Here is a 144,179-nt window from a genome sequence, read left to right on the forward strand (position 1 = left end):
AAATACATATGTAATAGCCTATTAAATGCAAATAAAACTCTCATGAAACCCCAGTAAAACTGGCCTTAATATGCATGCCATCCTGTCCAGTGAACCATGGAAACTTCTTGGATAAAAGCAGGAAACCAATTTGTACTAAAACACATTCATTATGAAATACTCCCTACATCATGTAATATAGTGCATTCTAGCATTAAAAAATTGTCCTAAAATATAATGCATTCTAGAGGATAAAAATCAATTTTACATTAAATACTTCTCATTTATCAATCAATCATCATTAGTCACGTTGATGATACCATCTAATTAGAAAATAAAATAAGGTTACATGCGTCTTTTATGTTCTCTCTTAATTTGTCTTAAAATTCTTAGGATGCACTGTATTACAGGACAGAGGGAGTAGCTTGAAATCAAGTAGTACAAACTTACTACCATAATTATATACAAGCTAGGAAGTGTCTGGCGAACCATTATTTTTTTTCTCACTGCATGACATTACAACTAACTCTTCTCTAAAAGATTATTATAACATAATGGTATTCCCCCTATATACATGTTACTTGTATAGATCAGAAGAATCATTCCTCTAGAACACAAGCCCCCCATCCCCGGAAAGCAGGAAGCACTGCATGCCTTCATACATGGAGAAGTACACCAAGCACATGTGCGATTGTCATGCTTTCTCTGATGTTTCTTGGATGCTTTGCAAATCTTGCGGAATGTAAGTGAAATCTGGGGGAGTATTCTTTAATTTTGTGCTTCACTGCAAATTTGTTCGAGTAATGTGCATTGTTATTCTAGCTTCTTGAGTAAATATAGCTGTTGTCTTTTTCTCCTTCGTGTTTAGTTCAAAAAAAAACTTCCCAAAAAGTACTACAGTAGTCGTCACATCGAATCTTGCGATACGTGCATGGAGCATTAAATGTAGACAAAAAAAACTAATTGCACAGTTTGGTTGGAAATCGCGAGACAAACGTTTTGAGCCTAACTAGTCCATGATTGAACATTAATTGTCAAATAAAAACAAAAGTGCTACAGTAGCCAAAATCCAACTTCCCCCCCCCCACTAAACACACCCATAGAGTAGATAGCTTCATGAATAGATACTGAGTTGGTCGGCCGGCTACCACAGCCTGTTCGCTTGCTCGTAAACGATCGTAAATTTCCAACCAGGAATAGTGTTTTCTCTCACACCAAACCAGCCAGCAGTAAATAATCCACAATCGTTTACGGTCTCCCGAATAGGCTACCGTTTGTGCGATATAGTTGGTCTAAGTAATTCGAACTCTATAACTTTCTGTTACCATAAATCTTTTACAGTTGTCACGTTACTAGATCAATGATTAAATTTTCGTATTTGCTGAATAGGCAGCCGAGTAGTCAAGGATGAACTCGGTGCTGAGGAGAAATATGATCTTCCAACGGGATATTGCTACAAGGCCTCGGCTCTAGCGTGCATACGCCCCCCTCGTCGTTGTTGGTGCTGTATGGGGGGTTACAATACATGTTATGCTGAAAAGGCTGATTGCGACAAGCATTGTCCCGACTCCCGACCAATGATTTTTATATTAGTTTGAATAATGTAATAATAAAAAAATGACAAAAACATGATTCAAATGATGAATGATTGAATCGCATTTTTTCAATTGGGAACGAATTGGGAACGACAAATCAGGCCCTTGGGTTCCATCGGGTTTTGCTTTTTTTTGTACGATTGTGCGAAAGCCACCGTCCGGCGGGTCAGGTGCTCTAAATCTCATCCCCTTGCGACGCCGCTAGTTCTCCCCGACCCGAGTCATTCCCAACCTCCTCCGTCGTTGATCCACATCCACACGGCACGGCGACGGCGACGGCGACGGCGACGGGACCAGGGCAGCCGCCTGCCCCACCTCCGGCATGCTGTTCCATCTCGATCGTCACAAGGCACCGGCCCATTGCATCTATTCCGTATGAGAGTGCCGCAAAGAGCTAGCACGCACATTGGGAATGCGACTCCAAAACCTGATCCAAGCCAAGCCACCATACCACACGCCGTCCCCCGTCTTGTCAAGCAGACCCGTGCACCGTCGGATTCACACGGTCAATGATCATAAATCATGTCTGCAACAGTGCTATATAGACTGGGGATTATGAATGACATCGGGACCATCGCTAGAATGCACAAGAGCGCACAAAGATTTTTATATTGATTGATGTCTAGTACATGACAAGTAATATACTGAACCCTAATGGAAGTAGGAGTCCAATGTTGGTCAACTCCATACATTTGGATTCTAAATTGTATAAGATTTATAAAAATTTGAATTGATATCTGTGTATCTAAATGCAGCTCTCTTTTTTAAGTCCCGTTGCAATTTAATGATGCACCACATTAGCAAAAATGATGAAATAGCAAGAAAATTTATACTAGAAAAGAGAGTAAATGAGTTTCATAGTGATAAAACTCGGCTGGCATTGTTTTCAACGGATGAAACTATGTATTGAGACAAATCTTTAGTCTTTCACCCAAAACATTACATTTACATCGAATTCGACTCCTCTTTATTCCATAATATATTGATCTATGCTTGTGTTTTTTAATGATTTTTTATCCCATACCAATGTACGAGCAACTAACTAATCCACAAAGAAAGTCAAGAAGCCAAAAATTTTTAGAAAAGGTGCACTTGACAATGATGATAAATTAGTAGGAGTTAATGAGGAGACGAGGAGGGACAATACTCTGAGGCCGAATCACTGGTGGCATTAAGTGATAGCAACTATGACACTGATTTGGCTGTATCATAGGACTTAGACATTTAGTTTGACTTTGCCGCTGAGATAGTTGATGACGACGACGATGATGTTCCCAGTCTTTTTCATATAGGCCCTGTTCGCTTCGCTGAAAAACAATGCGAAACACTGTTCTGGTTGATTTGTTGTGAGAGGTTTCGACTAAAAAAATAAGCTGAAAAAACGGATTAGGTTGATGCTCGAAACACTGTTCTGGTTGATTTGTTGTGAGAGGTTTCGACTAAAAAAATAAGCTGAAAAAACGGATTAGGTTGATGCTCCATGTATTGATGAAGGCACGGTGTCACGATTTTTTTTTAAAAAATAATAGTATTTTAATGAAATTACGAAAATAAAATACATTTATTAAAAATTGCAAAAATAGTAATCTGTCGCCACTTGAAATGGCCATTAGTCCCTGTCGCCATTTGGTGCCACCGTGTCGGCCACCAAGGCGTCCATAGAGGCGGCAGGGTAGAAAACCCAGGTGCGTTTAGCACGGCACGGAGCACGAGGGCCTTGTGGCGACAGGTGCCGGGGATCTTTGCGCCTTCCTTTAACCGAGGGAGGGAGAGAGGGTGCGATGGCGAGCGCTGGGCGGCGGCGAGCGGCGGGGCCAGGTCGAGGGAGGAAGGGAAGGAGGCAGCGCGCGGCGGCCCGCACCGGAGGGAGCCGGCCAGCGCCAGCGTCGGAGGCGCTAGTTGAGCTAGTGAGGCCGTAGCTACCTGAGTGTGTCGGGTTCGAATGTTATCCACACGCCGTCTAGGTGTTTGCTGTAATGCCTGTGCGGTGTGCGCTGCCGTTCTTTTGCTTAGAGGCGTAGAGCCCGCGTACAGACTACAGCGTGCTCTAGTTAGGAGCCTAAGGAGGTAAATAGTAGGTTGAACTGATCTTGACTGACAAATCTTTATTCTGCCAAAGGTTAGATTCAGCATTTTGTGCCTATAACTATCTGTATGTAGATATGAAGAGACTAATAGATTATAGTTCCAACAAAAGAAACGAGAAGCTTATCACTGCTGAACCAATGCCAGATGTTCTGCCTCATTAGCTGAAGATCATCTGGCCCATCGAATGAAGTAACTAGTTTGTTTCTTTTTTCGTTTTGGTAATCCTGAAAGAAAAGTCCAGCTGTACATGTTTATGAATTGCTAATGACATTATTTGTAAAATGCAAGACCATGTCAGAAATAATTCCTTTCCAATTAAGATCCTAATAAAACACAAAAAATGTTGATGATGATTATCCTTTTTATGTTGTTGAACACTAAGCTGATAATGATCTTTACTCTAAATGTTCACTCCGGATAAGTATACATTGCAACTTGTTTGAACGAGTTTGGTGGCCTTTTACTTTATGCTTTCTTTTGATTTCATATGCGTTAGTACCTGCTGATAACTTCTCACATAATCTTTTTTGTGTGAACAGCTGGCTTTAAGCGTTGGCCTTTGCACATAAATACATAATGCTCATTTTGCTTAGTGAACTGGTATGAAAGAAACTTATTACTGCTTTTTTTTATTTATTTCGTCCTTCCAACAGTTGGTTCCAGATTCAACAACTTGAATGTTTCACTTGTTTCGCCTCAGGTCTAGAGACGTTGACCTGAGCTACAATTTTCAAACACAACAGGAAAGCTTTGGTGTGCCTGCTTATTGCGTGTTAATATTTGGTTAACACTTCAGGAAAACAAAGATATACTGACCAAGCGCAAAGGCTAGGGCAATTTGGTTGAACTCAACATGACTGCTATGACTTGGGGAAACTTAGTTGAACTCACTGTATCCTCCCCCCCGCCCCCCCCCCCCCCCCCCCCCCCCCCCCCCCCCCCACACCCCCACCCCAATCTTATGAAGAGACAAAGCACCGAGGTTTGAGGGACATGCAAGTTTGATGGGACCTCTGCCACCGTCCAGCCAATTTGTATGGCTTCAACTGCAATTTTCAGAGTTCGCTGTTGGTCTGAAGCAGCAAGCTGGTTATCAGGAGAGAACTGCTGCTGCCTTGTTTAGTGATGAGGTCACTAGTTTGGGTTGCATCCACTGTTCCTGCATCAAGCTTGCCACATCATTGGATTTTGTGAAACTGTCGCAGTGGGTTGGTGAGTAATCATGCGACTTCTTTGAGCAAAATGAAAGCAGAGTTTGTGGATTTCAGTTAGTTAGCTAGTATTCAATGGCTCTCCACTGCCAAAAATGTGAACATGATGACAGCATGAAGATGTCAGTGTGCCAACAATATAAGATACAAAACAATTAGTTAATCTAATCGTACAAGTTGTTTTGAACATGGTGCTGACCCTTGTTCAGACTAGACCATGTGGAAAAGATGCGAACATTATTGGGGAGTAACTGATCAGATGACTGATTATTTCCCTGGTGATTGTGTTTTGTCATGTACTGTACAACTCCTCTGCTTCTCCTAGGACAGTGCGAGTGGTGCTTGTAAGGGACTGTTTTTACATATCTCTTTACTACGAAGATATGCAGCTCTCCTGCATGTTTGAGAAGAAAAAAAAGAGCAGATGACTGATGTTTCCTATTCATCACAGATTATTGCAAAATGATCTAGTTTTTCCTAGAATTATTTGGAATGTCTGTGAGATGCAAGGGCACATATTCTTTGAGCATATAAATTAGAATCTGAGCGGAACAGAAGTTTCAGCTAAAATTTCTGTGACCCATTGTGGTCACGATCAGAGGCAAATCAAGCTTTTGCTGATTGAGATGTTACATAGGAGAGCACATACTGAAGTGGTGCAATAAAGAACCTTTTGAGACTTTGTAGTGAATTATTCTCTTCAGTTAAGAGGATTTTACGGATGATCAGGACTGACAGAAAGAAAGGTGAGAAGGACTACCCTCGAAGGTCACAACCGAAGGCACAAAAACGTTAAAAAACGATGATACACCCTATATCAGTGGATTCTAAGGCAAGTACAAGGTTGTTCCAACTTCCAAATGTCAAATCGCCTGCCCCTTCCATAAAGCGAAGTGCTTCAGATACAATTTTACAACATTTCATAGTTTGAAGCTTCACTGCAGTTCAGAAAAAAAGAGATCCGCACTTCACATTATATGTAACTGTCAATGACCAACTGGTGTGAACTCATGCTTTTGTCATGAAGACACTTCTCTCACAGCAAGACCCGGTAACACATGCCCACAACTTGGTAATTATCCATTTCACACTTAACTTTTCTGACGGTAGATGTGTTTGCTACTTGCCTTTGAGCCGGCAAAGTGAATAAGAAAAAGGAACTGTGATTGTTTGGAGATGTCAAAGGGTTGCCTTCTTGCATGTATGCGTTATGCGTATACAATTTTTGGACCGATCCTTTTCCTAACTTTATTTTGTGAAAGTGGCTCAAGGGCTGCCCAAAGGCTCATGGTAAGATGCTAATCACACCCATAGTCATACCGCTATTACCTGACCTGACCGATGGTTCAGTTGCACTTGTTTTCATTTCATAGTTTGTTTTATTCCACCATTTGTATAAAAGATATCTTGAAAAAGACATAATTGCAAGACCAACTGTCCACATGTCTGAAAATTTCTTTCTGGCATTATTGTTGATTGAGGACACCTACGTTAATCATGTGTTTTAAGTAGAGATGCAACCAATGGGAATTTTTTTGTCAACTAGTTTAGTTCGTTTCTCCATGGCATACCATTCTAGTTCATTTTAACAAACTTTTGGGTCGACCCAATGATCCAACAAGTGCAACTTGAACCCCTAGTGCTGATCGTGGACACTTGCATTCTGCAATGCTACTGGGAATGATATATGCCTACTCTGTTAAAGTAATGTCTTCTTAGTTTCTGAAGTTTCTTGAAAAGCCGGTTCAAAGTTCAGAATTCAGGCTAGAGTTTCAGAGCTGGATGCGAAATGATTTGGTAAAGACATGGGGCGTTCGAGATGGGGAGGTCAACACATAAACTCACAAAAGAAATCATATGCATGTACGACGTCTTTCTCCAAAAGTTGGTCAATAGACGAGCTGATCTTTTTATTATTTTTTCTTGAAGTAATTGGCATGTACTGTTTAGTTGGTTGGTAGCTCAGCTGATACGAGGGTGAATTAATCAATGATTATGAAATTGGCTTATCTGATGATCAAACCACTTATGTGTCTGCTGAATCTCAGAGCATGCTCAAGTTAACAGTTTGCATTTTTGGGTACCTCAGCTGATCTAAGTGTAACAAGTCTGAATTGTGGCATGAAATTGGCTTTGTCTGAATCACTGATGTGTTCTCAATTCGTAAAAAAAGAAAAAAGAACGATGTGCTTTCCAAATTTCAGAATGTTCTCGGATTGACAGTTTAGTTTTCTTAACGTAATTAGTTTATACCATGAGCACAATAACAATGCTCTCGTGTGTTCTTTTGTTCTTTAGGAAGCTCTGTGTGCTGGCTACCTACCAAAATCTTGGCCAGATTATAGATTTAGAAGACTTCGGGTATGGACCTCAGAATTATTTGACCATTCATTAATTACTTTATCTTGTATGTTTACATTTGATAGCATCTGCTGCTTACTGAGTTATCCTCAACATTCATTGGAATATATCATTTGCGTGGTTGGTAGATGATCCCTGGAACTCTAAAGTAATACTACTAGTAACAGAAGTGAATGATTCAAGGTCAAGGTCACACCAACCGCGTTCTCAACTGAATTAGAAGACCAATATAGAGCATGCATGAAAAATGTCACATGATATATAGTATGACATGATTACTTATCAACTTTAAATTATATGTGTGGCATGTTCAATTTTGTTATTTGAACTCAACATGTTTTTCTTTGCTGTGCCAAGTACCGTCAGCCTGAATTTGGTAATACAGTTTGGCTCCGGTCTTCAGATTTGCTGGACTTTTACTGCCAGCTGCTATCTCATTGACTTGCTTACTGCCATTTGTTAGCGAAACAAAAACAAAAACAAAATCAAAATCAGAACCCCTAATTATGCTGCAAAAGGCGGATGGTAGGAATTCTTAGATTCATAAAAAAACCAGAACATCTCCGTTGGGAGGAGGCTGGTCTCTTGTGTGGACGTATGGTGTGTCTCTCTCCAGTGCCCTGGTCACTGGAGGCACGTTTTAAGCGGGCACAGGCACAGCAACTCCGTCGTAAGGGCTGTTCCGCGTTGCCAAGAACCACCATGCTGCGCTTGTGCATTCCTCTTTTGCTCAGGATTGGGATAGTCAGGCTCAGGCAGCGGGTTACTTCCGTTGGCATGCGAGGTTACACTGTAAATACTTTAGGACATCTAGGTGTGGATCCAGTGGGTGATTTCTTTCTCAGTTGAATCAAATAGACCTAGAGCTTCATTCGGTAGTAGGAGACAGAGAGAGAGTAGAAGCATCTGACCGTCGGAGGAGCTCCCTGCCTTCGCTGCTTCATCGATGAAGATCTGCGCATGGCAGCGACGGTCGGAGTAGCGGTGGAGACCGGCGGTGGTGGAGGCAGTGGCGTGGCGGCGGCGGTGCTTCCCGTCACTGGCTGCGCCCCTCTGTTAGATCGGAGTAGGGTTTCTAGGTGGGGCGTACGGCTCAGGCGAACCTCGTACTGAGAGCCACCGACCCCACCTCTATTTAATCTTTGTATGACATCAGTCAACGTTCCAATCTACCAAAATCTTGTCCAAGAGGTTGAGAAGTCTGCGGCTACGAACCTCTGAATTAATATTTCAGTTAGTTGGCTGTTGCGAAAATCACTATACATTTACATTCAATAGCAATATCACAATTGGCTGCGTGGTTTGGTATAGATGAGATAGGATAAGACTGCACATGATAAACCTACAATATACTCCGTAACTTTTGCGCAAAAAAAAAAAGAAAAGAAAAATAAAAACTCCATAACTAACAGGCTTAATGCATAACGTCTTGGAACCAACATTTATATACCCCTAATATACCTCCGCAAATAGTCAAATAGGTATGTAGGAAATAAATCTATATGGTAGATTCTTAAAGTATTGGTTGAAAGTGGAAAATAATGTACGCATAATTTAATTTGTAATATTCCCATGCATTTAAGTGCATTACTATTACTTCCTCCATTCTAAATTATAAGATATTTTGGATGTAGTGATTTTACTATATCTAGACATAAGTGTATATCTAGATGTATAGCAAAATCTGTATATCTAAAAATGTCAAAACGTCTTATAATTTGGAACATAAGGGGTAGTGTTTAGTTACATATACCTTCGGCACTCGAGGGATGACGAGATAGAACTAGCTTCAATAAATAGGGTTACATTTTTTTATGGAACTGTAGGGGCTTTTGGGCTCCTCCAGGGAATTTATTGAAAACTAAAGGATTAAGTCCACTTTTTGCCCCTCAACTATCGTGTCGGTCTAATTTTAACCCTCGACTACAAAATCGTTTAGTACCAGTGCCCCAACTGTTAAAACCGTTCACTTTTAGCACCTGGGCAGGGGAAAAGCTGTTTTGACCGACGTTGAGCGGTTTTAACACGCAACCTCCATCTCAGTGACATGTGGGGCCCACGCGTCATCGACTCAATCCCTCCCAGTCCGTCCTCACGCCACCGAACGACTAGACCAAACGCCACCGAACGCCATAATGGTGGGCAAGTACGAGTAGGAAGGAGAGGGGGTATACACTGCATCTGCCTGCCTGCTCCACTTCACTCCAGACCTCTGAGCGCGCGTCGTACTTGTACCGTTCGTTCGCTCACGCGCCCGTAGCGCAACCACCAGCGCCAGCAACAGGCACGCACGCACGCGATGGGTGCAAGGGGTCCAAGCTCGATGACCAGGAGGCCGTCGCGCTCTGCCGCGCCCGCACCGAACTGCTCGCGGACTCCATCGAGTCGGTCGCTGCACCGCTACACCGCCTCCTCCGCCTGCAGGTGGCCGAGTCGCCGGGGCTCACGCTGCCCTCCTCGCGCAAGAGCGGTGGTGGCGCACCTGCAAACCGGCTGCCGCGCTCCTTCGACCCATCGTTGTCGGCGCCGTTGCCTGCCCACGGTCATTCCTCGTGCCTCCAGTTTGGCGCGTCGCCTAGATCCGAGCCGGCGTCGCCGGCCGACTCGCCTCTGCGCCGCGTCCCCGAGCAGCTGTAGCACCCGCATTACGCCGCGTACATGCTCACAGGCTGCTCCTCGAGCCAGACGTGCCCACGTCCACGCCGAGCAGGGCGACGACGCTCGAGCAGGCTGCGGCGGTGCGCGAGCAGGGCGGTGGTGCTCGAGCAGCACGACGCGCATGACGCGCGAGCAGGGCGGCGGCGCAAGCAACACAGCTGGCCGGTTGCCCGCGAGCCATGGCCGTGAAAATGGAGAAGGAGGGATTGAGCCGATGACGCGTGGGCCCCACATGTCACTGAGATGGAGGTTACGTGTCAAAACCGCTCAACGTCGGTCAAAACAGCCTTGACCCTGCTCAGGTGCTAAAAGTGAACGGTTTTGACAGTTGGGGTACCGGTACTAGACAGTTTTGTAGTTGAGGGTTAAAATTGGACCGACACAATAGTTGAGGGGCCAAAAGTTGACTTAATCTAAAACTAAAAGAAACAACAGAACCAGTTACAACAAGTTACAACAAGAGTCTTCAAGAAACAAAAAAAGAAAGAAAGAAAATGAGAAAGAGAAGGCAGATTACAACAAGTTTTGAATCCATAAATCAAAAGTTTCAGTAAACCTGGCCTTAGCCCTTAGGGAAAGGATCTTCAATTCTTTTGTGAAGAGAGTTTTGACTGTCAAGGGATTTGCAGAGATTCCCTTGAAGATCACATCATTCCTAGCTGTCCAGATGGCCCAACACATTAAAATTATCAACATCAGAAAGAAGGTTGGATGTGATTGATCTCTTATCTGATTGACTGCCATAAAAATGCCATTATCCGTCTGTATTGTAATTCCAATCAGGTTCCAGCATTCTTGAGCAGATTGGCATCCCAAAACAGATGGTGGACTGTTTCCTCAGTTGCCGTTTGACAAAGAACACAATCATATGATTCCAGGTGCATATTTTTCCTCTTTAAGATATTTCTTGTGCTTAATCTATCTCTGAGAAGTAACCAGAAAAAAACTTTGTGCTTTGGTTGACAGAAACACTTCCATAACCATTTGAAAACTTGGGGAACTTGACTATGTCCAATTACTCAATTAGAAACCTGTATACTTTTGAAGCAGAGAAAGCTCCCCAAACTGGACGCCACACATCATTTTGCTCTGTCAGAGGGAAGTTATCAATGAAGAACTGAAAATCCTGCAGCTGCTGGAAAGCTTCTGTTGAAAGTGGCAGACTGAATAGGTCATGAATGTTGTTCTGGGCATAAAACTTGCAGACAGAGATTGCCTTGTTTTTTACAAATGAGAAAAGTTCTGGATATTGTATCTTTATAGGCTGCTGTACCCAATTATCAGACTAAAGAAGGCAAGACTGACCATTGTGCACTTGAACAACTGAGAACGATTTGAAGCAATCTAATAACTTTAGAACATCTCTCCAGCAGAATGAGCCCTTCTTAACATGATTAGGTAGCTTTCCATTAGGATAATGCTTTTCCCAAATTAAGGAGACCCAAGGAATGTCCTTGTTATTGAAGAATTTATCCAAGTTTTTCATCAAAAGAGCTTCATTTTGTTTTTCCAGATTTATGACCCCCAATCCTCCTTCCTCTTTGGGCACACAGACTAATTCCCAGGCAGCTTTTGGTGTTTTTTTGGAGTTGATATCAGCTCCCCTCCAAAGACAATGCTTTCTAAGCTTATAAATTTGCTTGAGAACCCCTTTAGGAATGGCAAGAGCACATAGATGGAAAGTGGGAAGAGCTGTGAGAACAGCATTTGTGATTTCCAGCCTCCCAGCTTGGGACAGGAAAGTAGAAGTGGAGACTAGTCTTCTTTCACACTTGGTTACCAGAGGGAGGTAATCTTCAATTCTTGGTTTCGTGATGCCCAAGGGTAAACCCAGATGGGTAAAGGGAAACGATCCCTTAGCACAGCCAAAGGTGTTGATGAGATGATTAAGTTTTGCCTCATTGATATTGATGGGCACCATGAAGGATTTACTATAGTTAACCTTGAGCCCAGTCGACTCAGAGAATGAGTGGAGAACATATTTGAGAAAGAAGAGTTGTCTAGCATCACCTTCCATGACAATAAGAGTGTGATCAGCATATTGGATTACAGGGAAGTCATGGGAACAACTCAAGGGGATTGGGAGCTTTAGGAAGCCCTGGTCTTTAGCTTTGTTCAAAACAGATTGAAGGAGATCAACAGCCAACACAAAGAGAAGAGGAGAAAGGGGTCCCCTTGCCTCACACCCCTTCTGCAGTGAAGAGTTTTACCAGGCACACCATTGAGTAAGACCTTGGAAGTACCAGAAGACAGAATGTTTTGGATCCAAGAGAGCCAAGTGTCACCAAAACCCTTTGCTTTAAGAAGTTGAAGAATGGCAGCATGCTCAATTTTATCAAAGGCCTTTTCAAAGTCCAATTTCAAGATGACCACTTATTTTTTTGAGTGATGACATAAATAGATATATTCAAAGGACCAAGCAAGGCAGTCTTGGATGGTTCTATTTTTAATGAATCCATACTGGTTTTTGTGAATGAGAGGGATGATTTGCTTTTGGAGTCTATTGGCCAACAACTTAGTGATGAGCTTCATGCAACCATTAAGGAGGGAAATTGGTCTGAAGTCAGAAATTGAGGAGGGGCTCTGGATTTTAGGAACCAGAGTGATGAAAGAAGAATTGATGCTTCGAAGACAGATATTGTTGTCTTGGAAGGCCCAACAAATATTATAGAAATCATTTTTGATGTAGGGCCAACATTTTTTATAAACATAAATAGGGTTACATGGATAATTTTTGTTGAACACTAATTTATTTATCCTAAAAATTCTAAAACATCAAGCCACTTAGGACGGGGAGAGTAGTAACAAGTAAAGCTATAATGTTTACACTTGTATGGATTTGTGTTGAAGTTGCATTGGAAGCATTTCTTTATTCTAGTATCATTTTCCCTTTCATGCAAATCCTAATAACAACCAGAAGCTAGATATATACTACTGGAGTAGAATATTACTACAAAAATACAGTCAGCATGGAAATCAAAACATTAATTATGATGGACTAATTCATTTTCTCGTTCAACAAACAGAAATAAAAAATTGGGTTCGAATAGTAGAAGGGCCAAGGCTTCGCAATTGTATAGCAGCCCGTGCAAAGCAAGCGAAAGGGCCCACGACCACGAGCAGGAAACTAAGCCTGGCCATGTGGTAGCACCGTCGCCAGGTCCCACACTCCAGTCTCAGTGTCTCCCGTGATACACACGTATCCCGTCCTGGAGGACGACTGCCTCGTCGTCTTCCCTCTCCCCTCGTCCTCCATAGTCCTCTATCCTTTATAAAGGAAGGTGGCAATGACGTCTCCACCGTGAAGTTGCAAAGCTAGTAGCTCGCTTGCAAGTCGCAAACGGTTTTTTGCTAGTTGGTTACGTGTTTTTTTATTTGCGAGCGAGAGGAGTTTCTTACAACCAACAATGGGGAGGCAACCGTGCTGCGACAAGGTGGGGCTGAAGAGGGGCCTGTGGACGGCGGAGGACCAGAAGCTCGTCACCTTCCTCCTCACCAACGGCCACTGCTGCTGGCGCTCCGTGCCTAAGCTCGCTGGTGAGTGATCACTACCGCCTCTCGTTTCCCGGTGGCTAGCTTTGCTTTGTTTTGCTTTCACCTGCCTTAGCCTTGTTGGTCCCAAGATCTCCAGCACAGGTGAGCCGACCGCTCATCGGCGTTCTCGCACACACACTATGGCTGAAGGTAGAAGAGAGAGGGAGAACAGAGCGCACACACACAGCACAAGCACCAGCTGTAACACCCCAGGTGTTTGTCACCAGTTAAGCAATGGGTTTAAGCTTAAACATGACAGATTAAGTGACGATGGAGATATCAAGATCAAACCTATGGAAATAAGCTCCAACCTAAACTTGAATATTGCACCCTTGCTTTACATATAGGCCCTTTTCAAGATATATGCTTGGCTGGTGTTATTGGAATATCTTCATGTGTCTCACATCGATATCCATCTGCATTGATCACTGGAAAAGTTTCATGAAGTTTGGAATCAAAAAGTCACATGAAATGATAAGTCATATCTTTGCATGAATTGCTTTATCAAGTGGATGGAAACCTATGAAGTCAACCAAACCTTGCAACCTTGCTCAAACAACTCTAATTGAACTCTACAACAAAAGTCATGAAGGGTTTGTGTTGAGCACATGTCAAGAAAAGGCCTCAATTGGTCGAAAACTCTAATTCTAGGGTTAACGAGATGCTGCTTTGACCCAAGTAAAAGAATGGTTTATATTCAAGATACGAGGCTTGACCTTAAACAAAAGTTGTAGTATAGTTTATGTACTACAAACTTTATTTAAGGACCTAAGTCTAAATCTATCTCTAAGCTTGACAATCAAAGGTCACAAGATTGATTCCGCTGTAGTCTGCAACACTTAGAAATATTCTTAAGTCTGAAATTCATCGACATCGGCGTTGGCGTCTCACGTTCTCTAAAATTCGTTAAGCATCTCAAGTTGACCCAAAAGTGAAAGTTGGAGTTTACATCTTGGTGAAGAGCATACAAAAAGTTGGATTCAGTTTGAAGAAGTTTTGACCACCGAAAGCGAGTTTTCGTGACTGCCGTCAAGGTGTTGACACTGCTGTTTTGGCATACATTTATCTTCTAATATGTTTTGCTAATGGCTGAACCCCCTTAATGAAAAACGTAGAGCTTCGTGCGGGCTTCAATCTTCGTATTCGGCCCATGTCCTGATTCGGCCTAGATCCAGCCCAAAGCGCCGCCCGCCATGCCCCGTTTGTCACCCGCCACGTGCTCGACGTAATGGGCACGTGGCCACCATGCACCGAGAGCGACCCCACCATTGCTGAGCTTCGCTGTAGCGTGCATCTACGCCCCTGCCTCCCTGTCGCGTCTCTGCGCCCTCCAGAGGTGGAGGCCGAGCTCCCTCTGGCTCACTCGCTCGCTCTTCCCGCCTGCGCCTGAGCGCGGACGCCGAGCACCGCCATGGCCGTTCACCTCCCTGCCACCGTCGCTCACCATGGCCGGAGCCATGCCTGCCACCGGCGCTCCTTCTCCTTCAAGCCTCCTCTGCTATGGCCGCTAGCCCCACCGCCTTCCTTTCCCAGCTCCTCTTCTGGCCGATGCCACCACTTCCCGGAAGCTTTGCTCGTCGTCGTGGCTCCTCCCTGCTGGAGCAGCCGCCATGGCTGCTGCTGCTCCTGTGACCAAGCCGCTGGCCAGGCCAGCCTCTCCCTCAGTCGCGCGTGTGCCTGGGCAAGCTGCGCCCTCGCCGCTCGTCGTCGACGCCCCTCTCCGGCCGGCCAAATCGGCCACCAGCCGGCCCGCTGGCCTCCTCTGTCTCAACTACGACCAGGGACCTCACGCGAGAAGAGAAACAAGTCCAGGGAGTTTTCTGCAGAACCATAGACTCAAATGAATAGTGCCAATAAGGACCTATTTGCAGTAAATTTGCTGAATCTTTGGAAATTCATAGTAATTCATAGGAAATTCGTAAAATAGCAAATGAGGACTTTTTGGAATCCTTATGAAATTCTCTATGCATTAGATCTATAATATGGCATGTTTTAGTTTCAATATTGTGCGGTAAAAATAGATTTGTGCAGTAAGGTTGTAATGCTAGTTGAATTTGTTATTTTCCATAACTGCAGATCTAGAGCTCCAAATGAAGTGAAATTTTTGTGGCATGCTACTCATGTGATAGTTGATGTGTGGTAAAAATTTCATGAGTATTGGATGAAGTATGAGTGAGTTATTGGTTTATCTCACTCTCACATGATTTCTTGCTTTAGCAACTTGTCTTTTTCATAGAGGTTGCTATACATATTCAAATGGAGTGAAATTTGTACAGTAGACTATTGAGAGGATATGTGAGCCACTGTAATTTTTGTAGAATTTATTGTATACTTTTGGTATATGTTCATTAAGTCACCTTGTTATCTAAAGAAATGCATTAAAAGAATTTATTTGGTCATGGACACTAGGTTTTCTAGTGTTCTTTAGTCATGTGTGACATGTTGGTAAAGTTGGTTTTGCCTAATTATGTGTTTGCAATATAAGTTAATATTTATTTTCTTGCCGATGTGGTTTATGGACAGATCTGGGAACTTAGCGAAGTTCTTCATGATAATGTGTTTTGTTGTGAAACTTGTTTATACAAAAGTTGTAGATAATTCATGTATCTAGATGTTATTAAAATTTGGTGTCATTTGGCCAAGTAGTTTAAGAGTTACAGTTGTTTAAAGTTGGGTTATACAATTGATTGCTCTCTGTCTTGTTTAGACCAGTTTCTGTAAAGGTATAATTTCGACCTACTTAACTTGGGAATCATGCTGTGATGGTTATAGATGAAATGTAGATAATTTCATAAGCTTTCCAAAATGTATTCTTGTAAGTCATTTGGATTTGTATAACTCCAGTTATAGTTAAATCTTGTAACTGCTGTGTGCATATCGAGAAATTGGCAGATTCCAATTATAGTGTTTGCTTGTATATTGTTAAGTGTGACTTATGCCTTGAATGATGACTGAGTTAGAGCACCTGAGATCTTGGGAAACTTGTGTCATGCTTGGTGTTGTCATCTTCTTTGCCATCTTAGCATGATAGATTGTGTCATGTTTAAGTTAAGCATCGCAAAGTACTTAAGTGTGTTAGTGTAAACTATGCTTGTCTTGCTTGCTATTTTGTGATGCATCTCATGGTACTATTCTTCATGCACATGCATATTGCATCTCATCTAGGTATGCTAGACGTGAAGGATGAGATGTTGGAGCCAAACCCGAAGATAGCGTTTGATGGATCTATCCCAAAGATGGAAGGACTAAGCAAGTGCTAGGACCTGAGATGTCACCAGGACGGTACAACCTAACTGAGCTGACTTGTGTCGAATCCCAGGCAAGCCCCATAGCATACGAAGCCTTCTAATTTCCGAAATGCAGTTACAGTATTATTATTACATATATTGTTGCATTAAGTTTAGGTGTTGGATGCAAACACTTGCTGCATTGGTCACCCAATCCTTGTCCAGATATTATTACCCTGAATCCTATGTAGCTTGGGCTCATGTAGTGCTTAGCCCTGCTTAAACACGGTAGAAGTCAGGTGATTTCCTGTCACCTGCGAGATATAGGAAGATACATGTGGCACGGTTGGCTATATTTGCTATCGTGGAAAAGAACCAGTCTTAATTTGAAATGAAGACCGGACGGAGGCTTGCCGGTTTGCAGTGACTCCGTCTGAGTCGCTTAAGGACTGATTCTTAGAGCCTTTCCTGTTCATGTTGAACGCATGCCTCTCTCTTAGTTGGCCGTGTCTGAAGACCGATCGCGAAGCCGAGTAGCTCAACTCAGGCTGGGAGTCGATAAGTATAAAGTACGCCTCAGAAGGGAGCCGTAGGCGTGAGTCCAAGGGCAGGTGATTTAAAAGTCCTGATCGTCCTGGCAGAAGGGTAATCCCTGAGAGCGCTGGCGCTGATTGAACCCGCAAATTTGGTTCCTGAGTTGTCCCAAAGGTGACCCACGGCTACCCTTGCAAAGTATGCTAGGGTGAGAGTTAGAAATACCCCCTCAGCTAAGTTGTAATTCGATTCGAGTCACCGTCTCTCCCGGTTAGTGAGAACTTGACAGGCTTATCTCCAAAGTAGATACACTAAATAACATAATGGTTCAGAAATGATGATATGATGATGACAGCCTTATTATACCTGCTATGGTTAATATTGTTTGCTCCTAATAAGTGAGTGCTCTAGTACAGGTGCTAATCTAGTGGACAGGTAAATGATGATAAGCTTGATGCTAAGTTTAAATTGGTTACTATATTCATAAGCTCTTTTATGCAACTGTGTCAAGCTAGCCCACCTCATAAGCCTTGCATGACCCTTGGTGTCCTTTATTTCTGGTTTTGATGGGTAAGTCTAGCTGAGTACCTTCTCGTACTCAGGGTTTATCCCACCATGTTGCAGGTGAAGTTCTCGGCCTATGAAGATGGTGGCTAACCGCCGGTGGCTCGGTGATTCTATAGTTACTTCTCATCTATATGCTTTTGTCGGATGATGTCACTTATGCTAGCAATGTATTTGGAACATATATTAATGTAATCTTTTGAAAGCTATGTTGTTTTCACTAATTGGTTTTGAAACCCAAACTTGTAATATTATTTCCGCTGCAACCCAATGTATGTGATGTGTATTTGCTTAATCACGCGATCTTGGTTGATGTTGATTTACCGAGGTCTTTCGGGACACTCGGCGGACTACCGGGTTTATATGAGTGAAAGTATGCGCGTGTCAACGTGTTAGCGGGGATAGCCGTACTGGATCTTGTATAAATTGGGCGGTTCTGTTACAGCTGGTATCAGAGCAAGATTAAGCATAATACTGTCATGTACATTATTTTAAAAACAAAGTTTTGGTTTTAAAAAACCTATTTTAACTAAAACTTTAGCTACAGGCAAATTTGTTAAAAACTAATTTGCAAAACTATGCTAGCGACATCCTCCTTTATGCCCAGTTAAGGACTATTAGGTGGCTATCTAAGTACTAACATGGGGGGGTTTTACTTTCGACGTCCATACGGCGTGCTATGGTATGGATGCCATTCGTTTGAATGGTAATGTATGGATCAATTGCCTCTACGTCCAGGTAAGTGTGAGTTGTGAGAGCATGACCGTCCAACTGTCGGTCTAGGGGAATGTTAGCTATGGTTACTAGAATGTTTACATGTTACATCCATGTATATATGAAGGTACTTAATTGCGGGTATATTTATTGGGTAGCTATGGATATCGAAGTATATACATCTAGGGATGTATATATGGAGAGTATCTTAGTTTACTGCTTTCATTGTGTGCTTATTTATCTCTTATGGGGATGGGCTACAATGAATTTGCTTGCAGGTACGCTAATCACGAATGCGTAGATTGAATATAGCTGATGACTAGCTATATATCGAGAGAGTACGTGTTATGCCACCGACATAGAACGTGATTGCCACCTTAGGCTGGCAATTTCGTGAGGATGAATAGGACGAGCATGCATCATGATTGTGCTTGTGCATAAATATGCTTCCCTCACCTTGTTCTAATGCTAAGTAACTTGTGATCAATGTGATGTCACTATTTTCCCTGTGTGAAGCTAGCCAAAATGCCTTGTCCCATGCTGCTTAAATAGCTATGCTTGAAGTTAGTGTGTGATTAGCTCGTCTGGTATGTTTGCTTCCAAAGGAAATAAATGACAAGTTATTAATTAGCAAAACTTCACCCCTTTGAAAACTAAATTACTAAATGTAAGTAAAACTTGTTTTGTAGAGATATCCACCTACTCAGTAAAAAGGAAACAAAAGATAATAGTGCCTTACCACCATGTGTTGCATGATATGTGTAGTGGTGTTGCTATAGGTGACTGCTTGTTATGTATGAGCTTTGTGCTTAGTAATAGTCGCTTAAGCTAATCGGATTGAGTATATTCGAAATGCTCGCCTAAGACCATGATGTAGGTGTGGATACTCGTTATCTAGGTAGTGCAGTAGCTGTCACTCCTTTGGTCCTCGATAAGCATACGAGTGTTGAATAGTGCTATCCTAGAGCAGCGTCCAAGTTTTGATAATCTCATGGTTGTCGTCTCCAATTAAGTTCTCTCTTAGGAACCTAAGCCTGTATACGTGGTTGCTAGCCTTGAACGTTGTGCTATGAAGACTTTATCTATGCCTTTGCTTGAACTTAGGTCCAAGCTTAGTTCCCTTGAATGCTTGCATGTTTCGTGGTTGTCCCACTCCTGTGTGGGAGGACCCTGCTCAAAAATCCTTGTTGGACCTTATTGCTCTCTCTCCTACTAGTGAGCTAGTGCAACGCTAATCGCTATCTACCCTGGCTTTAGAACCTCTTCCTCGTAGATCATGTCGTTGCTTTATCAACTAAATCTCTAGTCAGTGCAATGGCTCTGTCCCTCAAATCTCGTGTATTTTGTCTCCAACTCTTTCAAGTCTCTGGATGTTTATCAGTCTTGATCTCCTGTTGCTGCTCGACAGGACCAAATCTCATGTTAATCTTTATCTGGTAATCACTTTGGTGGACACGAGGCGTATATGGAAATTAAGCAAGAGTCTCCTACTTAGTTGCCTTCGGCAATTAGGGTATGTTCTTTTGCGCTGTGTTTTGATCTTCTGATCGCCTCCTTGTTGATTCCTAACCTTGTGACTATCCTTTTTTGCTATCCCTCTTTCGCACAATGCTTGTTCTTACAATCTAATTGGTGCCACTGTAAATTTCACTATTGGTTGTATGTTCAGTAATGGTGCCACAATTAGCGATCTATGGTGCCGCGACAGAACCTAGGGCCTCCTTGTGGGCGGCCGATGCATGGTTGTGTTGCTGGGTGCGCGCTAGTATCAAGGTTTCTAGTCATGATCCATTGCCGAACTGCACCGATGTGTTATTTTCACGTGAGCTCTTCCTTGGTTATCTCTCCATATCTTATCGAAGATCCCTATATCAGACCAAAAGTAGTAGAGCTTCCTTTTGAAGTCACAAAAAGGATAACCTTTGAAGAACTGGTCACCGACATAAACATTAACAGACTACAAGAGGTGGTAGACAAGTGACTCCACTTGGTTGTCCCAATATTGACATCCGTCGCCTAGTGAACAACTTATGTCATCATTGTTGATCAGAAAGGTACACAACACTTAATGTTGGACAAGTTGTTAGTCAGATAAGAATCGAACGTCACATTATGATTATGACCTAGCTATCCAAGTCTTGATTATTATGTGCATGATAATCGCACGGTCGAGATCAACCATCTCTAGTGTGACCCCTTGCATACTGACTTCGATGGCGGCCATTTGTTATGTGTCAATCACAACTATGTTGGCAAGAGTGAAGATTTAGAACTTTTAGTGTTGAGAGACAACTGATTAGTTACTAGTCGGAAGCTTAACCTCCAGCTAGGTGACAACTTTTACTAATTACGAAGGCTATGTCTCGCAGAGCAATGATAAGCAATGTGATAGCAAGCCGTTTAGCAATGCAGCTACTGCTTTGTTTTCCAAAACCTGTGCTATCAAGTCAATGCCATCTTGGACAATCACACAGATAGTGCAAGACGTTGTATCAGCTATGTAGGAGCTAGCCAAAAAAACACATCCCTAGTTTTGATCAGCATCATTGTGCCCTAGGTACCACAAACGGGTTTGCTCAAGGCTCTATTGGACGTAGTGCCAGAGAATATTTAGAAACGGTTCCTTGTCTTTATAGGGATGCCCTCCATGTGGAGTAATGCCTTGCGTCCTGTGAAAATAGCCCACAAGTCCAATGCTTGTGCATAATTAAGTTGGTGTCAAGAACGATGGTTGAAGTGTTACCAGGGAAGCATGTGAGGAAAACTCTAGCCTCCATCTTCAGCTAGAGAAAGGCTGTTGCTGCTTTGAGAAAGATTATAGAGTGCAAAACACACACCTCAATGTGTAAAGCAAAGAAAAGAAAGAACACGAAATCTGTCCAGATTTTGTGGCACTAAACCGGTTATCTTCAAGCCGGCGATTAGTGACTCAAACGAAGTTGGATTTACTCCAAACTTAGTGATCTCATTCCTTGCTTAGGACCCTTCAATGTCTTAAGTTAGTTTGGGTATTGGTTGAGTAAAACATCGGATTAGAGAGATATCTTGTCGGCTTGGTTTGCTGCCATTTCCGAACACATCAGTTTTGGTAGATGAATTGTTTGGATGGTCAAACGGTGTCCGGTTGAGTTGAATTTTGGTGAGTAGTTAGAAGACCCATGGATCTACATTCCCACCAAAATTTGTGCATATTGGAGCAGTAATTTGTGAGATATGAATAGAAAACAAAAGGGTACAGAATCTGCAATTTCGCTGTGACCACGATCATCCTTTACATTAGACGGTTGTGTTTGTAATTCATACCAAGAAATTACAACTTGTAGGTGTATTGCTGTTAGACAACCCTCCATACCCTTTAGAAGATTAATTGCACCCCTATGTGCCTTGCTTTTGCCCTCTTAGATCAGCAATGCATGAGCAGTCAAGGTGTTCTAGAAGTTAAATTGTGCCCTTGCAATTCAAAAGTAATTGAAAAGGTGTCAAACCATAGATTTTTGGATTATGGTTTTTGAGATATTGATTGACCTAAGAATGGAAGCCTCGACGTCAAATATAGTTTAAGAAAGCTGGTTTTGCTATGATGCAAGTAAACCCAACTTGCTGTGCAACTGCACCACGAAGGCAAATTGTACTGAACCTGCTTGGTAGTGAACTAGTCCCTAGTTTTGTGATTACTTGCAACTTATGTTGCCCTCCAAGCCTCACTAACATCCTTCTGCATCAATGGTTCTCCAATGCTGACATGCCTAAGGTGTCTTCCATGTGTTTTACCCAAGGGGTTGCCTTAGATACAACTCAGATAACTGTTGCCGTTTGGATACGAGAATTCCCTTAAATAATGGTCGTCGAAAACACTGAGTCAACAGAGTCAGCTATCACATTCACCGCTCACTCAGCTGACTCAGGTAATACAGTATTGTTATCAGAGAAAGAGCACTGCACACATGGAACATTATGTAGCTTTCCATCAGTTGACATATGAGTGAGTGCACCGCTACAACCAGTTTGGATATTGATTAACTAGCTTCTCATACCCTCAAAGGATGTTTACCCTGTCTATGATCACCTCCTTTGCGAAAGGTTGTGCTCAAGCCACTTTTGTAGAGAACTGCTTTTCAAACCTTGGGAACAAATGTAGCACCGTTGCAAGGAATATCCGTCAACCGACTGCGATCTAGTGCAAAGTCCATAAGTTCTGTGCTATATCCACTAGGGAAGTAGATGTTATAAGTATTTAGTATACACTTGTATCACTCTTCGTACATCGAGGACGAAGTACGTAGGACAGTGCTATCTTGGATTCCTTCCAATGTAACAATGCTTTATGGACGCCAACGAAGGAAATTCTTTAGACAACATCTTACGATGAAAAGCAAGTATCAGAAAGTGTTGTGACCAAATTAGCCTCTCTGATACTCCAAAGTTAAGTAGCCTAATGCTATCACTGATGTTGGAAACTGGATGACATGTTTCTCTTCCCTTAAAAGTCTTTCGCATCGAATCTCGGGACGCGATTCCTTTAAGGGGGGAGGGCTATAACACCCCAGGTGTTTGTCACCAGTTAAGTAATGGGTTTAAGCTTAAACATGACAGATTAAGTGACGATGGAGATGTCAAGATCAAACCTATGGAAATAAGCCCCAACCTAAACTCGAATATTGCACCCTTGCTTTACATATAGGCCCTTTTCAAGATATATGCTTGGCTGGTGTTATTGGAATATCTTCATGTGTCTCACATCGATATCCATCTACATTGATCACTAGAAAAGTTTCATGAAGTTTGGAATCAAAAAGTCACATGAAATGATAAGTCATATCTTTGCATGAATTGCTTTATCAAGTGGATGGAAACCTATGAAGTCAACCAAACCTTGCAACCTTGCTCAAACAACTCTAATTGAACTCTACAACAAAAGTCATGAAGGGTTTGTGTTGAGCACATGTCAAGAAAAGGCCTCAATTGGTCGAAAACTCTAATTCTAGGGTTAACGAGATGCTGCTTTGACCCAAGTAAAAGAATGGTTTATATTCAAGATACTGAGGCTTGACCTTAAACAAAAGTTGTAGTATAGTTTATGTACTACAAACTTTATTTAAGGACCTAAGTCTAAATCTATCTCTAAGCTTGACAATCAAAGGTCACAAGATTGATTCCGCTGTAGTCTGCAACACTTAGAAATATTCTTAAGTCTGAAATTCATCGACATCGGCAGTTGGCGTCTCACGTTCTCTAAAATTCGTTAAGCATCTCAAGTTGACCCAAAAGTGAAAGTTGGAGTTTACATCTTGGTGAAGAGCATACAAAAAGTTGGATTCAGTTTGAAGAAGTTTTGACCACCGAAAGCGAGTTTTCGTGACTGCCGTCAAGGTGTTGACACTGCTGTTTTGGCATACATTTATCTTCTAATATGTTTTGCTAATGGCTGAACCCCCTTAATGAAAAACGTAGAGCTTCGTGCGGGCTTCAATCTTCGTATTCGGCCCATGTCCTGATTCGGCCTAGATCCAGCCCAAAGCGCCGCCCGCCATGCCCCGTTTGTCACCCGCCACGTGCTCGACGTAATGGGCACGTGGCCACCATGCACCGAGAGCGACCCCACCATTGCTGAGCTTCGCTGTAGCGTGCATCTACGCCCCTGCCTCCCTGTCGCGTCTCTGCGCCCTCCAGAGGTGGAGGCCGAGCTCCCTCTGGCTCACTCGCTCGCTCTTCCCGCCTGCGCCTGAGCGCGGACGCCGAGCACCGCCATGGCCGTTCACCTCCCTGCCACCGTCGCTCACCATGGCCGGAGCCATGCCTGCCACCGGCGCTCCTTCTCCTTCAAGCCTCCTCTGCTATGGCCGCTAGCCCCACCGCCTTCCTTTCCCAGCTCCTCTTCTGGCCGATGCCACCACTTCCCGGAAGCTTTGCTCGTCGTCGTGGCTCCTCCCTGCTGGAGCAGCCGCCATGGCTGCTGCTGCTCCTGTGACCAAGCCGCTGGCCAGGCCAGCCTCTCCCTCAGTCGCGCGTGTGCCTGGGCAAGCTGCGCCCTCGCCGCTCGTCGTCGACGCCCCTCTCCGGCCGGCCAAATCGGCCACCAGCCGGCCCGCTGGCCTCCTCTGTCTCAACTACGACCAGGGACCTCACGCGAGAAGAGAAACAAGTCCAGGGAGTTTTCTGCAGAACCATAGACTCAAATGAATAGTGCCAATAAGGACCTATTTGCAGTAAATTTGCTGAATCTTTGGAAATTCATAGTAATTCATAGGAAATTCGTAAAATAGCAAATGAGGACTTTTTGGAATCCTTATGAAATTCTCTATGCATTAGATCTATAATATGGCATGTTTTAGTTTCAATATTGTGCGGTAAAAATAGATTTGTGCAGTAAGGTTGTAATGCTAGTTGAATTTGTTATTTTCCATAACTGCAGATCTAGAGCTCCAAATGAAGTGAAATTTTTGTGGCATGCTACTCATGTGATAGTTGATGTGTGGTAAAAATTTCATGAGTATTGGATGAAGTATGAGTGAGTTATTGGTTTATCTCACTCTCACATGATTTCTTGCTTTAGCAACTTGTCTTTTTCATAGAGGTTGCTATACATATTCAAATGGAGTGAAATTTGTACAGTAGACTATTGAGAGGATATGTGAGCCACTGTAATTTTTGTAGAATTTATTGTATACTTTTGGTATATGTTCATTAAGTCACCTTGTTATCTAAAGAAATGCATTAAAAGAATTTATTTGGTCATGGACACTAGGTTTTCTAGTGTTCTTTAGTCATGTGTGACATGTTGGTAAAGTTGGTTTTGCCTAATTATGTGTTTGCAATATAAGTTAATATTTATTTTCTTGCCGATGTGGTTTATGGACAGATCTGGGAACTTAGCGAAGTTCTTCATGATAATGTGTTTTGTTGTGAAACTTGTTTATACAAAAGTTGTAGATAATTCATGTATCTAGATGTTATTAAAATTTGGTGTCATTTGGCCAAGTAGTTTAAGAGTTACAGTTGTTTAAAGTTGGGTTATACAATTGATTGCTCTCTGTCTTGTTTAGACCAGTTTCTGTAAAGGTATAATTTCGACCTACTTAACTTGGGAATCATGCTGTGATGGTTATAGATGAAATGTAGATAATTTCATAAGCTTTCCAAAATGTATTCTTGTAAGTCATTTGGATTTGTATAACTCCAGTTATAGTTAAATCTTGTAACTGCTGTGTGCATATCGAGAAATTGGCAGATTCCAATTATAGTGTTTGCTTGTATATTGTTAAGTGTGACTTATGCCTTGAATGATGACTGAGTTAGAGCACCTGAGATCTTGGGAAACTTGTGTCATGCTTGGTGTTGTCATCTTCTTTGCCATCTTAGCATGATAGATTGTGTCATGTTTAAGTTAAGCATCGCAAAGTACTTAAGTGTGTTAGTGTAAACTATGCTTGTCTTGCTTGCTATTTTGTGATGCATCTCATGGTACTATTCTTCATGCACATGCATATTGCATCTCATCTAGGTATGCTAGACGTGAAGGATGAGATGTTGGAGCCAAACCCGAAGATAGCGTTTGATGGATCTATCCCAAAGATGGAAGGACTAAGCAAGTGCTAGGACCTGAGATGTCACCAGGACGGTACAACCTAACTGAGCTGACTTGTGTCGAATCCCAGGCAAGCCCCATAGCATACGAAGCCTTCTAATTTCCGAAATGCAGTTACAGTATTATTATTACATATATTGTTGCATTAAGTTTAGGTGTTGGATGCAAACACTTGCTGCATTGGTCACCCAATCCTTGTCCAGATATTATTACCCTGAATCCTATGTAGCTTGGGCTCATGTAGTGCTTAGCCCTGCTTAAACACGGTAGAAGTCAGGTGATTTCCTGTCACCTGCGAGATATAGGAAGATACATGTGGCACGGTTGGCTATATTTGCTATCGTGGAAAAGAACCAGTCTTAATTTGAAATGAAGACCGGACGGAGGCTTGCCGGTTTGCAGTGACTCCGTCTGAGTCGCTTAAGGACTGATTCTTAGAGCCTTTCCTGTTCATGTTGAACGCATGCCTCTCTCTTAGTTGGCCGTGTCTGAAGACCGATCGCGAAGCCGAGTAGCTCAACTCAGGCTGGGAGTCGATAAGTATAAAGTACGCCTCAGAAGGGAGCCGTAGGCGTGAGTCCAAGGGCAGGTGATTTAAAAGTCCTGATCGTCCTGGCAGAAGGGTAATCCCTGAGAGCGCTGGCGCTGATTGAACCCGCAAATTTGGTTCCTGAGTTGTCCCAAAGGTGACCCACGGCTACCCTTGCAAAGTATGCTAGGGTGAGAGTTAGAAATACCCCCTCAGCTAAGTTGTAATTCGATTCGAGTCACCGTCTCTCCCGGTTAGTGAGAACTTGACAGGCTTATCTCCAAAGTAGATACACTAAATAACATAATGGTTCAGAAATGATGATATGATGATGACAGCCTTATTATACCTGCTATGGTTAATATTGTTTGCTCCTAATAAGTGAGTGCTCTAGTACAGGTGCTAATCTAGTGGACAGGTAAATGATGATAAGCTTGATGCTAAGTTTAAATTGGTTACTATATTCATAAGCTCTTTTATGCAACTGTGTCAAGCTAGCCCACCTCATAAGCCTTGCATGACCCTTGGTGTCCTTTATTTCTGGTTTTGATGGGTAAGTCTAGCTGAGTACCTTCTCGTACTCAGGGTTTATCCCACCATGTTGCAGGTGAAGTTCTCGGCCTATGAAGATGGTGGCTAACCGCCGGTGGCTCGGTGATTCTATAGTTACTTCTCATCTATATGCTTTTGTCGGATGATGTCACTTATGCTAGCAATGTATTTGGAACATATATTAATGTAATCTTTTGAAAGCTATGTTGTTTTCACTAATTGGTTTTGAAACCCAAACTTGTAATATTATTTCCGCTGCAACCCAATGTATGTGATGTGTATTTGCTTAATCACGCGATCTTGGTTGATGTTGATTTACCGAGGTCTTTCGGGACACTCGGCGGACTACCGGGTTTATATGAGTGAAAGTATGCGCGTGTCAACGTGTTAGCGGGGATAGCCGTACTGGATCTTGTATAAATTGGGCGGTTCTGTTACAGCTGGTATCAGAGCAAGATTAAGCATAATACTGTCATGTACATTATTTTAAAAACAAAGTTTTGGTTTTAAAAAACCTATTTTAACTAAAACTTTAGCTACAGGCAAATTTGTTAAAAACTAATTTGCAAAACTATGCTAGCGACATCCTCCTTTATGCCCAGTTAAGGACTATTAGGTGGCTATCTAAGTACTAACATGGGGGGGTTTTACTTTCGACGTCCATACGGCGTGCTATGGTATGGATGCCATTCGTTTGAATGGTAATGTATGGATCAATTGCCTCTACGTCCAGGTAAGTGTGAGTTGTGAGAGCATGACCGTCCAACTGTCGGTCTAGGGGAATGTTAGCTATGGTTACTAGAATGTTTACATGTTACATCCATGTATATATGAAGGTACTTAATTGCGGGTATATTTATTGGGTAGCTATGGATATCGAAGTATATACATCTAGGGATGTATATATGGAGAGTATCTTAGTTTACTGCTTTCATTGTGTGCTTATTTATCTCTTATGGGGATGGGCTACAATGAATTTGCTTGCAGGTACGCTAATCACGAATGCGTAGATTGAATATAGCTGATGACTAGCTATATATCGAGAGAGTACGTGTTATGCCACCGACATAGAACGTGATTGCCACCTTAGGCTGGCAATTTCGTGAGGATGAATAGGACGAGCATGCATCATGATTGTGCTTGTGCATAAATATGCTTCCCTCACCTTGTTCTAATGCTAAGTAACTTGTGATCAATGTGATGTCACTATTTTCCCTGTGTGAAGCTAGCCAAAATGCCTTGTCCCATGCTGCTTAAATAGCTATGCTTGAAGTTAGTGTGTGATTAGCTCGTCTGGTATGTTTGCTTCCAAAGGAAATAAATGACAAGTTATTAATTAGCAAAACTTCACCCCTTTGAAAACTAAATTACTAAATGTAAGTAAAACTTGTTTTGTAGAGATATCCACCTACTCAGTAAAAAGGAAACAAAAGATAATAGTGCCTTACCACCATGTGTTGCATGATATGTGTAGTGGTGTTGCTATAGGTGACTGCTTGTTATGTATGAGCTTTGTGCTTAGTAATAGTCGCTTAAGCTAATCGGATTGAGTATATTCGAAATGCTCGCCTAAGACCATGATGTAGGTGTGGATACTCGTTATCTAGGTAGTGCAGTAGCTGTCACTCCTTTGGTCCTCGATAAGCATACGAGTGTTGAATAGTGCTATCCTAGAGCAGCGTCCAAGTTTTGATAATCTCATGGTTGTCGTCTCCAATTAAGTTCTCTCTTAGGAACCTAAGCCTGTATACGTGGTTGCTAGCCTTGAACGTTGTGCTATGAAGACTTTATCTATGCCTTTGCTTGAACTTAGGTCCAAGCTTAGTTCCCTTGAATGCTTGCATGTTTCGTGGTTGTCCCACTCCTGTGTGGGAGGACCCTGCTCAAAAATCCTTGTTGGACCTTATTGCTCTCTCTCCTACTAGTGAGCTAGTGCAACGCTAATCGCTATCTACCCTGGCTTTAGAACCTCTTCCTCGTAGATCATGTCGTTGCTTTATCAACTAAATCTCTAGTCAGTGCAATGGCTCTGTCCCTCAAATCTCGTGTATTTTGTCTCCAACTCTTTCAAGTCTCTGGATGTTTATCAGTCTTGATCTCCTGTTGCTGCTCGACAGGACCAAATCTCATGTTAATCTTTATCTGGTAATCACTTTGGTGGACACGAGGCGTATATGGAAATTAAGCAAGAGTCTCCTACTTAGTTGCCTTCGGCAATTAGGGTATGTTCTTTTGCGCTGTGTTTTGATCTTCTGATCGCCTCCTTGTTGATTCCTAACCTTGTGACTATCCTTTTTTGCTATCCCTCTTTCGCACAATGCTTGTTCTTACAATCTAATTGGTGCCACTGTAAATTTCACTATTGGTTGTATGTTCAGTAATGGTGCCACAATTAGCGATCTATGGTGCCGCGACAGAACCTAGGGCCTCCTTGTGGGCGGCCGATGCATGGTTGTGTTGCTGGGTGCGCGCTAGTATCAAGGTTTCTAGTCATGATCCATTGCCGAACTGCACCGATGTGTTATTTTCACGTGAGCTCTTCCTTGGTTATCTCTCCATATCTTATCGAAGATCCCTATATCAGACCAAAAGTAGTAGAGCTTCCTTTTGAAGTCACAAAAAGGATAACCTTTGAAGAACTGGTCACCGACATAAACATTAACAGACTACAAGAGGTGGTAGACAAGTGACTCCACTTGGTTGTCCCAATATTGACATCCGTCGCCTAGTGAACAACTTATGTCATCATTGTTGATCAGAAAGGTACACAACACTTAATGTTGGACAAGTTGTTAGTCAGATAAGAATCGAACGTCACATTATGATTATGACCTAGCTATCCAAGTCTTGATTATTATGTGCATGATAATCGCACGGTCGAGATCAACCATCTCTAGTGTGACCCCTTGCATACTGACTTCGATGGCGGCCATTTGTTATGTGTCAATCACAACTATGTTGGCAAGAGTGAAGATTTAGAACTTTTAGTGTTGAGAGACAACTGATTAGTTACTAGTCGGAAGCTTAACCTCCAGCTAGGTGACAACTTTTACTAATTACGAAGGCTATGTCTCGCAGAGCAATGATAAGCAATGTGATAGCAAGCCGTTTAGCAATGCAGCTACTGCTTTGTTTTCCAAAACCTGTGCTATCAAGTCAATGCCATCTTGGACAATCACACAGATAGTGCAAGACGTTGTATCAGCTATGTAGGAGCTAGCCAAAAAAACACATCCCTAGTTTTGATCAGCATCATTGTGCCCTAGGTACCACAAACGGGTTTGCTCAAGGCTCTATTGGACGTAGTGCCAGAGAATATTTAGAAACGGTTCCTTGTCTTTATAGGGATGCCCTCCATGTGGAGTAATGCCTTGCGTCCTGTGAAAATAGCCCACAAGTCCAATGCTTGTGCATAATTAAGTTGGTGTCAAGAACGATGGTTGAAGTGTTACCAGGGAAGCATGTGAGGAAAACTCTAGCCTCCATCTTCAGCTAGAGAAAGGCTGTTGCTGCTTTGAGAAAGATTATAGAGTGCAAAACACACACCTCAATGTGTAAAGCAAAGAAAAGAAAGAACACGAAATCTGTCCAGATTTTGTGGCACTAAACCGGTTATCTTCAAGCCGGCGATTAGTGACTCAAACGAAGTTGGATTTACTCCAAACTTAGTGATCTCATTCCTTGCTTAGGACCCTTCAATGTCTTAAGTTAGTTTGGGTATTGGTTGAGTAAAACATCGGATTAGAGAGATATCTTGTCGGCTTGGTTTGCTGCCATTTCCGAACACATCAGTTTTGGTAGATGAATTGTTTGGATGGTCAAACGGTGTCCGGTTGAGTTGAATTTTGGTGAGTAGTTAGAAGACCCATGGATCTACATTCCCACCAAAATTTGTGCATATTGGAGCAGTAATTTGTGAGATATGAATAGAAAACAAAAGGGTACAGAATCTGCAATTTCGCTGTGACCACGATCATCCTTTACATTAGACGGTTGTGTTTGTAATTCATACCAAGAAATTACAACTTGTAGGTGTATTGCTGTTAGACAACCCTCCATACCCTTTAGAAGATTAATTGCACCCCTATGTGCCTTGCTTTTGCCCTCTTAGATCAGCAATGCATGAGCAGTCAAGGTGTTCTAGAAGTTAAATTGTGCCCTTGCAATTCAAAAGTAATTGAAAAGGTGTCAAACCATAGATTTTTGGATTATGGTTTTTGAGATATTGATTGACCTAAGAATGGAAGCCTCGACGTCAAATATAGTTTAAGAAAGCTGGTTTTGCTATGATGCAAGTAAACCCAACTTGCTGTGCAACTGCACCACGAAGGCAAATTGTACTGAACCTGCTTGGTAGTGAACTAGTCCCTAGTTTTGTGATTACTTGCAACTTATGTTGCCCTCCAAGCCTCACTAACATCCTTCTGCATCAATGGTTCTCCAATGCTGACATGCCTAAGGTGTCTTCCATGTGTTTTACCCAAGGGGTTGCCTTAGATACAACTCAGATAACTGTTGCCGTTTGGATACGAGAATTCCCTTAAATAATGGTCGTCGAAAACACTGAGTCAACAGAGTCAGCTATCACATTCACCGCTCACTCAGCTGACTCAGGTAATACAGTATTGTTATCAGAGAAAGAGCACTGCACACATGGAACATTATGTAGCTTTCCATCAGTTGACATATGAGTGAGTGCACCGCTACAACCAGTTTGGATATTGATTAACTAGCTTCTCATACCCTCAAAGGATGTTTACCCTGTCTATGATCACCTCCTTTGCGAAAGGTTGTGCTCAAGCCACTTTTGTAGAGAACTGCTTTTCAAACCTTGGGAACAAATGTAGCACCGTTGCAAGGAATATCCGTCAACCGACTGCGATCTAGTGCAAAGTCCATAAGTTCTGTGCTATATCCACTAGGGAAGTAGATGTTATAAGTATTTAGTATACACTTGTATCACTCTTCGTACATCGAGGACGAAGTACGTAGGACAGTGCTATCTTGGATTCCTTCCAATGTAACAATGCTTTATGGACGCCAACGAAGGAAATTCTTTAGACAACATCTTACGATGAAAAGCAAGTATCAGAAAGTGTTGTGACCAAATTAGCCTCTCTGATACTCCAAAGTTAAGTAGCCTAATGCTATCACTGATGTTGGAAACTGGATGACATGTTTCTCTTCCCTTAAAAGTCTTTCGCATCGAATCTCGGGACGCGATTCCTTTAAGGGGGGAGGGCTATAACACCCCAGGTGTTTGTCACCAGTTAAGTAATGGGTTTAAGCTTAAACATGACAGATTAAGTGACGATGGAGATGTCAAGATCAAACCTATGGAAATAAGCCCCAACCTAAACTCGAATATTGCACCCTTGCTTTACATATAGGCCCTTTTCAAGATATATGCTTGGCTGGTGTTATTGGAATATCTTCATGTGTCTCACATCGATATCCATCTACATTGATCACTAGAAAAGTTTCATGAAGTTTGGAATCAAAAAGTCACATGAAATGATAAGTCATATCTTTGCATGAATTGCTTTATCAAGTGGATGGAAACCTATGAAGTCAACCAAACCTTGCAACCTTGCTCAAACAACTCTAATTGAACTCTACAACAAAAGTCATGAAGGGTTTGTGTTGAGCACATGTCAAGAAAAGGCCTCAATTGGTCGAAAACTCTAATTCTAGGGTTAACGAGATGCTGCTTTGACCCAAGTAAAAGAATGGTTTATATTCAAGATATGAGGTTTGACCTTAAACAAAAGTTGTAGTATAGTTTGTGTACTACAAACTTTATTTAAGGACCTAAGTCTAAATCTATCTCTAAGCTTGACAATCAAAGGTCACAAGATTGATTCCGCTGTAGTCTGCAACACTTAGAAATATTCTAAGTCTGAAATTCATCGACATCGGCATTGGCGTCTCGCGTTCTCTAAAATTCGTTAAGCATTTCAAGTTGACCCAAAAGTGAAAGTTGGAGTTTACATCTTGGTGAAGAGCATACAAAAAGTTGGATTCAGTTTGAAGAAGTTTTGACCACCGAAAGCGAGTTTCCGTGACTGCCGTCAAGGTGTTGACACTACTGTTTTGGCATACATTTATCTTCTAATATGTTTTGCTAATAGCTGAACCCCCTTAATGAAAAACGTAGAGCTTCATGGGGGCTTCGATCTTCGTATTCAGCCCATGTCCTGATTTGGCCCAGATCCAGCCCAAAGCGCCGCCCGCCATGCCCCGTTTGTCACCCGCCGCGTGCTCGACGTAATGGGTGCATGGCCACCATGCACCGAGAGCGCCCCCACCATTGCTGAGCTTCGCTGCAGCGTGCATCTATGCCCCTGCCTCCCTATCGCGTCTCTGCGCCCTCCAGAGGTGGAGGCCGAGCTCCCTCTGGCTCACTCGCTCGCTCTCCCCGCCTGCGCCTGAGCGCGGACACCGAGCACCACCATGGCCATTCACCTCCCTGCCACCATTGCTCCCATGGCCGGAGCCATGCCTGCCACTGGCGCTCCTTCTCCTTCAAGCCTCCTCTGCTATGGTCACTAGCCCCACCGCCTTCCTTTCCTAGCTCCTCTTCTGGCCGATGCCACCACTTCCTGGAAGTTTTGCTCGTCGTCATGGCTCCTCCCTGCTGGAGCAGCCGCCATGGCTACTGCTGCTCCTGTGACCAAGTCGCTGGCCAGGCCGGCCTCTGCCTTGGCCGCGCGTGTGCCTAGGCAAGCTACGCCCTCGCCGTTCGCCGCCGACGCCCCTCTCCGGCTGGCCAAATCAGCCACCAGCCGGCCCGCTGGCCTCCTCTGTCTCAAACTGCGACCAGGGGACCTCACGCGAGAAGAGAAACAAGTCCAGGGGGTTTTCTGCAGAACCATAGACTCAAATGAATAGTGCCAATAAGGACCAATTTGCAGTAAATTTGCTGAATATTTGGAAATTCATAGTAATTCATAGGAAATTCGTAAAATAGCAAATGAGGACTTTTTGGAATCCTTGTGAAATTATCTATGCATTAGATCTATAATATGACATGTTTTAGTTTCAATATTTTTCGGTAAAAATAGATTTGTGCAGTAAGGTTGTAATGCTAGTTGAATTTGTTATTTTCCATAACTACAGATCTAGGGCTCCAAATGAAGTGAAATTTTTGTGGCATGCTACTCATGTGATAGTTGATGTGTGGTAAAAATTTCATGAGCATTGGATGAAGTATGAGTGAGTTATTGGTTTATCTCGCTCTCACATGATTTCTTGCTTTAGCAACTTGTCTTTTTCCTAGAGGTTGCTATACATATTCAAATGGAGTGAAATTTATACAGTAGACTATTGAGAGGATATGTGAGCCACTGTAATTTTTGTAGAATTTATTGTATACTTTTGGTATATGTTCATTAAGTCACCTTGTTATATAAAATAAATTAAGAAATGCATTAAAAGAATTTATTTGGTCATGGACACTAGGTTTTCTGGTGTTCTTTAGTCATGTGTGACATGTTGGTAAAGTTGGTTTTGCCTAATTATGTGTTTGCAACATAAGTTAATATTTATTTTCTTGCCGATGTGGTTTATGGACAGATCTGGGAACTTAGCGAAGTTCTTCATGATAATGTGCTTTGTTGTGAAACTTGTTTATACAAAAGTTGTAGATAATTCATGTATCTAGCTGCTGTTAAAATTTGGTGTCATTTGGCCAAGTAGTTTAAGAATTACAGTTGTTTAAAGTTGGGTTATACAATTGATTGCTCTCTGTCTTGTTTAGACCAGTTTCTGTAAAGGTATAATTTTGACCTACTTAACTTAGGAATCATGCTGTGATGGTTATAGATGAAATGTAGATAATTTCATAAGCTTTCCAAAATGTATTCTTGCAAGTCATTTGGATTTGTATAACTCCAGTTATAGTTAAATCTTGTAACTGCTGTGTGCATGTCAAGAAATTGGCATATTCCAATTATAGTGTTTGCTTGTATATTGTTAAGTGTGACTTATGCCTTGAATGATGACTGAGTTAGAGCACCTGAGATCTTGGGAAACTTGTGTCATGCTTGGTGTTGTCATCTTCTTTGCCATCTTAGCATGATAGATTGTGTCATGTTTAAGTTAAGCATCGCAAAGTACTTAAGTGTGTTAGTGTAAACTATGCTTGTCTTGCTTGCTATTTTGTGATGCGTCTCATGGTACTATTCTTCATGCACTTGCATATTGCATCTCATCTAGGTACGCTAGATGTGAAGGATGAGATGTTGGAGCCAAACCTGAAGACAGCATTTGATGGATCTATCCCAAAGATGGAAGGACTAAGCAAGTGCTAGGACCTGAGATGTCACCAGGATGGTGCAACCTAACTGAGCTAACTTGTGTCGGATCCCAGACAAGCCCCGGAGCATATTAAGTCTCCTAATTTCCGAAATGCAGTTATAGTATTATTATTACATATATTGTTGCATTAAGTTTAGGTGTTGGATGCAAACACTTGCTGCATTGGTTACCCAATCCTTGTCCAGATATTGTTACCCTGAATCCTATGTAGCTCAGGCTCGTGTAGTGCTTAGCCCTGCTTAAACACGGTAGAAGTCAGGTGATTTCCTGTCACCTGCGAGATATAGGAAGATACATGTGGCACGGTTGGCTATATTTGCTATCGTGGAAAAGAACCAGTCTTAATTTGAAATGAAGACCAGATGGAGGCTTGCTGGTTTGCAGTGACTCCGTCTGAGTCGCTTAAGGACTGATTTTTGGAGCCTTTCCTATTCATGTTGAACGCATGCCTCTCTCTTAGTTGGCCATGTCTGAAGACCGACCGCGAAGCCGAGTAGCTCAACTCAGGCCGAGAGTCGATAAGTATAAAGTACGCCTCGGAAGGGAGCCGTAGGCGTGAGTCCAAGGGCAGGTGATTTGAAAGTCCTAATCGTCTTGGCAGAAGGGTAATCCCTGAGAGCGCTGACGCTGATCGAACCCGCGAATTTGGTTCCTGAGTTGTCCCAAAGGTGACCCACGGCTACCCTTGCAAAGTATGCCAGGGTGAGAGTTAGGAATACCCCCTCAGCTGAGTTGTAATTTGATTCAAGTCACCGTCTCTCCTGGTTAGTGAGAACTTGATGGGCTTATCTCCAAAGTAGATACACTAAATAACATAATGGTTTAGAAATGATGATATGATGATGACAGCCTTATTATACCTGTTATGGTTAATATTGTTTGCTCCTAATAAGTGAGTGCTCTAGTACAGGTGCTAATCTAGTGGACAGGTAAATGATGATAAGCTTGATGCTAAGTTTAAATTAGTTACTATATTCATAAGCTCTTTTATGCAACTGTGTCAAGCTAGCCCACCTCATAAGCCTTGCATGACCCTTGGTGTCCTTTATTTCTGGTTTTGACGGGTAAGTCTAGCTAAGTACCTTCTCGTACTTAGGGTTTATCCCACCATGTTGCAGGTGAAGTTCTCGGCCTGTGAAGATGGTGGCTAACCGCCGGTGGCTCGGTGATTCTATAGTTACTTCTCATCTATATGCTTTTGTCAGATGATGTCACTTATGCTAGCAATGTATTTGGAACATATATTAATGTAATCTTTTGAAAGCTATGTTGTTTTCACTAATTGGTTTTGAAACCCAAACTTGTAATATTATTTCCGCTGCAACCCTATGTATGTGATGTGTATTTGCTTAATCACATGATCTTGGTTGTGATGTTGATTTACCAAGGTCTTTCGGGACACTCGGCGGACTACCGGGTTTATATGAGTGAAAGTATGCGCGTGTCAACGTGTTAGCGGAGACAGCCGTACTGGATCTTGTATAAATTGGGCGGTTCTGTTACACCAGCACTAGTATTGGTCAGAGCTCAGCAAAAGAGATGGCAAAACTCAACTCTCTCTCTTCACTGAGTTGCAGTGGGAAGCTATATATATAACTCTACCCATCTAATCCTAGTACATAGACATACGAGTCTACCATACTGCTATAGTGACTAGATGTGACAGCAGGGCTAACTTTGGTGCCTGCCCCTGCTGTGGCTATAGTGCGGCAGGGGGGCTTTCAGCGCCTGCCCCTGTCGCGCGTATAGAGGGAGAGCAGCAAATTACTTTACAAGTCTTTCTTTAATCCTGCTGCTAACCCTAGAACCTCCACCATGTCGATCATCTTCTTCAGCTCCATTAACCAAAGATGGCCTAGCGGCTTAGTGAGGACGTCCGCGAGTTGTCGACCAGTTTTGATGAACTCGATGATGATCTGCCCTCCATCATCACAGTACCTGAGGAAGTAGAACTTGATGTTGATGTGCTTGCTCTGGTTGTGGAGAACCGGATTCTTTGCGAGGTGATGGCAGACTGGTTGTCCACCATCAGTGCTAGTGGGTGAGCTTCCACACCGGTTAGCTTGCCCAGCAACCAGCATAGCCACACAGCTTGGCATGCCACTGTGGCTGCCGCCACATACTCTACCTCGCACGTGGACAGTGCCACCACCTTTTGTTTTAGTGACAACCATGAGATTGGAGCCGACCCGAGGAAGACAAGCACGCTAGAGGTGCTCCACTGTCCGTCGATGTCCCCCGTCATGTCTGTATCGCTGAACACAGTGAGCTGCAGCCCACTTTTGCTAGTCTTGGGGAAGATGATCGTCTGATCCACCGTTCTCTTGATGTAGCGCAGCAGCCGCTTCACCATGGCCCAGTGATCCTCTCGGGGATCCTCCATGAAACGGCTGATGTAGCCCACGACGAACACAATGTCCGGTCTCGTGTGGACTAGGTAGTGTAGACCACCGCCGATGCTCTAGTAGAGTGTTGCATCTACCTTCACTATGATACTGGCCTTCGTCAGCTTCAGTCACTCCTCTATTAGAGTCACGCACGGCTTGCACTCAGCCATACCGCTTCGCTCCAATAGCTTCAAGGCATACACACTCTGACCAAGCGTGAGTGCCTCCTTCCCCTATCTCATCTCGATGCCGAGGTAGTAGGAGAGGGTGCCAAGATCGCTCATTCGAAAATGAGCCATCATCTCACGCTTGAAGCTATCGATGTCCTCTGCACGCGCGCCAATGATGATCAAGTCGTCCACATACACACCAACGACAAGCTCCTCCTTCCCCCATTGCCACATGTAGAGTGCGTGCTCGGTTACGCATTGTGTGAACCTATGGCAGAACTATCCGAAATAACACACCTTCGGAGGTGCTCGTCTTCCGCTAGACACTAAGCACCCCAACAGCATGCTACATCGGGCGGATTCCGTCGAGCACACCCCAAGGAAGAGCTTGAATAATCCACATTTTTCCCTCAGGATCCAATAATGAGAATGAGTTTACATTGCTTAGTCCATTGCATACATCCAGGGTTCTTAGAAATATATTATTACAGTACCAAATTCAGAGTGCGGAAATTTAACAGCGGAATGAAAGAAACATATATCGATATTATACAAGGATCTATCTGTGCCCACCAGAAGAATCCTTCACACAATGGCTACTCCTCAAGCAGTGCCTGCAACAGGGGTAAATAAACCCTGAGTACACAATGTACTTGCAAGACTTATCCGACTAGTGGGAATAATTTCTCGACTTTAAGGAATATGATATGCTTTATGGTTTGTTGGGTTCCTTTTTGTAGAAAGCAATACTAATAGTGAATCCTTATGTATGTTAATTATTAGCATTCATGATTAGTTCATTATCTAACCATTCTTTGCAAGCACCTGTTCTACTTTCAAACAAGAGTTGAGCAAATAGTTCCATTTCACCACCTTTCCTCTTTTAGTTCTTACTATGGTGCTAGAGTGTAGACAAGTCATACCGGATCGCCCGACGATTCATGAATCAACGTTTCTAGCTAGGTACCCCAAAACACATGCCCCGCTTATACCCCAGGCACAAGCAGGACCAACCCGCCACTCTTCTATCATGGGGTCTAGGTCCCCATCCAAACTTGGACTCTAAGCCCTCGCTCCTAAATCCCGGACTCAGTGTGGTGCTTAGACCTCCACCATCCCCGCCTCCAATCAGTCGGTCCAGAAAGAGCTGGAACCCATGATAAGAGAGCAACAAGTCTTTCCTGCGCCCATACCCAAGTATGTGCTCGGGATAATAAGTCTGTGACTTGCCTAGAGTCCATTGCAACGACCGGTCCTTAACCGACACAGACATAGAAAAAGTGTAACCAAGCTATGTCCCGTTGGCCGCAGGACACAACCTCTTACACCCACCAAGACCCAAACCAAATCCCTGCCCGGTCTCCATTTTTTCTTTCCACCATTTTATCATGAGCGATCTTAATAATCACCTATTGTGAGTAACGGTAGGTTACTCACGCTACCAAAATTCTGAGCATAGAAGCTACTCGACCTATACTAGTAGGACTCATAGGTAGGTATATCTATGCATGTAGTTTTTATAAAATGCCTGTAACATAAATGCACATCATATATATATTCAGTGATCATTCAAAATAAGGTTATGCACCAGGGCTTACCTTGGGCAGGCGAGGCGTCAACAAAGTCAGCAACTGATGGCTCCAGGGCTCCCTCCTGAACGAGAATCTCCTACTCATACTCTTGAATGATCTCCTCGTACTCTTGTTTGCCCACAGGCATAAACTCTACCAACTCGTTATCTATATGCATGAAATGATGATGCAATATTTAGTAATACGACAACAGCAACTCTTAAAAAAATACATCTATCAAGCTACTAAATTAGCTCTACCGACTAAGACGCTAAGTTGCCTATCATTTCCACTAAACATGTATGAAACATTGCATGCATTAACTTAGCAACTAAATGCATTCTTACTATTAATACCGATTTACTATATATATACTAAAATAAGGAGTTCTAGCTACCATATTTATCAACTTATTCTAAGGCTACAAAAATTATAGTGAGCACATAATAATACATTGAATCTACTATAAAAATTTCATGGTCAAAGCTATTATCAATTTGCCACAAAAATTCCTACAAATATTAAGCTAAATAATGCTAAGCTTTCCTAAATGAATTAATGGGTCTATCATTATCACAGATAACTGTAAACCAACTACACCAACAGATAGATCACATTTTTTTGAACCTAATAAATTTTGTTTCACTATTTTTAAACACCTATAGAATTTACTATAATTTTCCAAATATCAGCTCAAAACTAAATTAAATAATCATTTACTAATTCACTGGAAAAAGAAAACAAAATTCAACCCGCGCGGCCCACTCCCACGCATCGCGCGCGCGCATGCATGATCCACTGACACGGCCCATGCGGGCGTGGCCCAACAGCGCGGCGACGCCTGCAACGGGGTGGCCCGCGCGTGCCGGTCATTTTTGTGAAAATGCCCTTAGGCCACCCGATAATAGCACGAGCACTAAGCGCACTATTCTTTCAGTCTGCGACTACATAAAACAGCCCTTGCAACAATCTATCTTTACAACGGGGGGTCCCTAACCTGGCCATGCACACCGGCGAGGCAGCTAATGGCACCGATGACCCCCATTGGGCGACCGAGACCCACCCATCCCTATCTAAGGAGCCGGTACTTGCCTAGGCATGAACTCAAAATGCTGGGCGATGAAAACGCGAGCCGGGGCACCGTAGTAAAGCTGGACCACGGTGGTGGAGCTCCTATAGCAAAAGTGGTGATGTTCCAGTGAGCTACAACAACACTAGAGTAGTAGGGGTTGCACGTGAGCTCAAGGAACTCACCATGGACCCAGCCGAGGTGGTGGTTCAGCCAGAGACGGCCCGATCCAAGCTGGCTACATGCACATGGATGGTGCGATGGTGCACCACGGTGGCAAGACCACATCAAGGGCATCTAGGAGGTGGTAGCAACTCAGTAAAGGTGCATTGGGTGATGGGTAGGTGGAGGCAAGGCTGGCGGTGCAATAGATCGAACGCAAGCAGCTCTACAGTGGGGGCTTTGCCGCCGACGCATGCGGATACAGTCTTATCAACCCGGCGGGAAGAAAGCTCCAAATAGGAGCATGGCACGGCAAGGATCAATGCAAGATGGCGTCGGGTGGCTAGTGTGGCAGAACCGTCTAATCTAATGCCTCACAGGAGTGCTTGTCTTCCATTAGACACTAAGCACTCAAGGGAGAACACTAAATTACACGGTTCCGTCGGGCACACCCCAGGGGAGAACCCAAAAATCCACATTTTTATCATTAGGATCATAAATGAGAGAATAAAGCTTACATCATTCTTAACCATTTCTTATATCACTTTACATGTACATCAGAGTATAACATTTATTATTATAACATCGGAATGTAATCATATTATCAGAATTATGAACACTTTAAATTAACAGCGGAATATAAACATGTGATCAGAATTACAACAGAAATAAATAGCTAATCATGACATGATGAAGTATTGATATATAAACTACGACAACAGATTATGAAACTTTTATTTATAAAAGCATTTGGTGAGAGTTATAAATAACAACTACGATCGTAGCGTAAAGGAATCCTCGCTGAGCCCACCAGGAGGAATCCACACACAAGAGTCAGCTCTAGCATCCACCTGTCACCTGCAATAGGGGGAATAAAACCCTGAGTACTCAATTGTACTCAGCAAGACTTACCCGACAGAAGAAAAGAAAAGACTCCAAGGAGATGCAAGGCTATCTGGCTTGTGGGTTTATTGCATGTGTAGGAGCATTACTATAAGTGCGTCCTTATATTCGATTTTCATTAATAGCCGCATTGGTTCATCAACTAACCATTCTATGTAAGCACCTGTGCTACTTTCAAGCAGGTGGTAAGCAATCAGTGTTCCTTTTCCATTCCATCTTTCATCTTTCAGTTCTTACTATGGTGCTAGACAAGAAAGAAGTCGTACCGGATTGCTCGGCGATTCGCAAATCAATGCCCCTAGCTGGGTACCCCAAAAACACACGCCCTGCTTGTACCCAAGGCACAAGCAGGACCAATCTATCACTCTTCTATCTCGGGTGTCTAGGTCCCCGTCCAAACTTGGACTTCAAGCCCCCACCCCTGAGTCCCAGACTCCGTGTGGTGCAAGGACCTCCACCATCCCCGCCTCTAATCAGTCAGTCCAGAAAGAGCCGGATCTGTGACAAGAGAGCAACAAGTCTTCCAAGCGCCCATACCCAAGTATGTGCTCGGGATAATAAGTCTGTGACTTACCTCGATGGCTTATGCAACGGTCGGTCCTTAACCGACCGGACAGGGAAAACAGTGTAACCAAGCTATGCCCCGAGTCCATGGCGACACAACCTCTTATGCCCACCAATACCCAAACCATATCCCTGCCTAGTAACCATTTTTCCTTTCCACCATTTATATTTTCCAAGTGATAATAATACAGGTGGTAAGCAATCAGATTTCCTTTGTCCATCTTCCATCTTTCATCTTTCAGTTCTTACTACGATGCTAAACCATAGAGAAGCCATACCAGATTTCCCAGCGATTTGTGAATCAATGCCCCCAGCTGGGTACCCCAAAAACACACGCCCCACTTGTACCCCAGGCACAAGCAGGACCAACCCATCACTCTCCTATCCTAGGTGTCTAGGTCCTCATCCAAACTGGGACTCCAAGCCCCTGCACCTGAGTCCCGAACTCAGTGCAGTGCAAGGACCACCTCCACCAAAAAGAAACCCTGACAGTCGGTCCAAAAAGAGCCAAATCCATGATAAGAGAGCAACAAGTCTTCCAAGCACCCATACACAAGTATGTGCTCAGGATAATAAGTGTGTGACTTGCCTAGAGTCTTATGCAATAATCGGTCCTTAACCGACACAGACAGGGAAAGCAGTGTAACCAAGTCATGCCCCGTGTCCACGGCGACACAACATCTTACACCCACCAATACCCAAACCATATCCCTGCCCGGTCACTATTTTCCTTTCCACCATTTATATTTTTCAAATGATAATAATCCAGTAATATATTTTCTATATCTCGCGAGCGACAGACAATCACTCGACTTCTACCGGAGTCCTGTAGCATAGCAATCTACACGATCCTGTCATACTAGTAAGACTCATAGGATAAAGATATATATGCAAGTGGGTTTCATTCAACTCCTTAAAACTTAATGCACAAATATAATTTAAATCGCAGAAAGTAGGGTTATGCACCGGGGCTTGCCTAGGTAAGATATATTAAAAAGTTAGCATTTGCATCTTCAAATCATCCACCACTAACTAAATAGAAAGCTCATTGCATCATCTCCTAGAGAGAATACCATTACACTATCTTTGGATTCCCAACCATCATTCAATTGATCCGTTGATCCATCATCGTACCTATATGATATGCAATGCGATGCAATGCAAAGGCATAATTAATCGACTGCAATCGTGACTCGTAAAATACGATTTACGCCTCTCAAGTTAATAGCTAGTTCTAACGATGACCGTACTTAGGCTACATATACACGTTGTCGAATATGACGTTATTTCCCAACAATTATTTTAATTATATAAACCAAGGTGTTTCTTTATTTTATTCTATCGATTTAACCCTTATTCGAAATAGAGCATCATTAGCTACCTCACAAACTGATTATTCTAGAGCTACAAAAATATAGTGAATACCTAATATTGCTAGGAGCCTACTGTACAATTTTTAGATCCAACAATATTACCCATTTATCATGAAAATTCCTACAAGTTTATATTTTACAATATTAAGCACCTTAACTTAATTATAGAGCTTCCAAGAATATTATCAAACTATGTGAATCAAATATACTAACAGGTAGATCATGATTTTAGGAACTAAACAAAACTGGTTTGGCATTTTTCTGATTTTTCTACATTTATTATCAACTTCCAAGTATTTAGACACTTTCTGAAATTAACAAAACACCGGAAAAGGTAAAAGGGTCCTTGGGCCCGAAGCAGCCCAGCTCGCCTGGACCAGCGGTTACGGCAGCCTAGGTGGGGCAGACGTGGCCCAACGCAGAACAACCGGTGGCCTAGGCATGGATGGCCTAGGCGCAATGGCCATTCCATCAGCATGGCTCGGCCCATGGCACGCGCTGGCACGAGCGGCCCAGCCACGGCGGCCATAGGCCAGCCCAAGCGCGGGAGCAACACACGGCCCAACGGGGAGGCAGTAGCCCAACCAGGCGCGGCCACAGCATGGGTGACCTAGGCATAGCAGCCAGCAGCAGGCCGGCCCAGCAAGCTGGCCCAACGCGGTTAGGGCACGGTGACGATGGCATATATGCGAAACAACCCCTATGCTTATCTCGATTCACCCCTAGGTCCATAGTACTGTTCAAATGGGTCATGTATTTAGCAGTAAGCACCATGTACAACACTCTGGCTTGGATTCTTACCCTTCCTTCCTCCTCAAACACAGAGCACATGTAGGAGAGCACCGACTGGCGAGAATGGCGTAGGAAAGGTGCTCCAGGCGCGGAAAGGGTGGCTCGTCGGTGGGGCTAGCCGTGCGGTGGTGCAGCACAATAATGACGAAGAAGGTGCCTGGGAGGAGCAGCGCGCTCGACGCGGACAGGGCAAGGCGCTATGGCTACGGAGCTAGAACGGCGTCTCCTATGCAGGACCAAGGGGCTCACGCAAGGCAGCAGGGGACTGGAAGTGGCACGGCCATGGCGCAGCAAGGATGTAGTGGTGGCATGGCCCGGCGGGGCACTGTAGTGGCACGAACGATGGAGACGTGGCGCGGGAGAAGGCCGGCACCGGCAGAGTCGTGCAGGTCACGGCTGGAGACGTGGCTCGGGCACACGAGCACGGAGGAGCCATGGGGAACCGCCACCGGCGGCGTCCAGCCGGTGCGGGTCGCTGAGGTGGACAAGTGTTGTGGCCATCACGGATGATGGCGGGGCGGCGAGGCACAGTGTCGGTAGGACGGGGATGGCCCCGCGGTGGTGTGGTGGTGGCTACGGCTACACACGGAGGAGCAGCAGGGCACGAGGCGACGCCATGGGGGGAGGTAGGAGCTAGATCGTAGCTCTAGCACGGGAAGATAGGGCGTTGTGTGCTCGCCCATGGGGACAGGCCAACACCCTCTGGGGAATAGAAGGACGGCGGCGCTGCAGACACGAGGCAGCATAGTGGGGAAAAGTAGGTAGGAGCTGTGACACCCTTTCGACAGCAGAGAAGAACAAGGAGGGAGAAAAAACCGCACAAGGGAATCAGGAGACAGACAGAGACAGGCATGGTAGGCAAGACAAGCCACAGAAGCACGCAAGTCGGGCAAGGCAGCAAAGGCATACGACCGGAGAAAAGAAAAAAACAAGCAAGAGAGGAGGACAACTAGTATAGTCTTGCACAGATAGCATAGATAGGAACATGCTACAGTAACTTGACTGTTGCATGTGAAGCGGAGCTGCAGAGGCCTGACGAGTGACGACACAAACTCGTCCCATCGGTTGTGGCTGCTTAGCGAGTAGGAGTACACATATTACTGCTGCTGCATTTAAGCTTGCTTCACATAACTTGTAAGCTTGCAGTGGTTCTTGCTTCATCAATACACTAGTGCTTCAGAATGTGCCAGTGGCCAAGCAGGGGCCGGAGATAGCAGTAGCCTAGAGGTGACGGCTGGCCTGTCCGATAGAGAAAATAGTGGAGCAAAGACAAGCAGCGGCAGAAGACAAGCAAGGTAAGACCGAGACAGCAGAAACGTGAGTGACCCGGCCAACATCATTTAAGGTGATCATCAGAGAAAGGACACGATGGAGAGGGAGCAGCGGCATGACGCTAATAAACCAGAGTTGATTGATTTCGAACAAGGGGGAACGCACTACTGACGACAAGCGATGGAGTAGGGTAGGGAGACATCCCATCATCACTATGGAGCCATTCACCCGCAAGTCAAAACTAAACCAAGACTTTTCAACTAAGCGTGCTTTTCAAAATAAACACATGAGTATATATATATGTATCATTCTATTTATTAATGGATTTTATTTTATTTATAAAAGTTGCTTTTCATGCTTAACCTGATGGAACATACCCTTCGCTGGCATCATCGTTCGTCATTCCTAAATATTTCTACGCACTGCGTAATTTAACTTGGGTGTTGATTCGAGTCCACAAAACTGGGTCACCGAATTCACTTATCACATCAAGTATATTAAAAGAAATTCCACAAAACTTGTTTCAAAATTTTGACTTGGGCCTAAATCGCGGTGCTAAATGAGCTCATAACACCAGGGGTGTTAGAACCAACCCCCCTTAAAAAGAATCTTGTCCCAAGATTCGAAGCAAGAACCAAAGGGGAAACATGATTACATCTCGTAGATCAGGGATTACATGACTTCGAATACTAAACCACACGGGGATCTAGGGATACATGGTTAAGAGCAACTTGGTACAACTGAGACCTACTCTAGAAGTCTAGAAAGACAAGGACAATGGAGAAACAACAAGAAGATGATTATCCAAAACATGGCGTAGCACCAATAGATCCAGAAACAGTCGACGGAGAAGTAAAACATCGTGAACCCTAAGATTGACTACCCAAAAGGGAACATGAACTTCTTCGATGAACTAGATCCTTTCTTCTCCTCACATTACACCATCACCTCAGACTGACAAACCTAGCTTCACAACGTCGACTGGATTTCATAGCTCTGCTGTGAATGTGAGAGGAAATGGGGATGAAGAAGAAGAGCAAGGACCAAGGGTATTTTATAGAGGCGAATGGAGATGGGGCGCAGCACACCGGGAGCGGATGCGGCGGGGATGGGATACACAGGCGGTGCATGCTGTGGAGATAAGGTTGGAGACATGGTGCATTTCCTGCGTGAGCGGCGGAGGGGAAATAAAGGGGAGTAGAGAGGGTCCGCTCGACGAGGCAGGCGTGCGGGCGGCCATGTCACCAAAAGAAGAAAGAAAGGAGAGGGAAGGGGGGTCTAGTACGAGGGACGAGGCGTGAGAGTTGAGAGCCAACCGGGTGCTGGGAAAAGGAGAACGCATAGTGCATAAAGACGACGAGCACAGTATGATGCTGCGGCCATGCGAAAATGGGGTGGTACAGATCCCGACACAGGCGGCGTTCGTAGGGCACGTAGCGAAATGACCCAGCATGCACAGCGTGGTCAACTAAGCACATGGTTTGGGACAAGACGTCCACTCAGACTTTTCTATTACTCCTGACTACCTAAGGCTAACTTTCCTTACTACTCTTCTTTTGCTTTCCTTCCTTGACCACCTCCGTCTTTTCTGTAAACTCAGATCATGTCATACTTTCTTCCTCCAAACCACCTCCTCTTGCTTACCTTGAGAGAACACTATATCATCAACCCGTTGTGGATTTCCCATTTGAACACCTAAATATTTCCAAGGAGAAAATTTTATAGCAAAAACAGTGTGGTGGTGTAACTTGGTACAGGTACTTGGTCAACAACCTCGATACCAGCGCGTGCCGAGCCGTGTCACCATGTGGCAGCTGTTCCATAGGGAGCCCTCGGTGTTGTCGCAGCACCATAAGCTATTAACCAGGCAACTACTACCAACTTACATGCCATGAAGGCGGTGGGGTCATAGACCATAGAGTAAGGGGAGTATTGCAAGGGAAAACTCAAATAACAAAGGTTCCCTTCACAACAAGGGACAAGGAATTCAAATCCAACGGCGGATTTGTTTTAAAGAGATTCAAGTGTTCTGCTGAGACATCCACAATTAGTCGATATAGTGCCCTATATTATCCAACCATGGCTGATCTACTGGTATTTGAATGGCAACTTCTTTTGTAACCCGCTTGATATCACCCTAGAAAACTTAAGCACATCTAACGAACTTAAGGTAGATAAACGCAATAAACACAGCGAAATAAACAACATGCATATTCCAATGATCTTACACAGGTACAACGTATAGGCATTCAAGCTCCCATTCATGACACAACATTCACCTACGGTCGGACAATCTCAAGAACTATGGACAACAACAATGGCAAGAGTACCATACGGAGGACAGCGACGAAATACACTACTACTACGTGTATAGCATCCCAAGGCAACTAATCTACATCTTCTTGGGGCAATGGCTGAGTGAGAGGAACCAAGGGTTTTGCTTCTAACACTTCTGAAGGTGGAGGTGCTGGCAGCACTGCAACACCAGTTCTCCTTCTTTTAGGCAGGTGGATAGGGATCCCCTCCAAGATCAGGGCATCCTGCCTATCAACAGCCAACGTCCTTCGCCTGGCCCTAGTGAACAGATAAGCCTCACCTAGCTAATGGACATGTCGGTCTTCAACCTCCTTCAAAGCTTCCTCCATGGTAGTCTCCTGGCTCTCAGCAGCTGTAGCACTGGCATGCGCTTTGGTGAGCTGCACTTGGAGCATCCGGTTGAAGATCTTAGCTTCATCGACACGCCGAAGGCATGCCCTCAGCTCCAAGGCTTGCCAACCATACTACTCATCTAGAGCGAGTAGGTACGTGGTCAAGTGCACCACAGTTGGACTGTCCTCTTGTGCATCCCACCCTTGCAAAGCCTCCATGCGAGCCTTCCATGCCCGCCGATTCTTATCCAAAGGTGGAAAGAGCCTCATGGGGGTACGGGCAATGGGCTCCTCATAGATCTAGCAGAGGTACCACAAGGCTTTGTGGGCCACAACCTGGTAAGTGTCGGTGAAGCTAAACCTGGTTGCGGTCACACTCTAGGCTTCAGTGAGGTCAAGGAACTCCTCACTGTTCTCGATGTAGACGATAACTTCACACCGCTCGGTGCCATGCTCCTCATACTCACGGCCCTCATACTCGGGACGATCTTTGACTCCAAGCTTTTATAGGGTGGCATGCAAGATTCTAGGAAAACCCTCAGTGTTCAGGCAGTAGGTACTAACCCAGGCTCCTGCCATTTCTGGCGGTGGTTGCGAGGAAGGCTAAGTGAAAGGCTGGCTCAAAAGAAAGTTAAGTGAGCTAAAGTGCACTGAGTGGTGGTACCAAGGGCTAAGTTAGGCTTTGCTTATAAAGGCAGAGCATTCAGTGGTCCTGGCGCGGTCCACCAAGGTTCTCGTGCGGGATCACTACAACAAATCGACCAAATTCCGCGCATTCGAGGCGAGCGACGTGCGATGCCATTACTGACTAGTACGATTACAAGGTAAGGGTCCAACAAGAGTGTAGAAAAGAGGTACAGGGAGACGTGGGTCATGACAGGTGTGAACCATGGGCAAACGCGAAGCACAAAGCTATAGTGCAGACCTAACTCTAGAATAGGAACTAGTCCGTCGTGCACAATACGACACGCATGACACCTATGGATGGCATATCTGCAAGCAATACGGCACTACAATGCACAAACATGATATGCATGGATGCACGTCCTATACGTCCTTCCACTGTTGCCAACATATAGGGCAACCGTTCTCAGATTTTTGGCACATCGTTCTCTCCCTGTAACTAGGTGATACTATCGGACTATTCTCGAGTCAATGTACGTGCAGAAAAATTGATTAAGTCTACCTAAGTTAGCAGAGTGCCATCTATCCTGAATACATAACCATAGTAATAGGGCTTACTTATATAACTTCGCATAAAAACGTCCTAACTTTTTGCAAAAAGAGGTTGTCAAATTTTAGTTTAGAAAAGTTTTAGAAGCTTTATTTCCTTATTTGTGCTCTGATACCACCTATGGTAGAACCGCCTAATCTAATGCCTCACAGGAGTGCTTGTCTTCCATTAGACACTAAGCACTCAAGGGAGAACACTAAATTACACGGTTCCGTCGGGCACACCCCAGGGGAGAACCAAAAAATCCACATTTTTGCCATCAGGATCACAAATGAGAGAATAAAGGTTACATCATTCTTAACCATTTCTTACATCACTTTACATGTACATCAGAGTATAACATTTATTATTATAACAGCGAAATGTAATCATATTATCAGAATTATGAACACTTTAAATTAACAGCAGAATATAAACATGTGATCAGAATTATAGCGGAAATAAATAGCTAATCATGACATGATGAAGTATTGATATATAAACTATGACAACAGATTATGAAACTTTTATTTATAAAAGCATTTGGTGAGAGTTATAAATAACAACTACGATCGCAGCGTAAAGGAATCCTCGCTGAGTCCACTAGGAGGAATCCACACACAAGAGTCAGCTCGAGCATCCACCTATGACCTGCAACAGGGGGAAGAAAACCCTAAGTACTCAATTGTACTCAGCAAGACTTACCCGACAGGAGAAAAGAAAAGACTCCAAGGAGATGCAAGTCTATCTGGCTTGTGGGTTTACTGCATTACTATAAGTGCGTCCTTATATTTGATTTTCATTAATAGCCGCATTGGTTCATCAACTAACCATTCTATGTAAGCACCTGTGCTACTTTCGAGCAGGTGGTAAGCAATCAGTGTTCCTTTTCCATTCCACCTTTCATCTTTTAGTTCTTACTGCGGTGCTAGATAAGAAATAAGCCATACCGGATTGCCCGGCAATTCGTGAATCAATGCCCCCAGCTAGGTACCCCGAAAACACACGCCCACTTGTACCCAAGGCACAAGCAGGACCAACCCATCACTCTCCTGTCCCGGGTGTTTAGGTCCCCGTCCAAACTTGGACTTCAAGCCCCCACCCCTGAGTCCCAGACTCCATGTGGTGCAAGGACCTCCACCATCCCCGCCTCCAATCAGTCGGTCTAGAAAGAGCCAGATCCGCGACAAGAGAGCAACAAGTCTTACAAGCGCCCATACCCAAGTATGTGCTCGGGATAATAAGTCTGTGACTTGCCTCGATGGCTTATGCAATGGTCCGTCCTTAACCGACCAGACAGAGAAAACAGTGTAACCATGCTATGCCCCAAGTCCACGGCGACACAACCTCTTACACCCACCAATATCCAAACCATATCCCAGTCTGATCACCATTTTTCCTTTCCACCATTTATATTTTCCAAGTGATAATAATACAGTAATATATTTTCTATCACTCACGAGTGACAGGCAATCACTCGACTTCTACCGGAGTCCTATAGCTTAGCATTCTACATGATCCTGTCATACTAGTAAGACTCATAGGATAAAGATATATATGCAAGTGGGTTTCATTCAACTCCTTAAAACTTAATGCACAAATATAATTTAAACCGCAGAAAGTAGGGTTATGCACCGAGGCTTGCCTGGGTAAGATATATTAAAAAGTTAGCATTTGCATCTTCAAATCATCCACCATCAACTGAATAGAAAGCTCATTGCATCATCTCCTAGAGAGAATACCATTACACCATCTTTGGATTCCCAACCATCCTTCAATTGATCCGTTGATCCATCATCGTACCTATATGATATGCAATGCGATGCAATGCAAAGACATAATTAATCGACTACAATCGTGACTTGTAAAATACGATTTACGCCTCTCAAGTTAACAGCTAGTTCTAACGATGACCGTACTTAGGCTACATATACACATTGTCGAATAAGACGTTATTTCCCAACAATCATTTTAATTATATAAACCAAGGTGTTTCTTTATTTTATTCTATCGATTTAACCCTTATTCGAAATAGAGCATCATTAGCTACCTAACAAACTGATTATTCTAGAGCTACAAAAATTACAGTGAATAACTAATATTGCTTGGAGCCTACTGTAAAATTTTTAGATCCAACAATATTACCCATTTATCATGGAAATTCCTACAAGTTTATATTTTACAATATTAAGCACCTTAACTTAATTATAGAGCTTCCAAGAATATTATTAAACTATGTGAACCAAATATACTAATAGGTAGATCATGATTTTAGAACTAAACAAACTGATTTTTCTACTGTACACTTGCAGAAATTAACAAAACACCGGAAAAGGCAAAAGGGTTCTTGGGCCCGAAACAGCCTAGCTTGCCTGGACCAGCGGTTATGGTAGCCTAGGCGGGGCAGGCGGGGCCCAACGCGGAAGAACCGACGGCCTAGGCATGGACGACCCAGACATAGTGGCCATTCCAACAGCATGGCTCGGCCCACGGCGCGCACTAGTGCGAGCGGCCCAGCCGCGGCGGCCATAGGCCGGCCTAGGCGCGGGAGCAGCACACGGCCCAGCAGGGAGGCAGTAGTCCAACCAGGCGCGGCCACAGTGCAGGCGGCCTAGGCACGGCAGCCAACGGCAGGCTGGCCCAGCAAGCCGGCCCAACGCGGTTAGGGCACAGTGACGATGGTATATATGCGAAACGACCCCTATGCTTATCTCAATTCACCCCTAGGTCCATAGTACTGTTCAAATGGGTCATGTATTTAGCAGTAAGCACCATGTACAGCACTCTAGCTTGGATTCTTACCCTTCCTTCCTCCTCAAACACAGAGCACACGCAAGAGAGCACCGACTGGCAAGAATGGCGCAGGAAAGGCGCTCAAGGCGTGGAAGGGGCGGCTCGTCGGCGGGGCTGGCCGCGCAGTGGTGCGGCACGATGACGACGAAGAAGGCACCTAGGAGGAGCAGCGCACTCGGCACAAACGGGGCAAGGCGCTGTGGCTGTGGAGCTAGAATGGTAGCTCCTGCACGGGACCAAGGGGCTCACGCAAGGCAGCAGGGAACCGAAAGGCGGCACGGCCATGGCGCAGCAAGGATGCAATGGTGGCATGGCCCGGTGGGCCACTGCAGTGGCATGGACGACAGAGACACAGCGCGGGAGAAGGCTAGCACCGGCAGAGTCATGTGGGTCACGGCTGGAGAGGTGGCTCGGGCGCGCAGGCACGGAGGAGCCACGAGGAACCGCCACTGGCGGTGTCCAATCAGCACGGGTCGCTGAGGCGGACAAGTGCTGTGGCCATCATGGATGATGGCAGGGCGGCGAGGCATGGCGCCGGCAGGACGAGGATGGCCTCATGGTGGTACGGTGGTGGCTACGGCTACACATGGAGGAGCAGTAGGGAGCAAGGCGACACCATGGGGGGGAAGGCAGGAGCTGGATCGTAGCTCTAGCACGGGAAGACAGGGCGGTGTGTGCTCGCCCACGGGGACGGGCCAGCACTGAAGGGGGAATGGAAGGAGGGCGGCACTGCAGACATGAGACAGCGCAGTGGGGAAAAGTAGGCAGGAGCTGTGATGCCCTTTCGGCAGCAGAGAAGAACAAGGAGGGAGAAAAAGCCACATGTGGGAATCAGGAGACAGACAGAGACAGGAACAGTAGGCAAGACAAGCCACAGAGGCACGCAAGTCGGGCAAGGTAGCAGAGGCATACGATCGGAGAAAAGAAAAAAAACAAGCAAGAGAGGAGGTTAACTGGTACAGTCTTGCGCAGAGAGCACAGACAGGAACGTGCTACAGTAACTTGACTGCTGCATGTGAAGCGGAGCTACAGAGGCCTAACGAGTGACGACACAAACTCGTCCCATTTGTTGTGGCTGCTTAGCGAGTAGGAGAACATTTATTACTGCTGCTGCATTTATGCTTGCTTCACGTAACTTGTAAGCTTGCAGTGGTTCTTGCTTCATCAATACACTAGTGCTTTAGAATGTGCCAGCGGCCAAGCAGGGGCCAGAGACAGCAGCAGCCCGGAGGTGACCGGCCGGCCTATCCGATAGAGAAAACAGTGGAGCAAAGACAAGTAGCGGCAGAAGACAAGCAAGGTAAGACCGAGAGAGCAGAAACGTGAGTGACCCGGCCAACATCATTTAAGGCGATCATCAGAGAAAGGACGCGATGGAGAGGGAGCAGCGGCATGACGCTAATAAATCGGAGTTGATTGATTTCGAACAAGGGGGACGCACTACTGACGACAAGTGACGGAGCATGGCAGGGAGACGTCCCGTCATCGCTGTGGAGCCATTCGCCTGCAAGTCAAAACTAAACTAAGGCTTTTCAACTGAGCGTGCTTTTCAAAATAAACACATGAGTATATATATATATATATATGTATCGTTCTATTTATTAATGGATTTTATTTTATTTATAAAAGTTGCTTTTCATGCTTAACCTAACAGAACATACCCTTCACTGGCATCGTCGTTCGTCATTCCTAAATATTTCTATGCACTGCGTAATTTAACTTGGGTGTTGATTCAAGTCCACAAAACTGGGTTACCGGATTCACTTATCACATAAAGTATATTAAAAGAAATTCCGTGAAACTTGTTTCAAAAATTTGACTTGAGCCTAAATCGCGGTGCTAAACGAGCTCGTAACACCAGGGGTGTTACAGCTAGCTGACTACACAGCGGAGCCATGGGCAAGGTTAATTGGACAGAGGTGACTCCACCATGCCAAATTGAAGGTGTGCGTCCGGCGACCATGGCGGCAGAGGAAACAGGGGAAAGAGCAGACATGGCTTGGCTCGTCATTGCCATGGTAGGACATGGCTGTCAACTCGTAGTTCAAGCACGCACGAGCTATAGGCCGTTGGGGGATCAATGAAACATGCTCAGGAATAGTTGGCCGCATTGCCATAAATACAAGACAACAGCGGCTCGGCCATGTGCGCTGTAGTGGCTAGCACCGGACTAGGGAAGGCAGCAGTGTAGCTTCGCAGTGAGCGCATATCTGATGGCAATGGGCAGGCGGGGCAAGCCCACGTGCGTGTAGACATGAAAGATCAGCAGCAGCGGTGACTGTGCAACAGTGGTGGTCAGAGCACAGCGTGACCGTGGATGCAGCACAACACGACGGCGAGCAGCTGCGGCACCGTGCGACAGCAGCCAGGATCGGCCAAGCCATATGCTAGCCGTGGCCAGGCCGAGGACGGCCCTGACACCGACAATGCGACCACACGCTCATGGCATGACCGGGACGACCGTGGCAAGCACAGGCACAAGGTGACCACGCATCGAAGACAGGCAGCCGAGACATGAGTGCGTGCATGGTTTTTGAAGCACCAGTTCCGGCCTAACTAGCCTGCCCAAAGCTTACCCATCTCGATGAAGCTAAAGAGGGTTGATTAAGCTGCTAATTAGTGACCTACCCGCTTGAACCAAGGTGAAGTGGAGAGGGAGATAGGGGACTGCCAAGCTAGCATTGTCGACTGACATCTGGAGCTAAAGCTAGGCTGCCAAGTTACTACTTTTAGCTTTCCAATGCAATTAATTAGTGATCAAGTCCAGCCCTAATCAAAGTAACCTTGCTACCATTAGGAAGTACAGACTTAGGTGCAAACCACTGAGCAAAAATATAGCACAAGCCTTGAGCTAAGTTTTTTTAGATTTAATTCACTAATGTCGCATCGTCACACTGCTTTCAACTTGAGAATTTTGTAAGTCTCGATCGGATACGCGTCAAATTCGATTTCCAAGCTACTAGCACAGTTAGCTAGTGAATTCATTTTTCGACTGTAGGTATTTCACCATCATCTACAAGGTTTGTACTTTGAACTCTATTAAAGTTCCGTATGTGCATTCTATAGCATTTTCACTCAATAAAAATTGGTTTTAAAACCCTAAGTGATAAACTTGACTATAAAATGTAACTTTCATTTCGCGTTTCCAAAGATCGTTATAGGTTATAGAAATTGATCTGCCCTTTATATTACATGCATTAACACATAACCATGATGCTCATGACATGTTTTAGCAAAAGATTTACAGTGTAACACTGAGGGTGTTACAAAACCCAAGCTCGTCTAGTGTGGCATCAAGCTTGGTGTTCCATGCTCGTAGGGCCTGCCGCAGCCCATAGAGTGCCTTGCATAGTCAGAGCACCCTGTGCTCCGTTCCCTTGATGGCAAAACCCAAAGGTTGCCTAACGAAGACCGTCTCCGCCAGCTCACCATTAAGGAAGGCCAATTTTATGTCTAGGTAATGAACGCATTAGTCCTTCACTACTACCAAAGCCAACAGCAGTCGGATAGACTCCATGCGCGCTATCGGCACAAAGACTTTCTCGAAGTCGATGCCCTCGTGCGGGACAAAGCCTCGGGCGATGAGGCACGCCTTGTGCTTGACAATGGCGCTACGCTCGTCCCGCTTGACCTTATACACCCACTTTAGGCCAATCGGATGGTATCCTGGAGGTGAATCGACGAGCTTCCAAGTCTCATTTTCCTCCATCGCCTTCATCTCCTCTAGCATCGCTCATCACCAATTTGCATCGTGCTCGCCCAGTGTGAACATGGGTGGTTCCTCTACACTGATTAGAAGTAGCTCTGGGTCATTAAGCAGCTAACCCGCCAGGCCAAAGGACCCTATGCCACCGACAATATCGTCCAGCCTATGGAACCACACCTCCTCACTATCGTGGAAGGCATTCATAAACTCGGTGATGTCGCTTGTAGGTGAGGCAAACTCGATCAGCGTCGATGGAGTCCCTTATTCTGCTTAAGTGGTTGGCACAACACCTAGAGTGCTTGGCACCCCCGCTGTAGTACTTGGCACTACTCCTGGACTGCTCATCACCACTCCTGGAGTGGTTGGCACCATTGTAGGAGTGCTTAGCACCAGTCTTGGAGTGGTCAGCACCATTGCAAGACTTCTTGGCTCTGCTACGACAGCGTTCGGCACCCGTCCTGTAGTGATCGACACCACTATAGGACCGCTCGACACCACTCCTGAAGTGCTCGGCACCACCCTAGGAGTGCTCGGCTCTATTGCTGGAGTGGTTAGCACCTCCTCTCTACCATCTCCACCATCGTGGATGACCAAGTGCTCGATGACAAAGGTGCCGGTGAAGCCGCCAGCTTCCCTGTGCCCAGACTATCCTACTCTGTCGATGTTTCACTACCGATAGCCTGCCACAGGGGTACCCGGGGCAGTATGTTCGGGCTTCGGCGTATGCCGAACTCGATGGTTTACGCAAGAGATAGCCGATTTATCCTGGTTCAGGCCCTCGATCGTAGATCGAGTAATAACCTTACGTCCAGTCGGCCTTAGCCTTTGCGTTGGATTGATTATGATCTGCCTTTCTCTCAGGAGCCCTGCCCTCCTTTATATAGTCAGGAGGCTAGAGTCCTAGTCGGTTTACAATGAGATTTCCTAATAGGATTACCTAATAGTTCTACTACTACGATTATATGGGAAGAATCCTAGTTGGACTAGATCTTCTCTCTCCCTTGCAGGGTATCCTATGGGTCCCGCATCGACAAGCCCCCGAGCACTTCATGGTTGAGCTCTGAAAAACTCGCTTTGCTCCTTCAAGTCTTGTTGAGTAGGAACAAAATGTCATCCGAGTGTTTTCTGGAGTGAAACCTTGTAGCACTTCTTGGGATCTTTGGGTGGTGAGTGCTTTTTGAAGAAAAAGTGCATCCATCTGGTTGTAGCCCCCGAGCCTCTTGCTATTTGGAACAAGGAGCTGGAGGATCTTGTCTTGAAGTTGCTCTGATTGTTCGTTGAAATTTTATCAAAAAGAACTCAAACATGGCTTGTTCCGGGTTCTTTTTGTCGTAATGTCTTGAAGTGGTCTGCGTTGAGGAAGCCTTTTGGTGACGTGCGCTTTTTTGAAGAAAAAGTGCACTCACTGAGTGTAGCCCCTGAGCCTCTTGCTATTTGGAACAAAAAGTTGGAGGGTCTTGATCCTTTATGTTGTTTGAAAATTTGTGTTCTGAAGTAGTCCCCGAGACTTGGATTATGTCATCATCCGAGTAGTTTTGTGGCACCTTTCCGAAGTGGCCCTTTAGTCTTGGATTAAACCATCATCCGAGTAGTTTCGCGGCAAGCAGCCTCCGAGCTTATGTCTAGGTTCTTTTTGGGTGGGTGCAATTTTTTGTAAAAATTACACTCACTAAGTGTAGCCCTCGAGCCTCTTGCTTTTGTTTGCAAAAGTTGGAGGGTCTCCCGCAGCCCCGTGCTTTCTCCGAGTTCTTCTCTTTAGAAAAGAAGTCGGATGAAGAGTCTTGATGTGTCGTCGTTGTAGTCTTGAGTTTCTTGTATTCTTGGTCCTTTGTCTTTGGTTCCGAGCCTCCAGGAGTAGTTGAAAATGAAGGCCGAGCTCCCTAGCTTAGTGTTGTTTAAGCTATGATGCTGGCCGAGCTCCCGAGCGTATATCCGTGTTGTTTTGTTCAGGAAGAACTCGGATGCGTGGTTTTGGCGTATTCTTTGATAGTCTTGCTGTTGTCAGATGTAGTTGTATGGTGGTGGTTGAGTGTAAATGCCTTTTGTTCATGGGTTGTACTGTGCTGGTATATTCTTCCGAATATGCCCGTCTTCGAGTACTGCTTCCTCTCGCCTGAGTCGTCCATTATTGTGTCCTGTCTTTTCACTATGTCCTTTGTTAGGCTTATTTCGTTGGTACTCCTAGTCCATGTGCACCGATCCTTTGGTCTATAAATACTATCCTGGAGTGCTTGTTTTCATTCATTGGATATTTTGTTGAAACCTTGGTGGTCATGAACATGGTAGTTTGTGAAGTAGAGCAGCCCCCGGGCATGTTTTGTAGTTTCTGTGTGTCTTGTCGTAGCTGGAGGAAGTCTTGTGATAGGGATTAGAGGTAGGCTAATCCCGCGACAGCATTGTGCCAGGATGTACGTGGTGGTAGTTGGAGGAAGTCTTGTGATGTGGGCTTCGTTCCTTCATCCGACAGTTCTGGGTTGATCCTCGTCGCCTGTCTTGAGACCGTCCAGTGCAGATCAACACCATATCCAGCATCACATCGGTCTTGGGTAGACAGATGCCTGCCGGCCTTCTATGCTCCATGTTGCCCTGCCGTGCTGTCGATTTCCGCCTTGGATGCACTGCGTCCGTCCTTTGAAGAAAACAGTGTAACTGATGGCAGTTTATCCTTCCGAGTAGCAATTTGGGACACGTAGTCGTTCCAGAGCCTAGTCGTGTCTGTGTTCCTCTTTGCTACTTTGCTTTTCATGGTGCCAAGTTCATTGGGTCTTGTAAGATTTGTAATCTTCTATTTTTGAAGTCGCTTGTAATGTAACGAATCTTGTCTTCTGAGTTGTCTTTGACTTTTCTGTTGTGATCCCTGTCGTTCATGAGACTACCAAGTTCTTTCTTACATAACCGGGTTCTTTTGTTCCTCGTGAGGTAGCCCTTTCTTTCTTCTTTCTTTCTTCTTGGTTTGACGGGTTGTTCTTGTATCAATCTGATAATCCTGCCGTGGCGTTGGACGGATAAGTCTGAAATCTGCCCGTTGGTTTGTACCGTTGTGAGGATTTGTGCCCTCCATCGTTTTAGCTGCGTCGGTAAATGGACCGTTGCGTTCCCACACTGTGCTTTAACGGGCCTTGTGGGCCATTTGTATCACTGAAAAATCTATTTAAAGACCTTTTATCTTCCTTTCCCTTGTCTCCCAGCTCTTGCCTTTAAACCCTAGTTCTCAGAAATCTACCGCCGTCATTGTCGCCATCACCCGAGCACCATCATTCTAGCTTCATCTTCCTTAGCACATTTTTTGCTTCCGCCAGTTCATGGGAAAGAAGAAAACCGCAAGCAAGTCTTAGGCGACCTTCGTGGACAAGGAGTCATCCCTGTCTTTGATTGAAAACCAGGAGTTCATGGCCATGAGGGCAGCTCAGAAGGTTTGGCCGGCTCCAACAACAAGCGAAGACCAGCTGCGCGAGCTCGTTAGTGATGGCTTGATCCAAAGCAAAGTCATCGCTAAATGGAGAGTTCCGGGCGAGCATTGGGTTCCGGCGCCGGGTCCTGGTGAGATTGTCCTTTTTGTTTCCTTTGTCCGCGCTGGACTTTGTCTTCCTGCTTCCGCCTTCCTTCATCAGTTTCTTAGTTATTTCGGGGTTAGTCTGAACCATCTAACCCCCAATGCCGTTCTCCATCTTTCTATTTTCGTTCACCTTTGTGAAGCCTTCCTTGGGATCCCTCCTTCTCTATCTCTTTTTCGCTTTTTCTTTCATCTGAAACCTCAACCCTGCCGTGAAGAAACCAGCGCCCTCGGCGGTTGTGGGATTCAGTTTCGCCAGGGTCTCAAAATTAAGTTTTTTTATTATGACCTGGTCGATTCTGTCAAAGATTGGCGTGCCGAGTGATTTTACGCTGCCAATTTGATCCCTTCTCTTGTCGTTCGCTCCGGATCCGATCCTGTGGTGAATGACCGATGGGACAAGAAGCTTGAGTCACCTGCTGAGATTCAAGCGATCCAGCCACTCCTTGATAGGATTAGCATGCTAAAACAGCAGGGTTTGACCGGCTTTGGTATTGTTTCAAGCTTTCTTCGTCGCCGGGTTCAGCCCTTAAAAGAGCGGGAACATCTCGGCTTTGAGTATTCTGGGGCCAAGGATCCTTCACGCATGGTCCCAGCTCTTGAGCTGACCGGTGAGGAGGTACTCGAGCGCCTCCAGAAGATGCTGAAAGGAGTGAGCGTCATTCCTCCTACCGTCTCTGAGTTCTCGGCCATCAACCCACCCCCAGCTGTGAGTTGTCTATCTTTTTTGTTTGAGTTCTTTATGTACTCTTGCTGCATCCGTTCTTGCTTAGCTTTTCCTTGTCTCGGTGTTTTATCTTTTTTCACAGGAGCTTGGGCGGAACTTTGTCGATCCGATCCCCCTTGATGTTCTCCTTGCCGTGGCGGAGACTGGGGATCGTCTAGCTGGTACTTCTGCAATTAGTAAGTCTCAAACCTTTATAGCCCTTCCTGGGGTTTCTTTCAGATTTGTTGATGTATATGAAGAGTATGTTCCTCGTCTAGTCCCTCGCGGTCCTCGCAGTGTCCCAAAGAGGGGGCGAATGGACGGGTCTTCATCTGGCTTGCCTATCTCTAAGAAGCCTCGCAAACCAAGTACTCCCTCAGGTACTCTAGTTGTTGCTAGCATGCTCTTAGGTGAGCACATTTAATACTCTTTGTTCTTTTATTTTCATGTTTCTCTCTTGAACCGAGTACTTTTCATCTCCTTTTCAGTAGGTGCTCTGGTTTCGTTGGCTGAGGAAGAAGAGGATGATGAAGTCCCCCTCATCATGCGGCGGTGAGTTGTTTTTCATATTCTTGTTGCATTGAATTTCTCCTCTTTGTTTTGAATTTTAGTCTTGAACTTTTTGAAGTAATCGGAGGTCGGGTGTGAGTTCTTCCGAGGCTCCTACGCCGACTTCTTCTAAAGCTCTGGTGTCGAGTTCTTTGGTTGCCTCTGTCCCGAGCTGTACCGCTCCTCTGGTGCGGAGTTCTTCTACGGCTCTAGCCCTGGCTTCTTCCGCGGCTCCATTGTCGGCTGTCCCTCTCCCGTCGCCGGGTGGCGGGGACGTCTTTGCTGTCGTGGTTCCCCCTGTGAGGCTTTCTCTTGGCTTCGCGAAGAAAAAAGTAGTCGGGTGAGTAGATTCTAGCTTTATCTTTTTGGCTTTTATCTTCCTTCCTCTGGTTCTCATTGGTGCTTCCTTTTGTCACTTTTTAGTGTTTCATCTTCTCTAATTTCTTCATCGACTTCTTCTCTGCCTCCCACCGTGCCAACGAGTTCTAAGCCTCGAGACTCACAACATTCTGTTGATGAAGTCGCGGCGGGGGCTTCAGAGCTACCTGGCGGAGTCACGGACTTGGTTGCTCCGGAGGTAACTATGGCTGTCGCGCCGGGTCCTTCTGAGGGTTTGGCTCCAGCTTCCCTAGAGGTTGCTTTGGTCGTTCCTTCTTCGCCCTAGCCGGCCTCTCTTTCCCCTTCTCTTGCCTCCGGCGGCCCCTCCTTGTCCGGTGACGTGGTGCAACAGTTCGATGCCACTCATCGGTTATCGGAGCTAACCGCAGCCTGGGGGAGCTTGTCGACCCTCGCGACTTCTTTTGGTGAAAAGCTCCAGGTAGGTTTTACTGCCGCTCCTCTTTTGCATGCTTGTTTTTTCTTCTATCCTTACGCCTTGTTTCTCTTTGCCTCTTTTTGCTCAGTCTTTTTCTCATGATCATTCTAGCTTCTTTTTCTCATCTAAAAATGAGAGGAAGTTGTCTTCGGAGGTGGACGCTCTGAAAGCCGATCTTGACCTCCTCCGGGCTGAGTTGGAGATGGAGCGTCAAATGCACCAAAAGGAGGAGAAAGCCCTTCGCGCCCGGGTAGTGGAGATGGAGAAACAGAGAGATGCTGCGGTGGAGTCTGTGAAGAATGAATGCAAAGGTGCGGCGGGTTCTGCCTATTTTTTCTTGTATTTTGACTTCTTTTTCCGCTGACTTGTTCTTGGGTGTCCTGTCTATCTCTCCGAGTTGAGAAGCAAAAGCTCTCGGAGAGTATTGATGAAATGAGGGCCCTTGTCCGTTCTAGTCATAATAGAGCTGAGGAGGTAATTACTCATGCTGAGGAAGAACTCGCCCTTGCTAAGCTGATTAGGCGTGGAGCTGACAGAGATCTTGTGCAGGCCCAAAAAACTATTGAAGGCTTGTCTGGGAAGCTGGCGATGGCTACTGAGAATTGGAATGCTTTGTGGAAATCTTTTCGTTCAGTAGCCGATGTCCTCTGGACTCTGGCGGATGACGGGCAATCTTGGGCGTAGTTCATTCCCCGGATTCCGACTCGTTTCCAAGAGTTCGCGAAGAGGTGTGCCCAAGTATGTACCAAGAATGTGCTAGCCCAGGTCCGGGTCCTTGCTCTAGAGGCGCCTCTCTCCAAGATAGCAGAAGAAGCTGAAAGCCAAGAATATCTTGACGCCATTGAAAGGATGGAGCCTGAGGTCGAAGATCTAGCCAGTAGGGTTGTAGATAGTCTAAATATTGACATTTCCCTTTCTGATGACAACGCCTGACTCGATTGAGCATCCCCTTGTAATATTACACTCCTTTTTAAATGAAGATTCTTTATTTTTGTTGATGTATTCTTTGCCTGGGTGCGGTTGAAGTTATTTGACTTGCTGAGTACCTTGTCCTGTTCCCGTCTCTGCTCTGTAAAACAACTCTGTGCGTTATTCTGATGAGGCCCCTCGATTTGTCGAGTACTTTTCTTTTCTTCCTCCTTTGTGATCCGTCGAGTGCTTTGTCCGTGCTATGACTTGTTAGATGTAGATCTTTGCGTTAACAACCTTTCGCCTGCGCTATGTAAAACGACTCGGTATAGAATGTTGCCTCGACAAACTTCGGCATCCGAGTGCTTTCTTGAGTGGCGCTTGTGCTTTTGTGAGGAAAAAGTATTCCTGTCTGGATGTAGCCCCCGAGCCTCTTGCTTTTCGGAACAAAGTGCTGGAGGGTCTTTTGAAGTTAAATTTCGGTCGACTCAGCCAATTTGCTTTTTGTTAGCTTTTAGCTACCCTCATCGGCGAGTTCAAGCGTTTTTTCAGCTATTTTGCTCTTGGCCGGGATGCTCAGGCATGTTTTCAGCCATTTTGCTTTTTTGTTTCGGGTGTTAGCTTTTAGCTACCCTCATCGGCGAGCTCAAGCGTTTTTTTAGCTATTTTGCTCTCGGCCGGGATGCTCAGGCATGTTTTCAGCCATTTTGCTTTTTTGTTTCGGGTGTTAGCTTTTAGCTACCCTCATCGGCGGGCTCAAGCGTTTTTTCAGCTATTTTGCTCTCGGCCGGAATGCTCAGGCATGTTTTCAGCCATTTTGCTTTTTTGTTTCGGGTGTTAGCTTTTAGCTACCCTCATCGGCGGGCTCAAGTGTCTTTTCAGCTATTTTGCTCTCAGCCGGGATGCTCAGGCATGTTTTCAGCCATTTTGCTTTTTGTTTCGGGTGTTAGCTTTTAGCTACCCTCATCGGCGGGCTCAAGCGTCTTTTCAGCTATTTTGCTCTCGGCCGGAATGCTCAGGCATGTTTTCAGCCATTTTGCTTTTTGTTTCGGGTGTTAGCTTTTAGCTACCCTCATCGGCGGGCTCAAGCGTCTTTTCAGCTATTTTGCTCTCGGCCGGAATGCTCAGGCATGTTTTCAGCCATTTTGCTTTTTGTTTCGGGTGTTAGCTTTTAGCTACCCTCATCGGCGGGCTCAAGCGTCTTTTCAGCTATTTTGCTCTCAGCCGGGATGCTCAGGCATGTTTTCAGCCATTTTGCTTTTTGTTTCGTGAAAACAACTCGTTGGAAGTCATGACAAGACATGCTGTGGATGAATATCATCTTTATTGATCATGAGTATAAACTAATACATATGTTGTTGAAGAGTATTGTCTTTCGTTGATTGTGAACGTAGGTCCCTTGTGGCTTGCATATCTATTTTTTCTTGAGTTGTTTTTACGCATAGAATCTTCTTAGCTGGCTGATGTGCCATGTATTGCTGACTTCTTTTCCATCTTCGGTCATTAACTTGTATGTGCCTGGTCCGGTGACTTTTGTGACAATGAACGGGCCTTCCCATGGACTGAGTAGCTTATGTTGTCCATTAGTCTTTTGTATCCTTCTTAGCACTAAGTCTCCAACTTGTAGTGATCGAGGTTGGGTACTCTTGTTGTAGTGCCGTCTTAAACCTTGTAGGTATCTGGCTGATTGGAGGGTAGCATTTATTCTGACTTCTTCTGAGCTGTCGAGTTCTAATCTTCTTGTGTGTTCTGCTTCTCCTTCATCATATTGTTCTATTTTTGGGGATGTCCAGATCAAGTCGGTGGGTAGTACGGCCTCTGACCCGTAAACTAGGAAGAAGGGTGAGTGTCCTGTTGCTCTGCTTATTTGAGTTCGTAGCCCCCATACTACTTTCGGTAATTCTTCAATCCATTTGGACCCATAGTCCACTAGTTCTTCGTATAACCTTGGTTTTAATCCGGCTAGTATGAGTCCATTAGCCCTTTCTACTTGTCCGTTGGCTTCTGGATGTGCAACAGACGCATAGTCTATACTGAAACCACAGTCTTGTGCCCAGCTCTTGAATTCTGTAGCTGTGAAGGGGGAGCCTAGATCTGTGATGATTCGATTGGGCATGCCGAAGCGGTGCATAATGTCTTGGATGAACTCGACAGCTTTGGTTGCGCTGTATTTCACGAGTGGTTTGTATTCAATCCACTTGGTGAACTTGTCGATTGCTATAAAGATGTACTCAAAACCGCCTTTTGCTTTTTTCAGGGGTCCTACTTGATCTAGCCCCCAGCAGGAAAAAGGCCAAGCGGGTGGGATGCAGATAAGATTGTGAGCTGGTACATGGGCTTGTCTTGCAAACATTTGGCAACCTTTGCATTTTTTGACAAGCTCTTCTGCGTCTTTCAAAGCGGTTGGCCAATAGAATCCGGTGCGAAATGCTTTGCCAACCAGTGTCCTTGAGGCGGCATGATTTCCACAGCAACCTGAGTGTATTTCGTCTAGGATCTCTTTACCTTCTTCAAATGAGACACATTTTAGGAGTACTCCTGATGATGCTGCTCTTCTGTAAAGTTTATCTCCTACTAGAACGTAGTTTTTGCTTCTGCGAACAACTTGGGTGGCTTCTGCCTTATCTGCTGGTAATTTGTTTTCTTTGATATAGTCGATGAAAACTTGGGTCCATGAAGTGTTGATTATCAAGATCTGAACGCCTTTAGCCTAAATTTCATGTGTTGTTTCACCGGGTTGTTTGATAGAGGGAACTGATAGCTCTTCTATGAATACACCGGGTGGAACCTTTGCTCTGTCTGATCCGAGCTTGGCAAGGACATCTGCTGCAATGTTGGAATCACGTAGGACGTGTAAAATTTCCAATCCTTGGAAGTGTTTTTCAAGTTTCCGTATTTCAGCACAATAAGCACCCATGTTTTCTTTGGTGCAGTCCCAATCTTTGTTGACTTGGTTGATGACCACTGCTGAATCGCCGTATACGAGTAATCTTTTTATTCCGAGGGTAATCGTGACTCGTAGCCCGTGGATGAGGGCATCATATTCTGCTTCGTTATTTGTAGCTTGCCATAATATCTGAAGGACGTACTTGAGTTGTTTTCCTTCTAGAGAAATGAGGAGAACGCCTGCACCGGCCTCGCCTAGTTTGAGTGATCCGTCAAAGTACATCTTCCAGTGGTCGAGGATTGTATCTAATAAGGGCTGTTGAATCTCTGTCCATTCGGCCATGAAATCGGCGAGGGCTTGAGATTTGATTGCTTTCCGTGGGGTGAAATTGATGTCAAGAGCTCCAATTTCAACTGCCCATTTGGATATGCGCCCTGTGGCATCTTTATTGTGTAGGATGTCTCCGAGTGGAAAATCTGTCACTACGGTAATCTTGTGGCTTTCGAAATAGTGACGAAGCTTCCGTGAGGTAATGAGTAGAGCGTAGAGTAGTTTTTGTACATGCGGGTACCGGATTTTGGATTCTGATAGTACTTCGCTGATGTAGTATACTGGACGTTTCACTTTGTACAAGTGCCCTTGTTCTTCTCTTTCTATGACTATTGCTGTGCTGATTACGGTAGGAGTTGCCGCGATATATAGCATCATATCTTCATTTTTCTTTGGAGGTGTCAGGATAGGTGATGAAGTGAGGTATTCTTTAAGTTTTTTGAAAGCTTCGTCAGCCTCTATTGTCCACTCGAACTTGTCTGTCTTCTTTAGTAGTTTAAAGAAAGGTAACCCCTTTTCGCCGAGTCTTGATATGAAACGGTTGAGGGCCGCCATGCATCCTGTTAGTTTCTGCACATCTTTGACACTTCTAGGTGGGCCCATTTCTGTTATAGCTCGAATTTGCTTGGTGCTGGCTTCGATCCCGCGCTGACTGACCAAAAATCCGAGTAGTTGTCCTGAGGGAACTCCAAATACACATTTATTTGGGTTCAATTTCCATCTCCATTTCTTCAAGTTTTCGAAGGTTTGCTTTAAATCTTCAATTAGAGTGTCTGGGTTCTTGGTTTTTACCACCACATCATCAACGTATGCCTCCACATTTTCACCGATTTGATTCCCAAGGCAAGTCTGGATAGCTCTTTGGTACGTGGCGCCAGCGTTCTTTAGTCCAAACGACATGGTCTTGTAGCAGTAGGCACCAAACGGGGTGATGAAAGATGTCTTGCTCTGGTCTTCTTCTTTTAGTGCGATCTGGTGATATCCTGAATAGCAATCGAGAAAAGATAATAACGCAGATCCTGCTGTCGAGTCAACTATCTGGTCAATGCGTGGTAGCCCGAACGGATCTTTTGGGCAATGTTTGTTGAGATTTGTGTAATCGACGCACATACGCCACTCGTCCGTGTTTTTCTTCTGTACAAGGACCGGGTTTGCTAGCCAATCTGGATGTAGGATCTCCTTGATGAATCCGGCTTCCATCAGTTTTGTTATTTCCTTTTTAATTGCTGCCTTCTTGTCGGGTGAGAATCGTCGTAGCCATTGTTTTATAGGTTTGAAGCTTTTGTTAACATCAATTCTGTGCTCAGCCAACTCCCTTGGGACTCCTGGCATGTCGGCTGGCTTCCAAGCGAAGATATCTTTGTTGTCCCGAAGAAAGTTGGTGCGTGCGAGTTCCTATTTTGCCGAGAGGTGAGCACTGATAGTTGCTGTCTTGGAGGTATCGCCTGTGCCTAAGTCGATTTGCTTGACGTCGGCTTTCTTTTGGTGGTGCGATGATGCTGGGCTTTTTAGCCGTTATTTCTAATTCTTCTTGGCTTGTTTCTGCAGCGATTACGGCTATTTCTTTTCTTCCATTGTTGGCTTGCGCTTTAGCTGCAATTTGGATTGCTTGAACGTCGCAGTCAAAAGCGCGCTTTAAATTGCTTCGAAGGGAAAGGATACCGTTGGGTCCTGGCATCTTAAGTAGTAAGTACGGGTAATGTGGTATTGCCATGAATTTGGCCAGTGCTGGACGTCCGAGGATTGCATGATATGATGAATCGAAGTCGGCGACTTCAAATTTGATAAACTCTGTTCGGTAGTTTGAAGGAGTTCCAAAGGTAACAGGTAAAGTAATTTGTCCGAGTGGCATGGCTGCTTTGCCAGGTACTATTCCATAAAAAGGTGTGCTTGTTGGCGTAATCATCCCGGCGAGTTGTAGTCCCATTTTCCTTAGAGTTTCTGAAAAGATGATGTTAAGCCCAGCTCCTCCATCGATTAGTACTTTGGTGATGGTCATACCAGCAATAGTCGGATCCAGAACCAATGGATAATGGCCTGCGTTTCCCACGCTAGTCCATTGGTCTTCTCTGGTAAATTGGATAGGATACTGTGACCAATTGAGGTATCTTGGTGTAGCCGGTTCTGCTGTCATAATGGTCCGCAGTGCTAGTTTTTCTTGATGTTTGCTTCTACAATCCGGAGCCCCTGAGAAAATCACTGCTACCGTTCCCCTAGGTTTTTGGAATCCTTTGTCCTCGTGGTTGTCTTCTTCTCTTTTCTGATTGTCCTCTTTGGTGTTTTCCTTACTATCTTTTCTTGTGTATCGATCATTGAAAGTGTAGCAATTTCCGATAGTGTGCCTCCCACTAGGGTGCAATGGGCAACGTATGTTTTCAATGTCATCATATCTTCTTGGTTTGGGAAACTTCTTTGATTTGTCGGCCATTGCCACAGTATTGTTTGGTCTACGTTTTTTTTCTTGATGTCTGCTATTTCGTTGACTTTGCTTGTCCAGGTTGTCTTGGTTGCTTCTGTCCGGGAACCTCTCTCGTGTTTTTTCTTCTACAGTAATCATCTTTTCTACTGTACGTCTGAATTCTTCATTGTTTCTCGGATTTTCTTTGCAGAAGTCTTGAAATTGCCATCTAGCCATGATTCCGTGAGAGAAAGCTTCAATTACTTCTCGTTCGGTTATGTCATGCACTTGAGCTCGTAGTTCGCCGAATCGTCGATAATAGTTTCTGAGACTTTCACCTCCCCTTTGCTTGAGTCCTTTTAGTTCTGCATGAGTGATTGGGTGTGTAATGATTCCTGCGAAATTCTCACAAAAAGCTCTCTGTAAATCCTCCCAATTTCTGATAGATCCTGGATTTAGTTTATCGAACCATTGGAGGGGCATGGCCTCCAGTGCCATGGGGAAGAAAAGGGCTTTGATATCGTCGTCTCCTTCAGCTAGTTCAATCGATTGTGAATATATTCTGAGCCATTGCTTTGGTTCAGTTTTGCCATCATACTTGGAGTGATTAGATGGTTTGAATTTGTGAGGTAATCGCACCAATGCAAGCCTGTTCGCGAAGCAGGGGAACCTGTCGTGTGCCTTGGTTTCTTTGAATTCAGATTCGGCGCCTTCCTCTGGCCAACTGTCATTCTGATGGGAACAATCTTGCGAGGTTGTCTGGGTAGGAACCTTGCTCCTAGTCTTCCTTAGTTGTTCAAATCGGTGGCCTTGATTATGTTCCTTCCTACTTCCTCTGTCATGGCTTCCACCCGGCCCAAGTCTTTCGAAAGCGGATTTCCTTTGATTTAGATCTTCTTGCCGGTGGGTTGTTGATCTGGCGGGTAGTCTTGATCGAGCTTTCTCTTCATGCGTTCTCAGGATTGTCGATCGGAGTAAGTCCTGGAGCTGTTCATACTTCTCACCAGGATGCGAAGTTGCTCCGAGTTCTTCTAATGCTTCTCGAATCTTATCGTAAGGCGTATTCGCCGTGCGTCTCCCTTCGACTTCTCGTTGCGTTTTTCTTTTGTCGTACTCAGCCAATTCTGACTCGTATCTGATCCAAGCTTCCCTACGCTGCCTAGCACGGTGTTGGCGCCCTTGCTTCAACTTGTTTTTTCTTTCTCTAGCTTGTTTCTGACTATCTGTTTCTCCGTCGTAGCCCTGGGCAAAGGGTGATATGTTGGATTCTGATTCATCCGATGATCTGACATCGGGTGCTTCCGGGGGATTTAATGGTGACCGCGGTCGTCGAACCATGAGCACCTCTCGCGCATGAGTCGTTTTGTTATTGGCGTTAGTTTTCATGCTGTCGGAGTCGCTGATAACTTTAGTGGATGCCTCGGTGTCGTAGATCGAGTCTCCTTCTTGGTAAGGTAAAATAGCTGTTGTTGTTGTGCCGACTAGTTGGGTTCCGCTACCTTCAGGAACGGAATCCGACCAGTGGATGATACAGTCCTGCGATGTTATCGTTAGCACGAGGCCCTCCTGAGCTCCTGTCAGTGGTATCCCGAATCTTGGATTGAAAAGTCTTTCGACCTGTCCTTGATAGGATTTTGCCATGTTGTCGAGCCCAAATGGAAAAGAACTCGACTTCTTGAGAGAATTCTGGGGGTAATCCGAGTTGTTTTGGGTTGTGCTCTGGAATCTTGCCAAAAAAGAACTCGGTTTCTTGAAAGCACTCAGATAAAACTTCGTCTTGGAGCTTGGATTCGAATCGGATACAAGTGGTCGTGAAATCCGATTTGACTCGGATACTATGAGCTGCGCGAATCTTCTGGTGAGCTGATCCATTGTAGTTGTTGAAATAGGAACTTCTTTTAGATGATCTGGATCTTCGAGGAGATGGCTTTGAAGCTTGCCATTGTTGTCTGCCTCGCAGATCCATGAGCCGAAGATGAAAGTTGATCCCATCGGGAAAATCATGTTGTCGAGGTCCATCGAGCTCTTGGAAGCAAAGTCGCCGAAGCCCCTACCTGGCGCGCCAGCTGTCGATGTTTCACCACCGATAGCCTGCCACGGGGGTACCCAGGGCAGTATGTTCGGGCTTCGGCGTATGCCGAACTCGATGGTTTACGCAAGAGACAGCCGATTTATCCTGGTTCAGGCCCTCGATCGTAGATCGAGTAATAACCTTACGTCCAGTCGGCCTTAGCCTTTGCGTTGGATTGATTATGATCTGCCTTTCTCTCAGGAGCCCTGCCCTCCTTTATATAGTTAGGAGACCAGAGTCCTAGTCGGTTTACAATGAGATTTCCTAATAGGATTACCTAATAGTTCTACTACTACGATTATATGGGAAGAATCCTAGTTGGACTAGATCTTCTCTCTCCCTTGCGGGGTATCCTGTGGGTCCCGCATCGACATACTCCTAGGCCACCTTCTCGTCGAACATGACATCGCGTGACACAACCACCTTGCCTCTACGTGGGTCGTAGAGCCAGTATGCCTTGGTACCTTCCTCGTAGCTCAGGAGCACCATCGGTGTGCTCCTGTTTACCAGCTTGGTGAGGACCGGCTTCGTCTTCCTAACGTGGCCGATGCAGCCAAATGTCCAAAGGAAGGACATGCTCAGCTTGCGCCCATACCAAGCTTTGAACGGCATCATGCCCTTTAGGGCCTTTGTGGGCACGCGGTTGAGGATGAACACCACCATGGTCACTGCCTCACCCTAGCACCTTGCCGGCATGCTCTTGGCCTTCATCATGGATTGAGCCATGTCGACCACCGTTTGGTTCCATCGCTCCACCACGCCATTCTGTTATGGCAAGTATGGTGCGGTGTGGTGTCGCACCACACCCTGATCAACGCAGTATGCAGCGAACTCCACCAAAGTGAATTCGCCGCTACGATTAGTCTGTAGCACCCGCAGCTTCTTGCCGCTCTCTGCTTCCACGCGCGCCTTGAACTTCTTGATCGCCTCTGCCGCCTCATCCTTGCTCGTTAGGAGTTGTAGCCATATATAGCGACTGTAATCATCCACGAGCAAGAGGAAGTACCGCCGACCACCGTTTCTGGCTGGCGTGATTGGCCCACAGAGATCGCCGTGGATGAGCTCGAGAGCGTCCTCCGCACGATACTTGGCTGCCTTTGGGAATGACAGCCTCCTCTGCTTCCTGGCTAGGTAGTTGTCACACAGCTCGTCTACGTGCTTGATATGGGGCAGCCCTCGGACCACCTTCTCTAGCTGATCGAGCACGTCGAAGCTGAGATGGCCATACCGGGCATGCCACAGCCACGACTCCTTCGTGTGCCACGCAGCCAAGCAGATGGGTTGCTCCACCTTCAAGTCAAGCAGGTACAGCTGGTTCTGGGATCTCTTCACCTTGGCAAGAAGCCGCTGCTCCCGGTCTATGATCTTGAGGACGCCGTCATTGATCAGTACCTCGCTGCTGTGCTCATCCAGCTGGCCAATGCTAATGAGGATTGAACGCAGCTGCGGGATGTAATATACATCCATCAATGCGTGGTGCTCGCCTTTCTAGCACCTAAAGATGATGGTGCCGTGCCCTCGGATCACCACCCTTGAGCCATCACCGAACTTCACCGTGCCGGTCACGTTGCTGTCGAGCTCAGAGAAGACTTCCTTGGAGCCCATCATGTGGTTGCTGGCGCTAGAGTCTAGGTATCACCACTGCTCCTACTCGCCGCCCACACATTTGAGGTAGACTTGGGCACACGGTTCGTCGAGGTTGACAGCCTTCAGAGCCTTGCCGTGCCCTTCCACCACCATCACCTCCCCCTTCTCCTTGGGCTCAACATCGTATAGTGCACATAACGTCGCCATCAGGAGAGTGGCCTCATCATCCTCATCAGTCTGCGCTAAATGAGCCCCAGCCTTCTTCTCCTGCTTGCAATTTGGGCACTCATTTGCCTAATGGCCCGTCTTCCCGCAGCGTTGGTAGACGTTGGGGTCGACCTTCTGCTTCTTCTTCTCCGAAGAAGCCTTGTCACGGTGCTTGCCAGCGCCACCGCAGCTGGAGGAGGCTTCCCCAAATTTCTTCTCCTTCATCCGGGCAGCCCACTCCTCCTCTATCAGCAGCAGCTTGCCAATGTTCGTCGTTGTTGTGGCCTGCTCCATGCTCTCGTCCACCGCCCATAGACGGCCTGTCACATCCTCAATGGTGTGGCATGGAGTGGAGGTACTTGGAGACCGTCTCTTCTTTGTTGATGGTGACGCCGTGCCTCCTCAGCTTACTGATGAGCGACTGTAGGCAGAGGGAGAAGTCCTCCACTAACTCACCATCCTTGAACTTGAGGTTGGCGTACTCCTGCTTTAGCAGCTGGGCCGTCGCCTTCTTTGCGCGGTCGGAGCCGACGCGCATCGCTGCAATGGCCTCCCACGCCTCCTTAGCAGAGTTCTTCGCCCCCAATGGCTCTCTGTACTCTGCTGGCACAGTAACGATGATAGCCTCCAATGTTGATATGTCATCTTCTTCGTTGTCGGTGCTCTTGTCAATAGCATTCCAGAATCATCGGGCTCTGAGCTTGCCCTTCATGGTCACCGCCCACTCACCATAGTTGGTGCGAGTCAGCGTCGGTCAACTGGTGCCGCTGACCTCCTGCACCGTGCGCACGATGACATCCTGTCGTGGCTGGACAGCCACAGCAGCGCCGCTGTTTTCGTCCATCTCCGAACCGTCCGTCATCGCCAGCAGTTAGTCCGGCGACGGCGCTTGTACGGCTTCGATACCACTTGTTGGTCCTGAGATCTTCCGCACGGGTGAGCCGACCGCTCACCGGCGTTCTCGCACACACACTACGGCTGGAGGTAGAAGATGGAGGGAGAACAGAGCGTACACACACAACATAAGCACCAGCGTTGGCCGGAGTTCTATAGAGGAGATGACAAAACTGAACTCTCTCTTTTCACTAAGTTGCATTGAAAAACTATATATATAACTCTACCCATCTAATCCTAGTACACAGACATGTCAGGCAACCATACTGCTACAGTGAATAGATATGACAACAGAGCTGACTTTAGCGTCTACCCCTATCGCGGCTACAGTACAGCAGCAGGAGAGCCCTTTCGACATCTGCTCCTGCCATGCGTACAAAGGAGAGCAGCATATTGGCCTTGCATGCACGCCAAGACGCCATGATCATGAACTCACTCGTGTGCTTGTGCACTTTGAATAATGAACAGGACTACTTCGGTGCGGGAAGAGCTGCAGGCTGCGGTGGACCAATTACCTGCCGTCCGGATCTCAAGCGCGGCCTGCTATCGAAGGAGGAGGAGAGGACGGTGATCGACCTGCCCGAGCAGCTGGGCAACCGGTGGTCCAAGATCGCCTCGCGGCTGCCGGGGAGGACCGACAACGAGATCAAGAACCACTGGAACACGCACATCAAGAAGAAGCTCAAGAAAATGGTTCATGTTTAGAGGAGATCCCGTCACCCACAAGCCCCTTCAGCCAGCTCCTGCTCCTCTGACTCAGCCGGAGCAGGACACCGGCGGATCGCCGGAGAAGGAGGAGGAGGAGAAGGCCGTCATCGTGGCAGCTACGCCAAGCATCGGGCACGAGACGTTCTGCACCGACGAGGTGCTCATGGCGCACCTCCTTGACGACATCGTCTTGCCACGCGCGGCCAGTAACAGCAGCCTCACCACGGCTTCTTCTCCGGACTCTTCGTCCTCCTCCTCCTCCCTGTCGGCCTCGGTTGCAGCGGCGTCGTCGAGCGTTGGCAGCAGCATCGCCGACGGTGAGTGGCCGCCGCAGATGATGGAGTGGCCTGAGTCCATGTGGCTGGACGACGTGGTGACCAGCCCGGCGACGGCGTGGGAGTTCGAGGACCCCTTCGTCACGTACCAGAGGATCGCTCTGTTCGAACAGGATCACCAGGAGACATGGAAGCTGCTAGCTCGTCATTAGTAGTAGCTGAAATTTCATCGCCGGCTACTCGTGTAGGCGTCGATCGAGTTTGCGATCCACAGACAGTATTACCAATCAACATTCACAGTCGTTGAAAATAAGTAAGAGAAAGAAATGAAGCGGTTGCACCCTGTTTCTTACGGATTATTTTTCTACTTATACTTAAAACCTTTGGGCTTTGGCCACCACTTGCAAATTAAGAAACCGTTGGAAAATGTACGTTATCAATCTCGTAGTGCTGTTTGGCATGCACACATTGGAGACCTCCTGCACGCATCATCATGTAAAAGTAAAAAAAAATGGATAATGAAATGGGAGAACCTTTCCGTGTGGATCGTTGTTTTGGACAATGCATGACCTCTACGTTGAAAATGGGAAACCAAGCCACTTTGTACTGCATGTACCCTAATTTATACTACAAAGACGTTTCCATGGTTCTCTCATATCGGCCCCGTTCGCTTGGAGAAATTTTGAAGGAATCTGAAGGAATTTGTAAAAGAAAAATACTATTCCGGATAAAAAAAAAAAACAGATCAAGTCAGGTTTAAGGACATACAAACGGAGCCATTACCCTTTTAACCCACTGCAGGCCTGCAGGCATACTGCTGCCTTATTCAACCCTGATAGGGACTGTCGATTACGTTTCCTCTCTTTTTCTTCAGTGCCATTCTATACATGTCAGTGTAAATGGTTAGAGCGTCGACATAAATTCAGCACGCTGTAGTTTACCTTGACTTGACGCAGGGCACTTAAGGTAAAGACAGGGGTAGCTAGCTAGCAGCTACTAGTAGATGATGGCACCTTTTCAATATGACAAGCATGAAAATTCTGAAATGTCTAGCGCATGAAAGGTTCCATTCTGAAAGTCCAATCCCGACTTATATATCCATCGCAGATTCCGACTGTGTTCGGCTAGAAAAGAAGCCGGCTTGTTTGTCTTATTTTTCTAGTCAGTATTTTTTTCTCATAATATTTTAGTATAAACAGTATTTTCTAATATGAACAGTAAATAATCTATACCAGCCGAACACTCTCGAAATAGTAGGAAAACTATATCTTTTACCAGGAATTGTAGCAGTACTAGTATTTTCCATGCTTCACTTCTTCACTGTCGACCTTTCCAAAAGCTACAATCTAGCTAAGATATCCTACGTGAAAGTGGTCTAAGAAAACAAATAGTAGCAAAACTACCAGGAAAAATGTATGGAAAAGCAGGAGTCTGTCTACCCACCGACCATGTGTTTTATGTAGTTTCAACATATGATTTTTTTTTTGCACCATAGAATTAAAATTCAACAGCCTCCATCCTCCTTCTACCTTCAGCCTTCTTCTACCTCCAGACAATCACAAGATCACAGATCCACAGATCACAAGAAACAATTTTTTTCTATGTAAGGACAAAAGAACAAATCAGGTCCGGCCGCACGCATATACGTAGAGGACCGGCGGGTTCGTGCGGCCCTGAAGCGCGTCCACGCCGTCCAGACTCCAGAGCGCATGGGGCCCGCAGGGCAAGAAGGTGGATGGGGCAGCGTGGGTCGGTGAGGGAAGGGAGGAATCTGCTGCGCACGTGAGTCAGACAAGCTAGAAATCGGAAGAAAAGAGAGGGAGAGAGGGACAAAAATTCCATATGTTTTTTTTGCGCTAAAACATATGTGTTGTATAGCATTTCTGTTTTACTTTGGACTTTAGAGAGTGGAGAGAGGGAGAGAGACGCGGCTGTGCATGCGTGCTCGCGGCATAGGCGGAGCTAGCTAGGTGGCACGTTGTGCCATGGACCACCATAGAATATGGATTAATGTTAAAACTACAGTATATGTGTTCTATAATATAATGCATATTGTATTTAGAACACTATTATTTGGCTCATTACATTTAGTTGGACCACCTTGCATTAAACCCTAGCTACGCCACTGGCTCGCGGTGCTTCGTCTCATATTTGACACTTCCAAGGCAGGCCCAGTGGATAGCCGCCACGTGTGCCTCCGACATTTGTGCTCCTCATGATGCCCCATGCAGAGAAAGAACGGGGGAAATGGAAAACGCAGGCTTTGTCCCACAATCCACTTGAAGGCAACCTCAAAAGGGTTGCTGCGTGTTGATCGACTTGGATTTGTGTCCATGCATGGCGAGTTCAGAAGTGATGAATGTATAGCAGATAACACAAACAGCACAGGATTATTTTATGATATGATGTGACCCATGACATGTTGTGTTCATTGACGCAGTGGATACACTTGTAGCATTAGTGTTTTGTTCCTATATAAGCAAGTTGTGGAGAACATTACCCTTAGTTGTGAAATGTGCTTTATGGTTTTATGATTGAAATGGCAAGCATATATAATTGTTTGAACTATATAACCACTACCGGAAACAGTGAATTTGTCATGTGCCACAGGCACTCGGCAAAGACAAAAAAATACTCGGCAAAGGCTTTACCGAGTATAACACTCGATAAACAGCACACGACATGCATCTACAGTGTCGGCAAACAGCTATTTGTCGAGTGTTTTTTATCGCGCACTCGACAAATGCGTTGCCGAGTGTCAAATTTGACACTCGGCAAAAAAAAAGTCGTTTGCCGAGTGTTTTTCCAAAATACACTCGACAAAGGATTATTGTTTGCCGAGTGTTTTTAGAATTACACTCGGCAAACTTATTTTCCAAAGAAAAAAATAAATTTTTTCTCAGCATACTATTACTGTTTGCCGAGTATTTTTTGGAATTACACTCGGCAAATCTATTTTCTAGAGAATTTTTTTCTCAGCATATACTACTGTGCCAGCTGACATGCACATGCCAAGCCCTGTCTGCCAAATAATCCTCCGAAAACAAAAGCAGGAGGCGCCGAATGGGATCTATAGTTTTCCAAACGTGCCGACACGGCACTACACGGCACTAGCCCGCCCCGGCACGGCACGCTAGGCACGACTGATGAACCGTGCCGTGCCGTGTCGTGCCACCGTATCCGACTCCAGGCCCAGGCACGGCACTATCATACCAGGAGCGTGCCGTGTCGTGCCGTGCCGACTCCAGGCCCAGCGTGCCCGTGCCGGCCCAGACACTAAACTGGCAAAACCCCTCAATGAACTCAGCACAACAATTCAAAGAGATCTAAAATGACTAAGTTCGCAAAAGATAAAAAACAGATCAGAACACAGCACAGCAAAGAACACAAACTTTTGAAACTAAAACTAATTTAAGTAGGAGCTGTGCAATGGCTGCCTCATTAAAAATCAGTTTAGTTAAAACTCACCCTTGTGAGAAACCCTAAACAGGAAAAGAGTACAGCCAGCTCCTAGATTAATTGTTCATTACATCCATCACCACAGTCCAAGTCTCAGTTATTACAGAACCATTACATAAATGGGAAGTGAACTATTCGACATCAAGATAAAGACCAGCAAAGGCCTCTTCCAGCTCCTTTTCCTCCATCATGTGTTGCAGTCTTGTCTCAGCATTCTCTCAATCCTTGATGCAGGTAAGCGCCTCTACAGTTTCAGGGTTCAGCGTCCGCCGCCGCTCCTCAATGATCCTGCCAGTTAAGCTAAAAGTAGACTTTAAAGAAATGGTTGACACAGGCACTGTCAAAATGTCTTTAGCAAGAACAGAAAGTACTGAATAAGTAAGCTTGTGCTCATGCCACCACTACATGATGTCAAACTCATCATCCAACTGGCTTACTATGTCACAGTCCAGGTGGGATGTAAGTTCACTAGAGTTAGAACTAGCAGTTGCTGCCTGCAGCAAGGAAGTGGCAGAAACACTCCTAGAATGATCAAGACTAGAAGGGAGGGAAGAACAGTCAGCTCCAACATCTAACTCCTCATCATCATAAATTTCAGCCCAAGCTGTTCTTTTCTTACCAGATAGGAATGGAGGAACAACCCTTTTCAGCCTATTAGAGCCATACATTACATCATACCTATTATACATTTTAAACAGAAGAGCTCTGGTGTCCAGCAACTTATTAGTGTAGTCAATATTAAAAAGAGAATGTAACTTCCTAAGCACTTTGGTAAATCCCTTAATTTTAGCTCTTGGATCCAATATGAATGCAATAGAATAAAGATCAGGTATGTTCTTCCAGTACTTATTGTATTTGTCAATCATAGGTTGGATAACAGATCTTAGATGTTCATCATGTTGATACCTATGCAGGTGTATAGTAATCTTAACAAGATAATGAAGCATAAGTGGAGAAGTAGGATAGTAAACACCAGATAAATCAACAGTTGAGTCATAGAACACTTCAAGAAATTCCAAGATTTTATTTGCCATAGCCCAATGATCATCAGTCAAAAGGAAACCACTACCTGAACCTCTAGGGTAATTGGCCTCAATAAAAATACTCTTGTGAGGCAGCAAGTGCTTAAGCATTAGGTAGGTAGAGTTTCATCTAACATCCATGTCTAATCCAAACTTCCTAGGTCTAACACCACTAGCAATGCAATAACTCTTGTATGCAGCAATTCTTTGATTAGAGGAGTTCATAAAAGAGATTGCTGTTCTAAAATCCTCAATGAGAGGATTCACAGCAGCCATTGCTTCTTTCATAATCAGGTTAATAATATGACAAGCACATCATTGATGCAAAAACAGATCGGAACCTAAATATTCTTTAAGTATAGGTTTCAGTTTATCCATAGTATTTTTATTTACAGATGCATTATCCAAAGTTACAGAAAAAACCTTGTTAAGTATACCATACTCAGCAAGGACAGATGCAACACGCTCAGCAATATTCTCAGCATTATGGGCAACATCAATCAATCTTAAACCAAGTACCCTTTTCTCTAATTGCCAATCAGCATTAATGAAATGAGCCACAACAGATAAATAATCTTTCTTAGCCTTTCCAGACCATATATCAGAGGTAATAGCAACAGATGAAACAACATTATCCTTTAAACAGACCATCAGTTTATCATGTTTCTCATTGTAGTATTTAAACAGATCTCTACCAGTGGTTTGCTTAGAGACAGGTGAAAAATTAGGGTTATGAGCAGTTTTAATATAATCTTTAAATGCCTCAGTTTCACCAATCATAAGAGGTAGGTCCAATCTAGCAAGCATACGAACAAGTTCAACACGAGCTACCTCAACACTGTACTCCCAACGACGAACAGAACCATCAGAATTAAAAGCAATATGAGTCTGAGTCATGCCCCGGGTCTTCTCAAGTTTCTTAGGACACTTAGCAAGATGTCGAGTAAGATGCCTAGTGCCATGAACAGAATAAGCAGAGTAGCGCTTATGGCAATGAAGGCAAGTGGCAGCAAACCTGATCTTTCTACCTTTCTCAGTTTTGTAGTGCTTCTCAAAGTCCTCCTAGACAGCAGACATGGAAGGGCGATTAGAACCGACAAGGCTAACCTCATTCTGGCCACCGTCGGCATCAGCCACGTCGATTAGGGGGTCAAAGTCATCGACGGGAAGGGAATCAGCAGCAGAACGGCCGAAGAGCATGGCAGCATCCTCGCAGACATCATCGTCCTCATCATCTCTGGCCATCCCGCACATACGCAGCTCGTCGTTCTGGGAGTGGTCAAACTCTCCATCGTCGTGTCGCCCGGCGCTTGGGCCATCTCTACCGTCTTCGGTTCCTCGACAGCTGCCACAATAAACAGATAAAAGCAGGGTTAGGTTGGGGATTAGGGTTAGGGTTAGGGTTTACCCTTACTTCTACGGCCGAAGCCCCGTAAACGATGACGATGAGACAGACCGATTGCACACCCCTGGTACCTCAACAGAGACCGGAGCCCCGGAGGTGGCGGCAACCAGCGATGTGGACGATGGACAGATGACGGAGATGCGGCGAGGATGCCAAGAACAAGGCTCAATCGACGTTCAGGGATGAAGAATAAGGGAACAGAAGGAGATTGAGGGCGGGAACCACCGGATCTAAGGGAGAAGAGGGAGATTGAGGGTGGAGAGGGAGAAGGGGGAACCACCAGCCACCGGAACTAACCCCTTACCCATCGGAAGACTCCATGGTGACGGCGTCGAGGAGCCCAGGTTACAAGTGTGGCGAAGAGCGGTGAGCAGGCGAGGAGCTAGGGTTATGAGTGCGGCGAGGAGCGAGCGAGCGACAGAGTGAGCGAGGAGAGCCAGAGAGGAGAGGGCGAGAGCTGAGAGGCTAGGGTTACGAGTGAGGGGAGTGGCCGAGTAGGGAGAGCGGCCGCATCGGGTGGCTTATATATCGGCCGCTCGGCGATCCAACGGCTCACGCCCCGCCTCCACGATCCGACGGCTGCGAGCCGTGCCTGCCCCGTGCCCCCCGTTGGAATGGGCCATGCCTGGGCCGGCACTACGGGCCGACCTTTTGGCCCAGGCATGGGCACGGGCGAGGCCAAGCCGTACCAGGCTAGGGCTATGCTTTTTCGCACCAGGCCCGTGCCAGCCCGTTTTGCGCGGCCCGTTTGGAAAATTATAATGGGATCTAACCTCTCAAGGGACGATGCCTACCCATCTAAAGCTCCCATTTGGCACCAAGTTTGTCGGATCCAAATGCCAATTTCTCTCATGAGCAGAGGCACCAGCTGCACTGGCAAAAGCTAGGGCAGGGGCAGGAGCAGCAGCCGCATTGCCACCACAGGCACTGACAGCACCAGGAGCAATCGAACCAGCAGCAGCCGTGGCAACAACACCCGGTGTCACTCCTCCGCTGCTCCTCCTCTGTCGTCATCTCCGTGAAGGCCGACACAGGGGGCTCGAGCTACGGCGGCGGCTGCTGCTTGCGCTCCTTCTCCAGCGGCTGGTACAACGCGCTGTTGATGACGTCCTTCTTCCTCGGCGACGTCTCCGCCAGTCTGCATGCAGGTGATTGCTTAATTTGCACGGTCGTTGCCGACAAGACTCACAAAGAAGTGGAAGATGTGAATCACATGTTTACTTAAGTCCTAGGGATACAAGGCGAAAGTGAAGTGAAGCCTGGTGAAAGACTCACAAAGAAGTGGAAGAAAAACAAACATGGGGCCACGGGATTATCATTGCACATCATCACTGGAGCATTGTCATCAGTACAGTGGACAATCCTGTGAACAGAAGGTGGCAGTAGAGTGAAGACCCTGGTGATTATAGTTCAGTCAAATGATCCGGTGTTGGCTAGGATCTACCATGGGACTATACTAGTGGCGGACCTAGGATTTAAACCTAGTCAAAATTTTATATCCAAGTCATTTCCTTAGGCTAGCCAAGTGGTTCATGTTTAGAGGAGATTAGAAGTAGAGAGGATGAAGGGAGGAGGCCAGGCCTGATCTTGTAAAGAAGATTTCATTGCTATATAATCAAGTTGTTCCCTGCAATCTCGAGTTCATCATTCCATCTCCTGTTTTTCCTTTTTTTGCGATTACACAGTACAACTTAGATACTCACAACCTACGCACACTCTCCTCTTTAAACGCACACGCGCAAACCCTACCCCTATGACCATCTTCGAGACTTGCCCGACAAATCCTCGAGATTGACGAAGTCATCTTTAATTCCTTTTTTCCTTTGGGCATGGATGCCTTGTAATTTTTCTTTGTCTTTCCCCATGTAAATACCATTCTTTTATTCAATGGAAAAGAAAAAAAAATATAGGTAGGGGACTCCCCTACTGTTTTCGTAAAAAAAAAGATTGACGAAGTCATCACAGGCGCCTCGTTGTTAATGGGATAAATCCTATAATATTTGCTCCCATGGGGAGTCAATCCCAGGACCTGAGGTGCTAGTGAGGCTCTTGTAACCACTACGAGCCCTTTCGCCTAGTTTTTCCTTTTTTGGTGACTTTTGTGGTCATTTTTTGGAGATTTTTGTGTTGCATCTTTCGGCTAAGTGTTTGGCAAGTTTTTGTGAGTCTTTGAGACTCTTGTAACTTTATTCATAATAAGTCTTAGTGCCCGGCAACCAGATCTCAAGTTTCTCTCTCAAAAACGCCTCTTTTCATAAATTTCTTGAGAAATCTTTGAACCGGGTTTTTTGGGACTTGTCTTGGACACTTCTTTGGTGCTATGAGGTCTTGGGAACATGTCTAGGCTTTGCCTCAAATAGATTTCCTGCAAGCACCCACGTTCTCCCCTTTCTAAAAAAATTAGGAAAACCCCGATTTGAGAGCATGGTTTTGGAGCTGCTGCCCAAGCTTTGATCTTTTGGAGGTCAAATTTGGTGGACACCTTAAGAACGTCCTAGAGAAGGCATGTGCAAAATTTTAGCTCAATCGTACCTGGTTTGATCGAGTTTTAACCTGTTTTTCTTTGGTCGAGTCTGTTGAGGCTGAAAACCACCTTCTAGGGTTTCCGAGGTGTTTTCTTGATTTGCTCTTGCTTCCGCACGATCGTTTGAGCTTGCCAACACTTTTCCAAGTCCTATAGCCGTGTCATGACTATCAGGACTTGTTTTGTTAGAAGAGAAATTTTTGAAAGGGTTGAAATATAGGTCAAATTCTTTACTAAGAATTTTAATTGATTTTTATTCATCCCTCTGATCGTTTGCTCGATCCTTCACAAATGTTTGGATCAACGAGCGCCAGGAGACGAGCTAGTCTCCTCGATCACACACGACGACACGAGCGTGCAAATTGCAATGCTGTCGCCATCAACGTGTCGCTGTTCCTCAATTGGCTCCTTTATAGTTTGAATCCGAAATGTCAAATGGGGACGTGAATAATTGGTGCATGAGAAGAAGAGGTCGGCAAGGTTGGTGGAGCCGAGCGTACGTGCGTACACAGCTGGAAATAAGCATGTCCTTGAGTTGATTGGAAGCTTTCAATTTCAATGCATGCTCAGTCGTTTTTCTCACACAAGAACAAAGGTGGTAAGAGACTTAAAAATTCGAGGGTTTTGAGAGTGGCCTCGTCGATTTGTATTTTACTGTACTCTATACTTTAGAATGGTCAGTCACTTGGGAGAAGCTGTCAGCTTGACTTGACTCGGCAGCAGCGTATGCAGAGAGAATGAAGCAATGAACACACTTCCTCAAGCTGGTAGTATAACTATTCACACCACAATTCAAAACCACCCTATCCACCTCAGTGGAGGCTACCACGCGTGTCTAAAAATAGCCATTACTTTTAGCTCAAAAAAAAAGGGTGGGGGAGGAGGAGACCGAGTACTACTGCTACATTCACATTCATATCCACTACGTACATTTCTGAAAAATTTATTTCGTGCAACAAAGCCGACATTCAGCTCACTTTTTTGCATGGCTGGCTGGTTGTTGTTTTGCTGTCAGCAGCAGAAATTTTGGGGAGGGAAAAAGGTGCAACAAGTGGCGGGGATATAAAGAATAAACAACCAAATAAGGATATGCTCCATCCATGGCCCCCAGGCGATCGATGGACATGGACTGGACGCATCTCAACCTTTTCCTCAGCAAAGATTGGCTTGACACTATAATCCCTGCAGATTGCAGCCTCCAGCTGGAAGCCTGCATGCAACCAGACAGATCACAGATGCAATGCAACCCTACCACTCCACTTCGTAGCAACACCTGCCGGATCAGTTGTTGTCATGGTGATTAGCAGGATCCGGATCCCTCCGCGCGCAACCACTCGCTCGCTCGGTGACGGACGCACGGTGCCGGCGGTCCGCGTGCCGACGAGTGTGCCGGAGACTGACGCGTCGCGGGCTGCCTTGCCTGCCTTTCAGTCGCTTAGCGGTGGGCGCCGCCGGCGGTGGAGGGAGGGGCCGGGGCAGTGTCTCGTTGTGTGGCGACGTTGCGCCGGCCGCCGCGGGCTTGTCGACGGCGCACGGGCCGGTCGATGACGATGGTGCGCCGCGGTCACCGCCCGGGCCCTTGCGCGCTAGTGGTTGGACCCGCCAGGGGAACTGGGTGGGCCGCGCACGGGCGCGTTTTCTGCGTCACTCCCACGTCGCCGTACTGTTTCACGGGCCGGCCTCGCTCGCGCCTCTAGACAATCACCGTGTACCGTGGGCCGGGCTACGGGAATCCAGAGAAGCCCATGAACAATCGACGGGGAACGCCCAGGCCCACCAGACTGGAAGCAGCAGGGAAGAAGGTGGTGGTGACGGTTGAATTGAAGCCCAGAAAACTCGAGTTTCCCGGGAAGAGTAATGACAGACAGGCAGACTGATTTTCCCGGCAAGAGTAATGACTTCATCCAAATTCGAAACGTTATTGCTTCTCTCAGAAAGCGCAAAAAAATCCCACATATCACCCCATCCATTGGATCAGCATCTAGTGGTCCTGATTGGTAGTTTCTAAGTTTACACAGGTTGGTTGATTTGCACCTGATACGTTGCCCAATTTAAAAGGTGATTCATGTATCAAGCTAGTAGGAACAATCAACAGCAGACGAAGGCATGGCATTGTTTATATAAGGGAAATTCATTACCGCATTCCCACTACGAAAGCAACATGCCAACATTCCAAACCTTGTGATGGCTGACTCCCATCAATGAGGATTTGTCAAATCTTTCGAGGGAATCAGTAAGAAAAGAACAGAACTGGTTGAGGAGCCACTTGGGAACATCCAAAGCCTTGCAACGAGCCAACGACTGCTGCCCATCTGGCCATCTGTTCTTGAAATGTCATTTTACGGGCACCAATCAGCAGTCTTTTGAGATATTAATTGAAACAGAACAACTCAAAACAACATGAGCCAATACTGTGTACACATGCTGCCAAAGAGAACTCCATCGAGAATAAGTTTTGCTCTTGCATTCTGCAGCTTGGAGGTTCATAATACAAGAACAAGAATATTACACTTTGGCCATACAAAAGGCACAGAATTTGTAAGCCTGTATAATTTGATACTGCTAAAGTAACACATTTGAGTTCCTTTTTCCCAACAGAAATGGCGCTAGGGCAAAAAAAATAATCAAGAGTCTGCAAGTGACAGCTCTCTTGTTAGTTAGGTGGGGCACCACCAGCTATACCAGCATTACATGTAAACTACCACGGCAAAATATCATCATAAACAACAACAGCATCCGTAACATATGTCATCTCTTCCTCTCGAGTCCTTGCCTGAGTGCAAAAGTATTTTATGGTTTTTGCATCAGTCAGCCTGGACAAATCTATGAACATTGGGCATGATCAGATCAGATCAGATCACATGTGTAGTTTCGTACTGGGGGACTCTTGGCTGAAGCTGATGTTCCTGGGCTGGCCTAAACATAGGGACTCTTCATGGTTGCTTGAGAGGGCAATGTCCGTGCATGATGACTTGTCGTTGGCGCTCCCACTGCCATACGTGTCACTGCTCTCCAACGGGCTCTTGGCTGATGGGTAAGGCGCAGCAGTTGTCGCCCTGCAAAAGAAGCATGCAAGATCAGAACAATTGCAAATCTGTCATAGGGAATTAAGTTGCTGCGATGCACTCAAAACAAATGTGGTAGAATCACTGATAACTGTTTCTAGGACACTGGGAATAAGAATATGGATTCTACCTTTCCTTTCTTTTCTCCAAGAATCGAGCAAGGGACGCCTTTCTAGCTTGAGGGACAGCTGCAACGGACAATAACAATTTCAATACAGTGTAACAAAAAGCAACCAGAATTACCGAATACTACAATGATAGCCAGTTCTCTATGCAAAGCATAAACAGCCAGCAGTACCTCTAGGCATTATTGCTGCTGCAGTAGTAGTGGCAAGTGTTGCAGGCTGAGCTGCCGGAGCCTGACTCACGGGAGGAACAGCTAATGGGACAGAAGATTTTGGAACTGGGGAGTCAAGGTTAGAGCTAGAGGCGCTCCTGGGGAGAGTTGCAGCTTGCAAGATGCCAGGGATTGGTTTGGAGATGGCAGATGGAGGCGACGAAACATGCTGTGGTCTTTGAAATAGCATCTGCTTTGCAGGCAAAACCTCAGGCACTGTGACTTTTGCTGGAGCGAAAATAGGAGCTTCTGGTTTGCGGGCAACAGGGGCGGCTGAGCTTGGACGAGATCCTCTGCTGGCTAAGAACATGAGCTCCTGAGCCTGTGACAATGAAAAATGTCAATGAAGGAGCTTAAAAGCAAAGCAAATTAGCATCAAAACGAAAAGATCATGGCAAATTATACCTTCTCAGCTGAGACGTTGTCGAATACATTGACAGAACCGGCATAGAAGATTGTCAATTGTGCCGTCTTTGGCCTCACCGCATCCCTTCACAGGCAAAACAAGCAAATGTTTCAGTCGATACTAATTTCACAGCCACTTCTATAAGTCACGGTCATACTAACAGCAAACAAACTACCTTGTTCCATAGAAACCCACGGTAGAACTGGCCACAGTGTTGTTGATGGCAAAAGGCGGCTGCTTGAACGCAGTACCATTCGGAAGGCTAGGCGAGCTCTGGACCCTGAACATCGGATTACTCTGGTTGAACGGCGACGACACCGGAATGACTCTAGCCCCGTTGAGCGCATGCTGCGGCGGCTGCGCGCGGTGCGCGGCGGCGTACTGCGTGCTGTCGGGGCCGAAAGATCTCTGCAAAAACATCATCAGATGCCCGAAAAGGGAACTAGATGTATTAATAAAAGAGCACTCGGAAGCTGACATGAATCAGAACCAAGAAGAGCAGCCGCGCATACCTGGTGCGTGAGGATACGAGGGGCCGGGTTCTTGGCGCCGTCGAAGGAGGAGGAGAACTGGGGGAACGAAGGCTCCTCCCTCGCCGCCGACCTGAACGACATCAACGCCGGGGCGGCGCCGGGCTCGCCAGCGAAGGACCAGTCCGTTGCCGGGGCTGCAGCTCCTGCTCCTGCTCCTGCTCTTGCTCCGCCGAAGTAAGCTGGGAGAGATTGCACACGCCTCTGAGAATCAGACGCCGGCACATATATACACACAGCAAAGCACGAACCCAGAGATGGACCCGTTAACAATCCCCGTCCCACGAGCGAGCAGAGGCCGCTCGAAATCAACTAACGACACCCGCGGCTGTCCGAAAGGTTCGGCCAGTCTCTCCCAGAAAAAAATCATGGCTTTCTTCACGCATTAACTCTCGCCCGAATCGAGCGTACACGGCAGGCCGGCCGTCAAAAGGAATTCGGCAGGCATGCCAGACAGCCATGCCCGCACTCTTTGTTGCCAAGATAAAGTAAAGCTAAAAAAAAAGAAAACAGAAGGGGGCGCTTGAATTTCGCATCTCGCCGAAACGAATGGAGCGAACCCAACCCAGCACGGCAAGAAGCTACTAGGCACGGCTCGGTGCGGGCACAGATCAAGAAACCCCGGGCGGCAGGCGGCGAAAGGAGGCCGGGGAGCATACCTGATTCCTCGGCGCCAGCTGCCTTCTCCTTGTGCGGGTGCTGCTGCTCCTTGCCGATCGCGGCCAGGAAGTCCCTCTCCATCCAACCGGGCTCGGGAAAGGAGGTCGCAGATTTTGCCGGACTTGCCCTCCCGAGGTAGCTGGTGGGCGGAGTGGAGAGACGGACAGCTCGGCACGCCCCCCTCCAGTCCAGGCTCCAACCCCAAGCAAGCAAGCTCTGTGAAGCAGCTTCTCTCTCCTCGGCTCCTCGTCCTGGCTCCCCTCGACTGGCTGACTAGTGATGACAATGCGCGGCAGCCTTGACCGTTCTCCTCTCTCTCTTCTCTCCTCTCCTCTCCTCTTGTAGGCCTTGCCGTGTGTGCTATTCTGCTTTTGTTTAATGGGGTGCGCCCCCTTTCTTAATTGAAAACGAGGGCATTAGATTACTACCAGCTGGGGAAACGGGGGAGATAGATAGACCAAAAATAATTAAGAATAGGAGTGTAGATATAAAAAGAAAAAAGAAAAGGAGTGGTTCGCATGGCGACTAGGGGCGGCGGGCCCGAGCCGCGGTGACCGGATCGGGCGCGTCACTCTCGGTAGGACCCGCACTACGTTAACCGATTCCCCCGGTCGACTCCCCCACGTGGTACGGCACGACGCCCTTCCCGCTGGATTTTTTTTATTTTTAACATTTTTTTTGAACTAATTTTCAATTTAACACTATTTTTTTCTATAAAACTAACACTTTTGCCCGTGCCTACTTCCCTTACGCTGCGAAACATCTGTGTCGCGTCATGCATGGTGGCGCGGCGAGAGAGATGACGTGGCAACGATCGGGGCATTGACCGGTGACGTGGCAGGGTCTACCGCACCATAGCCCACGGCGCGGCAGGACCTGAACGTAGACAGAAGCCGACCAACCTCAATTGCAATTGAACGGGAGCTGCTGTCGGTGCTGTAAACAACTACAAGTGATGCCGCGACGTATTAAAACGAATATGAAACAAATAAATGGAGTCCGTGCGCAAGTTGACAAATTGTCACATAATATTTTCATTGGTTAATGAGTTTGCAAGTTTCGGACGACAATATTCGTTCGACATAACCAACTAAGTTCTAAGAGTGTAAGGATCCCTCGAATGTCTATCTTTTTAGATTTATAGGCAACACATTGGGAGTGTAGCCAACGTTGGTGTGGTCGCGTTGCTGGTGCTTACGGCTCGTACCCTGCAAGTATATGATATGCATGATTACTTATGATCTTTATGATCGTTAGTTTATGAAGCCTACGTATTTAAAGAAACTACCTTTGTTACTACCTGTGAGGCTTCTTGGGTACCAAGCGGGGCACCACCTAGCTGAGACATGCCGATCTCGTCCTGCTGCCAAGAGTCCCACTGGTGGTGCTGTATACGGAAGCCCGGAGGGTCGTCGTCATCGTTGTCCTCGTCGTCCTCGTTTGTAGGGTCCTTCCCAACGCTATAATGTGGTGGCGTACGCACAACGTAAGCGGCACCTGTCACTGACTGAGAAGAGCCGGCTGGTGTCCTCAAAGAGCCAGAAGATATGGCACCCGACCGCGCTGGATAATCGGGTTCCACCCAAGGAGTATCCATGCAGCTCAACTTCTGAGCTAGCTTCCTGCAGCTCCGCTTCACCTTCTGCATAAATAGACGTTAAAGTTAGTGCATTTCCCAAACGCATATACACTAAAGAAATATTTTTAGAACGGACAAGTTTATGTTTACCTCCACAAAAGCCTCGAGAACGCCTGGCCCCTACCCTCTAAACTCATCAAGCCGAAACGCTGCTTCATTGGACAGCCTTGACAATTGTGTCGCCTGGGTACAGAAACACAGTTGGACAGTTTTAGTACACATACTTAATACCAAATGGATAACAAATTGTACTATTTGAGTATCTTATCATGTTTCTTTGAAGCGGGGCTCTCTGTAGTTGTGTGTTGTCCCTAGTGGCAACGTCATACACATCTTTGATTACATCTTTCTCGTCGTCCTCGTCAATCGCCTCCTTAGTATATGGGGGCTTAATATGTGTCCTCGTAGACCTGTGAAGCCATCGTAGGTACTCGTCGAAGGTGTGTTAGTCATGTGGGGGATCCGCATCGACCTGCTGCCGGTCCCTAGTCTGCCACAACTAGATGTACGTATTGTGTGTCACGCGCCAATCCTTGGTCTTATACCTCTTCCTACGGTCATACCTGCAACAAAACGATTGTTAGTTGTACCATACACACCTCTGAATTATAACTTTATTATTAATCGATAACGCACTCGTGTAATTCTTGGTTGGTGGAGTAAAGCGGTGGTGGGTAGCCTGTCATTCTTCTAAACTGCCTGCAAATCCTGATGAGCAAGTGAATCTCGACCACGTGAAAAAAATAAGAGGGACGTTGCAGCGATACTCGCCTGACTCATCCTTAGTGACACGACTCAGATAGTCCTGGAGCTCCGATGCATCCCAAGGACACCAATGCACCTGAATATTTGTAATTGAGTTAGGTTGTGATATAGTGTACATCGAACAAGACACATGTATGATAGTAAAGAGAGCGTAACCTGGTGCTGTGTCAGGACGTCAAGACAGTCTGTGTACTCCCTGTACTTGCGCCTCACATTCTCTCTAACTAACTTTGCTTGTGTCAAGATATACAGAGCTATAGACAGTGTATCCTGTCTGTTCTAATACTGCATTGAACATAATAATGAATTAGCTATTAATAATTTCATCATATGTAACTGCCTCGAAGAATATAGTAAACCAAAGTACTTACAGGGAAACCAGTAATAAGGGGCCTCCTAACGGGCCATCGTTCCCAACACCAAATCTAGAGTACATAGGAGCAACCTCCAAAGTTCGCATATCCTGAGGTGCGACGGCAGGCAATGCATAGCTGTCGATACGCCTATGCTAGGAATGCGCTGCCCTAGCTGTACGCCGCTATGTTATCCCACGACTGGCATAGTATGTCAAGAAAGATCCAACTGATGGTGTTACCCAAGATGTCTAGGAATAGGAAAGCACCAAGGAAGTGCCAGAGCCACAATCTAGCGAACCTGTCGATCTGAGCCTCATCAGCCTATGGGTCCAAGTAATCAAAGCGCTTTATGATCCACAACGACGAAACACCAAATTTTTTTCTAAAATTCACCAAAGAAAATAAGACCCGATGGCTGTAGAAAAGCAATACAAGTATTAAATAAGCTTGAATTGCTCACTTATTTTTCTTAAAAACCTCGTCGTTCGGTGGAAAAGAGCCAGTGAACTGAGCCATCAGCTCCTTCCAGTGATCATTGTCAACTATACCTATCACTGGAAGTCTCCCCAACCGAAGGCCAAAAATAGCCTTCACGTCCTGCATGGTCAAGGTCATCTCGCCGCAAGTTAGGTGGAACGTGTGGGTCTCAAGCCTCCATCTGTTATAAGAATAGAACGACTATTAGTTACCTCAAATTTGTTATAAGAATGTTTACGTATAATGAAGCCACTCGCACCTGTCTATAGCTGCAGTAAGTAGTGCTGGGTCAAGGGGTGGAAGACCGTAGTTGACAACACGGACAAGCTCGAGGAAGTCGGCACACCGTATGTACGACGCGTAACACTCATCCCACTGGTGCACCTTGGTGTGCGTGCGGGGCCTCAAAGGAGGCAAGGGTACCTCTGCGTCGGTGTCAGTCAAGAAGTGTGCTCGGTGCGGGTCGTCGTACTCCACCTCAAGAAGGGGGTACAACTGGTGTTGTGTGGGAGGGGCCATCCTGTTACAAATTGATAAACAAAGGGTTAGAGTATTTAAATTAACAATATTCAAATTACCATTATGTAGCATTACAAAATTTGAACTACTTGTTATGCAATAAGAACACAATATGAAAGCACAAGTATATATTCAAAGTAACATTAACAGATATATTAAATAACTTCACTAGAAAAAATAAGCAATTTCTATGTATGGACCTGCAGTGAGGGCGGCGGCGCGGCAGTGAGGGCGGTGGCGGGCGCGGCGGACAACCGCGGTGCATGGCCGGAGGGCGCGGCGGGCGACCGGAGGGGGTGGCGCGTCGACGTGTGGGTGCGGCGGGCGTAACGGGTGGCCGGCGGCAGGCGAGTCGGGTAGGCGCGGTGGGCAAGCAGGCGGGCAGGTGCGGCGGCGCGAAGGTGCGGCGGGCAGGTGGGCAGGCACAACAGCCGGTAGGCGTGGGCAGGCAGGTGGGCGGGGTTCAGGCGTGCGTGCGGTGGGCAGGTCGTGGCGCGGCGGGACTGGGCCGTGGACCTTTAGCTGGCTCTGCCGCGCGTTGGGCGGTGGCGCGTCACTGCCGCGCCAAGATCGTTGGCGCGGCAGGCCCTGCCACGTCACCGGTCATCGCCCCGGTCAACGTCATGTCATCCCTCTCGCCGCGCCACCATGCATGGTGCGGCACAGGTGTTTCGCCGCGCCAGAAAAATATGCGCGGACAAAAATATTAGTTTTGGAAAAAATAAAACAGTGATAGATTTAAAATTAGTTTAAAAAGTGTTAAAAATAAAAAAATCTCCCGCTGCACTCCAACGGGTTTCGTGGAGCGTAACTGACATCTAGGGCCCTCGGGTGGAAGAGTGTGTGGCGGCCGAGCGTTCAGTGACCCGGAAGCGGTGGGCGGGTCGTCGATAGGACGACACGTGTCCGAGACGGGGGAGCACACGAGGCGAACCGTGGTGGGCGGCCAGTGCCCGGCGTGGTGGGGCCTTGGGATTCTCTGCGGGTGGAACGGGTCCCACATGGTTCCTGCCTTGTTCGGACCATGATGCGCGAGGCGAGGGGTAGGGTTGGACTCAGTGACGACGAAATTATATATAGAAAACAGGTCAGTTGGTGTCGGGAAAAGATACAAAACACAAATACGTAGTAATAAATAAACAAGTAAATGAATAATATATATACTCGTAAAATGGAATAGGAATTGCGTCACGGGGGGCTCGGACTTTAGCGGGTGGCGTGCTGCGCCGGGTTTTGTTTATGGTTTCTCGCCATCACCATGTGCCATGTGCGCACGGCGATTCTCTTTTATAAATTTGATTTGATTGCTTTGTACTTCTATAGAAAAAGGATTCCGTAATTTGCACCAGTTTATTAGGTCAATCCATCCCATGTGGTGCCATTGTTGACTTTAATTGTGTTTGAATTTTGCAGAATTTTTTTTATTGCGACATATGGTGATGACATAGGATGGGTGAAAATGGTATAGGTAATTCTTCAATTTGATTGAAATTTGAATTTTAAGAATTTAGAAATTAGTTTAGTGTGGATTTAGGCACAGGTAATCCAAATCCGATTGTACGTGGACGAGTTACGATGTACATAGAATTGGCAAAATCTAACCGCTATGGATTACTGGTCGTATGTTTAAAATACTATTCCCTCTGTTTTAAATTATAAGTCGCTTTGACTTTTTTAATACATCTATTTTGTTATGCATCTAAATAAATAATATGTCTAGATACATAGCAAAATAAATGAATCAAAAAGTTAAAGCAACTTATAATTTGGAACGAAGGGAGTATATCCAATAATTTTCTCGCTAAACCAAAAATCAAAATAATTTGAGATAAAGAAAATCTTATTAGTTGAGAACTTTTATTTCATGACGTGGTTGTTTTTATGTCCTTAATCTGAATTGAAAACTCGATTGCAATTATTGTTGCTTATTGGCTAATAACTTATAATTTTGAGTGTGTATACTATACTAAAGTGTTATTAGTTGTCCTAGTGTGATAGCCACAACATTGATTATGATGCTATATTTGTTGTACATTACTTGCTATTAGCTATCTTTACTTTGTAATTCTTCACAAGCATAACATTCTCAGTCGTACATGTAACACCCTAAAATTTGGATTAGAGCTAAAATGAATTAATTTGGAATTTATATGCTCATGAAAACATAGGAAAATAAAAAATTTTATTAATTTAAAATTTATCATAAGGTAGAAACGTGTTTGTTGCATTCATGCTGGTCGCACCTTGTGTTTCTATGTGCAAATTATGTGTGTTTTTTATATGTTTAGGAGACGAATATCTATCTCTAGGAATTTTCCAGCTTCTTTCTGGAATTTAATTCCTACCTCCTTCACCTTAATCTTTATGTTCTAAGTTCCCAATAATATTTTTATGAGCTCCAAATACTTTATTTGGGTTCATCATGTTCCAAAGTGTCTCTGAGAATTTTCCTTAAATTTTCGGAGGCCTCGGAGTATTTTTCGTGGCTTAAATATCAATTCTGGACTTTTCTAGAATTATTTTATCCACGAAATTAATCAATTCTGAAAATAATAAAATATCTTGTTTTCCCACCAACGCTCAAAGCCCATGTGCAATAATCCTAATAAATTCTAAAGGCTCATGCATTTATTTACTAATGGGCTTTAATGATTATTTAGGCCCATTAGTAAATATGGAGGGCGCAACATCAATTAGTACCATATTGCTAGTTGATGTAGATGTGAGAAGTTTTTCTTCCTATAAATCTGTACTAATCCTTTGGGCAAAGCACACCAAAACTATCGTAAAAGGAGCCTCTAGTTTGAAAAATCCCTCGTATAGTAAATTAGATTTTTCTCCTCCGTCGCCACAAGGTAGATCTCTCCCAACGCTGAAGTATCTTTCTTTTCATCAATCCATCAGCGGTTGACCGTGTCCCCTTCTTTCTCTTTTCCGGTCACTTTTTCGGCAAACCTTCATGGAGCAGCATCGTTGAGTGACTTCTGGACATCCCGCGACCCTTCTCCTCAGCCAGCATACCATTGTGCACTGCAATCGACCCTACCTCATCTTGGTCGAGTCCGGTCCTGCATGTGAGCCGGCCACGAAGGCTCAAGCAGGGCAGCAGTCAAGCCATGGTAATGTTTGCAGCAGCTCTTGGTCAATCTCTCGAAATCCTTTTTCTTCTTTCTATGACTCGTAATAGCACTATCGATGTTGCATGTTCCTCATCACCTCTCTACATACATATACAGTTCTGTACGTATGTCTTGCCGTGACCTTCAGGCAACGGATGACCGGAGCTCCTGCCGTATGTGCAGCTCGGCCTGTGTAGCAGGCCGCTGACGCCCGCTCCTGCAGCTGGATGCTGAGCACCAATCATATCGTCGCGTGCGCCGCTTGCATGGACGGAGAACTCGTAGACATGGGGATCTTCATCGAGACAAACCCTGAATCCCTGTTTGAGCTGTGCTGCCATCTTCTGATCCTGCTCCTGTCGAGCCTGCCATGGTCGTCGTCCTGTTTCTATTGCTGGTGAGCATTTGCATGTTCGAGTTCTTCTCCGTTTATTCTACGTCCTAACAGCGGCATTGACGTGTTACATACTTACATGCTAGTGATTTATAAACTAAATATTAATTTAATTAATATACATGCAACTAGTTTATTAATTAAAAGCAATCGAGTATTGTCATGTCGGCCTTTTATAAATGAATATTAGATTGATTAATATCAACTTAAATATGTTTTGATTATAATTTGTTAGGCTCAAACGCAATCATATAAAACATGTCTAGATGCTCTCATATCCTTTTTTTTTGTAAAGTAAAAGTTTATCTTGATTAAATTATATGGCATTGTTTATAAATAAAATATGAGTAGTTTCAACTTGAGTTTTAAATTAAGTTATGTTTTGACTAATCTGCTCTTAATAATTTTACATGGTTTTACTCAATTAAAATAAAAGAATCATGAAGGCTTTTCTTTTATTTTTATAATATATATAAAGCTCACGATAGTCGTTTCTTTTTAACGATAGTTCTATTATCGGCGTTTCTTGTGATCTTGTGATCGTAGAATTAGCTCTCTTTTAGTACGTTATTTTATCTTGAGTGGTGTACTGTTCTTAGTTGCTGCTTGTATGTTTGCCTATGTGTGGTGCTTGCTATGAGTAGAACAAGAACCGCTTGTGAACGCTGAAGATCAGAAGCTGATGATGACCAGAAGCAAAGAACGAGGAAGTTTGAGCAAGTGTTAAGGCAAGTATAGCATGAGATCTCCCTTGTTGCTCTATACACCTTTAATCATTTAATTCATACTGCATGTGTCTATCTTGGCACTAAGGATTTCCTAGTACTTTGTTACCTTGTACCTTGTTACCTATGGGTATTGCATTGGGTAGTATGATGCTAGTGCTCAACTACAAACATGATCTTAACTTGACTAATGGTATATGCAATAAACACTAAAAGATGCTTTTTAGCAACATGGAACAAGAGGGCTAGAGCATTGGGCTATTTTTATGGTGATCTAGATTTCTCTCCTTAAGGACTTATCTGTAAGTGATTTATCCGGGACTTACAGTACAGCTGTAAGAGCTACATGGCTTTGGCTTTAGCTCAGTATGAGGACCTTTTTTAGCTTGTTAGCGGTTACCTTTATTGGCGTAAGAATGGCTTGACGAATCGGGTATAGAACAACCTCTACTCTTATGTGTATAGCCATGATGGAATCGTGCCATTCGACAGGGAGGTTTCTATATCTGTTTGCCGAGTGAATCTAATAACCTTAACTTGTTAGACGAACCTTTAAAAGGCTTCATAGTGAACCTTACCGACCTTCCTTGGAAGTGGGTCAAGAGATTAGCTACCTCGGGCGAAAGGGTAAATCACGACTCATAGTGAAAGTGTACAACCTCTGCAGAGTATAAAACTGGTATATTAGCCGTGCTCATGGTCACGAGCGGCCTTGGAACATTTACGGAATAGATGATGAACACTAATAACACTGATGATGAAGATGCTCACTAATGATTACTGTTTATGCTATTCATTATTCATGTTTACCTGATCATGTATTTATGGGCTTATGATGAACTTGTTGCTACTCCTTTGCTAAAATTGTGACAAATAAAAGCTAATCACAGTTAAACCAGTGTCAACCTTTTGAGCCTCATGAACCCCATGTTATATTTGTTGAGTACGACATGTACTTACGCTTGCTTTACTTTTCAAATATTTTGAAAAATCCCGGATGGGTACCAGATTGCTAGAGTTTGGAGGAATTAGGCTTGTGATCAACCAGTCAGTTGTCCCTGTGGATTTGAAGTCTTCACCTGAAGACCGGAGTTGTCTTTCGTTGTTTGCTATCTAAGGTTATAATCTTCATACTAAGTACGTTATATATTGAGCATTGTCTTTCGATATTGCCCTTATTTGTAGCTATATGTGGGATTTGACTTCCTGAACTCACATATGGTGTGTATTTGATTTTGTTCTTAAAACCGGGTGCTATAGTACATCTCTCGATACAATTTTTGACATCTAAAAACTCCACATCAACATGATGAGGACATGACACCTTCCCATACAACCATTGATTATAATAAGGTGAGCATGTTCCTATATTTGCATAATGATAAAACTAAAAATTGGTTACTACCTAATATTAGTATTTTAAATGTGCTTAGGAAAAATGGTGATAATGATAGAGAATGGATATGCTATCAACAAGACCAATCTCAAAGTGCAAATTCATGAAAGTTGAACTTTCAGTTCGTCAGCGGCCGACAATACTTCAATGGGTAGGCCACAACTCTTTTATCCAGAGTGAGTTTGAGGTCCATGAACACTTGATGGAAAGTTTATTTGATAAGCTTTCAAATGATCACATCCATCGGCACAGCCTCCAAACCATCATGACAAGTTTTCGTTGTTTCTGCCGAGAGCTGTGTCGTCGTCATGGGTATGATATTCACCCTTGGGACTCTGGCCCAAGTTGGTGCACGCCCTAAGAAGATGTAGAGAACACCGAGGAAGCCCTTGGACGTCGTCCTCCTTGGCCACCTCCTTAGGAGGCCAGCAAGGGCATCCAAGTCAAGTTGGAGGTCTAATCCATGTCAAGGTCGAGTCCATCTTGAACTCCAGGAGCATCCTGTAGTAGAATAGATGCTAAAGTCGCATACGGACTCCGCTTTCGATGATACAAATATGGATGTAAAGATAATTTGATAAGCTAACCAATGGAACCGGTCCCACATCAAAATACCTTCGGAATCACAGAGAATCATCGAAACAAGTTGACGTCTAGAATCTATCAGGGCACTGCGTCGCCGTCTTTTGGGCCATTTGGACCATGTAACGTGTTGGGACTCCTTAGGCACGTGAATAGGTGTCCTTGCACGCCCCATAGACTATATAATCAGTAGCCGTCACCTACATTACGGTTTGGGTTTTGCTTTAGATTAATCTGTATTTGAACAGTCGTTGTTATCGGTTTGTGAAACCCCATATTGAGATCTTAATCATACATCTGCAAATTGTCACTTGAGTTGCATGTTATCTTGTTCTTGCTTGTGTTCTTTGATTCGCAGTAGGGTTTAGCCTTCTTGGTGAGGTCAATCAGATTGTGACACGTTTGATAACCAGATGCGACGTGGTGCTAAGGCTGCAGTGTTCGGGTCTTTATGATCTGAAGCCGGATCGGTGTGTTGCTCTCCACCAAATCGATAGTTACCTTGAATCTGACGGAAGATCGAGAACCCGTCCCCATCAGTGCTCACATTAGAATATTTATCTTACTTTATTGTACAGATTATTTGGAACTAGCTGCAGCTAGATCATTAGTTTTTTAAATGTAAGCAGGGTTGTGCCGCTAAAATACCTAATTAACTATTACTTCGTGATAGGCACGGTCTGTTCAAACGTGCCCACATCTAATTAATTAGTTGAGAAACGTCATTTTGGTACTTGGTAGTAGTGGCAAAAACAACATTATTAGCATTGCTTTGCAAAAAGTACTGACAAGATTGTAAAGAGCTGCTCTGATCCTCCCATGTGCTGCTGCTCCTTTGTATCGTCCTTGTTTGATAGGGAGATATGCCATTTTTAGTGCTCCAACTTGCCTTTTTGCAAATCACATTAGGTACATGCACAGACTGTTACATACAAATATGCACACTTGCCTTCTATAGTTTCAAACCTTATCTCTACGAGCATTTTCGAAAAGCTAAAACGATGACATATTTTGAGATTCATAACAGATACATTGCTATGTATTAAATTTTAGAATAAATCCAAAAAAATATGGTTGCCCACGTCTAGTGAAAGACTTATTTAGGTGGATCCACCACAACAAACCTAATCAATTCACTTGGTTCTCCAACTTTGATCAGTTCAATAGAGCACCCCGCTTTGCACATTCTCTCCCATTCATGGTTTCATAAAACCAAAAAAGAAAATGGTTTCCCATTCCAATAATTACCATTTGTTAGAAGCTTAAAGGAAGAGTCAGACCAATCCAATCTTGCAAATAAGAGTAATAATTATTTGAATACACATAGGTTTCGTGCATTGCTTTTTCTAAAAGTATAAATGTTTTACTCTCTCCATTTCTTTTTCTATCATAAGGCGCACACACAGCTTAAAATTTAAACTTATAATCTTTGACTAACATATAGTACATCTAAGAATTATTTGATTATATACTATAATTTTTTTAACATCGGATGCATATTTGAAAATACTTTCATGTGTTGTCAAATTCACAGTCATGGATTTTACAGTATTTAATATATTATTAAATGGTTGTTGGAGACCTCACCGAATAAAAACTGCACTTACAAAAAGGACATGGATGCACAACTGATTAATCTTGTGAAAATATAAAAGTCAATCGGATTTGCTAAGTTGACTTGAATATATATACTCCGTCAGTTGATTTTTTTTTATATATGGTTTTATTCCATAAAAAAACGGATGAAGGGTTGACTAGGAGATAAATTAACAAACTATGTGTGTATATATAAGCATAGCAAGTTGACTTGAAAATTTGAGAGCACCCTCTCGTGAGACAAAAAGACATACATACTCCCTCCGTTTTAAATTATAAAACACTTTGATTTTTTTAAATACATAGCTTTTGTTATGCATCTAAGTGCATAGTAAAAAATAATGTATCTAAAAAAGTTAAACCATTTTGTATATATAATTTGGAATGGAGGAACTATTTCACTGAATATTTGTAATAATTAACAAACTACTAAGATTGGGGATCACTCTCTAATCTGTATGATGGATCAGGAAGCTTCCTCATAGTGCTGGGTCAGCTCTAACATGCACGCACTACGCACGGCACATCATGCATCCACGCCAGTTATTTCTTCTTATCAAAGCATGAAGCTTTGACCAGCGTTCAGGGCATCCACGTCACCCGAATTCCTTCCCGCCGTTTGATCCCGCATTAGATGCTCCAGATCTCTTCAATCGGATTTTACCGGAACCGGCTCCTCCTGATTCGCTTTACCTTTCTCGAATTCTTCTCAGCTTCTTTCTACCTTCCTTGGCTTCTGCTCCGAATCCGGTCAGCCAAATATATTAGCCAGCTTCCGCTTCAGCTTCCACACACTTCTCCTCTCCCCCTCCTCTCTCTCCTCTTCCCTCTCCCTCACTCCCAGATGCAAAAAAAGCACGCGGGCGGAGCGACGGCGCCCTCAGCACGCGGCGCAGCGCCGCACGTGCCCCCACCGGTGGCCGTCACTGCTCCACGCGGCTGGGCCCCACCAGTGGCCGCCGCCATGCCTTACCCAGCGCTGCCTCCTCTAGACATTTCGCATGCGGTACACGAAACCTACCTCCTCCTCGCGCCGCGTCCTGCCGGCCGAAACCGCGTCGCCTCCTCACTGCGTGAGGGGCTAACGGGACATGACGACGCGCGTGGGCTGCAGCATGCCACCGTCTCCATGCCCTGATGGGTGGCCGCCGCCGGCAACTCCTCCGCACGAGCAGGCCACACCAGTGGCCACCGGCGTCGCTGCCCAACGGCGCTGCCTTCTCTCACCACCCCGCGCCTGCTGCTGTGCTCCATGAAACCCTAGCGCTGAGGCCGGCCAGGGTGGCGGCGCCAGGGAGTCCATGGCAGCCGCCTCCCTGTGAAGCGTCGCGTTGGTGGTCGCTGCTGCCGCTGCCGCCCCTCCCCCACAGACACCGACGCCGGCTAGACTTGGCCTGGTTCCCTCTTTCTCTTTCTCTCTCTGTCTCTCTCTCCGGGAGTGACATGCTTGTGTGCAATTCCTATCCTTCGTGTGTTTTTGTAAGCAACATTGTCCCCTGCCAGACTTGCCTATCTGAATAGGCCAAATATGGCGTATTGACTTGCTAAATGAATTGAGTTATTTTTAGTCACATCCTATTTAGTTGTGTTAAAATTTTTCTATTGCCTGTAGGAAGCAATACATGTGAATGTTTATTATGTGCTTATGCAGGTTCAAATGTCCAGTACAACTATTTTACACGGTGGTTTAACATAGCTGAATAATCTAAGGTGTGGCCTATGTTTCACATCTGGAGCCTTTTACTTATTAGTTGTTATTTGTTTATTGGAATGGAGATGTTTAATGCTTTTTGTACCCATGTCTACTGCTTTTCACGAGATCTGCAGGTTTAGTTTGCGCTAATGAAATGCTGGTCAAAATTCTGTCCTTTCTCTGTATCCTGTGATGATTGATACTTTGAATTGAAGAAATACCTGCTAAGCAAATAATTCTTCCACATAAATCAAAGACATGGTTGCCTCCTTGAAACTGCGGCCGTTATTGACAGCAATAGTGTATTGTCTAGATTTTTGGAAAAAAGGTTCCGTTGGTTGAAAAAAAATGTGGGCGTTCTTAACCTTTATATACAATTTACTACTACAATGGCACAACCATTATTTTGATTCCAAGCATTGGTACTGCATGTCGAGAGGGTTGTGGAATTTGAGTGATGCATACGACTTAACTTTGACAAATGCGCTTACATGTTGAGTTGAAAGGAAATAATTCCCATGTTTGTTAGTCTGAAGCAGATCTCAGTAACAAGCAATAGTTTTTCCTTCTGGGCATACTAAGAACATTTGATTTTTACCTCAAAAAAAGAGCTATGTACAATCATGTTTGATGGTTCAGGACAAAAGTTGTATGCAGTTTTTGAACTTTTTTTTTATTCGAAGAACCTATATCGGTTGATTCAATGCCTATTTGTTTTTATCTCCAACTCCATCATGCTTGCTTCTGCCTTACACTATCTAGCTCAGCAAAATGTTGCAGGTGATTTGTGTTCCAAATTTACTGCCCTTTTTATGTATGTGTGTCAGTAGTACTCAGTTATTTTATGATTATTCCTTCTGTGCAGGAATCCATAAGAAACTCATCTAACAAAATGCTTCTATCAGTACCAGATTCTTTGCTTGCTTTGTTACCAGCTTATGACACACAATTGCGAGAAAGGTGCAACATAACTTTCTCACATCATTTTAGTTTGCTGATTTATGGCTTCAACTTTTGGTAACTTCCCTAATAGGTCATTTGTTGTTTGCAACAACAAAAAAATAGCCACATCAATGAGGAATGTGTTGTTAGCTTACCACCATAATCTGTAAGGTCAGGTATTTCCCTATGACAATAAAACCATGCATGTTGGGTAAACTATGTGGGCGGCAAAAATAAAGATTTTAGGTTGGTTATTACATTGCCAATCTATAGCAGTTTACTACTTCCTAATCCAGACATAGATCTCTCACCATATTTTTGTGGAATAATTATCTGAAAAGGTTGAATATGACTGTTGGTGATTTTTTGTACAATGCATTCGTTTCTAACCACTGGATGACCTGTAAGGAGAATCTTAGAGTATGTCCACTTTTTGCTAGATATTAAATATCTATTGTGCTTATTTGGGGATATTCATATTGTACACACTACTATGGAGCTTGACATGTGAGGAGAACAACTAAGTGTTAAATATCTGTTCTGCTTATCGTTTGTTTCTAGAATTTTCTGCCATGAATGTAGTTGTGCTTTCTTAGCTTCCTACAAGTATCTATGATAAAAAGGTCACCCTGTATGTCTACAGCCAGATTATGACTATTATCTGAAACCTTATGGTTGCTAGGTAATTGGTGCTTTTTCCTCTGCTCTTTTTAGTTTGGCAGCAACTTCAGCAAAATAGTCCTCTGTTTCTAAGCCATACTATATGACGCTAATGCTTAAAAATCCTTCAGGTATCCCTTGTATGTCTCTTCCTATTGGCTGTAATTCCATTCTATGTAAGACCTTTATTTCCGGTATTCTTATGTGAGGTTGCTCATCAGGGATACGCAGGAGGAACATGTGACCAACAGATGCTATTTCTCATCAATGGTGAATTATTACAGTTGGACAGGCTACATCAGGTAGAATTTACTACCAACCCATGAAACATTTTTTTAAACATATTAGTGATAGTGAAATGTAGTGTGATTCACTGTGAAATTTTTAAATTAAGGGTTCTAACGCAGCTTCGTAACATTGAAATGATTTCAGCTATGTTACGACTGTCAGGTTTTTAGTAGTGTAGAAGTTCTTAATCACCGGTGTTAGCTTACAATGCTTTGTGTGGCCTTGAGGTTTTAAGACACTGTTCTAAAATTTACGTTGTAAATTCATGATTACCACACATAGAAAATGCCATGATTTCAAAAGTATGCAGAGTAGATGTGTCCTGCACCATAGAAAAAAAGCTCCAAACTTTTAGTTTTTGTGCATGACATATCTACATTAAACTCCTAGTATTGTTTCCATGCAAAGATTAAACATGTTCTTTACCTGCACCTTAACCAGGTGATTTGCCGATGCGCGCGAGGGCGCGCATAATGGACTAGTTATAGTAACAAAAGAAGCACATGCCATGCATCCATGCATCGTCAGTAGAGATTAGAGAAAAGAGAACCATTGCATCATCATTAGGAATAGTGGAAGGAGACGCTCCACGTGTCACTGATAAAATGAATGACTTCCTAAACAAATGATGACCACTACTAAAAAAATGTTTGTAGCAACAGGATAATTTTTTTGTAGGGGCGGCTGGTGATGGAGCCGCCCCTACAGTGGGTGTGCTCGGAACCCACGAGACCAGCCGCCCCTACAAATAAAATAGTATGGACGACTGGTGATATGAGCCACCCCTACAAATGGGTCGATTTGTAGGGGCGGCTCACTCATCAGCCGTCCCCGGTGTTGCAATTTGTAGGGGCGACTCAATCACCAGTCGCCCCTATAAATGCCCCATGTATAAATACCTATGATTTGTAGGGGCGGTTCAATCACTAGCCGCCCCTACAAATGACCCACGTATAAATATCTGCATCCACTTCTTCCTCCTCGGGTCACTCACCCCAACCCATGAAAAAAGGTAGGGAGGCCTTGGGCACCTCCCAAAAATTTCTCTACTAGGGGGAAGGTTTTGGTCTCAAATCCTTTGGTGGAGAGGTTGTAGAATGTAAGAAAATGCTATTCCACACTTTTTTGAAGTTTTAATGGTTAGTTAGTGAGTAATTAGAGTTTTGCTTTTCTCTCTCTTCTATGGTGCTTGAGCTACTTATGAAGCAAATTAGACCCAAAATTTAGATGTACTAGGGTAAATTAGGTATGGGAACAAGATCATACCCTTATTTGGTTCATGTTTCTTGATTTTAGTGAACAATTAGTTAGTTTTATGGATGTTTCATGTGCATGTAGATCTAGATCTAGGGTTTGGTTTTTTATTAATTTCATTTTTATAAATTTATGTTTAATGAAATTAGAATAGGGTCTGCATGAAAGATATTGGGTAAAATATAATTATTGCTAATTGTTGTCTTTGAAATTGTTTATTATAATCAACAAATATGTATTTTATTTATTTATGGATAAATGGGCCATTAATTAATTTTCCTCTACCATGGTGTGTTTGTATGCTTCATGTAATTATATTTGATTTATATTCATATATATCTGAAGTATATATAATTATTCTCAAGTAATTATTAATTTGATTCATTTATATATATATATGAATAAATAGTCCTTTAATGTTTATTTTGTTGTTGTTGTAAAAGATGGAGTACATGAACTCTTAGATGTATGGTTCGTTAAGGTTCAAGGTAGGTTTCCGTGAAGAGGTGGATAAATTTATTAAAGCCACAGAGAAGCATGCAACAACGTTGACAGAGAATAAGGATATAATTATTTGTCCCTTTAAAGATTGCAAGAACCATATGGCATGGATAGATGTGACTATCATAAGATCACATTTGATTATGCGATGATTTGTTGAGGACTACACAGTGTGGATTCATCATGGTGAAACGATTATTGTTAACGACAAGGATGAGGAGGAATACGATGACAAAACCCTAGAATCCCTATCCCAAAATTCAGCAGAGCTTGGTGCATGAATGGATCTCGAGTTTGGCAATGAACAAGGTGGTGATGCTAGTGGTTGGGATGGTAACGACGAAGGTGGTGCCAATAATGATGGTGGAGCACGTGTCGGGGATGAAGATGGTTTGGAGGACATGATTCGAGCCCTTGGACTAGAGATTTTACTAAAGAGTACGAAAGGTCTAGAAAATTTGGAAAGGGTGACAAAAGCATCGAAGGAGACTATATATGGTGTTGAAAAGGGCTATCCGATATATTGGACATTGCTACGTTTTGTGCTTGAGCTACTCATCCTGAAGGCTAAGTACGGCTGGTTAAACTGTAGTTTCAATGATCTATTACGTCTGCTATCATGTGTGCTGCCACAACCAAACTCAGTTCCCGCCAACACATACTAAGCGAAGAAGGTCATAAGTCCATTGACAATGGGGGTTGAAAAAATCCATACATGCCCCAACCACTGTATCCTTTTCTATGGTGAAACGTTTGAGTCACTGGATAAATGTCCTCGATGTGGGGCCAGCCAGTACAAGAACAATGACCTTTACGATGGGGACAAAGCCTCCACAGGAAAAAGAGGAATAAGAAGGGTATAAAAAAGGTGGTACAAGAATCTCAGCCCCCAAAGGACACTCCATTAGGCAACGATGCAAAGCAGAGAAGAATTCCTACCTTGGTAATGTGGTACGTGCCAGTGACCGACCGCTTGAGACGTATCTTCCTAAACCCTAAAGAAGCCACACTCATGGCATGGTGGGATGATGAGCGTAGGGTGGATGATGATAAGATTACACACCCGACTAATTGTAGTCAGTGGCAAAGGATCGATGAGAAGCACAAATAATTCAGCAATGACCCAAGGAATATATGGTTTGGCTTGAGCACCGATGGAATGAATCCCTTCAATGAGAGGATGAGCGACCATAGCACTTGGCTAGTGATTTTGACCATGTACAACATCCCAATGTGGTTGTGTTAGAAGAGAAAGTACCTTCTCCTCACTATTCTTATTTCTGGCCCTAAACAACCTGGCATTGATATAGACGTGTTCCTCGAGCCATTGATGCAAGAAATGGAGAGGCTATGGAGGCATGGGGAGCCGATGTACGATGTGTTCTGAAAGGAGGACTTTATATGTAGAGCAATAATATTTGTTACTATCAATGATTACCCCACGCTGTTTGCTTTGTTTGGACAGATCAAAGGGAAGACATGATGCTTAGTTTGCTTGGATGGTACTACATGGGTGTTCCTAGATGCATCCAAGAAGATAGTTTACCTAAGGAACCAGCGCTTCTTAAAGATAAGTCACAAGTACTGTAGCAAATTATTCTTTAGATTTTATGACAACACCTCGAAGATTGAACCCCCTCTAGAGAGATGTCATAACAGAGAACACATGTATAGAATGATGAAAAACATATGCATCATCTATGGAAAGAAGAATCCGAATGGAACGAACAGAGATAGAAGCACACCTCCTGTCAAAGACGTACCTTTCAAGAAACAATCGATCTTCTTTTAGTATCTGTCTTATTGGCCAGACTTGGAGGTCCCCCATGCCATTGATGCTATGCACGTGTAGAAGAATGTCTCTGAGAGTCTCATTGCTACCTTGATGGACATAGGCAAGTCAAAGGATGATCTAAAATCATGGAAAGACATGGTGCAGCTAAACGTGATGCCACAGCTTCACCCGGTACCTGAGGCTAATGGAAAATACACTCTGCCCGCGACATGTTTCAACCTGACACTAGAAGAGAAGAGAGTTATATGTACTTTCCTATGGAGGGTCAAAGTCCCAACTAGGTTTTCAGCGAATGTGAAGAAGCTAGTTTCGATAAAGGACTTGTCAATAACACACTACAAGGCTCATGATTGTCATGTGATGCTGATAGTGTTTCTACCTATTGCAATCAGGGCTATAAAGCTAGAGTTCTTGAAAATGACCATCATCCGCATGCGCTACTTCTTTTCGAAGATCTCACAGAAGACGATTGGCAAGAAAGAGCTGAGTGACCTACATGAATTTATGGTGGAGACACAAAACCAACTAGAGATGTGTTTACCTCTTGCTTTTTTTGATATAATGCCACATCTCATGATTCACATGGTTCATCAGATACAGACGCTAGGCCCTTGCTACTTGCATGAAATGTGGCCCTGTTTTAATGCTGCTGGATTAAACAACACCAACTGAATAAGATCGGATTGAGAGTCCTAGACCACGAGAATCTAGGCTACCAAGATGATCCTTGGGTGCTTGCTTCATGTGTCGTACAAATTTTCTATATGCCTGACCCATAAAGTAACCTCCTCCTGAAGAAGAAGACAAAGCATGTGGTTGTCTCTGGGAAACAACACATTATCGGAGTTGATGGCGTGGACGATGTCGAAGCTTACAATAACTACGATGAGATGCCGCTATTCACAGACTTTCCTAAGAAGATCAGTGTTGTGGAAAAGAACCTGCCCAAAGATATATTGCTATGGGAATAAAAAGGTGTCAAGAAAAAAGTCATTACAGTGGGCTAGCTAGTTGTTGAATGTGGAGTGTTTGTGTAAGTGTGTGTGTTTGTAAGACTTTATTTATACATGTGTGTGAGACTATATATTTATGTATGTGTGTGAGACTATATATTTATGTATGTGTGTGAGACTACCTTTTGCAATATCCAGATGAACCTATTGCAACATCCACTCTATTACTACTAAAACAGCTGTAACACGCAGACACTTGAAACATGCACTTATTACTGCAGCAACATGTTATATAACTTGAAACATGCACTTATTACTATTGAAACACTTAAAACAAGCACTTAACACTTTATAAAATGAAGAAATGACCAAAATAAAAGTTGGAGATCTTGACGAGTTATATAACTTTTATATTCATCACTTTTACATCTGAAATCATTTAGTGGTTGAAAATCAGGTTTGAAGTTGTCATTTTCTGAAATTCAAAATTTGAATTATCCAAAATTAGTGACAAAGATAGGTGACCAGACTAAAATGATATAGCATGATTTTAGAAAATTTTAGGAAAAAAGCATCACATTTAGAGTTAGTATTTGGGAGAAAAACTAGTTACAAGTTTCAGTCACATATTAAAAAGAGAAATCACACCTGTTCATCATTGATTATCATGAATAATTGTGATTTTCTTTTTTAATCTCTGGGTAAATTTTGTAACTAGTCTTTCTTCCTCATACTAACTTCAAATGTGATGATTTTTTCCTAAAATTTTCTAAAATCATGCCCCATCAAGTTACTGTGTTGATTGGTCATTCTTTTCATTTGACAAAGTTTGAGCAATTTAAAATTTTAAATTTAAAAAAATGACAAGGTCTAACAAGATTTTGAAACACCAAATGATTTCAGCTCAGAAAGTGATGAATACCAAAGATGTATAACTCATCAAGATCTACAACTTTTATTTTGGTTATTTCTTTATCTAATAAAGTGATAGCAAAAATTGTTCACAAAAACATGTCTCTCATATAGTTCATAAAACTATGAGTGATGTGAATTTGTGAATAATATTTACTAATACTTTATCAAATAAAGAAGTGACTAAAATAAAAGTTATAGATAGTGATGAGTTCAACAACTTTTATGTTCACGACTTTTGTAGTTGAAATCATTTAAGGTGTCAAAATCTTATTTGAAGTTGATATTTATTGAAATTCAAAATCTGAACTGTCCAAATTTGGTCAAATGAAAAGATGACCAAAATAAAAGTCGTAGATAGTGATGTGTTCAACAACTTTTATGTTCATGACTTTCTTATTTGAAATAATTTAAGGTTTTAAAATCTTATTTGAAGTTGACATTTATTGAAATTCAAAATTTGAACTGTTCAAATTTGGTCAAATAAAAAGATGACCAAAATATAAGTTGTACATCTTGATGAGTTCTTCAACTTTGATGTTTACAAAGTTTTCATTTAAGGTCATTTAGTGTCCTAAAATTCTATTAGTTGTTTTGAAATTCAAATTTTAAAATTATAAAATATTATTTTTGTAAATAAGAAATTATAGAATTATATCTATATATATATAATAAAATTGTTTATATATACATATATATAGAATAATAAAAAAACTAATATATAAAATTATATTGTGTTCTTTATATATGAATGAATTACATAATTAGTAATTAAAATAAATTGAATTTTTTTTGTAGAGACGGCTAACTCAGGAACCGCCCCTACAAATCGATTTATAGGGGTGGCTAACTTAGGAGCTATCCCTATAAATGCCCTCTGGTATATAAACCAGAGCCCGCGGGAGGCCAAAAATTTTCTAAGTCAGGGCACTCTTCTTCCTTGTGGACGTCGTCAGGCTGCCGAACCCGCCGCCGCCGCCACTGTCTCCGTGCCGTAGCACCTCTTCCTCTCACCTCCACCGCCTCGTGGGCGCCTGACCATGCGCTCTGGCCGTCCTCCCTCGAGCTTCCTTGGCTCCGTCCGTTGCTAGGACACACTATGGAACCCTAGCGATGCCTCTATGCCCTACCTCCTCTGATCCGCCTCCAACCCCTAGTCCATCTCCTGCCCTATGCGTCGCCGTCCCTCCCCCCGGTGGCTAGAGTTTTTGCCGCCGTGCGCTCCAGTGTCCACGCTCCGTCCCCTATGCGGCCCTAGTGCCCTGGTGCCCATGCGCTCTCCCTCCGCCGGTGGCCCCAGTGTCGGTGTGCCCCGGCGTCTCTGCAGGTAAGCTCCAACCCCTTCTCCTCCATTGTCATCCTTGCACATATCCAGTGTACCATTGCCAGAGAATGCACCTATACTCTAAGAAGCACAATATAGTCTCATAGATGTCGTATTTTGAGATCACTTTACAATATTCCATGAAATATAATGGGAACTGGAAAAATATTATATCCAACGAGTAGGATATACAATATTCCTCTAAACTTCAAGATGCCTTGCTGATTGTGCTCATTGGCTCTACTTGTTATTTAATGTTTTCTTCATCTCATCATCCATTATTGTTGATGTAGACTGAGACTTGTCTTTTTGGGGTTCTTGATCTCCAAGATGTATAGGAGGATTCTTTTGTTTTGCTGATCCGCAACCATATGGAACTACTAATTGTCATTGTTTCAGCTACATGTCTTGTTTGCACTGAACTATCCATTATCTAGTTTGGAGGACCATTCTGATGCATTATTCGATAGAACCTACTCATAACTCTTTCAGAGAGTGGGGTTACAGAAATTCTATCTACGATTTAAGAGCTAGTAGCTACATATCTAATACTCTGGTTTATTCGTTCTGTGGGGTCTTTATCTAAAAATAGGGTGGGTGCTTACCTGCAATTTTGGTCATGACAACTTAAGCATTGTCCCAAGGCCAACTTTTCCAAATTTGGCAAGGGTACCAAAATCTTATATTCCAGTATTTTTACTACCTCATTTTCCATCTCTTCCAACCTTATCAAATGCATTATCCAAATCCTACCTTAGGAGAAGCTACCACCCCAGCAGATTTGAACTATATGTGTTCTAGCTTTCAAAACTATATAACTCCATTATAGGCCAAAGAAAACAGAAAGAAAATTGTATGCATACATTTGTTATTGAGGAGGATTATGATTAGTTGTATACTATTTTTGGAAATTGTGGTGTTTGGTTAGCCTTTTGTTTGTAAACTATGTTGCAAAAGATGGTTGATTGGTTGTTGCATCCCAATTAAGAGAAATATATGATTGTCATATCTAAAGGTACTTTCATGAGAGAAAATAGGGAAGGATCAACAATTGTGCTAGATAGTAGATACTTAGTAAGCTGATCTGCCTAACGGAGTGTTGGACTTTTGATAAACTGCTTCTGTGCATTAGTGTTAGAACATGTTCAACATAGGACAATGCATCACCGCATATGTCCTGCATTGGGTTTGGCAAATAATTTGATGTTCTTCCTGCAATGACCTTGTTTGAGAACATGAAAAGTAAAGGCAGTAAATATTTGTGCTTGTCCAACAACCCAACTAGTTATATGTTTTTTGTTTGAGAACATGGATGCTTAAAGCAGTGTTTTTGTTGGGAAATTCACACCCTGTACAAATTCTTTTGGGCCAACTCCATAAGCTTGCCAACTAAAATTCACACCCTATCCTGCTGCCTAGATGTGAACTCAATTTTATTATCTTTTATCTAAGTTAAGTGCTTGTTTAGTTTTCAAAATGCATAACTGGTGTTAGAAGTATCCAAAAGCTATGAACTCAATTTTATTAGCTTTCTCTTGATGAGTTCTATCTAAGAAAAATATGTATCATGCTGTTCCACAAACTTTTATGTGCTGTTCTATTAATCCTAGATAAAATACTTATCAGCTTGTCATTTTTATGTGCAGTTCTATTAATCTGATGTGGGATACGATTATTTTAGGAGGAAACCTCCAAACTGATTCAGAGCCCTTTGTCAGTGATGTTTTTTATACTACTGCTACTTGTACTTAGCACAAGCCCTTTGTCGGTGATGTTTTTTTACTAATTTGAGAGCACCTTCAAAAAATTGCTTCTACTACTACTTCTAGTTCGACAAATGAGTTATCTTTTAATTTGTTTTAGTTTGAGGACAGGACCTAGTAATCCTGGGGCCAACTAAGAATTTTTTCTTGGAACCTTCCTCCCTCCCTCTCGCTCATCTCTATCTATCTTTCTTTCTTTCTCCTATCTGCTCATGAGATGAATAATGTGACTTCAAAACTGAGGCAAAGGGCTTTTGTGTAATGATGATTTGCTGCTGCAATATTTCTGAGGCCTGACCTACTTATCTATTGCTGACCATAGCAGTGTGCTCCCCTCTCTTATCTGTTGCTGACCATGGTTTGCCTCCGTTTCGGATTCGATTATGATTGTGAAGATTTGGTTTGAGAGTCTTTGGTCTCCGTTTCGGATCCGATTGGTTTTGTGAAGATTTGGCTCAGGTCTTTGGTTTGAGAGTTTTTGGAATTGTTTGTAGTGTGAAATTCAGTACTGTTTTCAGTGCTTACTTGTGATTCTCTATTCATTTGCGACTCATAATAATTGTAGAAAATAAAACTTGGTCCTTTACCATTTTGGTGGCCGTTTACTCGTGAGTCGTTGTTGCAATCTAGGTACAGTGCAATGCTGAGGATTGTGTATTGCGGTTGGGTTGGATTTCTTCGATGATGTGGTGACGTGTCCTGGGGAGTGTTCCCCATTTCAAATTTGGTGCTATAGCATGTGTGTGTGGGTAGCACAATCAGTTCAGTGCTGAACCTAGATACTCCTATGTAAGGATGTTTTTTTTCTAGAAAAGTGAACCATGCTAAACATTGTTTTTAGAATAATGCTAACTGAATGTATATTTATGGCTTGAAAACATAATCTATTCACCAGGCTTGAAATAGCTCACTGATTTATGGGTTGAAACAGCTGCCTCAGCACATGCTTTGCTTATTGAAACTGATTTCTTCTGTACCGTATTTAGCATTCAGATACGAGCACTAAAAAATGGATAATAGGTGTCTAACTCATATTAGTTTCACTTTAAAGGTGTTAGGAATTTGCCTTCATCTAAAAACCTCAACAGCCACAAAACACTGTTTGCCATGTTTTATAATAATTCCTATATGTAACTAACTCCTTTTTTAGTATCATCTTGTTCCTTGAATTGCCGGTTCTAACTATTTACTACATTGTCTGCTGCTTGTGTGATGAACCTCCTATTACAAAAGCAGCTATTTAGCTTTGTTTGCCAACATGCTAAATTGTCTATGCCTTGATAATTTGTACTGGTGCAGTATGCTCTTCTTTCTTTTAAAACAATGTCATAGATATAAGCAGTACGGATATATATGTACCCTTTTTTAAGGAACTTTGTTGACATACTCCACTAAACATTGGGTGCAGGCTGCAATTGACTCAATTTCAATTGTTTGCATGAAATCATGTAGTGTTTTAAGCATAGTCAAGATTGTGAATGAAGTCAATGCTGAAAATCCCTTTTTTCCTTGCTTTTTGTCCTATTGCTATGCTGCATGTGAGTAGGATGTTAACATGATATATTTGCCCATTAACTAATTTTTAGACATATAGATGTCAGCTATCTTTTGCTAAACACTGACCCCTCTTATACCATGTCTTTTGCAGCTAAAATAGATATTAGCTATCTTTTGCCATCAGCTGCTGCTCTATGTTTGCTAAGCAGCTGTTGCTTTTTTTTTTGCCAAATCTCCCATCTCCTCTCCTTTGTTTTGCCGATGATGAAATTGTCCAAGTCCATACATTATATATAATATGAGCTGATGGTCAAGAACTTATGAAGAACTTGGCATCATTACCAACCGCCCCTACTATCTTTTTCTATATGCTCACTGTTTTTCTATATGCTCACTGTGTTTATGATGCCTTTATGCTCCAAGTTCTTTAATAAATGATGATTGACATGTTTCTGAGGCCTCTACCTCTACTACTACTATTACTACTCATTTTGTGAGTTAGTTTGAACTTGATTGATGACTATTTTCTTCACTTCTCCTCTCCTATTTTGTAGACCCTCCTCTCCTAGTCCTACTACTTCTACTCTTCTTCTCTCCTGTCGTCTGCTCCTACTTTTTCTACTCCTCTTCTCTCCTGTTCCTCTACTATAACTATTTTCCTTGACATAAATTTAGCAGAAGATATGGCCGAACTCCCTTCGTCGGATCTGCCAAATAATTATGTGTATGATCTGGGCTTCCAACCAGCATTGGGGAGGGCAAACCACCCATATCCAAGCATAGTAAGTAACATGTTTTAAAAACACCTCTATAGATATTTTGTTCTAATATATATAATTCTTAAATGTAGACAATTCATCCTATACCATGGTTTAGAGAGACACTCAAATTTCGGTGTTGATTTCTTCAATGTTGATACATTCCCTATAGATGGTCAAATCAAGCAATGTCGAATTGGCTTTTCTATTCTCGCTAGGGCGGGTAACCAACAAGGTATGGTTTTATACATTGATCGGACGAGCAACGGTCAACCTCATGACATTACTGCGCAAAAATATGATGTGTAAGCATGTTTAAGGGCGCTTCAAAATATTGGGTACAATATTCCTACATACTCCTCCATGAGGATTGCTGCTTTGAATGTGGGCCTCCACCACGATATTGGACTGTTTTGTGTAAAGCTTGCTGAGGACAATATGAATGATGTGGTCAGTCTCATAACTTATATCTAGATTAATTGTTATGTCTATATATATGCATGGTTTCGGTAACCATATTTTTCTCAACACTTGAAGATTCAGGAGAACGACGTAACATACGCAAGTTGTAGCTTTGAAGCCATTTTACACCAGGCCATGTATCACTTGGGTCGTTATAAATGGGAATATGGTGGCCCTGTTCTCACTTCAGAGGGAATTCTGGTAAAAATTATTATGACTAGGAGTGAAGGTTCTCGACCAATGCTGATTGTCGTCAGTAGACCTTGTGAACGATCTTGTGAAGCAAGGGAGAGTGCACTAGTAAATACATTGCGCTACATCACTAACATTTTGGCATATGAAATGAATGATCTGCACTTCTCCGAGTACGTGGTATGACGTTAGAAAATTCTAGGAAGTTAAATTACTGTTAGTTGTAATAATGAACTGATCTAAATTATTATGATTTGTAATGAACAAATTTAAATTATTATATGTTTATAATGAATGGGGTTGTAATGAAGTAATTTAAATTATTATGGGTTTTAATTAGTTGTTGATATAATGTCCTTGTGAATTATATATATATATATATATATATGTATATATGTTCTGGTCATATTTAAATTTTCAAATTTCAATTTTTTTGGTGTGAAAATATACTGTAGGGGCGGTTATAGAGTGAACCGCCTCCTACAAATAAGATTTATAGGGGCAGCTGGTGTTACAACCGCCCCTATAAATTATTTTTATAGAGGCGGCTGGTGTTACCAACTGCCCCTACAAATACAGTTGTAGGGGCGGCTGGTGACACAAGCCGCCTCTATAAATCGATTTGTAGGGGCGGCTTGGAAACCGCCCCCTACAAACCCTTGATTTATAGAGACGGTGTGGTAGGGATGGTTGGTAAAACCGTCTCTACAAACCATCGCCAGCCACTCCTATAAATGCTTATTGTAGCAGTGGATGCGATTCATCATGCAAGATATATATGTGTATAATAATAAATAATAAAGTAATGGCTCAGAGAGAAAAAAACAGCAGAGGAAGCTAGCTGAGACCTTTTAGTTAAAATAATTCTGCAGCGTGCTCGAGTCGATCTAGTGATCTCTTATACTAATGACCATGCTAGGTCCTCCCATGCATTACGTAAGTGATGACATTGCAAGTCATCGGACTATCGGAGAACTATACTATATACCTTGATGATGCATACACTATATACCTTGATGACCTCATACACTATATACCTTGATGACCTTGCAGCTGGAAACATAATGCTAACGACGTGCAAAGCTATCCCTGCAGATAGTGCGCTTGGAACTTGGAACTGTAGGAAACGCGTGCTTGCATGCTTTTATGGATTCGATCTGTGAAGATACTTCTTGTAACACAATCAGTTGGTATTGAATGTGCTTGTGCTACAATAATCTGGTCTGCCACATCTGGGCAAGCACCGGCAAATTCAGCAGATGCCGTACGTGCACCAACTCCGAACGGTAATGCATGCACACCTTTTTTTTTAACGAACAAGACAGATGGACTACCTATTATATTAAAAAGAAAATAACAAACGCCGAGGATACCTTGAAAGAAATATATGTCTCTGTTAATCATTAACAGAGACGGACGTCTTAAGAAGCTTGCCTCTGTTAATGCAACAATATTGAAGGCAGTCACTTTAAGTTGGCTATGTTAGTTAAGATGGATCTATGGCTGTTGTCTTTAACTCTCTGAATTACAAAAAAAATGATATACACCGAATGAGTGCTACAGTTGTAAGTAACTATTTGTTTACAAAAACAAACGATAATTTTTCCGTTAAAAATACTCAACTGGGTCCTCACGTGATTTCTGTATAGTGCATATAGGATTTACCTAGAGGATGAGGATGTCGTTAACCTAAGAACCGACGAGCAGAAGAAAAGGCGTAAGAAGAAAATAACCACAGAGCACTTCCCGATACGTATTAAGTTATATATGGTACTTCCTCTGTCTAGAAAAAAAAAATACAATTCTCATTTTTTTTATAAGTCAAACATTTTAATTTTAACTGAAGTTATATATAAAAAGTACTAACATTTTTTATACAAAATAAATATCATTAGATTAGTTATATAAAATATTTTTATAATAAATTTATTTAAAGACATAAATACTAATATTATTTACTATATATAAACTTAGTTAAACTTGAACTAATTTGACCGGCACGGAACTATAACTATATTCTTTTATGAACGAAGGGAGTACTAAATAACAACACATGCTCTAAATATATGTAGAAGGTATTAATTGTTAATATATTTTATCGTCTAGTGTGCCAAGCAACCTCAACGGACAAATCAATGTAAATTCTGCACCTGCGAGTAGCACAGATAATCCGGGTAAATACAACATAAGCTACAAAGCGTTAAATGAGTCACAACATTGGTGGACTAGGTGATGAGGACATAACACCATCGGATACGACCATTGATTATAAGGTGAGCTCATTCCTATATTTGTATAGTGATTTTTGATACAATTCATTTGGTTTCACATGTATATGTCAATATTTGCTTGTACATACAAATGTGTCTCAAAGTGCAAGTCCATCAAAGTTGAATTTGCAGTTCATCGGTGGTCCGACAACATTTCATTGGGAAGGCTATAACTCATCCATCCGGAGTGCGATCGAGGTCAATGAGCACTTGATGGAAAGCTTCTTTTATAAGCTTTTAAATAGATTTAGTCCCACCTCTATATCACATCGGCAAGCCCTCGAAATCATCAAAATAATCTGTCGCCATTTCTGCCAGGAGCTACATCGTAGTCATGGGCTTGTTATTTATACTTGGGATCCTGGCCCAAGTGGGAGCATGCCCCAAGGAGATGGAGAACTCACCAAGGAAGCCCTTGGACGTCCTCCTCCTTGGCCACCTCCTTAGGAGGCCAGCAAGGGCGTTCAAGCCAAGCCAGAGGCCCAATACCAACTCGAGTTCGAGTTTGCCTCGGCCTTTAGGACCAGTCTGCAATAAAATGGACGCCCAGGACACATCCGAACTCCATTTGCGATGATCCACATATGAATGGAAAGATAATTTCATAAGCTAACCAATGGCGTTGGTTTGAGACCCAAATTCTACTGGAGTCAACGGAAATCATCGAAACAAGTCAACGTCCAGAATCAGTCAAATGTTGCGCCACCGCTTTTGGTCCATTGGACCGTGTATTGTCTTTGAGCCCATTATGGGGGCGTGTCCAGGGGGAGCGACGACCCTTAGACCTTATATTTAGTCGCCGCCGTTATCGTGAGGGTTTGGGTTTTGCTTTAGATCAATCTATCTTTAAATAGTCACCGTTATCGATTTGTGAAACCCCACGTTGAGATCTTAATCATATATCTGCAAATTGTCACTTTCACTTGAGTTAAATTTTATCTTGTTCTTACTTGTGTTCTTTGATTCACAACAGGGATTAGCCTTTTTGGTGAGGTGAAATGTCCTAATGGCTAGAGGGGCGGTGAATAGCCTATTAAAAATTTCTACAACAACACTTAACAAACTGATTAGACAATTATGAGACGAAGCAAGTGTTGCGCTAGCCTACTAAAAATGCAAGTCACCTACCATGATTCTAGTTTATATAGTTTTCTATCCATATAATTTCTATGTCACTATACTAAGTTAGTGTGTTCTCAAAGGCTAACTAAAGAGCCACACTAACCAAACTAACAAGCTCTCACAACTAGCTACACTAAAGAGCTTGACAACTAGTTTGCGGTAATGTAAAGAGAGTGAGCAATTTGTTTATACCGTCGTGTCGAGGAAGGAGCCAATCAATCACAAGAGTGAATACCAATGAAAATCAATCACCTCGGAATCAAATGATGAACACAATGATTTTTTACCGAGGTTCACTTGCTTGCCGGTAAGCTACTCCTCGTTGTGGTGATTCACTCACTTGGAGGTTCACGCGCTAATTGGCTTCACACGCCAAACCCTCAATAGGGTGCCGTACAACCAACACAAGATGAGGATCACACAAGCCACGAGCAATCCACTAGAGTACCTTTTGACTCTCCGCCGGGGAAAGGTCAAGAACCCCTCACAATCACCACGATCGGAGCCGAAGACAATCACCAACCTCTGCTCGATGATCCTCGCTGCTCCAAGCCATCTAGGTGGCGGCAACCACCAAGAGTAACAAGCGAATCCCGTAGCAAAACACGAACACCAAGTGCCTCTAGATGCAAACACTCAAGCAATGCATTGGATTCTCTCCCAATCTCACAAAGATGATGAATCCATGATGGAGATGAGTGGGAGGACTTTGACTAGGCTCACAAGGTTGCTATGTCAATGCAAATGGCCAAGAGAGTGAGCTTGAGCCGGCCATGGGGCTTAAATAGAAGCCCCTACGAAATAGAACCGTTGTACCCTTCACTGGGCACAACACGAGGTGACCGGACGCTCCGGTCATATTGACTGGACGCTAGACCTCATTGTTCGGTCACGCGATGCGTGCCACATGTCCCCTCTCTTCAAATGTTGATCTCTCGATCTCAATGGTCAAGTGATGACCGGACGCAGCAGCTCAAAGTGACCGGACGCTGGACCTCAGCGTCCGATCGTTTCCACTAAGCATCCAGAAACGATTTTTCTCGACCGGACTCACCCAGCGTCCGGTCACTCAGCGTCTCCTCTGTGCACTGCCACGTTAGCAGGACCGGACGCAACCCTCCAGTGTCCGGTCACTAAGTGACCCAGCGTCCGGTCAGAGACCGACGCCAGCGTCTTTGCTGCTTTATTTGACCGGACGCGCCGGTCCTTCCGAGACTAGCATCCAGTCGCTCATAGTAACCTCCGTCTTTTCTGTATAGGGCGCCGGTGAAGTTCCTAACCCTTGCTCAAATATGCCAACCACCAAAAGTATCACCTTGTGCACATGTGTTAGCATATTTTCATAAACATTTTTAAGGGTGTTAGCACTCCACTAGATCCTAAATGCATATGCAATGAGTTAGAGCATCTAGTGGCACTTTGACAACCGCATTTCGATACGAGTTTCACCCCTCTTAATAGTACGGCTATCGATCCTAAATGTGATCACACTCACTAAGTGTCTCGATCACAAAAACAAAATGACTCCTACCATTTATACCTTTATCTTGAGCCTTTTGTTTTTCTCTTTCTTCTTTTTCAAGTCCAAGCACTTGATCATCAACATGGCATCACCGTCATCATGTCTTGATCTTCATTTGCTTCACCACTTAGAATGTGCTACCTATCTCATGATCACTTGATAAACTAGGTTAGCACTTAGGGTTTCATCAATTCACCAAAACCAAACTAGAGCTTTCACGAGGTCCACTGGATTGTGACACGGTTGATAACCAGAGGAGACATGATGCTAAGGTTGCAGGGTTCGAGTCTTTGTGATCTGAAGCCAGATTGGTGTGTCGCTTTCCGCCGAAATCGATAGTTATCTTAAATCTGACGGAAGATCGGGAACCCGTCCCCATCAAGTGGCATCAGAGCCTCAGGTATACCGTCAAGTTTATATTTACCCTAGTTTAGTTGATTTTGCGCCTTCGTCCTATAAATCCAGAAAATTGCCCTATACAAGTATTTGTGTTCATTGTTTTTCCACTATCCTATCAACCATCGTGTCATTACAATATTTTTAATTTCAATTTGCTTTATTAAACTCTCGTCCCTCGCATGTCATTTTGTTCCCATGTTTAATCGATTTTTAGGTACGTACGGTTCAAGTTTAGCCGTGCATCTAAATTTGGAAGCACCGCGTACGTGGCTTTTGATTCAGTAATTAATTTACGGAAATAGTGGTTCGGTCATAACGTGCATGTATATCCCCTGTTGAAGAGCCGCAAGATTAAAAGAGATCCCATCTATTGGCCCAAAGTAGCATCACGTGTTTACAAAAACAACCGTAGAAAGATTTTGATGCTAGTTTAAGTACCGACATTGTTGATCGGTTTGTTTGTTTCGCATATCTTTTTCACCATCTGAGAAGAAGGCACGTGCATAGTTTCTGAAGTGCAGCACAAGGAGATTTGTTTATACGTAGGAAACCTAGCGTGTCTCAAGGAGTTTTCTTGAGTTTCTTCCTGTGCTACAACTATTTCTTTTTGCGTCACTTACTGATTAAAAAAATAAAGCAAAAGGCAGAGGGTGCAAAAAAAAAAAAAAAGAAAAAGCCACACCAAAAGAAAAAAGGGAAAGGAAAAAAAAAGATAGCAAGAAAAGAAACAAAGTAAAAAATCAGATGTGTTTGCATCATTTGAGTCCTTGTGCCGAGTTGAGTTGTTGCTTACTTGAGCTAGGTTTAGGACGAGTTTAGGCCGGCGACATAGACTATCTTGAGACTACTTTTTAATCTTGCAATTTTTTAATTAAATTATTATTATTCCTTGCTACCATATTTTAAGAATCACAAGCTCCACATATACTTAAGATCATTACAAAAAAAGACCCTTGCAATCTTGGTGACACGCCCTCACATGTATCATGAACCAGCCACCGGTTGTACCGTCCACTGCTTTGTGTTAGTAAAAACCTTGTAAGAACTTGGTAAGACATGTGAGAGTGTGATTCCACTGATCCATAAATAGTTGATAGGCCATTTATTTTGATTTCTAAAAAAAAGAAAACAGAAGGGGGCGCTTGAATTTCGCATCTCGCCGAAACGAATGGAGCGAACCCAACCCAGCACGGCAAGAAGCTACTAGGCACGGCTCGGTGCGGGCACAGATCAAGAAACCCCGGGCGGCAGGCGGCGAAAGGAGGCCGGGGAGCATACCTGATTCCTCGGCGCCAGCTGCCTTCTCCTTGTGCGGGTGCTGCTGCTCCTTGCCGATCGCGGCCAGGAAGTCCCTCTCCATCCAACCGGGCTCGGGAAAGGAGGTCGCAGATTTTGCCGGACTTGCCCTCCCGAGGTAGCTGGTGGGCGGAGTGGAGAGACGGACAGCTCGGCACGCCCCCCTCCAGTCCAGGCTCCAACCCCAAGCAAGCAAGCTCTGTGAAGCAGCTTCTCTCTCCTCGGCTCCTCGTCCTGGCTCCCCTCGACTGGCTGACTAGTGATGACAATGCGCGGCAGCCTTGACCGTTCTCCTCTCTCTCTTCTCTCCTCTCCTCTCCTCTTGTAGGCCTTGCCGTGTGTGCTATTCTGCTTTTGTTTAATGGGGTGCGCCCCCTTTCTTAATTGAAAACGAGGGCATTAGATTACTACCAGCTGGGGAAACGGGGGAGATAGATAGACCAAAAATAATTAAGAATAGGAGTGTAGAATAAAAAGAAAAAAGAAAAGGAGTGGTTCGCATGGCGACTAGGGGCGGCGGGCCCGAGCCGCGGTGACCGGATCGGGCGCGTCACTCTCGGTAGGACCCGCACTACGTTAACCGATTCCCCCGGTCGACTCCCCCACGTGGTACGGCACGACGCCCTTCCCGCTGGATTTTTTTTATTTTTAACATTTTTTTTGAACTAATTTTCAATTTAACACTATTTTTTTCTATAAAACTAACACTTTTGCCCGTGCCTACTTCCCTTACGCTGCGAAACATCTGTGTCGCGTCATGCATGGTGGCGCGGCGAGAGAGATGACGTGGCAACGATCGGGGCATTGACCGGTGACGTGGCAGGGTCTACCGCACCATAGCCCACGGCGCGGCAGGACCTGAACGTAGACAGAAGCCGACCAACCTCAATTGCAATTGAACGGGAGCTGCTGTCGGTGCTGTAAACAACTACAAGTGATGCCGCGACGTATTAAAACGAATATGAAACAAATAAATGGAGTCCGTGCGCAAGTTGACAAATTGTCACATAATATTTTCATTGGTTAATGAGTTTGCAAGTTTCGGACGACAATATTCGTTCGACATAACCAACTAAGTTCTAAGAGTGTAAGGATCCCTCGAATGTCTATCTTTTTAGATTTATAGGCAACACATTGGGAGTGTAGCCAACGTTGGTGTGGTCGCGTTGCTGGTGCTTACGGCTCGTACCCTGCAAGTATATGATATGCATGATTACTTATGATCTTTATGATCGTTAGTTTATGAAGCCTACGTATTTAAAGAAACTACCTTTGTTACTACCTGTGAGGCTTCTTGGGTACCAAGCGGGGCACCACCTAGCTGAGACATGCCGATCTCGTCCTGCTGCCAAGAGTCCCACTGGTGGTGCTGTATACGGAAGCCCGGAGGGTCGTCGTCATCGTTGTCCTCGTCGTCCTCGTTTGTAGGGTCCTTCCCAACGCTATAATGTGGTGGCGTACGCACAACGTAAGCGGCACCTGTCACTGACTGAGAAGAGCCGGCTGGTGTCCTCAAAGAGCCAGAAGATATGGCACCCGACCGCGCTGGATAATCGGGTTCCACCCAAGGAGTATCCATGCAGCTCAACTTCTGAGCTAGCTTCCTGCAGCTCCGCTTCACCTTCTGCATAAATAGACGTTAAAGTTAGTGCATTTCCCAAACGCATATACACTAAAGAAATATTTTTAGAACGGACAAGTTTATGTTTACCTCCACAAAAGCCTCGAGAACGCCTGGCCCCTACCCTCTAAACTCATCAAGCCGAAACGCTGCTTCATTGGACAGCCTTGACAATTGTGTCGCCTGGGTACAGAAACACAGTTGGACAGTTTTAGTACACATACTTAATACCAAATGGATAACAAATTGTACTATTTGAGTATCTTATCATGTTTCTTTGAAGCGGGGCTCTCTGTAGTTGTGTGTTGTCCCTAGTGGCAACGTCATACACATCTTTGATTACATCTTTCTCGTCGTCCTCGTCAATCGCCTCCTTAGTATATGGGGGCTTAATATGTGTCCTCGTAGACCTGTGAAGCCATCGTAGGTACTCGTCGAAGGTGTGTTAGTCATGTGGGGGATCCGCATCGACCTGCCCGGTCCCTAGTCTGCCACAACTAGATGTACGTATTGTGTGTCACGCGCCAATCCTTGGTCTTATACCTCTTCCTACGGTCATACCTGCAACAAAACGATTGTTAGTTGTACCATACACACCTCTGAATTATAACTTTATTATTAATCGATAACGCACTCGTGTAATTCTTGGTTGGTGGAGTAAAGCGGTGGTGGGTAGCCTGTCATTCTTCTAAACTGCCTGCAAATCCTGATGAGCAAGTGAATCTCGACCACGTGAAAAAAATAAGGGACGTTGCAGCGATACTCGCCTGACTCATCCTTAGTGACACGACTCAGATAGTCCTGGAGCTCCGATGCATCCCAAGGACACCAATGCACCTGAATATTTGTAATTGAGTTAGGTTGTGATATAGTGTACATCGAACAAGACACATGTATGATAGTAAAGAGAGCGTAACCTGGTGCTGTGTCAGGACGTCAAGACAGTCTGTGTACTCCCTGTACTTGCGCCTCACATTCTCTCTAACTAACTTTGCTTGTGTCAAGATATACAGAGCTATAGACAGTGTATCCTGTCTGTTCTAATACTGCATTGAACATAATAATGAATTAGCTATTAATAATTTCATCATATGTAACTGCCTCGAAGAATATAGTAAACCAAAGTACTTACAGGGAAACCAGTAATAAGGGGCCTCCTAACGGGCCATCGTTCCCAACACCAAATCTAGAGTACATAGGAGCAACCTCCAAAGTTCGCATATCCTGAGGTGCGACGGCAGGCAATGCATAGCTGTCGATACGCCTATGCTAGGAATGCGCTGCCCTAGCTGTACGCCGCTATGTTATCCCACGACTGGCATAGTATGTCAAGAAAGATCCAACTGATGGTGTTACCCAAGATGTCTAGGAATAGGAAAGCACCAAGGAAGTGCCAGAGCCACAATCTAGCGAACCTGTCGATCTGAGCCTCATCAGCCTATGGGTCCAAGTAATCAAAGCGCTTTATGATCCACAACGACGAAACACCAAATTTTTTTCTAAAATTCACCAAAGAAAATAAGACCCGATGGCTGTAGAAAAGCAATACAAGTATTAAATAAGCTTGAATTGCTCACTTATTTTTCTTAAAAACCTCGTCGTTCGGTGGAAAAGAGCCAGTGAACTGAGCCATCAGCTCCTTCCAGTGATCATTGTCAACTATACCTATCACTGGAAGTCTCCCCAACCGAAGGCCAAAAATAGCCTTCACGTCCTGCATGGTCAAGGTCATCTCGCCGCAAGTTAGGTGGAACGTGTGGGTCTCAAGCCTCCATCTGTTATAAGAATAGAACGACTATTAGTTACCTCAAATTTGTTATAAGAATGTTTACGTATAATGAAGCCACTCGCACCTGTCTATAGCTGCAGTAAGTAGTGCTGGGTCAAGGGGTGGAAGACCGTAGTTGACAACACGGACAAGCTCGAGGAAGTCGGCACACCGTATGTACGACGCGTAACACTCATCCCACTGGTGCACCTTGGTGTGCGTGCGGGGCCTCAAAGGAGGCAAGGGTACCTCTGCGTCGGTGTCAGTCAAGAAGTGTGCTCGGTGCGGGTCGTCGTACTCCACCTCAAGAAGGGGGTACAACTGGTGTTGTGTGGGAGGGGCCATCCTGTTACAAATTGATAAACAAAGGGTTAGAGTATTTAAATTAACAATATTCAAATTACCATTATGTAGCATTACAAAATTTGAACTACTTGTTATGCAATAAGAACACAATATGAAAGCACAAGTATATATTCAAAGTAACATTAACAGATATATTAAATAACTTCACTAGAAAAAATAAGCAATTTCTATGTATGGACCTGCAGTGAGGGCGGCGGCGCGGCAGTGAGGGCGGTGGCGGGCGCGGCGGACAACCGCGGTGCATGGCCGGAGGGCGCGGCGGGCGACCGGAGGGGGTGGCGCGTCGACGTGTGGGTGCGGCGGGCGTAACGGGTGGCCGGCGGCAGGCGAGTCGGGTAGGCGCGGTGGGCAAGCAGGCGGGCAGGTGCGGCGGCGCGAAGGTGCGGCGGGCAGGTGGGCAGGCACAACAGCCGGTAGGCGTGGGCAGGCAGGTGGGCGGGGTTCAGGCGTGCGTGCGGTGGGCAGGTCGTGGCGCGGCGGGACTGGGCCGTGGACCTTTAGCTGGCTCTGCCGCGCGTTGGGCGGTGGCGCGTCACTGCCGCGCCAAGATCGTTGGCGCGGCAGGCCCTGCCACGTCACCGGTCATCGCCCCGGTCAACGTCATGTCATCCCTCTCGCCGCGCCACCATGCATGGTGCGGCACAGGTGTTTCGCCGCGCCAGAAAAATATGCGCGGACAAAAATATTAGTTTTGGAAAAAATAAAACAGTGATAGATTTAAAATTAGTTTAAAAAGTGTTAAAAATAAAAAAATCTCCCGCTGCACTCCAACGGGTTTCGTGGAGCGTAACTGACATCTAGGGCCCTCGGGTGGAAGAGTGTGTGGCGGCCGAGCGTTCAGTGACCCGGAAGCGGTGGGCGGGTCGTCGATAGGACGACACGTGTCCGAGACGGGGGAGCACACGAGGCGAACCGTGGTGGGCGGCCAGTGCCCGGCGTGGTGGGGCCTTGGGATTCTCTGCGGGTGGAACGGGTCCCACATGGTTCCTGCCTTGTTCGGACCATGATGCGCGAGGCGAGGGGTAGGGTTGGACTCAGTGACGACGAAATTATATATAGAAAACAGGTCAGTTGGTGTCGGGAAAAGATACAAAACACAAATACGTAGTAATAAATAAACAAGTAAATGAATAATATATATACTCGTAAAATGGATAGGAATTGCGTCCACGGGGGGCTCGGACTTTAGCGGGTGGCGTGCTGCGCCGGGTTTTGTTTATGGTTTCTCGCCATCACCATGTGCCATGTGCGCACGGCGATTCTCTTTTATAAATTTGATTTGATTGCTTTGTACTTCTATAGAAAAAGGATTCCGTAATTTGCACCATTTATTAGGTCAATCCATCCCATGTGGTGCCATTGTTGACTTTAATTGTGTTTGAATTTTGCAGAATTTTTTTATATGCGACATATGGTGATGACATAGGATGGGTGAAAATGGTATAGAAGGTAATTCTTCAATTTGATTGAAATTTGAATTTTAAGAATTTAGAAATTAGTTTAGTGTGGATTTAGGCACAGGTAATCCAAATCCGATTGTACGTGGACGAGTTACGATGTACATAGAATTGGGCAAAATCTAACCGCTATGGATTACCTGGTCGTATGTTTAAAATACTAGTCCCTCTGTTTTAAATTATAAGTCGCTTTGACTTTTTTAATACATCTATTTTGTTATGCATCTAAATAAATAATATGTCTAGATACATAGCAAAATAAATGATCAAAAAGTTAAAGCAACTTATAATTTGGAACGAAGGGAGTATATCCAATAATTTTCTCGCTAAACCAAAAATCAAAATAATTTGAGATAAAGAAAATCTTATTAGTTGAGAACTTTTATTTCATGACGTGGTTGTTTTTATGTCCTTAATCTGAATTGGAAAACTCGATTGCAATTATTGTTGCTTATTGGCTAATAACTTATAATTTTGAGTGTGTTATACTATACTAAAGTGTTATTAGTTGTCCTAGTGTGATAGCCACAACATTGATTATGATGCTATATTTGTTGTACATTACTTGCTATTAGCTATCTTTACTTTGTAATTCTTCACAAGCATAACATTCTCAGTCGTACATGTAACACCCTAAAATTTGGATTAGAGCTAAAATGAATTAATTTGGAATTTATATGCTCATGAAAACATAGGAAAATAAAAAATTTTATTAATTTAAAATTTATCATAAGGTAGAAACGTGTTTGTTGCATTCATGCTGGGTCGCACCTTGTGTTTCTATGTGCAAATTATGTGTGTTGTTTTATATGTTTAGGAGACGAATATCTATCTCTAGGAATTTTCCAGCTTCTTTCTTGGAATTTAATTCCTACCTCTGCCCTTCACCTTAATCTTTATGTTCTAAGTTCCCAATAATATTTTTATGAGCTCCAAATACTTTATTTGGGTTCATCATGTTCCAAAGTGTCTCTGAGAATTTTCCTTAAATTTCGGAGGCCTCGAGTATTTTTCCGTGGCTTAAATATCAATTCTGGGACTTTTCTAGAATTATTTTATCCACGAAATTAATCAATTCTGAAAATAATAAAATATCTTGTTTTCCCACCAACGCTCAAAAGCCCAATGTGCAATAATCCTAATAAATTCTAAAGGCTCATGCATTTAGTTACTAATGGGCTTTAATGATTATTTAGGCCCATTAGTAAATATGGAGGGCGCAAATCAATTAGTACCATATTGCTAGTTGATGTAGATGTGAGACAGTTTTTCTTCCTATAAATCTGTACTAATCCTTTGGGCAAAGCACACCAAAACTATCGTAAAAGGAGCCTCTAGTTTGAAAAAATCCCTCGTATAGTAAATTAGATTTTTCCTCCTCCGTCGCCACAAGGTAGTATCTCTCCCAACGCTGAAGTATCTTTCTTTTCATCAATCCATCAGCGGTTGACCGTGTCCCCTTCTTTCTCTTTTCCGGTCACTTTTTCGGCAAACCTTCATGGAGCAGCATCGTTGAGTGACTTCTGGACATCCCGCGACCCTTCTCCTCAGCCAGCATACCATTGTGCACTGCAATCGACCCTACCTCATCTTGGTCGAGTCCGGTCCTGCATGTGAGCCGGCCACGAAGGCTCAAGCAGGGCAGCAGTCAAGCCATGGTAATGTTTGCAGCAGCTCTTGGTCAATCTCTCGAAATCCTTTTTCTTCTTTCTATGACTCGTAATAGCACTATCGATGTTGCATGTTCCTCATCACCTCTCTACATACATATACAGTTCTGTACGTATGTCTTGCCGTGACCTTCAGGCAACGGATGACCGGAGCTCCTGCCGTATGTGCAGCTCGGCCTGTGTAGCAGGCCGCTGACGCCCGCTCCTGCAGCTGGATGCTGAGCACCAATCATATCGTCGCGTGCGCCGCTTGCATGGACGGAGAACTCGTAGTAGACATGGGGATCTTCATCGAGACAACCCTGAATCCCTGTTTGAGCTGTGCTGCCATCTTCTGATCCTGCTTCCTGTCGAGCCTGCCATGTCCGTCGTCCTGTTGCTCCTTCTATTGCTGGTGAGCATTTTGCATGTTTCGGAGTTCCTTCTCCGTTTATTCTACGTCCTAACAGCGGCATTGACGTGTTACATACTTACATGCTAGTGATTTATAAACTAAATATTAATTTAATTAATATACATGCAACTAGTTTATTAATTAAAAGCAATCGAGTATTGTCATGTCGGCCTTTTATAAATGAATATTAGATTGATTAATATCAACTTAAATATGTTTTGATTATAATTTGTTAGGCTCAAACGCAATCATATAAAACATGTCTAGATGCTCTCATATCCTTTTCTTTTTGTAAAGTAAAAGTTTAATCTTGATTAAATTATATGGCATTGTTTATAAATAAAATATGAGTAGTTTCAACTTGAGTTTTAAATTAAGGTTATGTTTTGACTAATCTGCTCTTAATAATTTTTACATGGTTTTACTCAATTAAAATAAAAGAAGCATGAAGGCTTTTCTTTTCTTTTTTATAATAATATAAAACTCTCACGATGTTCGTTTCTTTTTAACGATAGTTCTATTATCGGCGTTTCTTGTGATCTTGTGATCGTAGAATTAGCTCTCTTTTAGTACGTTATTTTATCTTGAGTGGTGTACTGTTCTTAGTTGCTGCTTGTATGTTTGCCTATGTGTGGTGCTTGCTATGAGTAGAACAAGAACCGCTTGTGAACGCTGAAGATCAGAAGCTGATGATGACCAGAAGCAAAGAACGAGGAAGTTTGAGCAAGTGTTAAGGCAAGTATAGCATGAGATCTCCCTTGTTGCTCTATACACCTTTAATCATTTAATTCATACTGCATGTGTCTATCTTGGCACTAAGGATTTCCTAGTACTTTGTTACCTTGTACCTTGTTACCTATGGGTATTGCATTGGGTAGTATGATGCTAGTGCTCAACTACAAACATGATCTTAACTTGACTAATGGTATATGCAATAAACACTAAAAGATGCTTTTTAGCAACATGGAACAAGAGGGCTAGAGCATTGGGCTATTTTTATGGTGATCTAGATTTCTCTCCTTAAGGACTTATCTGTAAGTGATTTATCCGGGACTTACAGTACAGCTGTAAGAGCTACATGGCTTTGGCTTTAGCTCAGTATGAGGACCTTTTTTAGCTTGTTAGCGGTTACCTTTATTGGCGTAAGAATGGCTTGACGAATCGGGTATAGAACAACCTCTACTCTTATGTGTATAGCCATGATGGAATCGTGCCATTCGACAGGGAGGTTTCTATATCTGTTTGCCGAGTGAATCTAATAACCTTAACTTGTTAGACGAACCTTTAAAAGGCTTCATAGTGAACCTTACCGACCTTCCTTGGAAGTGGGTCAAGAGATTAGCTACCTCGGGCGAAAGGGTAAATCACGACTCATAGTGAAAGTGTACAACCTCTGCAGAGTATAAAACTGGTATATTAGCCGTGCTCATGGTCACGAGCGGCCTTGGAACATTTACGGAATAGATGATGAACACTAATAACACTGATGATGAAGATGCTCACTAATGATTACTGTTTATGCTATTCATTATTCATGTTTACCTGATCATGTATTTATGGGCTTATGATGAACTTGTTGCTACTCCTTTGCTAAAATTGTGACAAATAAAAGCTAATCACAGTTAAACCAGTGTCAACCTTTTGAGCCTCATGAACCCCATGTTATATTTGTTGAGTACGACATGTACTTACGCTTGCTTTACTTTTCAAATATTTTGAAAAATCCCGGATGGGTACCAGATTGCTAGAGTTTGGAGGAATTAGGCTTGTGATCAACCAGTCAGTTGTCCCTGTGGATTTGAAGTCTTCACCTGAAGACCGGAGTTGTCTTTCGTTGTTTGCTATCTAAGGTTATAATCTTCATACTAAGTACGTTATATATTGAGCATTGTCTTTCGATATTGCCCTTATTTGTAGCTATATGTGGGATTTGACTTCCTGAACTCACATATGGTGTGTATTTGATTTTGTTCTTAAAACCGGGTGCTATAGTACATCTCTCGATACAATTTTTGACATCTAAAAACTCCACATCAACATGATGAGGACATGACACCTTCCCATACAACCATTGATTATAATAAGGTGAGCATGTTCCTATATTTGCATAATGATAAAACTAAAAATTGGTTACTACCTAATATTAGTATTTTAAATGTGCTTAGGAAAAATGGTGATAATGATAGAGAATGGATATGCTATCAACAAGACCAATCTCAAAGTGCAAATTCATGAAAGTTGAACTTTCAGTTCGTCAGCGGCCGACAATACTTCAATGGGTAGGCCACAACTCTTTTATCCAGAGTGAGTTTGAGGTCCATGAACACTTGATGGAAAGTTTATTTGATAAGCTTTCAAATGATCACATCCATCGGCACAGCCTCCAAACCATCATGACAAGTTTTCGTTGTTTCTGCCGAGAGCTGTGTCGTCGTCATGGGTATGATATTCACCCTTGGGACTCTGGCCCAAGTTGGTGCACGCCCTAAGAAGATGTAGAGAACACCGAGGAAGCCCTTGGACGTCGTCCTCCTTGGCCACCTCCTTAGGAGGCCAGCAAGGGCATCCAAGTCAAGTTGGAGGTCTAATCCATGTCAAGGTCGAGTCCATCTTGAACTCCAGGAGCATCCTGTAGTAGAATAGATGCTAAAGTCGCATACGGACTCCGCTTTCGATGATACAAATATGGATGTAAAGATAATTTGATAAGCTAACCAATGGAACCGGTCCCACATCAAAATACCTTCGGAATCACAGAGAATCATCGAAACAAGTTGACGTCTAGAATCTATCAGGGCACTGCGTCGCCGTCTTTTGGGCCATTTGGACCATGTAACGTGTTGGGACTCCTTAGGCACGTGAATAGGTGTCCTTGCACGCCCCATAGACTATATAATCAGTAGCCGTCACCTACATTACGGTTTGGGTTTTGCTTTAGATTAATCTGTATTTGAACAGTCGTTGTTATCGGTTTGTGAAACCCCATATTGAGATCTTAATCATACATCTGCAAATTGTCACTTGAGTTGCATGTTATCTTGTTCTTGCTTGTGTTCTTTGATTCGCAGTAGGGTTTAGCCTTCTTGGTGAGGTCAATCAGATTGTGACACGTTTGATAACCAGATGCGACGTGGTGCTAAGGCTGCAGTGTTCGGGTCTTTATGATCTGAAGCCGGATCGGTGTGTTGCTCTCCACCAAATCGATAGTTACCTTGAATCTGACGGAAGATCGAGAACCCGTCCCCATCAGTGCTCACATTAGAATATTTATCTTACTTTATTGTACAGATTATTTGGAACTAGCTGCAGCTAGATCATTAGTTTTTTAAATGTAAGCAGGGTTGTGCCGCTAAATACCTAACTATGGTTTTTTTTATTGTGGGGGTTTTTCTTTACTTCTCGTGGGGGATAGGCACGGTCTGTTCAAACGTGCCCACATCTAATTAATTAGTTGAGAAACGTCATTTTGGTACTTGGTAGTAGTGGCAAAAACAACATTATTAGCATTGCTTTGCAAAAAGTACTGACAAGATTGTAAAGAGCTGCTCTGATCCTCCCATGTGCTGCTGCTCCTTTGTATCGTCCTTGTTTGATAGGAGATATGCCATTTTAGTGCTCCAACTTGCCTTTTTGCAAATCACATTAGGTACATGCACAGACTGTTACATACAAATATGCACACTTGCCTTCTATAGTTTCAAACCTTATCTCTACGAGCATTTTCGAAAAGCTAAAACGATGACATATTTTGAGATTCATAAGATACATTGCTATGTATTAAATTTTAGAATAAATCCAAAAAAATATGGTTGCCCACGTCTAGTGAAAGACTTATTAGGTGGATCCACCACAACAAACCTAATCAATTCACTTGGTTCTCCAACTTTGATCAGTTCAATAGAGCACCCCGCTTTGCACATTCTCTCCCATTCATGGTTTCATAAAACCAAAAAGAAAATGGTTTCCCATTCCAATAATTACCATTTGTTAGAAGCTTAAAGGAAGAGTCAGACCAATCCAATCTTGCAAATAAGAGTAATAATTATTTGAATACACATAGGTTTCGTGCATTGCTTTTTCTAAAAGTATAAATGTTTTACTCTCTCCATTTCTTTTTCTATCATAAGGCGCACACACAGCTTAAAATTTAAACTTATAATCTTTGACTAACATATAGTACATCTAAGAATTATTTGATTATACTATAATTTTTTTAACATCGGATGCATATTTGAAAATACTTTCATGTGTTGTCAAATTCACAGTCATGGATTTTACAGTATTTAATATATTATTAAATGGTTGTTGGAGACCTCACCGAATAAAAACTGCACTTACAAAAAGGACATGGATGCACAACTGATTAATCTTGTGAAAATATAAAAGTCAATCGGATTTGCTAAGTTGACTTGAATATATATACTCCGTCAGTTGATTTTTTTTATATATGGTTTTATTCCATAAAAAAACGGATGAAGGGTTGACTAGGAGATAAATTAACAAACTATGTGTGTATATATAAGCATAGCAAGTTGACTTGAAAATTTGAGAGCACCCTCTCGTGAGACAAAGACATACATACTCCCTCCGTTTTAAATTAAAAACACTTTGATTTTTTTAAATACATAGCTTTTGTTATGCATCTAAGTGCATAGTAAAAAATAATGTATCTAAAAAAGTTAAACCATTTGTATATATATTTGGAATGGAGGAACTATTTTCACTGAATATTTGTAATAATTAACAAACTACTAAGATTGGGATCACTCTCTAATCTGTATGATGGATCAGGAAGCTTCCTCATAGTGCTGGGTCAGCTCTAACATGCACGCACTACGCAAGCATCATGCATCCACGCCAGTTATTTCTTCTTATCAAAGCTGAAGCTTTGACCAGCGTTCAGGGCATCCACGTCACCTCCCGAATTCTTCCGCCGTTTGATCCGCATTATATGCTCCAGATCTCTTAATCGGATTTTACCGGAACCGGCTCCTCTGATTCGCTTACCTTTCTCGAATTCTTCTCAGCTTCTTCTACCTTCCTTGGCGTCTCTCCGAATTCCGGTCAGCCAAATATATTAGCCAGCTTCGCTTCAGCTATCCACACTTCTCCTCTCCCCCTCCTCTCTCTCCTCTTCCCTCTCCCTCACTCCCAGATGCAAAAAAAGCACGCGGGCGGAGCGACGGCGCCCTAGCACGCGGCGCAGCGCCGCACGTGCCCCCACCGGTGGCGTCACGCTCCAGCGGCTGGGCCCCCACCAGTGCCGCCGCCATGCCTTACCAGCGCTGCCTCCTCTAGACATTTCGCATGCGGTACAACGAAACCTACCTCCTCCTCGCGCCGCGTCCTGCCGGCCGAAACCGCGTCGCCTCCTCACTGCGTGAGGGCTAACGGGACATGACGACGCGCGTGGGCTGCGCATGCCACCGTCTCCATGCCTGATGATGGGTGGCCGCCGCCGGCAACTCTCCGCACGAGCAGGCCACACCAGTGGCACCGGCGCTGCCCAACGGCGCTGCCCTTCTCTCACCACCCCCCCTGCTGCTGCTGCTCCATGAAACCCTAGCGCTGAGCCGGCCAGGGTGGCGGCGCCAGGAGTCCATGGCAGCCGCCTCCCTGTGAACGTCGCGTTGTGGTCGCTGCTGCCGCTGCCGCCCCTCCCCCACAGACACCGACGCCGGCTAGACTTGGCCTGTTCCTCTTTCTCTTCTCTCTCTCTGTCTCTCTCTCCGGGAGTGACATGCTTGGTGCAATTCCTATCCTGTGTGTTTTTGTAAGCAACATTGTCCCTGCCAGACTTGCCTATCGAATAGGCCAAATATGGCGTATTGACTTGCTATGAATTGAGTTATTTTTAGTCACATCCTATTTAGTTGTGTTAAAATTTTTCTATTGCCTGTAGGAAGCAATACATGTGAATGTTTATTATGTGCTTATGCAGGTTCAAATGTCCAGTACAACTATTTTACACGTGGTTAACATAGCTGAATAATCTAAGGTGTGGCCTATGTTTCACATCTGGAGCCTTTTACTTATTAGTTTTATTTGTTTATTGGAATGGAGATGTTTAATGCTTTTTGTACCCATTCTATACTGCTTTTCACGAGATCTGCAGTTGTTTGCGCTAATGAAATGCTGGTCAAATTCTGTCCTTTCTCTGTATCCTGTGATGATTGATACTTTGAATTGAAGAAATACCTGCTAAGCAAATAATTCTTCCACATAAATCAAAGACATGGTTGCCTCCTTGAAACTGCGGCCGTTTTGACAGCAATAGTGTATTGTCTAGATTTTTGGAAAAAAGGTTCCGTTGGTTGAAAAAAAATGTGGGCTTCTTAACCTTTATATACAATTTACTACTACAATGGCACACCATTATTTTGATTCCAAGCATTGGTACTGCATGTCGAGAGGTTGTGGAATTTGAGTGATGCATACGACTTAATACTTTGACAAATGCGCTTACATGTTGAGTTGAAAAGGAATAATTCCCATGTTTGTTAGTCTGAAGCGATCTCAGTAACAAGCAATAGTTTTTCCTTCTGGGCATACTAAGAACATTTGATTTTTACCTCAAAAAAAGAGCTATGTACAATCTGTTTGATGGTTCAGGACAAAAAGTTGTAATGCAGTTTTTGAACTTTTTTTTTATTCGAAGACCTATATCGGTTGATTCATGCCTATTTGTTTTTATCTCCAACTCCATCAGCTTGCTTCTGCCTTACACTATCTAGCTCAGCAAAATGTTGCAGGTGAGTTGGTGTTCCAAATTTACTGCCCTTTTTATGTATGTGGTGTCAGTAGTACTCAGTTATTTTATGATTATTCCTTCTGTGCAGGAATCCATAAGAAACTCATCTAACAAAATGCTTCTATCAGTACCAGATTCTTTGCTTGCTTTGTTACCAGCTTATGACACACAATTGCGAGAAAGGTGCAACATAACTTTCTCACATCATTTTAGTTTGCTGATTTATGGCTTCAACTTTTGGTAACTTCCCTAATAGGTCATTTGTTGTTTGCAACAACAAAAAAATAGCCACATCAATGAGGAATGTGTTGTTAGCTTACCACCATAATCTGTAAGGTCAGGTATTTCCCTATGACAATAAAACCATGCATGTTGGGTAAACTATGTGGGCGGCAAAAATAAAGATTTAGGTTGGTTATTACATTGCCAATCTATAGCAGTTTACTACTTCCTAATCCAGACATAGATCTCTCACCATATTTTTGTGGAATAATTATCTGAAAAGGTTGAATATGACTGTTGGTGATTTTTTGTACAATGCATTCGTTTCTAACCACTGGATGACCTGTAAGGAGAATCTTAGAGTATGTCCACTTTTTGCTAGATATTAAATATCTATTGTGCTTATTTGGGGATATTCATATTGTACACACTACTATGGAGCTTGACATGTGAGGAGAACAACTAAGTGTTAAATATCTGTTCTGCTTATCGTTTGTTTCTAGAATTTTCTGCCATGAATGTAGTTGTGCTTTCTTAGCTTCCTACAAGTATCTATGATAAAAAGGTCACCCTGTATGTCTACAGCCAGATTATGACTATTATCTGAAACCTTATGGTTGCTAGGTAATTGGTGCTTTTTCCTCTGCTCTTTTTAGTTTGGCAGCAACTTCAGCAAAATAGTCCTCTGTTTCTAAGCCATACTATATGACGCTAATGCTTAAAAATCCTTCAGGTATCCCTTGTATGTCTCTTCCTATTGGCTGTAATTCCATTCTATGTAAGACCTTTATTTCCGGTATTCTTATGTGAGGTTGCTCATCAGGGAATACGCAGGAGGAACATGTGACCAACAGATGCTATTTCTCATCAATGGTGAATTATTACAGTTGGACAGGCTACATCAGGTAGAATTTACTACCAACCCATGAAACATTTTTTAAACATATTAGTGATAGTGAAATGTAGTGTGATTCACTGTGAAATTTTAAATTAAGGGTTCTAACGCAGCTTCGTAACATTGAAATGATTTCAGCTATGTTACGACTGTCAGGTTTTTAGTAGTGTAGAAGTTCTTAATCACCGGTGTTAGCTTACAATGCTTTGTGTGGCCTTGAGGTTTTAAGACACTGTTCTAAAATTTACGTTGTAAATTCATGATTACCACACATAGAAAATGCCATGATTTCAAAAGTATGCAGAGTAGATGTGTCCTGCACCATAGAAAAAAAGCTCCAAACTTTTAGTTTTTGTGCATGACATATCTACATTAAACTCCTAGTATTGTTTCCATGCAAAGATTAAACATGTTCTTTACCTGCACCTTAACCAGGTGATTTGCCGATGCGCGCGAGGGCGCGCATAATGGACTAGTTATAGTAACAAAAGAAGCACATGCCATGCATCCATGCATCGTCAGTAGAGATTAGAGAAAAGAGAACCATTGCATCATCATTAGGAATAGTGGAAGGAGACGCTCCACGTGTCACTGATAAAATGAATGACTTCCTAAACAAATGATGACCACTACTAAAAAAATGTTTGTAGCAACAGGATAATTTTTTTGTAGGGGCGGCTGGTGATGGAGCCGCCCCTACAGTGGGTGTGCTCGGAACCCACGAGACCAGCCGCCCCTACAAATAAAATAGTATGGACGACTGGTGATATGAGCCACCCCTACAAATGGGTCGATTTGTAGGGGCGGCTCACTCATCAGCCGTCCCCGGTGTTGCAATTTGTAGGGGCGACTCAATCACCAGTCGCCCCTATAAATGCCCCATGTATAAATACCTATGATTTGTAGGGGCGGTTCAATCACTAGCCGCCCCTACAAATGACCCACGTATAAATATCTGCATCCACTTCTTCCTCCTCGGGTCACTCACCCCAACCCATGAAAAAAGGTAGGGAGGCCTTGGGCACCTCCCAAAAATTTCTCTACTAGGGGGAAGGTTTTGGTCTCAAATCCTTTGGTGGAGAGGTTGTAGAATGTAAGAAAATGCTATTCCACACTTTTTTGAAGTTTTAATGGTTAGTTAGTGAGTAATTAGAGTTTTGCTTTTCTCTCTCTTCTATGGTGCTTGAGCTACTTATGAAGCAAATTAGACCCAAAATTTAGATGTACTAGGGTAAATTAGGTATGGGAACAAGATCATACCCTTATTTGGTTCATGTTTCTTGATTTTAGTGAACAATTAGTTAGTTTTATGGATGTTTCATGTGCATGTAGATCTAGATCTAGGGTTTGGTTTTTTATTAATTTCATTTTTATAAATTTATGTTTAATGAAATTAGAATAGGGTCTGCATGAAAGATATTGGGTAAAATATAATTATTGCTAATTGTTGTCTTTGAAATTGTTTATTATAATCAACAAATATGTATTTTATTTATTTATGGATAAATGGGCCATTAATTAATTTTCCTCTACCATGGTGTGTTTGTATGCTTCATGTAATTATATTTGATTTATATTCATATATATCTGAAGTATATATAATTATTCTCAAGTAATTATTAATTTGATTCATTTATATATATATATGAATAAATAGTCCTTTAATGTTTATTTTGTTGTTGTTGTAAAAGATGGAGTACATGAACTCTTAGATGTATGGTTCGTTAAGGTTCAAGGTAGGTTTCCGTGAAGAGGTGGATAAATTTATTAAAGCCACAGAGAAGCATGCAACAACGTTGACAGAGAATAAGGATATAATTATTTGTCCCTTTAAAGATTGCAAGAACCATATGGCATGGATAGATGTGACTATCATAAGATCACATTTGATTATGCGATGATTTGTTGAGGACTACACAGTGTGGATTCATCATGGTGAAACGATTATTGTTAACGACAAGGATGAGGAGGAATACGATGACAAAACCCTAGAATCCCTATCCCAAAATTCAGCAGAGCTTGGTGCATGAATGGATCTCGAGTTTGGCAATGAACAAGGTGGTGATGCTAGTGGTTGGGATGGTAACGACGAAGGTGGTGCCAATAATGATGGTGGAGCACGTGTCGGGGATGAAGATGGTTTGGAGGACATGATTCGAGCCCTTGGACTAGAGATTTTACTAAAGAGTACGAAAGGTCTAGAAAATTTGGAAAGGGTGACAAAAGCATCGAAGGAGACTATATATGGTGTTGAAAAGGGCTATCCGATATATTGGACATTGCTACGTTTTGTGCTTGAGCTACTCATCCTGAAGGCTAAGTACGGCTGGTTAAACTGTAGTTTCAATGATCTATTACGTCTGCTATCATGTGTGCTGCCACAACCAAACTCAGTTCCCGCCAACACATACTAAGCGAAGAAGGTCATAAGTCCATTGACAATGGGGGTTGAAAAAATCCATACATGCCCCAACCACTGTATCCTTTTCTATGGTGAAACGTTTGAGTCACTGGATAAATGTCCTCGATGTGGGGCCAGCCAGTACAAGAACAATGACCTTTACGATGGGGACAAAGCCTCCACAGGAAAAAGAGGAATAAGAAGGGTATAAAAAAGGTGGTACAAGAATCTCAGCCCCCAAAGGACACTCCATTAGGCAACGATGCAAAGCAGAGAAGAATTCCTACCTTGGTAATGTGGTACGTGCCAGTGACCGACCGCTTGAGACGTATCTTCCTAAACCCTAAAGAAGCCACACTCATGGCATGGTGGGATGATGAGCGTAGGGTGGATGATGATAAGATTACACACCCGACTAATTGTAGTCAGTGGCAAAGGATCGATGAGAAGCACAAATAATTCAGCAATGACCCAAGGAATATATGGTTTGGCTTGAGCACCGATGGAATGAATCCCTTCAATGAGAGGATGAGCGACCATAGCACTTGGCTAGTGATTTTGACCATGTACAACATCCCAATGTGGTTGTGTTAGAAGAGAAAGTACCTTCTCCTCACTATTCTTATTTCTGGCCCTAAACAACCTGGCATTGATATAGACGTGTTCCTCGAGCCATTGATGCAAGAAATGGAGAGGCTATGGAGGCATGGGGAGCCGATGTACGATGTGTTCTGAAAGGAGGACTTTATATGTAGAGCAATAATATTTGTTACTATCAATGATTACCCCACGCTGTTTGCTTTGTTTGGACAGATCAAAGGGAAGACATGATGCTTAGTTTGCTTGGATGGTACTACATGGGTGTTCCTAGATGCATCCAAGAAGATAGTTTACCTAAGGAACCAGCGCTTCTTAAAGATAAGTCACAAGTACTGTAGCAAATTATTCTTTAGATTTTATGACAACACCTCGAAGATTGAACCCCCTCTAGAGAGATGTCATAACAGAGAACACATGTATAGAATGATGAAAAACATATGCATCATCTATGGAAAGAAGAATCCGAATGGAACGAACAGAGATAGAAGCACACCTCCTGTCAAAGACGTACCTTTCAAGAAACAATCGATCTTCTTTTAGTATCTGTCTTATTGGCCAGACTTGGAGGTCCCCCATGCCATTGATGCTATGCACGTGTAGAAGAATGTCTCTGAGAGTCTCATTGCTACCTTGATGGACATAGGCAAGTCAAAGGATGATCTAAAATCATGGAAAGACATGGTGCAGCTAAACGTGATGCCACAGCTTCACCCGGTACCTGAGGCTAATGGAAAATACACTCTGCCCGCGACATGTTTCAACCTGACACTAGAAGAGAAGAGAGTTATATGTACTTTCCTATGGAGGGTCAAAGTCCCAACTAGGTTTTCAGCGAATGTGAAGAAGCTAGTTTCGATAAAGGACTTGTCAATAACACACTACAAGGCTCATGATTGTCATGTGATGCTGATAGTGTTTCTACCTATTGCAATCAGGGCTATAAAGCTAGAGTTCTTGAAAATGACCATCATCCGCATGCGCTACTTCTTTTCGAAGATCTCACAGAAGACGATTGGCAAGAAAGAGCTGAGTGACCTACATGAATTTATGGTGGAGACACAAAACCAACTAGAGATGTGTTTACCTCTTGCTTTTTTTGATATAATGCCACATCTCATGATTCACATGGTTCATCAGATACAGACGCTAGGCCCTTGCTACTTGCATGAAATGTGGCCCTGTTTTAATGCTGCTGGATTAAACAACACCAACTGAATAAGATCGGATTGAGAGTCCTAGACCACGAGAATCTAGGCTACCAAGATGATCCTTGGGTGCTTGCTTCATGTGTCGTACAAATTTTCTATATGCCTGACCCATAAAGTAACCTCCTCCTGAAGAAGAAGACAAAGCATGTGGTTGTCTCTGGGAAACAACACATTATCGGAGTTGATGGCGTGGACGATGTCGAAGCTTACAATAACTACGATGAGATGCCGCTATTCACAGACTTTCCTAAGAAGATCAGTGTTGTGGAAAAGAACCTGCCCAAAGATATATTGCTATGGGAATAAAAAGGTGTCAAGAAAAAAGTCATTACAGTGGGCTAGCTAGTTGTTGAATGTGGAGTGTTTGTGTAAGTGTGTGTGTTTGTAAGACTTTATTTATACATGTGTGTGAGACTATATATTTATGTATGTGTGTGAGACTATATATTTATGTATGTGTGTGAGACTACCTTTTGCAATATCCAGATGAACCTATTGCAACATCCACTCTATTACTACTAAAACAGCTGTAACACGCAGACACTTGAAACATGCACTTATTACTGCAGCAACATGTTATATAACTTGAAACATGCACTTATTACTATTGAAACACTTAAAACAAGCACTTAACACTTTATAAAATGAAGAAATGACCAAAATAAAAGTTGGAGATCTTGACGAGTTATATAACTTTTATATTCATCACTTTTACATCTGAAATCATTTAGTGGTTGAAAATCAGGTTTGAAGTTGTCATTTTCTGAAATTCAAAATTTGAATTATCCAAAATTAGTGACAAAGATAGGTGACCAGACTAAAATGATATAGCATGATTTTAGAAAATTTTAGGAAAAAAGCATCACATTTAGAGTTAGTATTTGGGAGAAAAACTAGTTACAAGTTTCAGTCACATATTAAAAAGAGAAATCACACCTGTTCATCATTGATTATCATGAATAATTGTGATTTTCTTTTTTAATCTCTGGGTAAATTTTGTAACTAGTCTTTCTTCCTCATACTAACTTCAAATGTGATGATTTTTTCCTAAAATTTTCTAAAATCATGCCCCATCAAGTTACTGTGTTGATTGGTCATTCTTTTCATTTGACAAAGTTTGAGCAATTTAAAATTTTAAATTTAAAAAAATGACAAGGTCTAACAAGATTTTGAAACACCAAATGATTTCAGCTCAGAAAGTGATGAATACCAAAGATGTATAACTCATCAAGATCTACAACTTTTATTTTGGTTATTTCTTTATCTAATAAAGTGATAGCAAAAATTGTTCACAAAAACATGTCTCTCATATAGTTCATAAAACTATGAGTGATGTGAATTTGTGAATAATATTTACTAATACTTTATCAAATAAAGAAGTGACTAAAATAAAAGTTATAGATAGTGATGAGTTCAACAACTTTTATGTTCACGACTTTTGTAGTTGAAATCATTTAAGGTGTCAAAATCTTATTTGAAGTTGATATTTATTGAAATTCAAAATCTGAACTGTCCAAATTTGGTCAAATGAAAAGATGACCAAAATAAAAGTCGTAGATAGTGATGTGTTCAACAACTTTTATGTTCATGACTTTCTTATTTGAAATAATTTAAGGTTTTAAAATCTTATTTGAAGTTGACATTTATTGAAATTCAAAATTTGAACTGTTCAAATTTGGTCAAATAAAAAGATGACCAAAATATAAGTTGTACATCTTGATGAGTTCTTCAACTTTGATGTTTACAAAGTTTTCATTTAAGGTCATTTAGTGTCCTAAAATTCTATTAGTTGTTTTGAAATTCAAATTTTAAAATTATAAAATATTATTTTTGTAAATAAGAAATTATAGAATTATATCTATATATATATAATAAAATTGTTTATATATACATATATATAGAATAATAAAAAAACTAATATATAAAATTATATTGTGTTCTTTATATATGAATGAATTACATAATTAGTAATTAAAATAAATTGAATTTTTTTTGTAGAGACGGCTAACTCAGGAACCGCCCCTACAAATCGATTTATAGGGGTGGCTAACTTAGGAGCTATCCCTATAAATGCCCTCTGGTATATAAACCAGAGCCCGCGGGAGGCCAAAAATTTTCTAAGTCAGGGCACTCTTCTTCCTTGTGGACGTCGTCAGGCTGCCGAACCCGCCGCCGCCGCCACTGTCTCCGTGCCGTAGCACCTCTTCCTCTCACCTCCACCGCCTCGTGGGCGCCTGACCATGCGCTCTGGCCGTCCTCCCTCGAGCTTCCTTGGCTCCGTCCGTTGCTAGGACACACTATGGAACCCTAGCGATGCCTCTATGCCCTACCTCCTCTGATCCGCCTCCAACCCCTAGTCCATCTCCTGCCCTATGCGTCGCCGTCCCTCCCCCCGGTGGCTAGAGTTTTTGCCGCCGTGCGCTCCAGTGTCCACGCTCCGTCCCCTATGCGGCCCTAGTGCCCTGGTGCCCATGCGCTCTCCCTCCGCCGGTGGCCCCAGTGTCGGTGTGCCCCGGCGTCTCTGCAGGTAAGCTCCAACCCCTTCTCCTCCATTGTCATCCTTGCACATATCCAGTGTACCATTGCCAGAGAATGCACCTATACTCTAAGAAGCACAATATAGTCTCATAGATGTCGTATTTTGAGATCACTTTACAATATTCCATGAAATATAATGGGAACTGGAAAAATATTATATCCAACGAGTAGGATATACAATATTCCTCTAAACTTCAAGATGCCTTGCTGATTGTGCTCATTGGCTCTACTTGTTATTTAATGTTTTCTTCATCTCATCATCCATTATTGTTGATGTAGACTGAGACTTGTCTTTTTGGGGTTCTTGATCTCCAAGATGTATAGGAGGATTCTTTTGTTTTGCTGATCCGCAACCATATGGAACTACTAATTGTCATTGTTTCAGCTACATGTCTTGTTTGCACTGAACTATCCATTATCTAGTTTGGAGGACCATTCTGATGCATTATTCGATAGAACCTACTCATAACTCTTTCAGAGAGTGGGGTTACAGAAATTCTATCTACGATTTAAGAGCTAGTAGCTACATATCTAATACTCTGGTTTATTCGTTCTGTGGGGTCTTTATCTAAAAATAGGGTGGGTGCTTACCTGCAATTTTGGTCATGACAACTTAAGCATTGTCCCAAGGCCAACTTTTCCAAATTTGGCAAGGGTACCAAAATCTTATATTCCAGTATTTTTACTACCTCATTTTCCATCTCTTCCAACCTTATCAAATGCATTATCCAAATCCTACCTTAGGAGAAGCTACCACCCCAGCAGATTTGAACTATATGTGTTCTAGCTTTCAAAACTATATAACTCCATTATAGGCCAAAGAAAACAGAAAGAAAATTGTATGCATACATTTGTTATTGAGGAGGATTATGATTAGTTGTATACTATTTTTGGAAATTGTGGTGTTTGGTTAGCCTTTTGTTTGTAAACTATGTTGCAAAAGATGGTTGATTGGTTGTTGCATCCCAATTAAGAGAAATATATGATTGTCATATCTAAAGGTACTTTCATGAGAGAAAATAGGGAAGGATCAACAATTGTGCTAGATAGTAGATACTTAGTAAGCTGATCTGCCTAACGGAGTGTTGGACTTTTGATAAACTGCTTCTGTGCATTAGTGTTAGAACATGTTCAACATAGGACAATGCATCACCGCATATGTCCTGCATTGGGTTTGGCAAATAATTTGATGTTCTTCCTGCAATGACCTTGTTTGAGAACATGAAAAGTAAAGGCAGTAAATATTTGTGCTTGTCCAACAACCCAACTAGTTATATGTTTTTTGTTTGAGAACATGGATGCTTAAAGCAGTGTTTTTGTTGGGAAATTCACACCCTGTACAAATTCTTTTGGGCCAACTCCATAAGCTTGCCAACTAAAATTCACACCCTATCCTGCTGCCTAGATGTGAACTCAATTTTATTATCTTTTATCTAAGTTAAGTGCTTGTTTAGTTTTCAAAATGCATAACTGGTGTTAGAAGTATCCAAAAGCTATGAACTCAATTTTATTAGCTTTCTCTTGATGAGTTCTATCTAAGAAAAATATGTATCATGCTGTTCCACAAACTTTTATGTGCTGTTCTATTAATCCTAGATAAAATACTTATCAGCTTGTCATTTTTATGTGCAGTTCTATTAATCTGATGTGGGATACGATTATTTTAGGAGGAAACCTCCAAACTGATTCAGAGCCCTTTGTCAGTGATGTTTTTTATACTACTGCTACTTGTACTTAGCACAAGCCCT

General features: G+C 43.7%; 1 protein-coding gene and 1 pseudogene across 1 annotated transcript; one reads left to right on the forward strand and one right to left on the reverse strand.

The window, feature by feature from the left end:
* The first annotated feature begins 13,299 nt into the window (after positions 1–13,299).
* Positions 13,300–74,173, forward strand: LOC136544085 (transcription factor MYB20-like; annotated as a pseudogene).
* A 10,640-nt stretch (positions 74,174–84,813) lies between these two features.
* On the reverse strand, positions 84,814–87,717 carry LOC136541932 (protein TIFY 6b-like). Its single transcript, XM_066534117.1, has 7 exons — positions 87,369–87,717; positions 86,692–86,891; positions 86,355–86,587; positions 86,179–86,263; positions 85,735–86,095; positions 85,567–85,624; positions 84,814–85,427 (listed from the first exon to the last, which is right to left on the reverse strand). Exons 1-7 carry the CDS (start codon positions 87,448–87,450, stop codon positions 85,229–85,231), a joined length of 1,218 nt encoding a protein of 405 aa, XP_066390214.1. The 5' UTR covers positions 87,451–87,717; the 3' UTR covers positions 84,814–85,228.
* Between the last annotated feature and the right edge of the window lie 56,462 nt (positions 87,718–144,179).

This window comes from Miscanthus floridulus, chromosome 3 (genome assembly GCF_019320115.1).
Source record: "Miscanthus floridulus cultivar M001 chromosome 3, ASM1932011v1, whole genome shotgun sequence".
NCBI classification, from domain to species: Eukaryota; Viridiplantae; Streptophyta; class Magnoliopsida; order Poales; family Poaceae; genus Miscanthus; species Miscanthus floridulus.

Excerpts from the sequence above, each read along its gene's own strand:
- LOC136541932 (XM_066534117.1), bottom strand. The coding sequence starts at position 87,450 with ATGGAGAGGGACTTCCTGGCCGCGATCGGCAAGGAGCAGCAGCACCCG. Across the intron at positions 86,264-86,354 it reads GTGGGTTTCTATGGAACAAG|GGATGCGGTGAGGCCAAAGA; the intron begins GTAGTTTGTTTG and ends TTGCCTGTGAAG. Across the intron at positions 86,096-86,178 it reads ACAACGTCTCAGCTGAGAAG|GCTCAGGAGCTCATGTTCTT; the intron begins GTATAATTTGCC and ends TCATTGTCACAG.